The sequence below is a fragment of the Oryctolagus cuniculus genome, chromosome 11, assembly GCF_051225735.1.
Source record: "Oryctolagus cuniculus isolate XC-2025 breed Fujian yellow rabbit chromosome 11, ASM5122573v1, whole genome shotgun sequence".
Classification (NCBI taxonomy): domain Eukaryota; kingdom Metazoa; phylum Chordata; class Mammalia; order Lagomorpha; family Leporidae; genus Oryctolagus; species Oryctolagus cuniculus.
Window position 1 is genome coordinate 48392170 of NC_142877.1, and position 144179 is coordinate 48536348.

At 45.2% G+C, this 144179-nt stretch overlaps 1 protein-coding gene, 1 long non-coding RNA gene, 1 other non-coding gene and 1 pseudogene across 3 annotated transcripts; 3 read left to right on the plus strand and 1 right to left on the minus strand.

The window, feature by feature from the left end:
• Nucleotides 1-320: 320 nt before the first annotated feature.
• On the plus strand, nt 321-80149 carry LOC127487786 (uncharacterized). Its single transcript, XR_016216060.1, has 5 exons — nt 321-516; nt 53513-53673; nt 58862-59000; nt 71921-72123; nt 79819-80149. It is a non-coding gene; the product is annotated as an uncharacterized LOC127487786 (long non-coding RNA).
• Nucleotides 12028-14357, plus strand: LOC138844246 (folliculin-interacting protein 2 pseudogene; annotated as a pseudogene).
• Nucleotides 80150-97548: 17399 nt separating the features above from the next.
• Nucleotides 97549-97655, plus strand: LOC127487788 (U6 spliceosomal RNA). Its single transcript, XR_007914969.1, has one exon. It is a non-coding gene; the product is annotated as a U6 spliceosomal RNA (small nuclear RNA).
• Nucleotides 97656-129239: 31584 nt separating this feature from the next.
• LOC103352538 (uncharacterized) lies at nt 129240-131003 on the minus strand. Its single transcript, XM_089307385.1, has 3 exons — nt 130792-131003; nt 130217-130416; nt 129240-129884 (listed from the first exon to the last, which is right to left on the minus strand). Exons 2-3 carry the CDS (start codon nt 130305-130307, stop codon nt 129595-129597), a joined length of 381 nt encoding a protein of 126 aa, XP_089163511.1. The 5' UTR covers nt 130308-130416; nt 130792-131003; the 3' UTR covers nt 129240-129594.
• Between the last annotated feature and the right edge of the window lie 13176 nt (nt 131004-144179).

Sequence of the window (144179 nt, forward strand, 5' to 3'; positions counted from 1 at the left end):
GTGTGGTGTCTCTGAGTCTGTGGGGGGGTGTATGTGTGGTGTCTGTGTCTGTGCATGTGGTGTGCCTGTGCATGTGTGTGTGACGTGGCATGGTGTGTGTGCATGCATAGGTATATTCCTGTGTGTGCATGTGTGGTTAGTGTAGAGGGTGATGTTGCACTTGGCAGTTTGGCAGCATTTGCAAATGGCTGCTCCAGTCCTCCTGTGTGCTGTGCAGGGAGCATGACCCTTGGTGTGTGCGGCGGTGAGGCAGGAGCCTGGCAGGTGCTGTCAGGCCGCGGAGGCCATTGGCAGCTCCAGGGCCGAGCAGGGGAGGCAGGCTCTAGTGCGCAAGCGCGGGCTTGTCCTTGGGCCTTGGGGCCTAGCGGATGCGGAGCCCGGGTCGAGTGCCGAGTCCCAGCTGGCCAGCACCTCAGCTGGCCCGGGAAGAGGGACCGGAACAAGGCCTCTGCGAAGGGAAGTGAGCTGAGCGGCCAAGAAGGGAGCGGAGCCCCGCGGGACGACAGCGGCGGAGCGGTGAGTGGCCATGGGCCGGAACGGGGGGTGGGGGCTGGGCGCCGCTGGACGCTGGTGTGGGCAGGGAGAAAGCCTTCTGAGAAGCCCGCCGCCCTCGGGAGGATGAGCCGGCCATTGTCGGGAGGCCTGTGTGTGTCAGATGCTGAAGCTGCTCTCTGCTTTACACACGGCCTTTCCAAACCAGCGGCTGTGGCTGCATCCAGGGGTCCTGGATGGATGGACAGAGGCCAGGCCACCGAGGTGCCACAGGGGAGAGTTAGAAACACTGCAGGTCTTGTGCGTGATGCCCCTTGGTTCTTGAGCAAGCCTAGGTGACATGTAGAAGTCGTGAAATCGCTCTCTAAATCTCTTTTTGGTAAAACTCATGAAATGCGTCTCTGGGGTCTGGAACTGTTGGCCATGTCTGTGGGGCTTGTACAGCCTGTGCTTGTTCTGTGGTCTGGAGAAATTGGGAGGCGATGAATTGTCAAAGGTCATAGATTGCTGCGTTCCTATTGGGAATATTTTCAGCCATTTTTCCTTATGTTCTAATTTGAGTGAGCATTTTCTTTTTTTTTTAACTTTTATTTAATGAATATAAATTTCCAAAGTACAGAATATGGATTACAATGGCTTCCCCCCCATAACGTCCCTCCAACCCGCAACCCTCCCCTTATCCACTCCCTCTCCCCTTCCATTCACATCAAGATTCATTTTCAATTCTCTTTATATACAGAAGATCAGTTTAGCATATATTAAGTACGGATTTCAACACTTTGCATTTTCTTTTAATACGTACAGAGTTTCTGTAATGGACAAAGTGCGTGTATTTTGTGACACCTGTTTTCTAGATGATTGCACAAGGGGCTGTGAAAAGGGTCGCAGATGCTCCTCCGCATAAGATCAGTGTTTGGGCTGTTCTGCTATTTTCTAACAGATGGTCTGCTACTACTGTAGTGCTTGAAAGAAGTAAGCCTGAAACTGGTGTTGGGCTTTCTATTGCTCAGGGCAGTCATGGGTGTAATCCCAATTGTGCGGATTTTCCTGTGGCACCTAAGATAAGTCCAGTTAGTGGGAGAATCGTAACATTGTGGTCTGTAATAAATATTTGTTGGAATTCCCATGTACTGAGGTTAATGGCGAATCAGGCTATAAGCTATAATAAAACCGATATCTCTAAAGTGATTATATAAAATTTCTTGTAGGGCCCTGGTGTTGGCATCTGTCCATGTAATCGTCCAATTAAGAGGAATGATATAATTCCTACACCCTCCCATCCAATAAATAGTTGGAAAAGAGTATTTGCTGTAACTAGAATTAATATAGTAATAAGAAATATTAATAAGTTTTTGAAGAATTGTTTAATTTTTGGGTCTGACTATATGTATCATATGGAAAATTCTGTAATGGACCATGTCACAAAAAGTGCAATTGGGGTAAATAGTAAAGGGAAATAATCTAGTTTAAACTAAATGTCAGTTTAAAAGTATGAATGGTCATTCAGTGCCAGTTGGAAATTATTGGTTCTTGGTTTGTTCTAATAAAAATTAGGGTTGGAATGAGCCTAATAACAAATGCATATGATACTGAAGTTTTTACAAAATTAAGGTAGCTAATGTTATTAAAAATGTTAGTGAACAAGGCTAGAATAGGTAGAACTAGAATGATGATTAAGAGAGCTACTAAAGTGGAGAATAAGTTAGTTCCTTTTATTTGGAGTTGCGCCAATGTTTTGGCTCCTAAGGCTAACGGATTACTTCTATCCTTTAAAAGTTAGGAGAGCCATGAAGTTAAGCATGGGTGCATGAGTTAGCATTTCTTGCAGACACTCTCGGTAAATAAGGAGAGTTAATCTTCTATTATTAGATTCACAATCTAATCCTTTCTTAAAACTCTATTTACAGAATATTGGCCTAGAATAATTTTTGGGTTAATAGATAGGAGAAGGAGTGGAGTTAGGTGAAGCATTATTAGAGTATTTTCTCAGGTGAATGTTGGTGAAATATTATTAGTATGATATGTAAATTTTCCTCTTTGGGTGGTAGATAATAGGTCAAGGGAATAAAGTGCTGTAATTAGTACCTATTAGTGTTAGTGCCTATTAAAATAATAGTAAGATTAGATCATGAAAAGGATGCTATTATAACAAAACGTTCCCCTAGTAAGATAGTAGTAGGTGGTAAAGCAAAATTAGTGAGGCTAGCAAGTAGTCATCATGCAGCTGTTAATGGCAAGACAGTTTGAAGACCTGTGCTAATAGTATAGTTCGGCTATGAATACATTCATAATTAGAATTAGCTGAGCAGAATAATATAGAGGAGGTTAGGCCATGGGCAATTATTAGAACGGTGGCTCCTGTAGACTTCATGGAGTTTGGATTAAAATTGTGACAATTCCTAAGGCTATATGACTAACTGAAGGATAAGCAGTGAGTGAGTTTAGACTGTAACTAGTCATGCTAACCCAACAGCAGCTTTACAGGCTGTAATACTAAGAGGATAATTGGAAATATAAAGGAAAGTGTAAAGGGGGCATTTAGGGCTGTTAATGTAATTGTGATAAATAGTGATAGTATTATTCCGTCAAGGCATAAAAGAGAAGATATTGAGATTGATAGATTAGCATTCCTAAAAGTGCTAAGATAAATGCTAGGAAAATGTTAATACAGATTGATGGCATTTTGATAATGATGGAATTACCACAGTCGAATGAGTCAAAATCATTTATTTTAAGTAACTAATTATCATATTCAATTCATTCTAATCCTTTTGGGTTTCATTCGTAAGCTAAGCCTAAAGCTAGCATTGATATTAGTATGAGTACTATGATGAGAACTAGGTTGAGGTTGAATTGTGCTGCTCATGGGACAGGAAGAAGCAATTTCTAGGTTGAACAATACGAATGTATTGGCTGCTAGGAAAAATTTTACTGAGAATGGTAGGCGTGCTGATCCTATAGGGTCAAATCCACATTCGTAGGGGCTTGATTTTTCAGCGCAGGGTCCGGTGTCGTTCCTCTGCGAGTGCGGGAGCGACACAAATAAGTAAAAAAAAAAAAAAGGTGAAGTGTGACACTGGGGACTTAGTGCAGGTAATAATGATAACAGTCCTAATAAATTATTTTTAAAAGAGAAAATCGTTTCAATAATTTAGAACTACACTTAATATTGAGTGCAATTTAACCTAAATGACTCTTATTTTTATATTTGGATGCATAAAGTTGAGAATTTAGAATGTTCCAGTCTGAGCTCAGATGGCACTGGAATGGAGCATGTCTACTATCTGATGTCAAGAGAAAAACTGTCAAACTGGAATGTCCCAGGGGAATGAGCAGGCTGGGCAGGATGTAGAAACTGTGCCACATGACCTACACTGGGAAGAACTAGGAAAAAGAGACTAGAGAGAAATGAGATGCTTCTTTTCAAGGACATAAATGACTGTTGGGTAGGAAAACGTTTCGCCTTATAGTAACTGCCCTAAAATAAGCCCCCATGGAGCTGAGAAAACACATTTCAACTGAAAGTAATATACTCTGAAAACAGAATGAGGTTCTTCAATTGAGTTCCTTTTCAACAGGGCAGTGGCTAAACAATTAAATATATGGATTTTTAGAGGATATTTAAATAACATCAAATGGATTCTAAATGATCTTCTAATTCATGATTTTGTGATTTTTAGAACATATATGACAAGCACAGGCTCAAAATATTTTGTAGGCTGGTCTGATTGTGTTAGTATATATTACTGCTTTTTCTTATGAATCAGTGTCAAATTCCTTACAAGTAGGTTTCCCGAAGTAGAAGCTGCAGTTGGCAAGGAATCTTGGTACCTGACTTCCAGAACTCCATGAACAAAAATTGGGGCAGAAAGAGAGGAGGAGAGAGGGAGAGAGGAAGGGAGAGGGAAACCACTGCACTGCTACACTACTTCTTGGGGAGACACAAGGCATGTTAGTATGTTGCAGGTTCTGAAATGCCCTGTGTTAAAAGGAAAAAACATAGCATAACTCTTGAACTCTGCAATGAGACTATTCAGAGTCCTCCACTATACATATTTTCCTGACTTTCCAGCCTCAGTCTATAGAGCTTCCTATCAAATCTCCACTCCAACCACCCAGGAACTGTTGTCCACATTTTGGCCCTGGCAATCTCTCTCTGTAAGAGGTTTAAATTCCTGCGCCTTCCCAAAGGGGTCTCCCCTCCTGAAGCAAACCAGAGAGAGCCCCTCAGGTTCACACTCATCTGTCAGAGGCTCCGAGTGGTTCTATTTCATGAATTTCCTCATTAGCTCTTGGCCACACACAAGAATATAATACATTCTGATGTGCCTCACAACACCTACTGTGATGTTTCTCACCAAGTAGGTGTGTACAGTAAGCCTGTCTCAGATTATTCAAGGAGCTATAAGACAGTTAGAAGATGACATACCCATGCTGTGGTCAGTGTCGATATGGTTACTATTAAGGGCAGGACCTTCTTTAATCCTGGAAAGTAAATGGAGAAGGTACTGTCAAACCCTGAGCAGCGGTGTTTAGATGCAGCATTAGTGTAATTTGTATCAATTTTTTCTGAACAAATTGTTCTGTCTTTTGTCACTGTGGTCCAAACTAGATGACTGACCCCTAGATGGAAGCGTGAAGTTGAGGAGAGAAATGGCTTTATTCCCATGCATGAACCGTACTTTCATTGTTTCTTATTCTGTTTTCATTAAAATACATAACATATAAATGTCCAGTGTATAATCATCCCCACCTTAACTGTTTTGAATGTAACAATAGTAGGTTTTAATATTGGCCCAACATGATGAAGATGAACCTTGTTCATTTTATGTGGACATGTACTTTATTTTTTTCAAATCTTGGTAGACACTTTTGTTGCCTTCAACGCTTAACTGTTAAAAACAACATTGCTGTAAACATGTATGGGTTTCTGTAGTGTGTGTACAATTGAAGGGGAATTTATGAGTAATAGGGAACCATATATTAAACTAACCTCGATATGTTCAGATTGTCTTTTGGAGTGATTATAATGATGTCAGTAGAAGATGAGGTTCCTGCTTATATCCTAATTCTTGAGATTTTCAGTCTCCTTAATCATTGCTCAACTGTCAGACATTGAATAATATCTTTCTATGTATATATCTTTTGTGATTTAATTTATATTTTAAAGCACACATATTTGAGTGTTTAGTTTTATTAATTTTAACAATGTTTACAATAGTCTAATCCCCACCACAGAGAAGATGTAGAACTTCTTCTCCAGAAAAACTCTTCTAAAATCCACACATGATTTTCATAATTCCCATTCTATGAACTTTCAGAAAACTCCTATATGTGTGGATTTCAATACTTTTGGCATCAAAATCAATCTCTTTTAATTCCATTTTCCATAAACTTTGAAATGTCCCAAATTTATCTTAAGATCAGCACTGAATGTCATTATTTCACCTTTTTTTCCATTTCTTGGGTATTACCACTCTGCAATTTTTATTGTTAGAAATTCTGTTTTGTGAGATTCTGAATTTCTTTTTTTATTACAAGCGCTTTTTTTTCAGATTTCTTTTTTTTTATTTTTTTATTTTTTTTTTAACTTTTATTTAATGAATATAAATTTCCAAAGTATGACCTATGGATTAAATGGCTTCCCCCACATACCGTCCCTCCCACCCACAACCCTCCCCCCTCCCACTCCCTCTCCCCTTCCATTCACATCAAGATTCATTTTCGATTATCTTATCAATTTCAGTTCACAATTGATCATAATGAAAGGACTAAGAGTCAAAGGAAGCACATAAACAAGTCTAGCACCTGCTACTACTAACTGATAGAATAAAGGGGAGAGTGATCCAACATGGGAAGCGAGATACTCAGCAGACTCATAGAATGGTGGATGTCCTAAATAGCACTCTGGCCTCAGAATCAGCCCTAAAGGCATTCGGATCTGGTTGAAAAGCCCATAAGAGTATTTCAGGCATGGAAAGCCAAGACACTCTGGCAAACAGATCTCTGTGAGTGAGATCCCAGTGGAAAGAACAGGTCTTCAAAGAAGGAGGTACCTTTTTCTGAAGGGAGGAGAGAACCTCCACTTTGACTATGACCTTGTCTAAACAAGATAAGAGTCGGAGAACTCAGAGGGCTTCCATAGCCTTGGAAACTCATGACTGGAGCATAGGGAGATTACTGATGCCATAGACAGGAGTGTTAATTGGTAAAGTCAACAACAGGAGTCACTGTGCACTTACTCCTCATGTAGGATCTCTGTCCTTAATGTGCTGTACATTGAGATTTAATGCTATTACAAGTGCTTTTATTGGAGCAATTTGTTGATCAGTGTTCAAGAAGGATTACAGAGCAATTAGTAATAATAAAATCTGATGGGGATCATTTCCCAAAATGCTGTCTAGGAGTAAAACTGATACAGATTCTGTAACCCAAGGTAGGTTTTTCTGTACCTTTCCACTAGCAGTTTTTATATGTCATCTCTCGAGAAATTTCAGATGTTTCAAATCTAAACCTACATCAAAGGTGGGATTTATAAAAACAGCAAAGGGGTTCTGTGTATTTATTTCCATTCGCTAATCCTAGCCAGCAGCTGAAAGAATTGGAGTTTAAATGCTATTACTCTCTCTCAACCCCCGTCTCCTAAGCCACAATGTCAAGTTGATAGAAACACTGCTGGGATGAGCAAGGAAGCTGTCACACTGACCAGCCATTTCCAATGCTCAGGAAAAGGGCAAAGTTTTATCTTTCAGATTAAGAGAAGTTTGTTTCTCCAATAACTGTAAACCTTTACATGGATTACTCTTATAGGCTGCCCCAAAGACCAAGACAGAAGAACTGTGATTTCTTGGCTTTGGGCCCAGGCTATCATTTTATTTTATTTTATTTTTAACTTTTATTTAATAAATATAAATTTCCAAAGTACAGCTTATGGATTACAATGGCTTCCCCCTACCCCATAACTTCCCTCCCACCCACAACCCTCCCCTCTCCTGCTCCCTCTCCCATTCCATTCACATCAAGATTCATTTTCAACTATCTTTATGTACAGAAGATCGGTTTAGCATATATTAAGTGAAGATTTCAACAGTTTGCACCCACAGAGAAACTCAAAGTGTAAAATACTGTTTGAGTAATAGTTATAGCATGAATTCACAATGTACAATACATTAAGGACAGAGATCCTACATGAGGAGTAAGTACACAGTGACACCTGTTGTTGATTTAACAAATTGACACTCTTGTTTATGGCATCAGTAAACACCCTAGGCTCTTGTCATGAGTTGCCAAGGCTATGGAAGCCTTTTGAGTTTGCCAACTCTGATCTTATTTAGACAAGGTCATAGCCAAAATGGAAGTTCTCTCCTCCCTTGAGAAAAAGGTACCTTCTTTGATGGCCCCATTCTTTCCACTGGGATCTCACTCACAGAGATCTTCCATTTAGGTCTTCCTTTTTTTTTTCTCCAGGGTATCTTGGCTTTCCATGCCTAAAATACTCTCATGGGCTCTTCCACCAGATCTGAATGCCTTAAGGGTTGATTTGAAGCCAGAGTGCTGTTTAGGACATCTGCCATTCCATGAGTCTGCTGTGTATCCTACTTCCCATGTTAGATCATATTCTCCCTTTTTTATTCTATCAGTTAGTTTTACAGACACTAGTCTTATTTATGTGATCCCTTTGATTCTTAGACCTATCAGTATGATCAATCGTGAACTGAAATTGATCAGTTGGACTAGTGAGATGGCATTGGTACATGCCACCTTGATGGGATTGAATTGGAATCCCCTGGCACGTTTCTAACTCTACCATTTGGGACAAGTCAGATTGAGCATGTCCCAAATTGTACATCCCCTCCCTCTCTTATTCCCACTCTTATATTTAACAGAGATCACTTTTCAGTTAAATTTAAACACCTAAGAATAATTGTGTGTTAATTACAGAGTTCAACCAATAGAATTAAGTAGGACAAAAAAAATTAATAAAAGGGATAAAGTATTAAATTGTACATCAAGTTGGGACAAGGGCTCATCAAGTCACTGTTTCTCATAGTGTCCTTTTCACTTTAACAGGTTTATTTTTTGGTGCTTGGTTAGTTGTCAGGGAGAACATATGATATTTGTCCCTTTGGGACTGGCTTAATTCACTCAGCATGATGTTTTCCAGATTAGTCCATTTTGTTGCAAATGACCAGATTTCATTGTTTTTTTTACTGCTGTATAATATTCTATAGAGTATATGTCCCATAATTTCTTTATCCAGTCTACTGTTGACAGGTATTTGGGTTGATTCCAGGTCTTAGCTGTTGTGAATTGAGCTGCAATAAACATTAATGTGCAGACAGCTTTTGTGTTTGCCAGTTTAATTTCCTTTGGGTAAATTCCAAGGAGTGGGATGGCTGGGTTGTATGGTAGGGTTATATTCAGGTTTCTGAAGAATCTCCAGACGGACTTCCATAGTCGCTTAACCAGTTTGCATTCCCACCAACATTCAGTTAGTGTCCCTTTTACCCCACATCCTCGCCAGCATCTGTTGTTGGTAGATTTCTGAATGTGAGCCATTCTAACTGGGGTGAGGTGAAACCTCATTGTGATTTTGATTTGCATTTCCCTGATTGCTAGTGATCCTGAACATTTTTTCACATGTCTGTTAGCCATTTGGATTTCCTCTTTTGAAAAATGTCTATTGAGGTCCTTGGCCCATCCCTTAAATGGGTTGTGTGTTTTGTTGTTGTGGAGTTTCTTGATCTCTTTGTAGATTCTGGTTATTAACCCTTTTTCTGTTGCATAGTTTGCAATATTTTTCCCATTCTGTTGGTTGTCTCTTCACTTTCCTGACTGTTTCTTCTGCAGTACAGAAACTTCTCAATTTGATGCAATCCCAAATGTTAATTTTGGCTTTGACTGCCTGTGCTTCCGGGGCCTTTTCCAAGGAGTCTTTGCTGGTACCTATATCTTCCAGGGATTTTCCAATGTTCTCTAATAGTTTGGTGGTGTCAGGTCATAGGTTCCTATAGGTCTTTAATCCATGTTGAGTGGATTTTTGTGTCAGGTGAAAGGTAGGGGTCTTGCTTCATGATTCTCCCAGGGAGTGGGGGGCCCTGACTGTTCACAAGATCGCCAAGTCTACAACCCACAGCCCACACCACCTCCATGCACTGTGCTAAACCACGCAGTGGTCACTTCTGCTGGGAGGATGCACAGCCCTCCCTGAGCCACAGAGTGGCTGAGTCTGGAGCGGGAGGGGCCAGGTAAAGGAGGGGATGAGGGAGGGGTGGCTCCTGCCCCCAAATTCCTGGGCGCTGTGAACTTCTCTGAGTTTTGCCAGGGCCAGCGGCTCAGGAGCAGGAGCCCACGGGCCGGGCAGGGCCTAGTGCAGGCTGCACTCCCCCGCCTGCAGCTTCTCCTGCTGCAGGGTACACACCAGATCCTGCAGAAAGCGCATCTCTGAGGCCGCCTTCTTGGCCAGGGCCTCCTAGCAGTTCTGTAGGCGGCCGAGGCTGCGCTTGAACCTGCTGGACCCAGCAGGGCGCACTTGGCCTCCTCCTGTGCCTGGCACTGCAGCTCCAGGGTCGAGTGCAGCTCCTGGCGCCGCCGCCACAGATCCTGGCCCATGCTCTCATCCTCCTCCTCCTCCTACCAGGCCTCCTCCTTCTTTCAGATGGCCCTGAGCACCTCCACATGCTCTGGCACAGGCGCCAGCCATGCTCCGGCTCTCGCAGGCCCTTGGTGGCCACTGCCTCCTGCAGCACCTTGAAGAAGCGCTGGGAGCTGACAGCTGTTGTGGGCAGCCTGCTGGAGCGGACTGGATCTGTCCTCCTGGAGCCGCTCGGGCTCGTGGCCTCCGTCTCCCTGCGCACGTCCACCCAGGATGACCATGACCCAGGAATTCCCCAGGCTCTGGGCGAGGTTCTTCCCCTCTTGGGGTCCATGATAAGCACCCATGGATGAAGCCCTCAACCAGCTAGCTGGTGTTGCTGGAATCCTCCTCGCTGAAGTCCTGGTTCACAGCCAAGATGCTGGTCAGGGGCTCCTGCTTCGTCTCCCCCAGAGTGGGGACGGCTACTGAGGAGGGTGTTGGTGATGACACCAATGCTCCACCATCCGCCTCCAGGCCCAGGGGCGCATAGCTGACAATCTCGGGAGCCACAAGCTCTGGGTGTGGACGAGGTTTTTAAACTCGGTCCCTGCCTCCATCCTGTGTGCCATGCTGAAGCTGAGGAGCTTGACCCGGGACTGGGCGCACGCTTGTCCAGCATATGATGTCATCGGGCTTGAGGTCCGAGTGTGCAATGCCATGAGTACAGGTGGTGCATGCAGCCCAGGATCCACTTGCAGAACTGCATGGCCTCGTCCCCCTTCAGCGCTTCCATCTCAGCCAGGAAGTCGCAGAGCTCAGAATGTGCACCACGCCCATCCTGTGCTGGAATCCATCAGGCAGCTCAGTGATGCTGGGTGACGGATGCCCCGCAGGATGCCCACGTCCCACTCCATCTCCCCCAGCTGACCCAGCGATGGCTGGAGGAAGGTGCCCCTTCCTGATACCTTGGCCGAGGACTCCCTCCCTGGGCCCTCCTCCTGCACTTCCGCTGATGGCCAACTGGCCGCTGCCCAGCCCCTCCCCCATCTCATAGTTCCTCCATGGCTTCCTGCCTGAAGGTGGCCATGTGGCGTCCGGGTCATGGGGCCTGGGGGAGCTGGACTGGAGCCCCTCACGCTCCCACATCCATCGCCGTCTCTTCTGCCACCTGCTCTACCCGCTGCTGCTATCTGGTTCATTTAACTTAATAAGATTATCTTCAGTGTCACGTGTCTTGCTGCAAATGTGAGGATTTCATTCTTCTTTATGGCTGAGTGATATTCCATTGTGTCCATAGAATCAGTTGTCCCCCATTGAGAAATTTAGTCATTAATTACTTATGTGAGCAGAGATTTAAGGAAATGTTTTCCAGATCTGGACTATAATGTAATGTAATTGTTTTGTTGTTCACATTGTTCCAGCTGTAACCTGGAAGCTCCCTCAGTTGTCTGTTTTCCCTTTGACAATACTGTCACTCCAGGGAAGGCTTTTCTTCTCACCACTCCTTTACTTTTGGAACTACAGATGCTTCATGCTTACCTTGTATATTCCATGTGCCATTCTTAGAATCATTCATTTCCCAAAGGATCTTCATAACTGAATAACTAATGTTAGAAGGCAAGGTCAAGTGATTGGTGTGCTGCGTGCTGCGGGAGGTGTGTTACTTCTGGGCACTTTGAGCTGACAAAGCCAAGAAATACACATGTACGTACAAACCCAGGCCTGTGTTCACACCTGTGCATATCTCTATGTAGCATCGGGATTTATGTGAAACAAACTAAACATGAGTTCACACTGATGACTTGAGCTCTAAACATCAGACATGGAACTACAGCTTCCCCTTCCCCCAACTGATCTGTAAAATCCCGTTTCAGTGGTGAGAAATCTGTTTGTTACTTCTTCAGTCCATTTAATTAACTGTTTAATGCCAGTGTACATATAGTGCAATATGAGAATATATGACCTGGAAACTGTCAGCCTGCCAGGCGGCGGCGGGCTGGCTCCGTCATGTGACTGGCTCCTGGCAGCCTGGGCACTCTTGGTCATGCTCGGAGTCTGACCTGAATGAAACTCGCCCGCTGGTTTACCGGGACTGTGAAAGAAGGGGCAGACGTACCTTGTGCAGTTCTAAAGCTGCTCAAGGTTGAAGAGGCCGCAGCTCAGGGAACAGAGGCTGTCCTGTGAAGGAGTCAGCCAGGTGCTGTCAGGGAAGTGGCAGCCTCAGCAGCAGCTCTTGCCATGGCTCCTCCGGGGTCTTTAGCACACGCCAGGGAGCAGCCCAGAGGACCGTACACAAGACCAGCTTCGGGTGTCAGTGTGCTGGGGGAATGAAGTTTGGCGCTGTGGCAGTGAGTTCCAAAGGACCCTCCTGAAAGATGCGCTGTGCGCCTTCTCCTCCACAACTGATGCTCAGTGCCGTCTGCTCTGCTCGAATGGGCAGCTTCTATGGAAATGCAGATGATGCGCAAGACAGCCTGGACCACATCCACCAAGAGCCTGACTCGGGAAAACTGAACACACGTCAGAATTGTGTGGGTCCTGGGCACAATGCAGGTGACCTAGGACTGCCTCAGGGGGAGCTGATGGAGGACCCCTCCAGCTCACCAGGAGAGCATCTTTCTCTGTAGCTCCCTGCACACCTTTCTATACAGGGGGCCGAGGGCAGAATGGAGACAGGGATGGGGGTGTAGCTCCACCAGCCTCCCTGAGCAGCCTTTCGACTACGCCCTTCCCATGCCTGGGCTCCTTTATGTCGTCCTCCAGCAGCTACACTGCCTCTGGCTCCAAAGTCAGACGAAACGTCTGGTAGCAGCATCACTCCCAGGAGGTCAACTGCTGAGACATGCAGCTTGGCTGAAGAAACCTGCGGTTCTAGCCGGCCATGGTTAGGAGGAGGAAAGTTGCCATGAGCATCGCCATTTCCTTGTGTGAGAGAGACGAAGCACAAAGGAACTTCCAGGACTTCTTTTTCTCTCACTTCCCCTGTTTGACTCTCATGAGCAGGCTCAAGAGTACAGTTGGAAAGGCTATGATCTGCTGGAGGGAGATAGCTGAGTCCACTCTGCGGGTCCAAGCGCTGGGAGCATTCAGAAGGACTATCTCCAAGTTCGTTCTGTTCCAGGGGCAGCTGAAACTGTGTGGCTTACCACGATGTCCAGCACTTTGGGAAAAACCCAGCTCTGCCAGTGCTTTCTCAAGGAGTTTACACTGCTGATAGATCAAAGCACAGAAACCAGGTTTTTGCTGCCTTACTGACTGCAGGGTCAACCTCCCACCTGGCCTGGGTCCTGACTGTCATGCCCGTTGACCGTCCTGCTATGAAAGCCTTCTCAGAGAAACACACTTCTGAGTTGGTGAACTTGCTGGCCAAAAAACATCCCTACAGTCCTCTTGGGTGCAGCTGGGTGACGTTAGCAGAGCCACAGGCTCTCCAGTGAGGCTAACATGCACATTGAGAGGTGCGGGGGAGCAGAATGATTGGGTGCAGTGCATCTGGTACTTCCTGACCTACGTTCTCCGTTGCTCTGAGCTACAGGAGGATAAGCTGACCTAGAGTGTGGCTCACAGCGAGAGCAACCGGGTTGTAAACAGGAACCAGATCATCACTGCCCTGGAGAAGGCAGAAGTGGAGGAGTCGGAATCCATGGTGGTCGCTGTGAGAAATGAGCCTTCTCTTGTGCTCCCAGCCATGGCAGAGAAGGAACCCCGGCCTGCAGAGTTAGCGGAGACCCTAGAGGGCATGGATGGGAGAGTCCCTGTCCCAGACCTGACAGAGACATGCAAGAGGCCAGAGCAGAGTTCAAGTCCTGTGGCGTGGGGCCACCAGAGCCGGCAGTAGACAGTGCCTGGAAGCATCAGGGTGCATTTTGCAGAGCTGAAGAAAATAAGAAACGGGCTCCATGGGGTTACTCCTTACTCCTGTCCCACTGTGAGGCTCCAGGGATAGGCATGAGGGCGGATCAACAGGTGCCAATAAGGAGGCCCGAGGGGAGCTGCCTGAGAAAGGACCGGACCGGTCAGCAGCCAGGCCTTGCCCTGACTGACATTCCTGGCCGAAGCCTCCTGGGAGAAGGTCACTTTCCACATTGGACGCTCTGTGTCACCAGAGTCTGGCATGGAAAGCTGAACCAAAAAAATTGAGGAGTGGCTGAGGGCCTGTGCACAGCACCCAAAGGCAGCCAGGGGTCCCCTGGGGGCTGAGGACCAGCAGGTTTCCAGATGCTCCTCCAGACCTGGCCCTGGGGACAGTTCCCACGTGCTCAGACTGGCTGTTGTTGGGGAGCCGTAGGGCATGCAGGCCGGGGTTTTGTGGAGGATGGAGGCATCAGAACTGATGCCACAGCAGATACTGCTGCTGGGGTCCTGGCCACGCCGCCGACTCGCTCTCCCCTCCTGACAGTGCAGCAGCAACCAGAAGGAGAGCACGGGGACGGCCCTGGGCTTGTATTTGGAAGACAGGCAAGGACCGTGGTAGTGCCTGTTCCAAACCTGGCTGTGCAACAGGACTCCGGCCTCCCTGGGCCTGCAGATGTGTGCCCATGTCCCTGTGACGGACCTCTTTCTAGCATGTTGCAGTTTTATTTTTAATAAATTGATAAGTGATATGACTGTAAGGTAATTGTGTACATTTTAACCATGACAATGAGAAAAGTTTAAAATGTGGCTTCCATACGTGTGCATAATTCCAAAGTATGTTATTTTTTATCAGTGTTAAATAGCTTTTTGTATAGGCGTCAATCCATTTTTCTGAAGTGTGCTGTTTTTTAATGACAGCAACTGTAATCTCACTTCCCATGGAACTGCTGTTCACACACTGCAACTTTTTAAACTTAACCATATTTTTTTGAAAATTAACCTTTGGAGGGGGGAAAAATCCCTACTTGCTAAATGATATTAAACCACTGCTTGGGCTCTTAAAATTAGATCCTGAGATTTTATAACAATTCAGTGTGTAGCTTTTTAGGTTCTTAACTAGAGTTGGTTGTACATTTAAAAAAAATAAATAAAAAGTAAGCCCCAATTTTTTGTAAATGTCTGTTTTTCACTAAGGTGTACTTTGAAGAATAGTTTGTTCATGCATGCTTTCACCATCAAATTAATAAAGTCTTTAGCTTCTCTTGATTACTGTGAGCCATTTTTTAAACTGGGCTTTTGAGAGAGAATATTTTATTTTTTTCAAAAAAATCAAACAGCTACCCACCTCCAAATGTTAATTTTTAGATGTCAAAATTTGTTCAACCGTAAATCTTGGAAGCAATATAGACAAACAGCTAAATTTAAGTGGTGTTTGAAAATGGAGAAAATTTGGGGATTTGTTATTATTCAAGCCCAAAGGACACAAATGGAGGGGACTGTATACTTTTGATCAGTTCAGTAGATACCAATGTTGATGTATGGGAAACTGAAAACTTCATGTAATATTCTGATTTGTTTCTCTGTGGCATTAGTTGCAATAAGCCTTTTGAATTTAAAGAAAAAGAGAATATAGAACCCGCATCATCCTAGAAAACATTATTAACTAGAGCAACGTGTTTGGCAGTTTCCTTTGCCTTGACTGTCTCAGACTTCAGTCCTTTCCAGAGTTACTGGTGTTGACGTCTTTTCCCCATCCTTCTCCATGAATTCATTTCATACATTTGTAATATGGTTACAGTGTTTTTTCACTTGTTGCCTTTCATGCTGGCATTCCACAAACTGCCTAAATAATCACTTGATTTACATATATTAACGTTGACTTGCTTTGCTCTAACATTCAGTGAGTTTTGACAAATGCATAATGTTATATCTCCACAAATTTAGGATTAGGCACAAAAGTACACTGCCCTAAAACTTGCCCTGTGCTTCATCCATTCAGCCCTCCTCCTCCCTGAAACTTCTGGAAACTACTGATCTTTTTACTGTCGTTATAGTTCTGCCTTTTGCAGAATCTCTTATAATTAGATAAGATATAATATATAATTCGAAATTGGCTTTTGTTTCACTTAACAATATCCATTTAACTCTATGCCTTTATGTGGCGTAGTAGTTTGTTTCTTTTTATTTAAAAAAAATTTACTGTGTAAATACATCACATCATTTTGTTTTTCCATTCATATATTTAAGAACAACTTGGTTGTTTGCAATATTAGGCAAATACAGATGCTAAAAACATTCATAAACAGTTACATGTGTAGACATAATGCACAGGCATGTCACCGTTAGATTATATTTTATGTTTGTGAGATGAAAGAGGGAGGGGGAGAGAGAGAGGAGGGAGAGAGGGAGAGAGAGATGGAGAAACAGATCAGGAAAGACAGAAAGAGGGAGAGTGAGTGAGCTCTCTTTTGCTAGATCACTCCCCAGATTCCCCCTGCAGCTGGGGTGGGCTGAGTCCAAAGGTGTAAGGACAGAGTCCATGTGCTTCAGACATCAACACCGCTTCACAGGGGAGATATGTATTGGGAAGCCGGTTAGATGACAATGGTAGGTTTTGAATCCAGGCACCCAGATATGGGACACAGGTGCCCTAACCAGCATCTGCACCACTAGACCAAATGCTCACCCCTCTCTGCAAGATGTTATGTTGAGATTATTTTCAGCTCTATTAAAACTGCCAACCTATCTTCTAAAATAGCTGTGCTATTGTCATTCTTATCAGGAATGAGTGAGGGTTTGTTTTACTCCATCCCTCTCATTTTTGGAAAGGCTGTTGTTTGAAGGGAGGGGGTATAGAATTCCCGGTTGAGAGTCTTTCCCTTACAGTACCTGGCAATGTCATCCCACTGCTTCCTAGTCTCCATGGTTTCTGCTGAAAAGTCATCTGCTACCCTGGTTGAGGATCCTTTGATGTTGATGTTGATGTGTCATTGTTTTATCACTTTCAGGAATCCTTTAGTTTGACAAGTTAACTATGATTTAACTATCGTGATGTTGATCTCAGGGTTTATCCTACTTGGAGTTTGTTGAGCTTCTTCAATGTGTAGGTGAAAGTTTTTCAAAAAATTTAGGGGGATATTGGGCATTATTTTTTTCTTTCTTTTTTTCTGTTTTAAAATGTTATTTAAGTTATACAAGTTTCCTGTATTTCATGTAGAGATATATACAGATATAGTGATACCTCCCATTCTGCCCCCCTTCCTGCCCATGCTCCAACCCTTTATCCTCCTCTCTGTTCCTTTCCCACTCTTAAATTTTACAAAGATCTACTTTCATATATTTCATAAATGTTGATATGTTGTGTTGTCATCTTCCTTTGTTTCAAGGAACTTTTTAATTTATCTTTTGATTATGATTCACTGTTCATTCAGGAGCATGCTGATCGGTCTCTATGTGTTTCTGTATTTTCCTGACTTTCTTATTATGTTCATTTCCAACTTCATTCCATTGTGGTCAGAAAAGATTCATGGTATGATTTTCATTGTTTTGAATTTGTTCAGACTTGTTTGATGGCCTGGTATGTAGTCTATCCTAGAGAATGTTCCGTGTACTGATGAAAAGAATGTGTGTTCTGTGGTTTTGGGATGAAATGTTCTATAGGTATCAATTGGATCCATTTGGCCAATGGTATAGCTTTGCTCTGTTGTTTCTTTGTTGATTTTTGCCTGTTCATCTGTCTATTGATAGAAGTGTGGAGAAAACCTACTCACGCACTTTGGGTCTTTCTATTGAGAGAGAATTTATTCCAGCTATATTCAGGTAGTTATTGATGAGCAAGGACTCACTACTTACATTTTGTTGGTCATGTTCTTGTTTTATAGACAGTATTTCTTTCTTCAACCCTTGCTGTCTTCTTCCCTTGTGGTTTGATGGCCTTCTGTATTTGTGTGCTTTGAATCCTTTCTAAAAGGCTTTTTTTGTTTTTTTTTGACAGGCAGAGTGGACAGTGAGAGAAAAAGAGACAGAGAGAAAGGTCTTCCTTTGCCATTGGTTCACCCTCCAGTGGCCACCGCGGCCGGCACGCTGCAGCAGGTGCACCGCACTGATCCAAAGGCAGGAGCCAGGTGCTTCTCCTGGTCTCCCATTGGGTGCAGGGCCCAAGCACTTGGGCCATCCTCCACTGCACTCCCGGGCCACAGCAGAGAGCTGGCCTGAAAGAGGGGCAACCAGGACAGAATCCGGTGCCCTGACCAGGACTGGAACCGGTGTGCTGGCGCTGCAAGCCAGAGGATTAGCCTGGTGAGCTGCGGCGCCAGCCTCTAACAGTCTTTTATACTTTCACTAAAGATTTTTGCTTCATGTTTACCTTCAGGCTGACACAAAGCATCTTGTACATATAAAACCTGTTTAAAACTGATAATAAATTGATTACATCGAATAATTCTACACTTTTACTCCACCTCCCGTTTTTATGTATTTGATGTTAGAATTTATAACATTTTGTAATGTGTGTCCCTTACGATTTATTATAGCTATAGTTGTTATTCATAGTTTTGTCTTTTACTTTTGTTTAAGGGATAAAGTTGTCGTATGCATCATCATTTCAGTCTTAGAATTCTGTTTTACTTGTACCATCAAGTTCTGTGCTGCCATATATTTCATGTTATCAACTAACGGTCTTTTATTTCAGCTTAAAGAAGTCCCATCAGCAGTCCTTGAAAGACAGGTCTGGTGGCGATGGACTCCTTTCGATTTAGGTTGCCTGGGAAATTTTAAAAATTCCCCTTCGCTTTGGTTTGGATATGGTTTGAGTGTTACCCCAAGGGCCCATGTGTTGGAGGCATGAATCTCGATGTGGCAAAATTGGAGGAGGGGGTGTGACTCTGAAGAAGTGGGGCCTGATGCCAGATAATTAAGTTACTGAGAGTGCTGCCCTGAGAAGGGATTCAGAGTTTCCATGGGGTCCAGGTAGTTCATGAGAGAGGCTGCCCCTGCTCTGGCTCCCCTTCTCACCATGTGACTGCTCCCTCTTGCATATGCTGCTGCCGTGATGTGAGTGTCGAATGGGGACCTCTGTAGGGGTCAGATCAGTGGATCTTCCTGGTCTCCAAGCTTCTGAAGTGGTGAGTTACATAACCCTGTTTACTTTATGGGGTAGCCAGCCTCAGGTGTTTTGTGACAGTGATGGAAGCAGATTAATCTGTCCCTGGCTTATGAAAGAAAGCTTTTCCTTGGTTGTCAGGTTTTTCCTTCAGCACTTTGAACATATTCCACTGTCTCCTGGCCTTCATATTTTTATATAGTCATATCAATGCTCCTTTGTATGTAATGAGCTTCTTATCTCCTCTGCTCTTATATTTTTGGGTAGAATTTGGTTGATACCTCTGTACTTCAGAGAGTACTGGCTTCAGTTGTTACTTATTTAAATATGTTTTCTGGAACAATCATGATTAAGAAGTATTGATGTTTCTATATTTTCTACTTCTCATAAATATTATTTAAGAAATAAATTCAGATAAAATCAATATTTAAAAGCACTCAGATTATGAAGCATGCTTACCAAGCGAGACTGGAATATTCTGTCAAGATAGGTGATCACATAACCAACGTAAAACACATATGATTGTTGAACAGCAGACACATGATGTAAGCCTGGTTCTCCAAATAGATTCAGCTGTTCCTCATGGAAACAAACCATGTACTTATCAAAGTTAAAACTAGATCAGATAAAGAAATTATGATATAGACAATATGGAATCCCACCAATCAGTGATACAAAATGAAATCCTGTCTTTTGCAACTGGAAACCATTATACTTAGTGAAATGAGCCAGTCCCAAAACGACAAATACCAAATGATCTCCCTGATCTCTAGCAATTAATAGAGTACCTGAAAGGTAATTTATATGAGTGAAAGTGACACTTTGAGATGCAATATTTTATAGAAAAATTTATTTAATAAATATAAATTTCCAACGTACAACTTCTGGATTATAGCGGTTCTTCCCCCATACCCACCCTCTCATCCCTAAACATTTCACCTCCTACTCCCTCTCCCATCCCATTCTTCATTAAGATTCATTTTTAATTATCTTTATACACAGAATATCAACTCTATACTAAGTAAAGACTTTAACAGTTTGCACCCACACAGACAATAAAGTATAAAGTACTGTTTGAATACTAGTTTTACCATTAATTCTCATAGTACAACACATTAAGGACAGAGGTCCTACATGGGGAATAAGGGCACAGTGACTGCTGTTGTTGATTTAACAGTTGACACTCTTATTTATGATGTCACTGATCACCTGAGGCTCTTGCCATGAACTGCCAAGGCTATGGAAGCCTCTTAAGTCCACAAACTCCGACATTTTTTTTTTTGGACAGGCAGAGTGGACAGTGAGAGAAAAAGAGACAGAGAGAAAGGTTTTCCTTTGCCGTTGGTTCACCCTCCAATGGCCGCCGCGACCGGCGCACCGCGCTGATCCGAAGGCAGGAGCCAGGTGCTTCTCCTGGTCTCCCATGGAGTGCAGGGCCCAAGCACTTGGGCCATCCTCCACTGCACTCCCTGGCCACAGCAGAGAGCTGGCATGGAAGAGGGGCGACCGGGACAGAATCCGGTGCCTCGACCGGGACTAGAACCTGGTGTGCCGGCGCCGCAAGGCGGAGGATTAGCCTAGTGAGCCACGGCGCCGGCAACTCCGACATTATTTAGACAAGGCCACGATCAAAGTCAGAGTTCTCTCCTCCCTTTAGAGCAAGGTACCTCCTTCTTTGATGGCCCATTCTTTCCACTGGGTTCTCACTCACAGAGATCTTTCATGTAGCTCATTTTTTGCCAGAGTGTTTGGCTTTCAATGCCTGAGAAACTCTCATGGGCTTTTTACCAGATCCAGATGCCTTAAGGGCTGATTCTGAGGCTGGAGTGTTGTTTAGGACACTTGTCATTCGATGAGTCTGCTGTGTATCCTGCTTCCCATGTTGGATTGTTCTCTCCTTTTAAATTCTATCAATTATTCTTAGCAGACACTTGGTCTTATTTATGTGATCTCTCTGACACTTAATTGAATCTTTATGATCAGTTATGAACTTAAACTGATCACTTTAACTAAGAAGATGGCAATGGGACCTGTCAACTTAATGGGATTTGGAGTCCTATGGCACATTTTTAGCTTTACCATAAGGAGTAAGTCCTAGGGAACGTGTGCCAAATTGTACATCTCCTTCCTCTCTTATTTCCACTCTTATTTTTAACAGAGATCAATTTTCAGTTAAATTTAAACACCTAAGAATAATTCTGTGTTAAGTAAAGACTTCAACGAATAGTATTAAGTAGAAAAAGAAAATACTAAAAAGAATAAAATGGTAAGCTGTTCCTTGACAGTCAGGATAAAGGCTGATCAAGTCATTGCTTCTCACAGTGTCAGTTTCACTTCTACAGGTTTCCTTTTAGTTGCTCAGTTAGTTGTTACAGATCCCGGAGAACATATGATATTTGTCTCTTTGGGAATGGCTTATTTCACTCAAGCATGATGTTTTCCATTCCTCCATTTTGTTGCAAATGACCAGATTTCATTTTTAACCGCTGTGTAGTATTCCATAGAGTACATATCCCATAATTTCTTTATCCAGTCTTCTGTTGATGGGCATTTAGGTTGACTCCATGCCTTAGGTCTTGTGAATTGAACTGTAATAAACATTGAGGTGCAGACAGCTCTTTTATTTGCCAATTTAACTTCCCTTGGGCAAATTGTGAAGAGTGGAATGGCTGGGTCCTGTGGTAGGGCTACATTCAGATTTCTGAGGTACCTCCAAACTGTCTTCCATAGTGGCTTCACCAGTTTGCATTCTCACCAACAGTGGATTTGTGTGCCTTTTTTCCCCACATCCTCGCCAGCATCTGTTGTTAGTTGATTTCTGTATGTAAGGCATTCTAACCGCGGTGTGGTGAAACCTTCATTGTAGTTGTGATTTGCATGTCTCTGATGGCTAGTGATCCTGAACATTTTTTCATGTGTCTGTTGGCTGTCTGGATTTCCTCTTTTGAAAACTGTCTGTTTAGGTGCTTGGCCCATCTCTTAAATGGGTTGTTTGTTTTGTTGTGGTGGAGTTTCTTGAATTCTTTGTAGATCCTGGTGATTAATTCTTTATTAGCTGCATAATTTGCAAATATTTTCTCCCATTCTGTTGGTACAGAAACTTCTCAATTTGATGTCATCCCAGTTGCTAATTTTGCCTTTGGCTGCCTGTGCCTCTGGGATCTTTCCCAAGATGTGTTTGCCTGTGCCAATATCTTGCAGGGTTTCTCCAATGTTCTCTAATAATTTGATGGTGGCAGGTCTTAGATTTAGATGTTTAATCCATGTTGAATGTGTAAGGTGTAAGATAGGGGTCTTGCTTCATACTTCTGCTTGTGGTAAACCATTTTCCCCAGCACCATTTTGGAATAGGTTGTCCTTGCTCCAGGAATTGGATTTAGCTCCTTGATCAAAAATAAGTTAGTTGTAGATGTTTGGATTGATTTCTGGTGTTTCTATTCTGTTACATTGGTCTATGCATCTGTTTTGTACTAGCACCAGACTGTTTTGATTTTAACTGCCCTGTAGTATGTCTTGAAATCTGATATTGTGATGCCTACAGCTCTGTTTTTGTTATATACGGTTGCTTTAGCTATTTGAGGTCTCCCGTGCCTCCATATGAATTTCAGCATCATTTTTGCCACGTCTAAGAAGAACGTCTTTGGTATTTATTTGGTATCGCATTGAATCTGTAAGTTGCTTTTGGAAGAGTGGGCATTTTGACAATATTGACTCTTCCAATCCATGAACATGAAATTTTTTTCCATCTATTATGTCTTTTTCTATTTCTTTCTTTAGAGTTGTGTAATTCTCGTCATAGAGATCTTTGACCACCTTGGTTAAATTTATTCCAAGATATTTCATATTTTTGTAGCTGTTCTGAATGCTATTGATTTTAGAAGTTCTTTCTCAGCCATGGCATTTCTGTGTATACAAAGGCTGTTGATTTTTTGTGTGTTGATTTTATAATCTGCTATTTTACCAAACTCTCCTATGAGTTCCAGTAGTCTCTTAGTGGAGTTCTTGGAATCCTCTAAATAAAGAATCGTATTGTCTGCAAAGAGGGATAGTTTGACTTCTTCCTTCCAAATTTGTATCCCTTTGATTTCTGTTTCTTGCCTAATGGCTCTGGCTAAAATTTTCAGTACTATATTGAATAGCAATGATGAGAATAAGCATCGCTGTCTGGTACCAGATCTCAGTGGAAATGCTTCCAACTTTTCCACATTCAGTATGATGCTGGCCGTGGGTTTGTCATAAATTGCCTTGATTTTTTGAGGAATGTTCCTTCTAGACCGAATTTGTTTAGAGTTTTCATCTTGAAAGGGTGTTGCACTTTATCAAATGAGATGCAATGATTTTTAACAGATTTATTTATTTGAATATCAGAGTTACACACAGATAGAGGAGGGGCAGAGAGAGAGAGAGAGGTTTTCCACCTACTAGTTCACTCCCCAGTTGGCCGCAACTGCCAGCACTATTCCAATCAGAAGCCAGGAGCCTCCTCCAGGTCTTCCAACACGGGTTCAAGGGCCCAAGGACTTGGGCCGTCTTCCACTGCTTTCCCAGGCTATATTAGAGAGCTGGATCGGAAGTGGAGCAGTTGAGACTTGAACTGGTGCCCATATGGGTTGCCTGCACAGCACGCAGTGGCATTACCTGCTATACCACAGCACTGGCCCCAGGGTTAATCTTAAACTATAAAGTTAACTGAAAATAGATCTTTGTAAAAAAATAAAGAGTGGAAATAGGAGATGGAGGAGGAAGAAGGGTGGGTACATTGCAGGGAGGAAGGGCAGGTTAGGAAATATCATTATGCTTCTGATCTCTATATAGGAAATACATGAAATTTGTGTGCCCTAAATAAAATTTTTAAAAATGGAAAAAGAATATTTAAAAAAAGAAAAAATCAATTACGCACTGTTCTATGTACATACAAGAAATTTACTTAATTTAAATTTCAAAATTGAGTATTAAAGCCGTTTGAAGTGGAATTCTGTTTTATTTATATGCATGGTCAAAGACAGGTCTTTAAATATTTCTGTACTAATGAAAAGTTCAAGGAGTGGGTGTTTGCCACAGTGATTAACACTTTGCTTGGGATGCCTGCATCCCATATTCTGCTGCCTGGGTTTGAGTCTTAGGTTTGCTCCCAATCCCAGTTTTCTGCTACTGCATACCCTGGGGTGCAGCAGGTGGTGGTTCAAATGGTTGGGCCCCGGCTCCTCTTATAAGATACCCAGACTGAGTTCCTAGCTCCTAGCTAGCCTTGGCTGTTGCAGGCATTTGGGGAGTGAATTAGTGGATGGGAGATTTCTCTCTGTATGTCTCTCTTTGTCTCTGTCACTCTATGACCTATGAGAAATCGCTTGTTGGAGCCAGCATTGTATTGTAGCAGTGAAGCCACTGCTGGAGATGACTTGGGCTGGGCCCAGACTTGGCTGTTGGGGCCATTTGGGAAGTGAGTCAGCCAATAGATGATCTCTTTCTTTGTCTCACCCTACCTCTCTGTTGCTCTGCCTTTCAAATAAATATATAAACAAAAGAGTCTATAAAAAAGACTTAAGAAAGCAGCTAACCAGATCAGTCTACACAAAAGCTCTGTTATCTTTCATGAGTTTCCATCACTTCTGAATTCAGTAATAGTACATGCATTTTCTCATATTAAACAGAGATAGAGACGAAATGGGTCTTAGTGAATAAAGTCATTCCCTCTGAGTAGTTTTATCTATCCTAAAATTAAAGCTAGTTCTTTTTCTGCAATTCGATTTGTGTTTTCAGGTTGAGGTGGTGCATTGAAACTGCTTAGCTCGAAACAATTAGAATGAATAAAGTTTATGAAGTATTTCTTATATACCAGACACTGACCAAATTGTATTATATGAACTGATAGTCAATACTCTGAGGAAACAGTGGCAAAAGAGATTAAATTCCTTACAAAGTTTGCAGACTGGTGAATGATAGAATCAGCTGTAAATGGAAAGACTGAGTTGCACATTGATGCTCACTGTTAACAGAGATTATTGTTGGAGTTGGTCATGGCACAGCCATGGAAACTGGAGTCACATGAATTACAAACTATGACAGTCACATCAAGTTTGGAAAATGATGTTTTTAGAACTGAAATCTGTGATGTAGTATTTGAAAGTCCTTTAAATGTTGAGGGCAAGACTTTTTCCTTTTACACTTAAATCCAGTTCTAGAAAAATATGTGAGTGCCAGCACACTAAAGCTTGCTGATCTTCTAAAATGCTAGGAGCAAAGCCCAGTGATGTGCCATTCAGTTCCCATTCTGCTGCTGGGAAACTGAATGAATGCACACCCAGCAGGAGGACACGATGGCATTCCCTCAACTGCCATTCTTAGGTGCTGCCTACTCCAAGCAATGCCACCAGGAGGATCTGCAGTGCTTCCAATGATTCAGAGCCTCCTTGGAATATTGTGATAGAACTACATGTGCATATTTAATACAGGCACTTAAACTAATGAGACCCAAGCAAGGTAGAAACATTGAGAAGCTCTGCTTTTCATTAGAGAGGTGGCAATTGCTCCATTTAGTCTCATGGAGTACCTAATAAACAAAACAATTGCTTCTGTGGGTCGGTGCCTCAACAGGCCCAGTGAAGTCATTCCTGGGTTTTGGTGTTCAGAAAATTCCCCCAGGTCTGTAACCAGCAAGCTCAGCAAGCTGGAGACTGAGGTGGGCCAATGGTACAGCAGCCGAGTCTGGTGGAGAGCAAAGGAGGACAGCCAGAAGAGCGAATTTCCCTTCCTCTGCCTTTGGTTCCATCTGGGACTTCTGTGGATTGGGTGCCCCCAACCCCTGCGTAGGTGGGGACAGTCTTCTTTACTCTGTTCACTGATTCAAATATAAATCACCCAGAAACATTCTCAAGACACACCCAGAAAACCTTGAACCAAATGGCTGGGCATCTCATAGCAGAACCCCCAGCGTCCTTTTTCATGTCCTTCTGGCCAGAAATTTGGACATCCTGTTTGGGTTTTAGCTATTGACCCCATGACTGGGGGTTTGGAGGAAGAGGAGGGAAGCCAGGGGTTGAGAGGTGGAGGGAGCAGTGCGAGTGGGTGGGGGGGAAAGAGGAAACCCGTCTCCATGTGGGTCACTTATTCAGGCTACAACTTTCTTTCTCAATTTTTATTGATTTTTCTAAATCCTCAGCTAGTTGTTTTTTTTTTTTTTTTCAGTTTACCAAATGACCACATTGTAGGTAGATTTTTATATAGCCTACTCTTTTTTATTGGATTAAACAAGGATCCTCTTCATCTCCCAATATGTGTGTGTGTGTGTGTGTGTATTTCCTATATAAAGGAAAGCTTATAACCCAAGGACACAGAAATACATCATTAAATGAAGACAGTTTGTTGGCATAAAATTTAAAAATTGAAAGTTATTGATACTTGGAATTTTCCTAGAACACCAAGCATTTCTACCTTAAATTTATATTCTTTTCTAAGAAATGTCTAGGCATACTGCCATTTTTTCCAAGGATTCTAGCAATAATTTTCAGATGATGAAGTTTCCAAGAACAGAAGCCAGTCCCTTAACTAGTAGCACGCTGCCCATTTCTTGGCAGCTACTGAATAGACTTTTGGGGACAGCTGACCTATCACACCAAAATCCAGTCACAGTGTGGCGGCAGCTCTAGGATAATCAACTCAGAACTCTTTAGTACATTTCACTGTTAAATGGTTGACACATTCAGTGCATAATAGCTCTCATTTTTATATTTTCTCATTTACATTTTCCTTAGTAAGAATGAAAGTACTCTACTGGTTTGGTGGAAGATTTAGAGGGAGCCGAAACTCATGGAATATAATTTTCTGAAAGGACTGGAGTGGGCAACAGTGCCTCCTGGGGTGGGTGAGAGAGATCTCTTTAGCCTGGGGCAAATCTCTCCCCAGATCCTGGATTTCTTGGAAGCCGCACCAGCAGCTAAGCATGCCTCACTGCTCCAGGAGGGCGATTGTAGATCTGGTTAGCAGGAAAAACTGCACTGTGCAATCTGCCCTCCTCCTGCAAGCAGGTGAGGCTGCTACAGGTGGCGCCTTGTCTTGGAGGCTGACCTCCTCCTGCACAGAGAATTAATCTTCCATGACACGGATGAAGGATGCTTCAGAAACTGTTTCACAGATCAAATTGCCCTGCGTGTTCCCCCAAGATGATTCCAAGTCGTGTATCACAATGATGTTGACAAATAAAGCTGCGACTTCCCAGGAACAAGCTGTCAGTTTGGTACCTACCAGAATAAGTGTACCTAACCAAAGTAAAAGCTATAATATTATTGCCCAACGAAGAAGCTAGTGACTCTAAGCTAATTAAAGATGGGCCCTATTCAGAATGGTAGTTTATTAAGTTGATTCAGTACAATCAATGAACACATGTAGGCTTTCCAAGAGTGTGTATGTTGTGCTGTGTGTGTGTGCCTGTGTCTGTGCATCTCTGTGCGTGTGGGTAGGTGTGATTTCTGTGAGTCTGTGTGGGTTGTGTGCATGTGTGCCTGTGTGTGCAAGTGAGTCTGTGTGTGTGGGAGGGTATGTGTATGTGCATGTGTTCATGTTTGTGTCTGTGTGTCAGTGCAGTGTGTAAGTGCATGTGTGCACATGTGTATGTGTGGTGTCTCTGAGTCTGTGGGGGGGTTTATGTATGGTGTCTGTGTGTTGTCTGTGCATGGGTGTGAGTATGTGATGTGTGTGGGGTGCACGTGTTGTGTTTGCATGTGTAGTGTATTCCTGTGTGTGCTTGTGTGGTTAGAGTAAAGAGTGATGCTGCACTTGGCAGTTTGGCAGCATTTGCAAATGGCTGCTCCAGTCCTCCTGGGTGCTGTGCAGGGAGCATGGCCCTTGGTGTGCGCGTGTGGTGAGGCGAGGAGCCTGGCAGGCACTGGCAGGCCACAGAGGCCATTGGCAGCTCCAGGGTCTAGCAGGTGAGGCGGGCTCCAGTGCACAAGTGTGGCCTGGTCCTCCAGCCTTGGAGCCTCGCAGATGTGGGGCCTGGGCTAAGCACGGTGTTGCAGCTGGCAGACACCACAGCAGGCCCCAGAAGAGTGACTGGACCGAGGCCTCGGTGAAGGGAAGTGTGGGGAGCGGCCAGGAAGGAATCAGAGACCCGCGGGACGATGGCAGCGGAGCGGTGAGCGGCCATGGGCCAGGGTGGGCAGGCTGGGCGCCGCTGGACGCTGGTGTGTGCAGGGAGAAGGCCATCTGAGAGGCCAGCCACCCTCAGGAGGATGCGCCAGCCATTGTTGGGAGGCCTGCGTGTGTCAGATGCGGAAGCTGCTCTCTGCTTTACGCACGGCCTTTCCAAACCAAAGGCTGTGGTTGCATCCAGGGTTCCTGGATGGATGGACAGAGGCCGCCGAAGTACCATAGGGGAGAGTTAGAAACACCGCAGGTCTTGTGCGTGATGCCCCTTGGTTCTTGAACAATCCTAGGTTAAATGCAGAAGTAGTGACATACCTCTCTATCTTTTCGTTAAAACTCATGAAATGCATCTCTGGGGAATGGAATTGTTGGCCTTGTCTGGGAGCCTTGTGCAACCTGAGTGTTCTGTGGTTTGGAGAAGGTGGGAGGAGAGGAATTGTAAGAGGTAATATGATGATGTGTTGCTGCTTGGGCTACTTTCAGCCATTTTTCTGTGTTTGGGTCCTTTCGTTTTACTATTTATATAGTGTATATAGTGGACAAATGACTCCTAATTTTGTGACACCTAGTTTCTAGATGTTCAAGAGGTTGCCAGTGTATGACAAGGTAGTAAAATTCACATATTTTATATAATTGCTGTTGACATTCATGGGAAAGCAAGTCCTCTGTAAGTGACTTTTGGATGAAAGTTTGTTACGCCATCTGTAAACATTGCATGTGCTAATACTTGTCCACAGGATGGAGGGCAGGGAGGGAAGTGAGGAGGGAATGGTTCCAGACCAAAATGGTCACATGTAGAAGCTACCTCAGAGGTCATTTTTGTTGTCAGTTTGTTTCCCATGAGTATTGGTCATGTATTTCTGTTTGTCTTTCCCCCACTTGGCTGATGGTTTTCGTTGTGGGGGCTTTGGGGGAATTGGAAAGTAGAGCAGATGTTTCTAATTCTGTGTTGTCGCAACTTGGGATTCTGATTTTCCTCACTGAGGTCATGGTTGTTGCTTGGTCTTTCTATATTGTTGTTATTTGGGGTTGCTTCATTTTCTTCTGTTGGCGACACACCTGGACACACTGTGCTATGTCCCTCTGTGGCAGTGAGCCACTCACATCTCCTCTCTGTTCTGACTTGTTCCATAGCCCTGTCACCGTCCAGTCTCACAGCCTGGGCCTGCATACAGTTGCACCCTCCTCAGATCCTGCACAGTTAGCACCTAGGGCTCCCAGATGCCAGGTAGCTTGGGGAGGGGGGATGATCCATGGTTTTTCCCAGAGTGCCCACTGTGGGTAGGGACAGTGTGGTGTGGTCCTGGACACCTCCACAAACACAAGAACCTGCCCAATTCCCGCTGACTCAGCTGCCTCCCTCAAGCTCCATAGGCAACGTGCCCACCCCAGCCCAAACCCTGTGGAAAAGTTGAGAAAACCTTGAAGAAAATCACCATGGGTTTCAAAGTCTTTCAAAAAACTAATTCCCCTAACCACTGACCTCCCTGCAGCTTCTGGCTCTGAGCTGTGATTCTGCACATGGTTGACCTGGTGCTTAAAATGGTCTCGGTGCAGAAGCAGAGGGGATCCACCCCGAGTTTCCCGGACCCACGATGGGCAGGGACTCAATATTGTGTCAGCGACCATGGCCACTGGATTTCAGGCAAGGAGGGGCCCAATGCTCAGCCAGCTGTCAGGCACAGAGCAGCAGTCTATGCAGGGAGTCATCCCCAAAACCAGGGAGACTGCACAGACTCCCATTTGCAGCCACAGTGCGTCTCAGCCTAAACCATGGGCAGTCTTGTTAGTGGGCGTGGTTCCTGGCCTGGCCTGGTGTCTCTCCTGTGCTGTGGACACCACTGCCTGCACCATCCAGGCCAAACATACCTGGGCTCCTCCTGTCACAGCCCCATCCGTGGGCACTGGGATATGGGCTGTCACAGCTCAGATCACAGTGACAGATGGTGACGTGGTTCCCCAGACGACGAGGTTTAGCCCCGCTGGGAGAAAGACCGCCCTGTCCATGCGGAACCTGTGTGAGTCCTCACCCAGGAGCCAGGAGCTGAGGAGCTGGGAGCTCGTGGAGTGCTCAGGGAACCACATGCATCTCATTTCACCTGGATCCATGGGGCCCTGTGGGGAGGGCTGTGAGCCCACGTCACAGACGAGAACACTGAGGCTCCAGTGAGGACACCAGCCACTCTGCCTACCCTCAGAACCCGTGTTCCTAGCCATGAGGGAGCACTGACCCAGCCCATGGCCGCGCCCATGGTTCCCCTGGATTCCTCACTCTTCTGGGCAGTCAGTGAACCCTGGACACACAGGGGCTTCCTCCTCCCTGCCCCAGGACAGCGGCGGGTGCCCCCCAGGTCCCTGTGTGCTCGGCGTGGGGCTCCCTTGTGCAGCAGGGAGAAGGTGGCTACACAGCACGGGTGGCGACTCAATGCACTGGCATCCACACAGGAGCATGAAGAGAGCTATATTGGACTACATACAGAGGGGGACTTAAATAAACTGTCTGAGTGAGCAGGAGAGGGAGCTATAAATAAACTGATGGTGAGGGGAACAATGGCTCTGACTGGAGGTGGCCCTGGGAGGACCCAGGAGCTGAGCTGTGCAGAGCCGGGTTTGCTGCCACCACAGTTGTTTCACTCGTGGCTGGGGCCAGAGCGGGGCCCTGATGAGCGGATGGGGAAACAGCTTAGAAGGGTGCGCACCCAGCTGGGTGAACGACGGTGGGGACGGTCCTGATTGGAGATTGTGCGCTGCCCACGCCGGCGGCCCCAGGGCCAGCGCCGCTTTGTGAACCAGGGCTGGGGATGCTCTGGCTCTGGTTTGGCTTCTGGAGATGCAGGGGGCTCCAGGGAATCCACAGCTGGCACAGTTGCCAGGGACAGACAGGCTTCAGGTGGCTCTGGCTGGGGAGCAGACGCCGGGGTTGCCACCAAATCTGACCCCAGAAGTGCAGCAGCCGCTGCGGGAGGAACCTCCAGGTCTCCTCCTGGTGCTGGAGCTGCAGGAGGAGAACATGTCATTAACACCACTGCCCGTTCCTGCTGCCCTTGCCAAGAGGGAGATGTCCCTGGCTTCCAGAAGAGCCCCAGCCCTGTGCCCACAGCAGAGCCCTGGGCGGAACGTGCTGCAGCCCTGGGTCTCTGAGCCTGGTCTTCACTCCAGCCAACACCAGCCTTGGAGCCTCCCTCCAGTGTGGGGCAGCCCCGAGACCTTCTCAGGCTCCCACGCACCCACCCCAGTCGTCCTCACCCTCGGGCTCCGCTTCAGCCTCAGCCTCCTGGGGCTCTGGATCCTCCAGCTGCATCAGGAGCAGCTGGGCTCGGCGTGCCAGGTCTGAGCTGGGCATCTGGAGCTGGACGTAGGCCAGCAGCTGATTCAGGCTGGCCAGGTCCTGAGGCTCACAGAAGTGCTCCGGGTAGCGGTCCCGCCAGGTACCGAGGAAGGAGCAGAGGGCACTAGGGGTAGCAGGAGGTCAGCAGAGTCAGACACCTTCTGCCCACAGCCTCCCTCACCCCTGTGACTCTGGGTTCTGGGCTGAGGATACACGGCCTTGTTTGCAGGTGGGCATTGAGCGGCGGCGCATGTGTGAGCCGGCTGCTGCCTGCCTCCAGGCAGGCCCCTGAAATGGGAAGGGGTGGGCCAGCCTGGCTTGAGTTGTGCTGTGGATGAATTCTCACCGTTCCCCAGATGCCCAGGAACCCAGACAATTCTGTTCCCTGCTGTAGGCAACGTCACTGACCTCAGCCCTATAGCATTAATCACAGAAATGTAGGAGATGGGATCACGGTCAGCCCCCTAGTGGCACCCCCGTGTCCCTGCTGTGGAGAATGGAACCTCCCTCCTGACCCAAAGCCCACTCACTCCTTAGTGCGGTCGTCCTCTTCGCAGTGAGGCTGAAAGGATGCATACCTAGAGGAGGACAGGAGGTGTCACCTGTGGTGTCCTGGGTGCCACCTGCCAGGAGGTCTGGGGGAGGGGCTGAGCCCCTGACTACAAGGGAAGAAAAGCAGGGTAGAGACAGTGGTCTGTGCTGTGCACTGAATTTTATTAAGCTCCTGGACATGTGGCTGCACACAGTGGGCACTTCATAGTGTTTGCAGTGTGAGCTTGTGAAGTCAGCCTGCTTGTCCCCAGGGGTCTACGTGGGCCTGGGCCCCTTTATCACCCTCTGGTGTCTCAGTTTGGGTCACTACCAGGACAGAGAACCACACATGGAATCTGGAAGGTTCTTTGTGAATAGGAAGGCTGCTTTGCCTGAGGCCACGGGTGGTGAGGCCTGAGGCCGCAGAGCCTCATTGTAGGGTGAACATAATGCTAAATGAGACCCCTGTCCTTGGCAGCCCACTCCTCCGGGAAGCACTTTCTGGAGCTCATCCCATTGGTCCCGAAATCACCAAGGGGCTTTTCCTCTGAGCACCAAAACTCTGCGTGAATGATTTACGACCACAGGCAGGGTCTGGGACATCACCAAGACCCAGTCGAGAGGTACTGAGTCATCCCATTCTTGCAGGTTCCGGCCCTCACCTTTGGAACAGCAGGTGCATCACCCGTTGGGTGGTGGTGAACCTTTGATAGATGTTCAGGAATGTGGGGACGAAGAAGGGGTCCCCTCTCTGCTGGGCAGGCACCAGCTGATTCACCAGCTTCTCCACCATGCCTGTGTCCAGGGTCCCAACCCTGCTGGCAGCCGTCAAGGAGGGCACCGTTCCCACGTCTTGTTCCTGGTGGGGTGCTGCACTTGGTTCAGCTGCTGGCCCCTCAGGGGCCTCCAGCGCCTCTGCAGCTGAAAGGTGGACTGCCCGGGGCAGCGATGGTTCAGCCGACTCTGGTTGGGGTGCCGCTGCTGTAGTTGGCGCTAGATCTAAGCACAGAAATGCAGGAGCAAATGCAGAGGGAGAAAATATCAACACCACAGCCTTTCCTGCTCCTTGTGGTCAACCAGGAGTTTCCTTGCCTTCCAGGGAAGCCCCAGCCCTGCCACAACAGGACCCTGCCCAGATGTGGTGAGCCCTGAGGGCTCTGAGCCTGGTCTTTGCTCCCAGACAACACCAGGCTTGGAGCCCCGTCCCAGTGTGGCTCTGCCCCAGTGCCCTCCAATCTCCCACGTACCCAAGCCCTCCTCACCTTTGGGCTCAGCCTCAGCCTCCTTGGGCTCGGGGTCCTCCAGCTGGGTCAGGAGCCGTTGGGCTCGGAGTGCCAGGTCCGAGAAGGGCATATGGAGCTGGACGTAGGCCAGCAGCTGATGCAGACAGGTCAGGTCCTGAGGCTGACAGAAGTGCTCGGGATAACGGTCCAGCCAGGTTCCCAGGAGGGAGCACAGGGCACTGGGGACAGGCAGGCGGGCAGCAGAGTCAGACGTCTCCTGTCCACACCCACCCTCGCCCCTGTGACTCTGAGATCTGGGCAGAGGATGCTCAGCCCTTGTGCAGGTGGACAGAGAGGGGTCATGTGTAGGCCGATGCTCCCACCTCCTCTCGGGTTCTTGAGATGGGAAGGATTGGGCCAGCCCTTCTGAGAAGGGTTGTGGTAGGGACAGATTCCCACTGCTCTCAGGATGCCCAGGAACCTCGTGTGTCTCTCAGGTTCTTCAGGTAACATGCCTGACCTCAGACTTCAAGTGGAAAACACAGGAAGGGTGCAATCCTGGGTCAAGGTCAGCCCCCCAGTAGCACCCCATGTCCCTGCTGTGGATAGTAGAAACCTCCCTCCTGACCCAAAGCCCACTCACTCCTTAGTGCGGTCATCCTCTTCACAGTGAGGCTGAAAGGATGCATACCTAGAGGAGGACAGGAGGTGTCACCTGTGGTGTCCTGTGTGCCACCTGCCAGGAGGTCTGGGGGAGGGGCTGACTCCCTGACTACAGGGGAAGCAAAGCAGGGCAGATAGAGTGGTCTGTGCTGTGTGCTGTCTTTTGCTAAGTTCCTGGGTATGTGCCTGCACACAGTGGGCACTTTCTTATGTTTGCTCTGTGGGTGAATTGAGCTCCTTCTTAGGTGTTGAGAGGTCTGAATCCCCTCCAGCAGCCGCTAGGGGTCCTATTCAGACCATTATCAGGATAAGGACCCCCAGAGGGATCTGGAAGGTTCTTTGTGAACAGCAAAGCAGCTTTGCCTACGGCCATGAGAGATGAAGCCTTAGGTCCAAGGCTGTTTCATGAGCATGGGAGGAAATCTCTAAATCAGACCTGCTGGGCAGCCTATCCCTCAGGATCAGGCTTAGAAAGAACTTTATCACTCTGGGAGACACTCCCTTGATCACCAAGATGCTGCAAGAACACACTGAGGCCCTGAAGGGGAGCAGGGTGTCACCAAGTTCCAGCCAAGGGTGGTGCGCCCCCCCTGCGCCTGCAGGTGCAGGTCCTCACCTTTGGAACAGCAGATGCAGCACCTGCTGGGTGGTGGTGAACTTGTGATAGATGAGCAGGAATGCAGGGACGATGAAGCGGTCCCCTCTCTGCTGGGCAGGCACCAGCTGACTCACCAGCTTCTCCACCTTGCCTGCCTCCTGGGTCCCCATGCTGCTGGCAGGTGACGGGGATGGCACAGCTTCCACTGTTGCTGGTTCCTCAGGTTCCAGGATTGGTCCTGGCCCCATCTGAGCTGCTGCCATCTCAGCTGGGGCCGGCTCCACTGGAGCAGAATCAGCTGCTCTTGGCGAGGGCTCCCCCTCCAGCCTGCTTGCCACCATGGTCCCCACTCCGCTGGTGTCCTCCAGGGGTGTGGCAATGTCACTGTCATTCTGGGGTGAGACAAGGAGGGTGGTTGTAATCCTGGCCCTGATGTTCTGCCCCCACCCTCCTGCGGTTGTCATGGGACCACCAGGTCCCCATCCCACCCCCCGTCCCTTCCCATGGGCCACTGACCTCCCCAAACTACCCGCTCCACACCACCCAAGATGGATGCAAGGACACCCAGGAGGATCAGCGGGGGAGGTCTTCCCAGGGGTCCTGGCCTGGCTGGCTGAGATCACCTTGGTTTCCCTCTGAGAGAATTGCCAGAGCTGCTGTGGGCGAGGGCTGACCCAATGTCTGTAGCTCTGGAGAATATCCGCAGCCTGGGGCTGGCCCCGGCCTGGGCCTTGGGATGTTGGGAGACAACACGAGAACATATCTGCTCGATGGCCTCTGACCAACTGAACTGGCTGGGTCACCAGCACCACATTGTGGGTGCCTGGTAACCGGGGTTCCAGGTTCTGTTGTGGCCATCGTCAAGGAAGTGAGGTCACTTCCTGAGGTCCTCTCAGCAGACCTCCCCTAGGTTTCTATCACTGCTGACTGTCCCCCAGGACAGATGCCGTGTGCACACCTGCATCCCGTTATACCAGCACACACACACCCTCGCCCCCCGCCAGCTCCCTGAGGGAAGCCTGGGCCAGCCACACTTTCCAACTAGGAGGTCATAGACCAGGGTCAGACTGGCATCTCCTTCCTCCAGGCCTGTGTCTGGGTAAGTCCTGTGCCTCTCCGGGCCTCCCCTGTCCCCTCTCTGCAGCCAGGGGATTATTCTGGCATCTGCTTCCAAGGGATGCCCTCAGAGTGCGGAACACTAAGCACTTGTGTGAGCTGTGAAACCTGAGGCCTGGTATCACCTGTGTCTAATGCATGACCTAGAGATGGGAGGACCCCAAGAAAGGCTGGGACATACAGTGGACCATGCTGTCACCACCTTAGGGTGATTTATTGTAATATAGCATCATCTGCTCTCATAAACAGATGAGGATGTGACTCATAGCCATAGAGCATGTCTGAAATTGTTCTGATCTTGGCATGTTTCAAAGCCAGTTCTCCAGCATTTTGAACCCCACCCAATGAGGAATGTTGTAAAATACTGCACAAAGTCTTGCTTTCATTGTCTTTTCTGGTGAGTTGTCATGGTCAGTTGGTTGTGTCGTGCCCAGGTCGTTAGATCCCCGCAGAGACCCCCAGAGAGTCAATCACACCGAACTGCAAAAGCAAGGTTTATTTGGGAGTACAAGCCGCGACAGGGACCCTATCCAACCAACCGGCACAGCAGAGGAAGGAGTGAGGCCCCGGTCTTTGTTTGGGAGAGCTTTTGAAGGAAAAAAGGGCTACATCAGCAGGAAAAGAGTTACATACAGTACGGAAGCTTTGGGTACAGGGAGTTACAGCGGGGACTTACAGCACGGAATCTTTGGGCGCAGGGAGTTACTTTGTTTAGCAGTCTCTACTGTGCTGTCCTTGGTCTACTGAGCTAGCTGTCCCTGGTAAGCTTTGGTATATCTGGAATGCCTGAATGCCTGCTTTTACAAGGACCCAGGTCTGCTGTGGGAAACGGAGGCTGCTTTTTTTTTTTTTTATTGTTTTAAAATGGAGGCACTTTTGGCTTCTCAGTTGAAAAGTGTGTTTTAAAAAACTACAGAAATTTTTTGTGTGCCTTTAACAGTTGATGCATCGTAAGTGCACATCCTTACCGGATGCAATGTGGTGTTAGATGTGTATAGTGTGTCATGAATATATGCTAAGTCGGGATACTTAGCATATCCAGCACTTCGCACATAGGTTATTTTGTTGTGTGGAGGACATTCAAATTCTCTCTCTTTTTTTTTTTTTTTTTTTTTTTTGACAGGCAGAGTGGACAGTGAGAGAGAGAGACAGAGAGAAAGGTCTTCCTTTATGCCCTTGGTTCACCCTCCAATGACCGCCGCGGCCGGCGCGCTGTGGCCGGCGCACCGCGCTGATCCGATGGCAGGAGCCAGGTGCTTCTCCTGGTCTCCCATGGGGTGCAGGGCCCAAGCACCTGGGCCATCCTCCACTGCACTCCCTGGCCACAGCAGAGAGCTGGCCTGGAAGAGGGGCAACCGGGACAGAATCCGGCGCCCCGACCGGGACTAGAACCCGGTGTGCCGGTGCCACAAGGCTGTGGATTAGCCTAGTGAGCCGTGACGCCGGCCTCAAATTCTCTTTACCATGGAGCTGGCACTTCTGTGTAGGGGGTTAAGCTGCTGCTGCTTGCAACACTAGCATCCCATATGGGCACCAGTTCCAGTCCCAGCTGCTCTGCTTCTGGTCAAGCTTCCTTCTAATGTGCCTGAGAAAGCAGCAGAAGATGGATCAAGTGCTTGAGCCCCTGCTACCCAATTGGGAGACTTCCATGGAATTCCAGGCTCCTGACTTCAATCTGACCAAGCCCGACCGTTGCCATTTGGGGAGTGAACTAGCAGATGGAAGATCTCTCTATTTCTGTGTCGCCCTCTCTCTCTCCCTCTCTCTAATTCCACCTTTCAAATAAATAAATGACATCTGAAAAATAATTCTCTTTACCTACCATGTCGAAATGTGCAGTGAGGCTTTTAAATCCCTGGTGGGTCCCAGGCGATGGTCACATTCGTGAGCCACGATTCTGGATGCAGGTTCTCCCTCTTGCTGGTGCCATCTAGAACTTTGTAGATGGCGGGTCCCCTTTGGCAGGAGTCTGTTGTTGAGAAAAGAATCAGCACATGATAGAAACCAGAACATTGCATCCCGAAGACTTGTCCAGGGATGAGATGGTATTGTAGAGCAGCCGTGTGGATGACAACAACCTGGGTGGAATAAAAATGTCCAAAAAAAAAAACACTTTGGCAGAGGAGCAGGATGCGGTTTGCCAACCTGGGGACCTCCTGTCCTTCTGGCCCAGGACCTGCGGGTGGGCTGGGGGTCCTGGGACGAACTATGTCCTCTGCACTGTGGACACCGGAGCCCTCGCTGTGCCTGCTGCACTGCCCTGGCCCAGGCACTGAAGCAGGGTGAATTACACCTGCCCCAAGCTCAGTGATTTAATGCATGCAGTGCACCTCCCAGAGCCCCCACCCTTACCCTGCCCATGGCCAGGGCTTCTGGACCAACCCCAAGGAGCCTACGCAAGGGACACTGTACAGCCGGGCCGGAGGCCATTGGCAGCTCCAGGGCCCAGCAGGTGAGGCGGGCTCTACTGTCCAAGCGCGGCCTGGTCCTCCGGCCTTGGGGCCTCGCGGATGTGGGTCCTGGGGTGAGCGCGGTGTCCCAGCTGGCTGACACCTCAGCAGGCCCCAGAAGATGTACCGGACTGAGGCCTTGGTGAAGGGAGGTGAGCAGAGTGGCCAGGAAGGGAGCGGAGCCCTGGGGGACGACAGCAGTGGAGCGGTGAGTGGCCATGGGCTGGGGCGGGTGGGCTGGGCACCGCTGGACGCTAGTGTGGCCAGGGAGAAGGGTGTTGGAGAAGTTGCAGACCAAAATAATCATATTTAGAAGATACCTGAGATCATAGCCATTGTTTACTTTTGTGCAATTTTGTTTTAACGGTGTTGTGTTCTTAGTGGGCAGGTCCTTACCTGTGGCTACTTCAGAAAGTTCATGGAAAATGAAGTCAAAAGATGTTTATTTTGGTGCTAAAGTATCAAAGCCTGTAAAGCTTTTTGTGTAACAAGTATTTTCCATGAGCTTTTTGAAGATCTGCGTATGAACTATCTAGTGATAGAGATGTTTAGAAGTGCTTGGTGTATTTAAAGTAGGAACAGTAGGTTAGCACTTTCCTAAATAGCTTTTTAAAAAAAAAGTGGTAGGGAATGTGTGGAAGTGGAATTGATGAGCAAGTTTTGTGAACAGTACGCTCTGTTGTACTTTTGGTTGGGTTGAGGGAGGTGGGTGGGAAGAGATTACAAATCGTGTTTTTGCTACTGTGTGCTTAAAAATTAGAGCTTGGTACTTCCCTATATGTTACATGCATTTGACTTAACTTTGATGTTTTTTATATTTTGTGTATGTATGGGACAAAGAGTCCTAATTTTACAAGATCTGGTCTGTAGATATTAAAGAGGTTGCCAATGTATGACAAAAGTAGAGTTAATAGACTAACACATTTGGTATTTTTGTGTTAAAATTTATACAAAAACTGTCTTCTGAAAAGGACTTTTGGAAGTGAAATTGTCACTTCACATTGCAGTGACACATTTGCCCACGTCTGCCTGTGGGTGTGAGGGGGAAGGAGTTGGAAGAAGGGAAGACTTCTCTCGACCTCCGTGAATGCTCCTATTTAGAAGACACCTTCTGATATGAGCAGTTCCCTGTGTGTAGTTTATTCAATACTGCTGTGTATGTGGTGGACACATTTAAGTCCTTGTTTGAAACATCTAATCCTTCTAGATGAAAAAATTATGTTAAAATTAGAGGTGGTAAATAATACATTTTGTAGATATCCTTTTGTTAAATTCATATGGAATACTGTCTCTTGGAAGTGGAATGATGAACTCCTGGTCTGAGCAGTACACACTGTGGTGTTTTGTGCTGCTTCCGGGAGGAAGCAGCGGGTGAAAGTCTACAGGGCTTTTCCCCAGAGTGTGTGCAGTGGGACAAGGTGAACCATTGTCCAGGCTGTTTGTCATGCTGTGTACATAAGGTATACGTAAAGGGCAAACAAGTCCCACTTTACAACACCTAGTCTTCCTGGATGTTAAAGAGGTTGCTGGTGTATGACAAAAGTAGAATTAGTAATCGAATACATTGAGTGTGCTTTGTGTTAAAACTCATAGGAAAGACTGTTCTTAGATCCACTTATGGAAATGATATTGTTAACATTCCCTGTAAGCATTACAGGTGCTTCTACCTGTCCACTGGGTTGGTATAGTTGGAAAGGGAAAGGTTTCCTAGCCCAGAATGTCCTTGTTGAGAAGACACTCCCTTTAGAGCCTTTGTAACGTGTGTGGGATTTTAGGGGCTCTTGTGTGTTTAGTGGGAAACTGAACTCCTTACTGGAAGCATCTGGTCTCTAGGTGTTTAAAAGTAATACTTGTTTGTTATTTCATAGGAGTGGTTGCATTTTGGGAATGGCATTGAACTTGAGAATGCTGAAGTCACTGGGTGGTGGGCGTTGGGGGTGGGGTCATGAGGGAGTATGCATAGAAGGGGTACCTTCCTGTTAGATTGTTCTGATTTTCTACCCATTGTTATATACATGCATTTTAGTTGATACTGCTGTGCATTAAAGATACAAATGTCCTAATGTCCAAAGTATATTCAAAGTAGAGGTAATAAGATAATGCCTGTATAAACACCGCTCTGGAGAATGCATAAAGTATAGACAAATAGGACAATCTTCAGGAAGGAAGGGTGAGGAAGAAGAGCTGCAAGCCAAGGAAGCAGGAGCCCCTGCACTTTGAAACATTACATCTGAGTGTGTAGACTCACAGGATTCTGTGTGTTTACACAGGGATCCCCTGGAGTAAGCTTTGGAGGTCTGGAGCAATTCCATTAGAGGAAGGGCAATGCCCAGCCACATTGCTCCAATGGGAAAGGAAGTCAGTAACCCAGGACTCAAAGTCAGACTTATGCATATGGCTGAAATTTTATTCATGGGCTTAGATTCTTGTTGGGGAGAGATGATCACACAGAATTTCTACCCCCATAGCAAGATGACCAGGTCAGTATATATAAATATATGTGGCACTTGAGGAAGTTCTGGAAAGCAGCATTAAAAGATAAGTTCATGGAACCAGCGCTGTGGCATAACAGGTACAGCTGCAGCTTGTTTGCTGGCTTCCCATGTGGGTATCAGTTCGAGACCTGGCTGCTCCACTTCCCATCCAGCTCCCTGCTAATGCCCATGTGGAAGACCCAGAAGAAGCTCCTGGCTTCAGAATGGCCCAGGTCTGGACACTGTGGCCATCTTGGGAGTGAACCAACAGATGAAAGATCTCTCTCTCTCTCTCTCTCTCTCTCTCTGTCTTTCTCTCTCTCACTCACACACTCACTCTGCCTTTCAAATAGATAAATGAATCTTTAAAAAAAAGGATAATTTCATTTTGGTGACAAAAAATATCCATGCATACACATGGTCTTCAAAATGCTCTTGAATGTGAATATTATGATAAAAAAAACTCTGCATACATTTCAGTATTTCTGTGCCAAAATAAGCTTATGTTGGCAGTGCGCTCCAATTGCTTCTGCCTGCCCTATGATCAGCGCCACAGCAGCCCGTGCTCCGGCCATTCAGCTGGGACCTGCGCCTCTGCAGGTTTTTGTAGCAATTGCAAATGTCATCTTGTTGTCAATTTCTGTTTCCATCCATTCACTGCTAATATACACAAATAGGTTGAATTTTGTGTATTGATTGTGTGTCCTTTAATCTTGCTGAAGACTCTTATTAGTTATAGATGAGTTCTTGTAGGATATTTCTAATATTCTATGGAGATTATAATGTCATTTGAAATCAAGGACAGCCTCATTTCTTCATTTTCTATCTGTTTTCATTTATTATTTTGTATTGCCTTAATTATATTATGTAGAACTTACAGTACTAGTAAGAGTACATGTTTTAATAAAGTGTGAGAGGCCTGCGCCACGGCTCACTAGGCTAATTCTCTGCCTGTGGCGCCAGCATCCCGGGTTCTAATCCTGGTCAGGGCGCCGGATTCTGTCCCGGTTGCTCCTCTTCCAGTCCAGCTCTCTGCTGTGGCCCGGGAAGGCAGTGGAGCATGGCCCAAGTGCTTGGGCCCTGCACCCACATGGGAGACCAGAAGGAAGCACCTGGCTCCTGGCTTCAGATTGGTGCAGCGTGCCGGCCGTAGCAGCCATTTGGGGGGTGAACCAACGGAAAAAGGAAGACCTTTCTCTCTGTCTCTCTCTCACTGTCTAACTCTGCCTGTCAAAAAAAAAAAAAGAGTGTGAGAGCTTCTATCTTTCTTTATTATTGATCCAAGGTGGACAGCACTCAGTCTTCTACTGTTATATGTGATATTAAATAGAGGGTTTTTTTTTATAATTTTTTTCTCAAGTGAACATAATTGCTCCCAATTTATATCGTGCTCCAAAGCTTATCATGAATGAGAATTAGGTTCTGTGAAATATTTTCCTGTGTCAGGTAATATAATCTTACTCACTTTTCCCTTGTTAGCCTGTTCACATGTTGGACTACATCAGCTTCGAGTAAATGCTGCAACAGCAGTGCACTTAGAACAAATCTCATTTAGTTGCACTGTATACATCCTTTTAAACATTGTACAGTTCAGTGTGCTAATATGTTGAGGATTTTTGCATGCACTTTTATTCAGGAACGATATTGTACCACAGATTTTTGTTTTACTTTCTTTCCATTATTGTTTTTGTCTGGCTTTCTTATTAAGCCATAAAATGTCTTAGAAAGTATTTTCTCTTTTTTAAATTGTCTGAGATTGCCTGAGGTTAAATTGTCTAAGGTTGGTGTTAATTCTTTAAATGGCAGGCTTCCACAGTTCAGCCACCCGGGCATGAAAATTTTATCAGGAGATTTAAAATGACAGATTCAATACATTTATAATACTATTAATATGGTCTATTTTGTTTTGGTTAAGTTTTCTGTGCTTTCTGATTTTTGGGAAATTAATCATTTCCTCTAAGTTGTCAAATTAATGAGTAAGTTCCTTTAGTATTCCTTTATTGTTCTCTTAATGTCTACAGTAACCCTACAGAATCTGTAGATGATATTTCTTATTTCCTCTTTGTTTTGCTTTGTTCTGTTTTTAAAGATTTCTTTATTAATTCAAAAATCAGAGTTAAACAGAGAGAGGAGGGCCAGAGAGAGAGGTCTTCTACCAGTGGATCACTCCAAAACTGGCTGCAATGGGTGGACCTACGCTGATCCAAAGCGAGGAGCCAGGAGCCTCCTCCAGGTCTCCCACATGGGTGCAGGGGCCCTAGGGCTTGGGCCGTCCTCCACTGCTGTCCCAGGCCACAGACAAGAGCTGGATTGGAAGTGGAGCAGCTGGGACTTGAACCAGCGCCCATATGGGATGCTGACACTGCAGGCAGTGGCTTAACCTGCTACACCACAGAGCCAGCCCCTCTTATTTCATCCTTGAAACCTGCAGGTTCTGTCTTTTCTTGTTATATTTTTGCAGTCTTGCTAGAGTTTTACCAACTTGACTGATTTTTTTTTTGACAGGCAGAGTGGACAGTGAGAGAGAGAGACAGAGAGAAAGGTCTTCCTTTGCCATTGGTTCACCCTCCAATGGCCGCCGCGGCCGGCGCGCTGCGGCCGGCGCACCGCGCTGATCCGATGGCAGGAGCCAGGAGCCAGGTGCTTTTCCTGGTCTCCCATGGGGTGCAGGGCCCAAGCACCTGGGCCATCCTCCACTGCACTCCCTGGCCACAGCAGAGAGCTGGCCTGGAAGAGGGGCAACCGGGACAGAATCCGGTGCCCCGACCGGGACTAGAACCCGGTGTGCCAGCGCCGCAAGGCGGAGGATTAGCCTAGTGAGCCGCGGCGCCGGCCCTTGACTGATTTTTAATAGCAATTTTTGTTTCATTTTCTAGTTTGGTTCTTTTCAAATTTATTAATTTCTGATTTCATTACTAACTTATTTATGTTTGGTTTAGGTATATTTACATCTTCTTCCTCTAGCTTCTAAGTATAAAATGTTAAATTAATGATATGAGTACTTTTATCTTTATTAATATAAGTATTTAGTAATATAAATTTGCCTCACAGCACTGCATTAACACCAATCTACATTTTATATATTTTATTCTCATATGAACTCAGTTAGATGCATTTTAAATTCCATTTGACACTACTTCTCTGACTTATGGATTATTATATATATTTAATGCTATTCATTTGTAGATTTTCTGGTTGCTTTTCTATTTTATCTAGTTGCTCCAAAACAATGTCTGCATTACTTCAGTTTCTTTTACGTTTGTTGAGGTATAAATTGTGGTCCAGAATGTGGACTATCGTACAGAATATTCTGGCCTATTTTTAAATGTATATTTTGATGTTGTGTAGGACATTTTTATATATCAGTTGCATCCTCTGCGTTGATTATATTGTTCGTATCTGCAACATTCTTCTTAATATCTTGCCTCACTGTCCTACCGCTTGCTGAAGGTGAGACTGTTGAAGTCCCAAGCTGTAATTGACACATTAAAGCTTACACTTGTCATTTTATTATTTATATTCTGTTTGTTTCTTTGGTTTTATTTCTCTACTTCTTTATTTTTGCTTTTATGTGTGTTATGTAAGCATTGTTCATGATTACATTTTGTTTTATTTAAAATTATTTCCTAGTTTAAAATCTTTTTGTATAGCAATAGCTTTCTGGGTGATTGCTCTGGGCAGTACCATACAAATAGGATAAGACTTATCATATCCTGCTTGTATCAACATTTTTCCACTTCAAGTGAAGTATGGAAATCTTCCTTGAATTTATTTCCCATTAACTCACCTTGTTTTGTGTATTGCTACCTACAGTATAAAATATGAAGACATATTTTAATCCAGTCATTAAATATGATTTGTATTCATTTTATTGTTGGAAAACTTCCATTAAAGATAAGATTACTAGTGAAAAGTTTTATTTTACCTTTCCTTCACCTTAGAATGTTTTTCTTTTTCCTAAGTGGTGAACTCTGCATTGACCTCAAGGTTAATCCATAGTAATTCTACATAAAAGAAAGACAGCAGATAAATCCAAATAATGAACATGATTGTAAACCAGATCAGAACTATACAGACATGCCCCTGTACAAAGGCAGAGTTCTGATGTGCTGATCCCCATCTCCTTTCCCCGAGGATAATTCATGAATACTGACACCAGAAACCTCTGATTGCGTGTGTGTGAGACCTTGGTCTCCAAATCCCTTACACAAATGTCACGCCCCTGGACACGAGTTGGCTGGCTTCCAGGTACCAAGGTCTACTAAATTTCAAGGAGGAATGGAGATCCCACCCTGTAAGATGCATTGGAACTCCCATGACCACTTCCTCATCCAGGCTCAGGGGTTTAGAGGAAAATCAGCAAACATCAAGACAGGTGCAGCTCTACCCTCTGATGCCTATGGCTGGGGTGGGGCAGCAGTGCTCTAGAGAACTCTTTGTGTAACGTTGATGAGTCTGGGAGTACTCTCTAAAAGCAACTTTCCCACCTCAAGGCAGAGGTAGGTTCTGTGGGGAGCAACTCGGACTAGACTAAGTTACTGGAATTAAGACTTATTCTATGCATCTGCTCTCCCACAATATGGCGCTGAGAAGGGAGAAACAGCTTCTACACAGCTGCCTCCAGTTCAACCAATAAACAGCAGGACCTGCTCCTGATTGGAGGAGAGCAGCGTACTCGGCGTGTGGGTAGCAGAGTTGGGATTGGTGAAGAGGACTATAAAGGAGGAGAGAGACAACATGCACCAGGAACATCTAAGGGGAACATCTATTTGAAGGAACACCTGTGCAGCCCCCGAGAGAGCCGACCGGCGGTGTGCCGCTCCCCTGCGGAAGTGGGGAAAGTGGCCAGGGGGAACCGCCCTTCCACGGAGGTGGAAGGGACAGTAGCCAACCCGGGAAGAACCAGCAGCAAACCCGGGGAGGGCCGAGCAGACAAAAGAACAACGCAGGGTCCTGTGTCGTTCCTCCACGAAGACGGGGAGCGACAGGTTCATACACTGAGGAGTAGCCCTATTCAGTCGTCCGTATTCTGAACACTTGAATGAAGTTCAGGGACAGGTTAACTCAAGTGTCAAACATCCATTAAGATGTCAAACAAATTAGTTTTCTGTGTAAGTAGTGAAGCTTTCCCATCCCTACCTCTGCTTATCTCACATGGTGATTGCCTTCTGTTTCCATGGTCCAAATTATGTACACTGCTTCAATCTTTAGAAATATAACCCTAACAAGAAGTTAGAACCAAACAAGAACACTATGGCAATGACAGTGGGATGAATCATAGGGAGAGGCGGTGAATAGAAGTTGATATGAAAATAGTTTCAGTAATTCAGAACTACAACTTCATATTGAGGGCAATTTAACCCAAATGACGCTAATTTGTATATTTGGATGCATAAAGTTGAGAATTTAGAATGTTCCAGTCTGAGCTCAGATGGCACTGGAATGGAGCATGTCTACTATGTGATGTCAAGAGAAAAACTGTCAAACTGGAATGTCCCAGGGGAATGAGCAGGCTGGGAAGGATGTAGAAACTGTGCCACATGACCTACACTGGGAAGAACTAGGAAAAAGAGACTAGAGAGAAATGAGATGCTTCTTTTCAAGGACATTAATGACTGTTGGGTAGGAAAACGTTTCACCTTATAGTAACTGCCCTAAAATAAGCCCCCATGAGCTGAGAAAACACATTTCAACTGAAAGTAATATAGTCTGAAAACAGAATGAGGTTCTTCAATTGAGTTCCTTTTCAACAGGGCAGTGGCTAAACAATTAAATATATGGATTTTTAGAGGATATTTAAATAACATCAAATGGATTCTAAATGATCTTCTAATTCATGATTTTGTGATTTTTAGAACATATATGACAAGCACAGGCTCAAAATATTTTGTAGGCTGGTCTGATTGTGTTAGTATGTATTACTGCTTTTTCTTATGAATCAGTGTCAAATTCCTTACAAGTAGGTTTCCCAAAGTAGAACTATCAGTTGGGCAAGGAATCTTTGTACCTGACTTCCAGAACTCCATGAACAAAAATTGGGGCAGAAAGAGAGGAAGAGAGAGGGAGAGAGGAAGGGAGAGGGAAACCACTGCACTGCTACACTACTTCTTGGGGAGACACAAGGCATGTTAGTATGTTGCAGGTTCTGAAATGCCCTGTGTTAAAAGGAAAAAACATAGCATAACTCTTGAACTCTGCAATGAGACTATTCAGAGTCCTCCACTATACATATTTTCCTGACTTTCCAGCCTCAGTCTATAGAGCTTCCTATCAAATCTCCACTCCAACCACCCAGGAACTGTTGTCCACATTTTGGCCCTGGCAATCTCTCTCTGTAAGAGGTTTAAATTCCTGTGCCTTCCCAAAGGGGTCTCCCCTCCTGAAGCAAACCAGAGAGAGCCCCTCTCAGGTTCACACTCATCTGTCAGAGGCTCCGAGTGGTTCTATTTCATGAATTTCCTCATTAGCTCTTGGCCACACACAAGAATATAATACATTCTGATGTGCCTCACAACACCTACTGTGATGCTTCTCACCAAGTAGGTGTGTACAGTAAGCCTGTCTCAGATTATTCAAGGAACTAGAAGACAGTTAGAAGATGACATACCCATGCTGTGGTCAGTGTCGATATGGTTACTATTAAGGGCAGGACCTTCTTTAATCCTGGAAAGTAAATGGAGAAGGTACTGTCAAACCCTGACCAGCAGTGTTTAGATGCAGCATTAGTGTAATTTGTATCAATTTTTTTCTGAACAAATTGTTCTGTCTTTTGTCACTGTGGTCCAAACTAAATGACTGACCCCTAGATAGAAGCATGAAGTTGAGGAGAGAAATGGCTTTATTCCCATGCATGAACTGTGCTTTCATTGTTTGTTATTCTGTTTTCACTGGAGACATTTGGCTATACATTTGCCTGCACCTAGGCACCCAGATTTTCATCACACACTGGTCTAACTTTGGGAATTTTCTCTGTAAATAAATTGAATAATCTATCTCATTCTTCCTGTCAACTTGAGCTACAGTGCAAATAGCTTTCAACTCAGGCTTGGAGGAAAGTGCTGACGTCTCTCTAAACCGCGTCAGTGACTGACAGTGACCACCCCTTTAAGAGTTAGCAAGTACCTGACCTTTTTTTAAAAAAATACTATTTTTATTATCCCCTAAATATTATCCTTCCAGAAAAATACAATGAAACCCTCTCCCAAAACTAGAAAGTTTCAAGAAAATCATCTGTGGAATTTCCTTAGACAAACTGAGATGTCCAATCAGAGGTTCAAAATGACATCATAAAAAAGGGATGAATTATCCTTAAACAAGGGGAATGCAATGAAAAGTAATTTTACTGAATAATAATTATTTTTCCTACAGAATTTTATGTCATTACTTCTCTTTTATTTGTCCATATTACATAATTAATAGCTGAATGCAGGAAATTAAAGAAACTCATTTCCTGAAAACAATGGGTATTATTAACAAGTTATTCTAAAGTTTTATTGAGGAAATGATGCTATGTTGCTGGAGAGATTATTCCAGCCACCTCAAGAGTTCTTTTATTTTTTTCTGGTCGAAATAAAGTTAGAAATTAATTGATGTTTAGAAAGGTTACTGAAGTGGTTTGTGCTTGTAAAATTCATATATTGTTTTCTTTCCTCAAAAAGAATTCATAGAAGAGTTATTTAGTTAAGTTTTCATTTTTCCTTGTATTTGTCTCATCTACAGCAGTAATACCAGCACTTAGGAGTATAACATAATTTAGCCCACCCCTCCTAGTGGTTAATATCAAATCCCTGAAGACCTTTGATTCAGTATCAAAGGACTTTGCCACATATTCTTTCCTTGACAAACGTTTTACCAGATTACCCTACATTCATAACTTCATCTAGCTCCAGATAAGGAGTGGGAGTAGGCTGTGACCTACTGAACTGTTAATTGTCTTAGCAGAAGAATGCTCACACATTTGGAAAAGGGTGCAACTCTCATCAAGACGTTTGAATCTCTCAATATGCAATATCTAAGGCAGTGGCTACCAGAGGCTGTGCCTTTTTCTTCAGTTTGGTGGTTGGTTATTCTCTGCTATCATTCTTGGGTCCTAACCAGTCCACCAGTCTTCCCAGTGGTTCTGTGACTACTTTGTTACAGTCTTTTATCCATGTCCCCTTTAGAGACTTACCAAGCATACTTCATGTCTGTCCAATAATCTGTTTTTCCTTCTTTTCAACTGTTCTTTCTTCTCCTGATATCTTTTCCTCCGAAATATTCTCTTCTCCAGATAAAAAGCTTTGTGGGTGATTTTACTCACATTTTAGGAGAGTAAGGACTCATGTTTCTGCATGTTGTTAAGGCTCTGGTGTCTAGTACAATGCCTAGAACATTGGAGACATTTGTAGGCTACACAGGCTGTTGTAACAAAATACCAGTCACTGAGTTGCTTAAACAATAGAAACTTATTCCTAACTGTTCTGGATACTGAAAAGTCCAAGCCCAAGATGCTAGAAATGTAAGTCCCATCCGAGGCACCTTCCCCTTGGACTGTGGGCAGCCACCAACCCACTGTGGACTCTCGTGACCTCTTCTTGTTCAGACAAGGAGAGAAACAGAGAAATCTCTCTGGTATCTCTTCCTTAAGTGCATTAATAGCATCAGGCCAAACCCATTCAGTCTTCTTCACCTGATCTAACCTAATTACCTAATTCCCTACCTTCCAAAAGTCAAGTTTCCAAATACCAATGCATTAGGGGTTGGGGCTCCAACATATTAATTTGGGGAGGGGGTGGGATAAAATCATGCAAACAGAGTTTGGACAAATACTTTCGACTAAACCATTGGATGTTTAATTTTACATTCAATTCAATTAAAATTTAGTCAGTGTCTCAGCTGAACTGATCCCATTTCTTGTATGGAATAGCCCCAGTGACCGCAGCTTTGGACAAAACAAATATAGAACGTTTCCATCATCATAGCAAAGTCTATTGAGAAGATAGATACTAAGAAACTGTGTGTGTCTGCCTGAGAACCTCTGCTGGATGTCATCTTTACCCATCTTGGTCCCCAATATTCCCTTGTGGACAGCGTTGGAAGTTCTTTTTGCCTCTCTGCTATATCCTGCAATAACTATGGTTTTGGCATTTTTAATAAGTTAAAGAACTTTTTGTGTATTGCCGTTGACTCGTTCCTTTTTCTGCTATAAATCATGAGCAAATCTTCCCAACATATCCCTAAAATTCTGCCACTTTTCTGTTTCATTTTTGATTTCTTTTCTTCTTATTCTTCGAATAAGGCACCACCATCTTCTCCTGGACTATGTTTCAATCATTTCCTATCAGTTTGCCCAAATTCCCTTTTGCCTTTTCCAATAAAATTTTCCCTACAGAACTCAAAGTAGTCTTTAAAAAGGCAAATCAGATTATAACTTTCCATTTTTGAAGTATTTTCAACCATGCTTAACAAAAAATCCAAACTCTCAACAGGAACCCCGCCTACATCTCCCACCTCATCTCAAGCCATTCCTTTTCTTTTCTTTCTTTCTTTTTTTTTTCTTTTTTTTTTTTGACAGGCAGAGTGGACAGTGAGAGAGAGAGACAGAGAGAAAGGTGTTCCTTTGCTGTTGGTTCACCCTCCAATGGCCGCCACAGCTGGCACGCTGTGGCCGGTGCACTGCGCTGATCCGATGGCAGGAGCCAGGTACTTCTCCTGGTCTCCCATGGGGTGCAGGGCCCAAGCACCTGGGCCATCCTCCACTGTACTCCCTGGCCACAGCAGAGAGCTGGCGCCCCGACTGGGACTAGAACCTGGGGTGCTGGTGCCGCTAGGTGGAGGATTAGCCTATTGAGCCACGGCGCCAGCCGCCATTCCTTCTCTTGAGCATTACCTCTACTCACACTCCCACTTCCTGTCTATCACCGATGCTACTTCTGCCCAGAAGCTCTCTTCACTCAGTCTTAGCTGGATCCTCCTTATCCACTTGGCTTCACGTAACTGTTACCTCATCAAGATAACTTCTTTGGACTTGGTCGCTGAAGGATTTTGTCCTCTTTTTACTATGACAGAGAGTTCCCGTTATTGTTATCTTTAATAATTTTTGAAATTACTTTTTAAATGTCTTTATTTGAGAGCGAAAGAGAGAGTTCCTACACTCTGCTTCATTGTCCGAGTGCTCACAACAGTCGGGGCAGGACTGGGCTGCAGCAGGCTGAACCCAGGAGTTAGGAACTCAATCCAGGTCTCACACCAGCATCTTCCCAACAGGGTAAGTATTGCAGGAAGCAGGAAGCTGGAGCAGAGCTGGGACTTGAACCCAGGCTCTCTGCTATGGTATGAGGGCAGCCTAACTGGAAGCTCATGCACTAGCAAAATGTGCATCCCTGACATTTGGAGTCTTATATTAATATTTATATCCTTGATTAGTATCTCACTTCCTCTCCATGAAGTCAAAGAACTTGTCTTTCTTACTTTTTTCATTATTTCCTGATGCAATATCTGAAAGACAGTAAGTTCTTAGCATAAGTTTATAAATAAACCATGGAATATAGGAAAGGTCCTTAGAAAGTTCTAGGAATATGCATTTTCTTAAAAAGCGTGCATGGATTTAAAAAAATTCACACTAAAATCAACTTTTTTTGGACAGGCAGAGTTAGACAGTGAGAGAAAGAGATAAAGGTCTTCATTCCATTGGTTCACCCCCCAAATGGCCACTACAAGGACTTGGGCCATCCTTGGCTGCCTTCCCGGGCCACAGCAGAGAGCTGGACTGCAAGAGGAGCAATCTGGACAGAATCCGGCACCCCAACTGGAACTAGAACCCGGGGTACCAGCACCGCATTCAGAGGATTAGCCTAGTGAGCCACGGTGCCGGCCTAAAATCAACTTCCAGTTCCATTTCCTATGAACTTTTTGAAGTACCCTCTTTTGTGTGTTTTAACCAATGAGCATGTGAGTGAGTGATGAATGAGAGAATGTATCAATGCCTTGATGTATTCCTCAGTGGTCTTCAGGGATGAGTGTGCCACTGTGAAACACAGGGCATCAGAGAGGCTCAAAATGCCCTAGAGATGAAATAGTAGACTCTCACTTTGGGTATTGGATATACGTGATAGCTTCTCTCCAAGGAGCTGCACAATATTTTCTCTTTTTTTGCCCACACTAATTCAGTGTGACTTTTAGTGACTGAAATATATTCAATTTACAATCCAAGGATGTAGGAAATTTGAACACTGTAACCAAACAGTAGTGAATTAAATGCAAATACTGTAATCTAGTTTAAAAGTACTTGGCTTTTTGTCGTTTATATTTGCAGCCTTATCACCAGTACTTCTTCTCACAAAGCTTACCTCCAGTGATCTCAGAATGCATTTATATTTGTACTACTCACTGTGGGGAGCAACTCGGACTAGACTGTTACTGGAATTAAGACTTATTCTATGCATCTGCTCTCCCACAATATGGCGCTGAGAAGGGAGAAACAGCTTCTACACAGCTGCCTCCAGTTCAACCAATAAACAGCAGGACCTGCTCCTGATTGGAGGAGAGCAGCGTACTCGGCGTGTGGGTAGCAGAGTTGGGATTGGTGGAAGAGGACTATAAAGGAGGAGAGAGACAACATGCACCAGGAACACCTGAGGAACATCTGAGCAGCCCCCGAGAGAGCCGGCGGGCGGTGTGCCGCTCCCCCGCGGAAGTGGGGAAAGTGGCCAGGGGGAACCGCCCTTCCACGGAGGTGGAAGGGTCAGTAGCCAACCCGGGAAGAACCAGCAGCAAACCCGGGGAGGGCCGAGCAGACAAAAGAACAGCGCAGGGTCCTGTGTCGTTCCTCCACAAAGACGGGGAGCGACACTCACCTGAGAGGAAGTATACCTTAACTATATGGGTCTTAATTATAATCAATGCAGGTCTCCCTCATGGGTGGCAGTATAATTAAGACCCCATACAGTTAAGAGTAGGTTTCCTTACATCAACTCTGCTTATCATGAACTGTTCAACATGATTGTTGTTGAAATTATAGGTCACCTGTTTATGGATTTATGCCTAAGATCTGTCACTTCTTAACAATGGAATAATTATCTAATTTCTTTAAATGTCAGTTTTTATCGCTGTAAAAATGGAAGAAAAATGGAGTTAATAATAATAGCGTCTTTTTCATAGCCTGCCACGTGGGAGACCCAGAAGAAGCTCCTGGCTCCTGACCTTAGCCTGGCTAAGCACTGGCCAATGTGACCATCTGGGGAGTGAACCAGAAGATGGAAGCACGCTCTCTCCCTCTCTCTCTCTCTTTCCCTCTTTCTCTGTAACTCTTACTTTCAAAATAAATAAATAAATCTTTAAAAAGGGGGGGAAAAAAGGACACACATTGTGGCATAGCAGGTAAATCTGCTGCCTGTGACACCAGCATGCCATATGGGCACTGGTTCAAGTCCCAGCTGCTCCACTTCCAATCCAGCTCCCTGCTAATGGCCTGGGAAAAGCAGCAGAAGATGACTCGTGTTTGGACCCCTGCCACCCACGTGGAATACCCAGATGAAGTCCCTAACTCAGTCCTGATCATTGGGACCCTCTGGGGAGTGAACCAGCATAACAAAGATCTCTCTCTCTCTCTCTCTCTCTCTGCCTATGCCTCTGGCTCTGCCTCATTGTAACTCTGTCTTTCAAATAAATACATCTAAAAAAATAAGTAAAACCATTGCAATTATTTGAACTTTTATGTATTTAGCGTGAAGACTGCAAAAGTCCAAATGCAGATTTATACAACTATTTTGTACTGAATAAATATTTGAGGAATTCTTTGGACTTCGGGGAAATCATCTTTATTATTTAACCTTTTTAGACAGTGATCCTTTAAAAATTTCTTTGAAGATCCTCTTTCTTTATGGAGCTCTGTGAAGGGTCTGTTTTTCAGTTAGTTTTATTTGATGAAGAATTTTACTTAAATCTAATAATTGCCTCTTTTTCTCTTCCCTTTTCTTTCTTCAGAACGAGGTCACTCAGACCCCTTGGTGTTCTACCTGTGCATTGTCTTTTGTGTCATCAGTTCCTCCTCTACCTCATCTGGGATCTGAAGATAGACTGGGGTCTCTTTGAAAAGAATGCTGGAGAAAACACTTCTCCGGGAGGAAATTGTGTATCCCCAAAAAGTAGGTGCAAGGAATGTTTGTGTGTTTTTTTTAAAAGAAAAGTTACTTGTATCACTGACTAAATCTTACTGCAATGTAGATTCAACCTCTAGTTATTTTAACCCAATATAAATAGAACAATAATTATCAAAAATACGGATTTGTTCAGTCAGCAAAAATGTATTAGGTATTTACTATGTTACGTATTTACTATGTTAGGCATTACAGGAAATAAAAACAAAGTCCTCAGGGAGACCTTAAACTATCATCTAAATAAATAATTTAAATAAATTACAACACAATGTTATAAATAACTCAACAGAAAAATAACAGTATAATTTGTGATTTATTTTTGAACATGGCATTCCCTCCTTTTTGTAAACTCCTGTTCCTCCAGTTTGTGGTACTCTTCCTAAGAAGCCTTTATTTTTTCCTGTCATACTTGGCCATTAGTCCCTATCCTTTTTTACCTTATATAAACTTCTGCAGTCATTACGTTATCTTCTAATTATCTGTTCAGATGTCCATATCTCTCACTGTCCATCATAGTTCCTGATATGTAGTACACTTAATGAAATGAATGACTAAATATTTTGGCTGAATGAGCAGTATTATGAATTCACAAAAGTAAGGAAGTGCCTGACTCAAGTTGGGTGCATCAGAAAGCCTTCCACTTTGATTTATTTCAACAAGTGTTTGTTATAATCAAATGCCAATTCAATGAGAAAATATAGATACTTCTCCAAAAATTATTTTAAGGATTTTGTATACATGAATAAAAAAATGAGAGGCCAAGTTAAAAAGTCAAAAGACTGAAAGTATCTTTACACAAATGTTTTAGTTAAGAATGAATGCCCTGATTAGACCTTAAAGGAAATTGAACAACAAATTGAGAATCCTGATATGTGCATTCTGATTCTAGCTCCCTTTCTAACTAGCCATTTAATTTTAGGCACTCAAACTATAGTGAATTCTCTTCTGTAAGGTAAGGGTATTAGACGATATTATCTTCTATTTTTTTCCTAGTTCTAAAATTCTGTGATAAGGAAGATATATATTGGATAAATCATATTTTACAGTTTCTCAAAATATCATGAATACTTTAAAATATATTTTCAAAAATGTGGGAATGTGTCATATTCAGTTGTTGAGTAGGAGACACTATTTGCAAGGGTGAGGATTGAAGACAGAGGAGAGTGCTGAATGATATGTAGAGTAACTTCAGATAAGCAAATGAAGAGAGAGATGGGAGCACTCATTGTTAATGACCTTTTACTTACATTATGTAATAAGCCCAGTGTGAAAATTTAGAATATATGACCAAGACAGTGCACATTTTTATGAATCTCATTTCAAAAGAAAATCAGTCATTGAAGATAGTGTTCACAAGCTGAGATAAAGCAGGCCCTTCCGTGCTTACCAGATTGTGTACCGTATAGCTGCTTGTGTTGTTCTTGCCTCAGTGAGAAATGTGACACACGTTCCTGCTGTGAGGATTGCACAGAGGAACTGTGTGTAGCTTTACGGAAATGCTAATTCACCCCCCTTTTTAAACAGTTCTAACTTACAGGTTTCTATGTAATAAAATTAGTGAATAGAAGATTTAACTAGTTTCTTGTATATTACATGCTTTTATGACCCTACAATATAAAGTGTATGTTTTCCTACATTATAATTTGCAAATTTATGAGAAGAATTTTCTGGATCACCACACCTCTTTTCATTGTTTTATTTTTTGAAAGGCAGCGTGACAGAGAGGAGAGCAAGAGATGGCTGCAATAGCTAGAATTGGGCCAGGCTGAAGCTAGGAGCCAGTAACCCCATCTGTTTCTCCCATGTGGGTGTCAGGGACCCAAGTACTTGGGCCATCTTCAGCTGTGTTCCCAGGAGCATTACATTAGTAGGAAGCTGGATCTGAAGTAGAGCAGCCAGGACTCAGACTGGTACTCTGATACAGGGTGCTGACATCATAAACAGTGTCTTGATACCTGTTGCACCACAATCTTGGCCCTCTTTTTACTTTATTTTATTATTTTTTAAAGATTTATCTCTTTATTTGAAAGGCAAAGTTACAGAGAGAAAGAGAAATCTTCCATCTACTGGTTTGCTCCCCAAATGGCTACAGAGGAGGAGCTGGGCCAGTCTGAAGCCATGAGCCTAGAACTCCATCCAGGTATCTGGTGTGAGTGGCAAGGGCCCAGGCACTTGGGCCGTCTTCTACTGCTTTGCTCAGGTGCTTTAGCAGGGAGCTGGATCCGACGTGGAGCAGCCAAGGCTAGAACTGGCACCCATATGGGATGCTGGCATCACAGGCAGAGAGGCTTTACCTACTGTGCCACAGTGCTGGCTCCCTTTTTATTTTAAAAAGGCAAATATTGGAATAAGATTCATTTAAGCTTGAAAGTAAAGAGGCCATTCCTGAGATCCAATGGACCTTCATTAAAAATTAAGAACACATTGGGTGGGCATTTGGTGCAGTGGTAGGATACTTACATCCTCCATTGGAGTTCCCAGGCTCAAGTCCTAGCTGTGCTCCGGTTTCCAACTTCCTGCTAATGTGCACCCAAGGAGGCAGCAGGTGATAGCCCAAGTAGTTTGGTCTCTGCCACCCAGCGGGGAGACCCAGATGGAGTTCTAGACTCCTGGCTTTAGCCTGGCCTAGCCTCAGTTGGTGATGGTATTTGAGGGCTGGACCAGCAGAAGCTGTCTCTTCTCTTTGTCTCAACACCTTTTGAATAAATAAAAATCAAGAGCACAGCTATATAAACCTTAAAATCAGTTACTGAGGGCCGATGTTGTGGCACAACGAGTTAAGCCACTACCTACAACACTGGAATTCCGTATGTAAATCACAGCTGCTCCATTTCTGATCCAGCTTCCTGCTAATGTGCCTAGGAGAGCAGTGAAAGATGGCCCAAGTGGTTGGACTCCTGCCACTCATGTGGGAGACCCAGATGCAATTCCAGGCTCCTGGCTTTAGCCTTGCCCATTCCCACTTGTGTTGTAGCCATTAATAAAATCTTCTTTAAAAAAAAAAAAAACAGTTCTTGATGACTAAATATGCATAATTTTGAGTAGGACATTCCATGTGCAGGAACCATTTTTATTATCTCCATATTCAAACTTCACTTTTCTGTATCAATTCCCACATCCGTCAACCTTACACTACTTTTTTATGATTTGTTTTTGTATTTGAAAGACTTAGAGATCCGCTGGTTCACTCCCCAAATATTTGGTCACAATGCCCTAGGACTGGGCCAGGCCGAAGCCAGGAGCCAGGAGCTTCATCCAGATCTCTCCTGTCAGTACAAGCACCTGGGCTATCCTCCACTGCTTTCCCAGCCATTAGCAGGGAGTTGGTCCGGCAGAAGTGGAGCAGCCAGAATTCAAATTGACACCCATCTGGGATACCGACATCAGAGGCAGAGGCTTTACTCACTATTCCACAGCACCAGCCCCTAGACTGACTGTTAAAAGCATGTTTAAGCCTAACAATAAGTACGCTGAATGTGGATTTATCAAAGAATTGCATTATCACCATATTAGGAGGATGCAGACTGGAACAGGAAGATTTATCAATGTGTTAAAACCCTCTTAGTAACCCTAATAAAATATATCATAATCGTAATTCAATAGATAATGTTTAAAATTGACTATAAGATAGAGTAGCATGCATATCTTATTTAAATATAAAGAGGATAAAAAGTAGAAGAAATAAAGTGAAAATTTTTGTCTCTTGGGAATAGAAAGAGAAAGTAGTAAAGGGGCTCCTGTTTTTTTTTTTTTTTTAATAAATAGCCCTCTAACAGAGACTAGGACTGCTGCTTTGTTAAATTAGTTTAAATAAAACCAAGCTTATGGCTTAATACACAAATATTCTGGTTCCAAAAAAAATCACTAACTTTAAATACATGTATTTAAAAAACTAATTTCCTAGAGGTTAGACAAACAAAACCATGCCTTGCAGTTCTGCTCTGCTGGCAGTTTATGTACTTCAGGCTTGTAATAGCTAAAACTCAACTCCTAAAGTGTGTATACTCTTACCTGGAGGTATGAGTTGAGCACTGTTTTCTACTAGTGAAAATAGAACATTCCTAAGTTCCACTCTGTGTGCTTTAGCCACGCTTTATTTCATTCGCTGATGTCAGGAAGCAAGGCAAGAAGCAGGTGTTCTGGCATAGCAGAGTAAGGCCCTTCCTGGGGCACCTGCATCCTGTATCAGTGCCTGGGATTGAGTCCTGCCTCTGCTTCCAGTCCAGCTCTGTGCAAATGCTCTTGGGAGGCAGCCGCTGATGACCCAAGGTCTTGGGTTCTTGCCATGCACATGGGAGACCTGGATAGATTCCCAGACTCCTAGCTTAGCCTGGTCCAGCCCTGGTCGTTGTGGGCATTCTGGGAATGAACCAGCAGATGGAAGATCCCTCTTTCTGTCTTTCTACCTTTCAGATGAAATAAATTAAATAAGTGCAAATAGTACAGTTAATAAATCTGCTTATCTTTTCTAATGCTAGCTCTTTAGTCATTAGCTATCATATCCCTGTTAGAATATGTTTCAGTCAGTAATCCCATCTGGCTCATAATTTCTGAGGCCCAGAGTAGAGTCTCATATTAAAATAAGGGAATGAAGTGTATTTGTGAAATGATCACTCAAATTAAGTAACACTTCATTTTGAATATTGTACCATTTAAGAAAAAATGAAATTGGTGCAATATTCTTTTCTTAAAAAAAGATTTATTTATTTATTTATTTGAAAGCGTTTTACAGAAAGAGAAGCAGAGAGAGAGAGAGGTCTTCCATCTGCTGCTTCACTCACCAATTGGCCGCAATGGCTGGAGCTGCGCCAATCCGAAGCCAGGAGCCAGGAGCTTCTTCCGGGTCTCCCACGTGGGTGCAGGGACACAAGAACTTGAGCCATCTTCTACTGCTTTCCCAGGCCATAGCAGAGAGCTGGATTGGAAGTGGATGCAGGACCGGTGCCCACATGGGATGCTGGCACTGCAGGCAGCGGCTTTACCTGCTAAGCCACAGCACCAGCCCTGGAAATATTCTTAAAATATAGTATGTACTTCTCCCCCAAATGAAATATAAATCTTTTTCCTTTTGAATCTGTGCTTATTGGTGAGAAATTTGTGAATCTTGTTGGTGATAGAAGTGCTTATTTTTGAGAAATGTGGTGGGAGGCCTACTCAATTGTTTATTATTCCTCAGGCTTACTACTGCTGTGCATCAAAGAGGATGTGATACTACGCTTTGCCTGGACCATGCAAATCTCCATTACCTCCACGACTGTGTTGCCTCATTCTGGAGACATCATTGCCACTGTCTTTGCAGCCTTTGAGGTTTTCTGGTGAGCAAATTGCTGAAAAGTTTATCAAAGATTCTTCTTACCTGAATGATGCCATAGTACTTACAGATTAGAGTTTATCATAACATACAAGGGTGATTACAAATGTGGAAAAGTGGAATTAAAAAATAAGTGTATATTATATAAAATTTTTGAAATCTACATAGTTTTTTTCATAATACACGTTGAACATTTTGAAGACCCTCCATATGCACAGATTTATTTTTCTTTTTTTTTTAATTTGAAAGAGAGGCAGAGACACAGAGAGATTGATTTTCCATATGCTGGTTCACTCCCCAAATGGTTCACTGGCAAAGGCTGGGCCAGACTGAAGCCAGGAGCAAGGAGCTTCCTCTAAGTCTCCCACGTGGGTGCAGAGGTCCAAGCACTTGAGCCATCTTCTACTGCTTTCCCAGGAGCATTAGCATGAAGCTGGATTGGAAGTAGAGCAGCAGGGACTTGAATTGGTGTCCATATGGGATACTGACATTGCAGGCATTGGCTTTTACAAACTACACCACAATGCCGGCCCCAGAACTTTTAACCAGAATTCTTGGAAGGTAAAAAGGAATATTGTGCTCAATTACTTGGAGTGTTAGATTGGGCTGCAGCAAGAACCATGGCAGGGGGGTGGGGGGAGGCGGGGGGAGATACAAGGAGACATCTGTGGAGCACATATGCATCGATTTCAAAATTATTTTGCACCAAAATACCCTGATCTTTAATGCTATTTTCCACGAGCCTTTTAAAATACCTTCATACTTGCAAAGCTTAGATTTTCCAGCTTTTCCCAAATTTCTGTCAGTCCCAGAGATGGAACATCCTACTTGAGGGATTGAGAGGTTATTTCTTACAAAGTAAAACAGGGACTGGCATACAGTGGAAGCCTGGGTTGAGTCCTGGCTGCTCTGCTTCTGAAACCTCTCCCTGCTGATAAACCAGGGAAGACAGTGAAAGATAAGCTAAGCACTTGGGTCCCTGCCACCCAAATGGGAGACCCAGATGGAGTTCCTGGCTCCTGGTTTCAGTCTGGTCCATCTCTAGCCATTGTGGCCTTTTGAGGAATAAACCAGCAGAGGGTAGAGCTTTCGCTCTCTTCTCTTTCTCTCTCTTTCTTTCTCTCTCCCTCTCTCTCTCCTTCTCTATAATTCTGCCTTTCAAATAAATAAATCTTTTTTAAAAAACCAACGAAGTTAAAATAGCTATTGATGGTGACTTATGTGTTTTTTTTAGAATTGGGCTCAGTTGGAAAGGTGGTAAGTAAACATTGGGAAGCAAAAAAGCTTAATTTAAAACAGAAATTGAAATCTCTTGAAAATCAATTTTTACAGTTTGGCAGTCTGAATTATTCAGCCCAATGATGCCAACAAAAACGCTGGATAAAGTAGTTTCATGATTCTCAGAGCATCAACCATCTGACAAGGTACCTGGTAACCTAAATGAAAGCAGGAACCCCTTCGCCTTCATGACTTGAAAACAGTCAAGATCAGTCATCCTGGCTTTCCTTTCTCTGGCTTCAGTCTTCTTGGCCCATCTTGTGGCTGCACATTTTATATTGACGCCTGCCTTCTCTCAGGCTCTTTGGATGTATTTCTGGGAGGGCACTGTGTGGAACTTGAGAATAAAGTCAGTCAGCAGCATGCATTTGAAAGGCGTGACCTATCTTCTCCGAGTGCAGGGACCATCAATCAAAACCCTGTTCTTATCAATGACGTCTACAATTATGCCAGCCTGCCAGCATGAGGCCCACTTGGCCAAGTTTCTCAAAGCTCCTGAACATTATGTCTCTGAAATAGGCCAGAAGCTGAATTTGCAATTTTAATGGAAGATTTTGCTGATGTTGTGGAACAGCAGGTAAAGCCACCACTTGACACCAGCATCCCTATTGGAGTGCTGGTTCAAGTCCTGGCTGCTATTTTCTTTTTTTTAAAACTTTGATTTAATGAATATAAATTTCCAAAGTACGACTTATGGATTACAATGGCTTCCCCCCCATACCGTCCCTCCCACCCGCAACCCTCCCCTTTCCCACTCCCTCTCCCCTTCCATTCACATCAAGATTCATTTTCGATTATCTTAATATACAGAAGATCAGCTTAGTATACATTAAGTAAAGATTTCAACAGTTTGCTCCCACACAGCAACATAAAGTGAAAAATAATAGATGATTTTTTAAATGATGATGAAATCAGATCAGACCTATTGTCATGTTTAATCCCAGTGAGAGTCAAGTTGGGAATTGATAATTTCTTTTTTTTTTTTTACAGAAGATCAGTTTAGTATACATTAAGTAAAGATTTCAACAGTTTGCACCCCCATAGAAACACAAAGTGAAATATATTATTTGAGTACTCGTTATAGCATTAAATCTCAATGTACAGCACATTAAGGACAGAGATCCTACATGAGGAGTAAGTGCACAGTGACTCCTGTTGTTGACTTTACCAATTGACACTCCTGTCTATGGCATCAGTAATCTCCCTATGCACCAGTCATGAGTTTCCAAGGCTATGGAAGCCCTCTGAGTTCTCCGACTGTTATCTTGTTTAGACAAGGTCATAGTCAAAGTGGAGGTTCTCTCCTCCCTTCAGAGAAAGGCACCTCCCTCTTTGAAGACCTGTTCTTTCCACTGGGATCTCACTCACAGAGATCTTTCATTTAGGTTTTTTTTTTTTTTTACCAGAGTGTCTTGGCTTTCCATGCCTGAAATACTCTCATGGGCTTTTCAGCCAGATCCGAATGCCTTTAGGGCTGATTCTGAGGCCAGAGTGCTGTTTAGGACATCTGCCATTCTATGAGTCTGCTGAGTATCTCACTTCCCATGTTGGATCACTCTCCCCTTTATTTATTCTATCGGTTAGTATTAGCAGGTACTAGACTTGTTTATGTGCTCCCTTTGACTCTTAGTCCTTTCATTATGATCAATTGTGAACTGAAATTGATCACTTGGAATAGTGAGATGGCATTGGTACATGCCACCTTAATGGGATTAAATTGGAGTCCCCTGGCACATTTCTAACTCTACCATTTGGGGCAAGTCAGCCCGAGCATGCCCCAAATTATACATCTCTTCCCTCTCTTATTCCCACTCTTATGTTTAACAGGGATCACATTTCAGTTAATTTTCAACACTTAAGAATAACTGTGTATTAATTACAGAATTAAACCAGTCATATTAAGTAGAACAGACAAAAAAATACTAAGAGGGATAATGTATTAAGTTGTTCATTAACAGTCAGGGCTATGCTGATCAAGTCACCGTTTCTCATAGTGTCCATTTCACTTCAGAAGGTTTCCTTTTTGGTGTTCAGTCAGTTGTCACCGATCAGGGAGAACATATGGTATTTGTCCCTTTGGGACTGGCTAATTTCACTCAGCATGATGTGTTCCAGATTCCTCCATTTTGTTGCAAATGACTGGATTTCGTTGTTTCTTACTGCGGTGTAGTATTCTAAAGAGTACATATCCCATAATTTCTTTATCCAGTCTACCATTGATGGGCATTTAGGTTGATTACAGGTCTTGGCTATTGTGAATTGTGCTGCAATAAACATTAGGGTGCAGACCGCTTTTTTGTTTGCCAATTTAAATTCCTTTGGGTAAATTCCAAGGAGTGGGATGGCTGGGTCGAATGGTAGGGTTATCTTCAGGTTTCTGAGGAATCTCCAGACTGACTTCCATAGTGGCTTGACCAGTTTGCATTCCCACCAACAGTGGGTTAGTGTCCCTTTTTCCCCACATCCTCACCAGCATCTGTTGTTGGTAGATTTGTGTATGTGAGCCATTCTAACCGGGGTGAGGTGAAACCTCACTGTGGTTTTCATTTGCATTTCCCTGATTGCTAGTGATCTTGAACATTTTTTCATGTGCCTGTTGGCCATTTGGATTTCCTCTTTTGAAGAATGTCTATTGAGGTCCTTGGCCCATCTCTTAAGTGGGTTGTTTGTTTTGTTTTTGTGGAGTTTCTTGATCTCTTTGTAGATTCTGGTTATTAACCCTTTATCTGTTGCATAGTTTGCAAATATTTTTTCCCATTCTGTCGGTTGTCTCTTCACTCTCCTGACTGTTTCTTTTGCAGTACAGAAACTTCTCAATTTGATGCAATCCCAATAGTTGATTTTGGCTTTGACTGCCTGTGCCTCCTGGGTCTTTTCCAGAAATTCTTTGCCTGTGCCAATATCTTGAAGGGTTTCTCCAATGTTCTCTAATAACTTGATGGTGTCAGGTCGTAGATTTAGGTCTTTAATCCATGTTGAGTGTATTTTTGTGTAAGGCGTAAGGTAGGGGTCTTGCTTCATGCTTCTGCACGTGGAAATCCAGTTTTCCCAGCACCATTTATTGAATAGACTGTCCTTGCTCCAGGAATTGGTTTTAGATCCTTGATCAAATATAAGTTGGCTGTAGATGTTTGGGTTGATTTCTGGTGTTTCAATTCTGTTCCATTGGTCTATCCATCTGTTTCTGTACCAGTACCATGCTGTTTTGATTACAACTGCCCTGTAGTATGTCCTGCAATCTGGTATTGAGATGCCTCCGGTTTTGTTTTTTGTTGTACAAGATTGCTTTAGCTATTCGAGGTCTCTTGTGCCTCCATATGAATTTCAGCATCATTTTTTCTAGATCTGAGAAGAATGTCTTTGGTATCTTGATTGGGATTGCATTGAATCTATAAATTGCTTTTGGGAGAATGGACATTTTGATGATGTTGATTCTTCCAATCCATGAGCATGGAAGATTTTTCCATTTCTTGGTATCCTCTTCTATTTCTTTCTTTAAGATTTTGTAATTCTCATCGTAGAGATCTTTAACGTCCTTGGTTAAGTTTATTCCAAGGTATTTGATTGTTTTTGTAGCTATTGTGAATGGGATTGATCTTAGCAGTTCTTTCTCAGTCATGGCATTGCTTGTGTATACAAAGGCTGTTGATTTTTGTGCACTGATTTTATATCCTGCCACTTTGCCAAACTCCTCTATGAGTTCCAATAGTCTCTTAGTAGAGTTCTTTGGATCTAAGTAAAGAATCATAGCGTCTGCAAAGAGGGATAGTTTGACTTCTTCCTTCTCGATTTGTATTCCTTTAATTTCTTTTTGTTGTCTGATGGCTCTGGCTAAAACTTCCATAACTATGTTAAATAGCAGTGGTGAGAGTGGGCATCCCTGCCTGGTGCCAGATCTCAGTGGAAATGCTTCCAACTTTTCCCCATTCAATAGGATGCTGGCCGTGGGTTTTTCATAAATTGCTTTGATTATATTGAGGAATGTTCCTTCTATACCCAATTTGCTTAGAGTTTTCATCATGAAAGGGTGTTGAATTTTATCGAATGCTTTCTCTGCATCAATTGAGATAATCATATGGTTTTTCTTTTGCAGTCTGTTAATGTGGTGAATCACATTGATTGATTTGCGAATGTTGAACCATCCCTGCATACTAGGGATGAATCCCACTTGGTCTGGGTGGATGAGTTTTCTGATGTGTTGTTGTATTCTATTGGCGAGAATTTTATTGAGGATTTTTGCATCTATGTTCATGAGAGATATTGGTCTATAATTTTCTTTCAGTGCTGCATCTTTCTCTGGCTTAGGGATTAAGGTGATGCTGGCTTCATAGAAAGAATTTGGGAGGATTCCCTCTTTTTCGATTGTTCTGAATAGTTTGAGAAGAAATGGGATTAGTTCTTCTTTAAATGTCTGGTAGAATTCAGCAGTGAATCCATCTGGTCCTGGGCTTTTCTTTGTTGGAAGGGCCTTTATTATTGTTTCAATTTCTGTTTCAGTTATGGGTCTATTTAGGTTTTCTATGTCTTCATGGTTCAATTTTGGTAGATTGCATGTGTCCAGGAATCTATCCATTTCTGATAGATTTTCCTGTTTGCTGGCATACAGGTCCTTGTAGTAATTTCTGATGATTCTTTTTATTTCTGTGGTGTCTGTTGTTACGTTTCCTTTTTCATCTCTGATTTTATTGATTTGGGTCTTTTCTCTTCTTTTTTTAGTTAGTTGGGCCAATGGGGTGTCAATTTTGTTTATTTTTTCAAAAAACCAGCTTCTCGCTTGGCTGATTTTTTGTAGTGTTTTTTTGGATTCAATCCTGTTAATTTCTTCTCTGGTTTTAATTATTTCTCTTCTCGTACTAGATTTGGGTTTGGTTTGCTGCAGTTTTTCTAGGTCCTTGAGATGCACTGAAAGCTCATTTATTTGGTACCTTTCCAATTTCTTGATATAGGCACCTATTGCTATAAATTTACCTCTCACTACTGCTTTTGCTGTATCCCATAAGTTTTGATGTGTTGTTATCTTCATTTACTTCCAGAAAGTTTTTGATTTCTCTTTTGATTTCTTGAATGACCCAGTGTTCATTCAGGAGCATGTTGTTCAGTCTCCATGTGTTTGCATACTTTCTGGGGTTTCCTGAGTTGCTAATTTCCAGCTTCATTCCACTGTGGTCTGAGAAGCTGCATGGTAGGATTCTAATTCTTTTAAATTTGCTGAGACTTGCTTTATGGCCTAGTATGTGATCAATCCTAGAGAAGGTTCCATCTGGCTGCTATTTTCTATCCAGGTCCCCGCTACTCTCCCTGGGAAAGCAATGGAAGATTGCCCAAGTGCTTGGGTTCTGCCACCATGTGGGAGACCCTGATGGAGTTCCTGGCTTCTGCCTGGTCCAGCCCTGGCTGTTGTGGCCATTTGGGGATTGATGCAGCAGTTGGAAGATCTTTCTGTCTGTGTCTCTGCCTGTCTCTCTGTCACTCTGTCTTTCAAATAACAAATACATTTTTTTTAAGTGTATAGCTCAGTACGTTAGAAAAAAATCTAAAAACTGTAAATCAAACCTGAAAGAAAGTGGAAGGAAGGAAATACAAAAACAGAAAATAAGGAAATAGAAAACAAAGTTAGAAAATATTAACAAAGCCAAAGTTAGCTTTTTAAAGACTAATTTAATATTACTGATAAAATGCTTGGTTGTGGGGGGTGGTGCTGTGGTACAATAGGTTAAATGTCCACTTCCAGCGCCAGCATGCCATCTGGGCACTGGTTCATGTCCCGGCTGCCCCTCTTCCAATCTAGCTGTCTATTTATGGCCTGTGAATGCAGTGAACGTGCCCCAAGTGCTTGGGCCCCTGCACTCGCGTGGGAGACCCGGAAGAAGCTCCTGGCTCCTGGCTTCAGATTGGCCCAGCTCCTGCCCTTGGGTCATTTGAGGAATGGACCAGAGGATGGAAGACTTCACTCTCTGTCTCTCCTTCGATCTGTAAGTCTGCCTGTCAGATAAATAAATAAATAAATCTTAAATATATAAAAATTTTTAAGTGCTTGTTAGGTCACGTGATGTGGGACGGCCGTTAACAAAGATGTCGGCCCCCCAGGGCTTCCGGAGCGGCTACCAACGGGCAATAAACTGCTGAAGCAGTCATGATTGGCGACTCGAGAAAACCTATTGGCTGTAACAATAGCACAGAGACTAATTGGGAAGGTACCTGCAGGCACCTTCCGTAATTAAAGCCACTCTTTCCCGAATCAAAATGGTTGCCAAACGGCTTCGCCTTTTTCCATTGCTATAGCGGTAGGCTGATTTTTAAAATGCTACCGCCTCCACCTTTAGCCCTCGTAGACTGTGCAGCTGGTTGGCCTACTTGGGGCATTAATTGGGGAATTCGGCTCCTATACTTCCCGCCGGGAGCCTGCCATTAAACGGGGTGATGTGATAGTCTAGATACTGTTGGCCTGTCCGGGTCCTTGGCTGGGAACGCCTCCTTGGGGGCGTATCCCGCACGCTGACTGGCTGTCACGCCAGCGCGGCTGGCGGTGATTGGGCGACCTAAAGGAGTCGGCTCCAGACCCGATCCTCAGCCCACCTGAGACCCGAGTATGGCGGACCCGTGGTGGCCCGGGACGTGCAGGCGGAACTGGATTCGCTGATCCTGCAGCTGCTCGCGGACCTGGAGGAGCTGGAGGCGAAACGGGAGGCGCTGCACGGCCCTGTGGAGGAGGGCTGGATGTCGCTCGTCCAGGCGCGCTAGGCCATGGGTGAGAAGTAGGTAGGCCCCCTGCAGTACGCCTAACACACGGAGCCCCAGGTGTGTATGTGAGCCAGCGGGGCCCCGGAGGGACCCAGAACTTGCTAGTGGTGAGAGCCGGCGCCCAGATCCCGGAGAAGGTGGGGCCCCTTGAGGCAGCTCTGCGCCAGCGCCAGGGCCCCACCAAGACGCCGGAGCCCGAGCCCCAGCGCCCCAGGACCCCCTGAACTGGTTCGGAATCCTGGTTTTTCAGTCTGCTGCGGGCGCAAGCCAGCTTCAGGGATGGCCTGCAGCTAGCTGGGGACATTGCCCCCCTCCAGATCCGCTTAGCTGGGGTCAGAGGCAGCTCCGGAAGCTCCAGGAGAAACTCAGGCAGCTTGAACCGGGCCGGGGCCCGGAGCACAGACGTCCTGGGATGTGGCTGCCTCGCCTGCCGTCTGCCTCCTTCGTGAAGAGCCCCTGCCCCTGGCCGCAGCCACTGGCTCCTCAAAGGGCCCAGAGTGGCTGCAGTCAGTGAAAAGCCAACACCGCGAAGTCAGAATTTCCCGACCACGGTGGTCCAGGGGCCTGTGAGAAGAGGCCTTCGGGGCTTTTCAAAGCCTGCCTTTACCTTACCCGGAGCAAGGCCGGGCCTCTGGTCACATGTTGAGGGGCCAGCTGTGTTTCCCTGTGCGGGAACTCCGTCCTCGCTTCATTTTTCTACTGAGTTGTTGGTCTTTTCGGCCATCTCTAGGAGCTCTTTCTTTTGGGGGGAATTCGTTCTTTGTCCATAATACCAGCTGTGAAATGTTTCTTCCCAGTTTGTCTTTTAACTTGGCTTGTGGGGTTGCTCTTTAAAACTGTATTCTGAGGTCGGCGCCGCGGCTCACTAGGCTAATCCTCCGCCTTGCGGCGCCAGCACACTGGGTTCTAGTCCCGGTCGGGGCACCGGATTCTGTCCCAGTTGCCCCTCTTCCAGGCCAGCTCTCTGCTGTGGCCCAGGAGTGCAGTGGAGGATGGCCCAAGTGCTTGGACCCTGCACCCCATGGGAGACCAGGAAAAGTACCTGGCTCCTGCCTTCGGTGCGCCAGCCACAGTGTGCCAGCCGCAGCGGCCATTGGGAGGTGAAGCAACGGAGAAGGAAGACCTTTCTCCCTCTCTCTTTCACTCTCACTGTCCACTCTGCCTGTCAAAAAAAAAAAAAACAACCCTATCATGAAATAAAACATCGATCAAATTGCACAAACAAACAAACAAAAAAAAATAAAGTGCTTGGCTAGACTGATCAAACTAAAAAGGAAAGAAGGCACAAATTACAAATATCAGAAATCTAGTGATTTTTTAACAAGATAAAATGAGTATTATGTTCAACGTTATGCCAGTAAATTTAAAAATCTCAATAAAACGAAAAAACTCTATAAAAAAGCAGTTTACCAGAACCTGTAAAGAAGAAATAGAAAATCTGATAAACTTCAGTTAAAACAATTAAATCCATATTAAAATACTTCTCACAAAGAACATTCTAGGCCCAGGGGATTCTTCCAATTTTTCAAGGAAAAAAATATTATCAATTTTACATAAAACTCTTCTAAAGAGAAAGGACAATAAAGAGAGTGCTTCCTAGGTTGTTTTATGCAACCAGCATGACTGTGATTTCTGAATCTACAAAGATGTCAAAAACCATCAATCTATGTCATGTATAGAGTTGCAAAAATCCTGAACAAAATATTAGCTGATAATAGTCCAACAGTATATAAAAAGGGTAATATATCACAAATCAGGTTCACTTTATAAACAATAAGATTTAACATCCAAAAATCAGTATGTATAATTTAACCACATTTTAAATAAAAGGGAAACAGTATATAGAAAAGATAATTGCTAACAGTATCTGCTCCTGAGAAAAATAGGTATTTTCTGCAAAAAACAAAACCCATTATCTTTATCTTATTAAGCAGTTAAATACTGTAAGCTTTCCCTTAAGGTCATACATGAGACAAGTATGAGTGCTGTTACCACGGTTGTTTTACATCTTACTGCAAATGCAGTTAGTGAAATAAGGAAAATTCATAGAATTCATAGAAGATGCATTTTGTGTAAAAACTTTGTGTGGATTTTCAGCCAGTTCTTTCTTTTCCCTATGTACTGCTTCATAAATTATATATATATATATATATATAATATATGTTTATATATGTTTCTTTATATAAGTTTATGTACATATATATGTATTTGGTTTATATATATATACTTGATTTATGACAAAGATAGCTATGTAACAATGGAGAAATAGAGGTGTTTTATGTGTTTATTTTAAAGATTTTATTTATTTATTTGAGAAGTAGAGTTACAGACAGAGGGAGAGACAGAAACTCTTCCATCCACTGGTTTGCTCCCCAGATGCCCACAATGGCTGGAGCTGAGCCAATCTGAAGCCAAGAGCCGGAGCTTCCTCCAGGTACAGGGACCCAAGCACTTGGGCTATCTTCCACTGCTTTCCCAGGCCACAGCAGAGAGCTGGATCAGAAGAGGAGCAGCCTGGACACAAATCGGTGCCCATATGGAATGCCAACGCCACAGGCAGTGTCCTAGGCTGCCATGCCACAGTGCCAACCCTAGAGGCATTTTAATAGATGAGTCAACTGTGTATCCATATAGAGAAGAAAAGTGAATCCTAACTTTAATGTATGTGAAATTGTTTCTAGATAGATGGCACAGCTAAATATGAAAGGCCAATTAATAAACTCCCCAGAAGTGAACATTAGAGAGGGTCCTAAAGGTGACTACAGTACCTGATGATGTGCTTTGTATCTCTGGATGATAATTACACAGTGTGATCGGTTTCTGACAACTAAACTGTACACTTAGGATTCGCATGCTTTTCTATATTTAATGCCATCCTTCAATTAAAATGTTTATTTAAAACACAAAGGATTGCTTTTAGAAAAGTGGCAGACTGACAGCTGACTTCTGAACACCAACAATTAAAGTGAGAATTCATTCGAATCAAGTCTTCAGTGAAACTGCCTACCTGGAACTCTACCCAGAGAAACTCTCTCTCACAGATGAGATGACACAGGATATTTTCAGATAGGTACATGACATTCCTCTGAGTGAGGATGAACAAACATTTCCCAATCCAATAACATAGACGCTGGAAACAGCAAGATAGACCTGAAAGATAAAGAGTGATCAGAAATGTCTCCACACTATTTGGTCAGCTCACTTACCCTTCCTGACTCTGGCACCATCGCTGCCACCACCCTCCCCCCACCACCAGGCAGTTCTTTCTCTTTCCTGTGTACTGCTTCATAAACTTAGAAAAGAAAAAAATTCTAGTTAAAAATTCCATTCTTTTTTTACTCATATTGTTTCTCAAAAAAAAGCCATTTGCTTAATAATAGAATCAAACGTTTTCTCACCCATTTGAACCTACTGTACCCTTGCAATGACTGCGCTTCTTTCTGCTGTCCTTTATAGCAAATTCAAGAAGTGTCTGCACTTGATATCTCCATTCTCACTTCTCTCCCATTCTTTTCCTTTCTAAAGATTTATTTCTTTATTTGAAAGGCAGAGTTACAGAGAGGCAGAGGCAGAGAGAGGTCTGACTACTGGTTCGCTCCCCAAGTGGTTACAGCACCTGGAGCTGGGCCAATCCAAAGCCAGGAGCCAGGAGCTTCTTCCTGGTCTCCCACATGGGTGCAAGGGCCTAAGCACTTGGGCCATCTTCTGTTGCTTTCCCAGGCTATAGCAGAGAGCTGGATCAGAAGTGTACTGCTGGGTCTCAAATTGGAACCCATATGGGATGTTGGCATTGCAGGTGGCTGCTGAACCCGCTAAGCCACAGCACTGCCCCACCCCCCATTCTCTTTAATTCAACTGAAAGTTTTGTTAATTATCTGTAATAATAATAGCAGTAGCAGAAAACACTATGTCATACCTGCTCTGTATCTGGACTGTCCTAAGCTCCTTACACTAATTTATGAATCCTCATTGTAATTTGAGATAGGTACTGTTGTGATTGCTTTGACTGAGGACTCTGAAGTGCAGGCTAAGTAACTTGTCCAAGGCCGTTGCAGCTAATTAGAGATGGAGCCGTGATCTTAGAGTATATTGCCTTAGATTATGTGCTCATAGATGCTATTGCCTCTCTGCTATGCTAAATCTCACGGTCAGTTCTCTGTACTTCTCCCAAGGCTTTTGCTTTACATTGTTTTTCTCATGTGCTGTTCTTTCTCAACTCCTTTACTGGTCCTTATTATCAGACTGATTTTCGGGGTTTTCCAGGATTTATACCTTAGTCTCTGATCTCTCCTCCAGTTTCAGTATCCCTAAACGGTTATTTGAAATACTGTCTTTAGCCATTTCCAACCCTGCACCCTTGAATTGCAGACTCATGTCCCCCTTTTACTATGAATGTCTGACAAGTAGCTCTAGTCCAACAGAAACCACACTATCCTCTGATCTTGGTTAATAGCATCATCATTCCGCAAGACCAAAACTCTTGAGACTGCTCAGTCCCTCGTTCTGCTTGATGTTCTTCATAGTGTCTGTCATTGCCCACTTCATTGCCTACTTACTTTTATCTGTCTCTGCCACTAGAAATTACACTCTGTGAAGACAGAGGCTTTATCTGCTTTCTCCATTGCATTTTCCTGCCTTACAACAGACATTCAGTAAACATTTGTTGAACAGAGTGGGAGGATGAGCACTCAAACACTGCATTCAGGAGTCCCTTTTATATAGTCCACTCTTGTTTGCTTCCCCACCAACCCCACACCATTTTCCCTGATTTATTTTAATAACCTAGCCTTAATTCCTCATTTTTGTTTCCATGAGTGGCATCTTGGTATTTGGGTAGGTTTATAGGTAGTAATATTATGTCCATATTTTACAAGTAATCTGTTTGCTGTGCACCATTTTGCTCAGGCGTTTTGTGTGGAACTTCTTTCGCCTGGAGAACAAACATCTGAATAACTGTGGTGAATTCCGTGCTGTGTGGGACATCTCTGTGGCCCCTCTGAATGCAGATGATCAGACTCTCCTAGAGCAGATGATGGACCAGGAAGAATCAGTCATGGAAGTACAACCAGAGCATATCCCTGTGCCGGCCTCGCCTCGCTTCTCAGTTTGTATGGCTTCTACTTCTTTTTTTTTTTTAAAGAATTTTTTTTTAATTTATTTGACAGAGTTAGACAGTGAGAGAGAGACAGACAGAGAGAAAGGTCTTCTTTCCGATGGTTCACCCCCCAAATGGCTGCTACGGCTGGCGCTGCGCCAATCCGATGCCAGGAGCCAGGTGCTTCTTCCTGGTCTCCTATGCAAGTGCAGGGCCCAAGCACTTGGGCCATCCTCCACTGCCTTCCCGGGCCACAGCAGAGAGCTGTACTGGAAGAGGAGCAACCGGGACTAGAACCAGGGATGGGATGCCGGTGCCACAGGCAGAGGATTAACCTAGTGAGCCCCGGTGCCAGCCCCGGCTTCTACTTTTTTAGGGCCGTATGTTCTTTGGGCTTTAGCCTCGTATAACATTTATCCTAGGAAGCTTATCAAGTTAGACCAAATGAAATTGTTGATATTCAACTATTTTTCAGCTATAGAAAATAATAATAAACTAATTTCATATGGATCCAACCTAGAGAAAATCTTTATTTTTTTAAATCTTAATATTTAGTGAGTAAGGATAATGGAAGGGGCAAATAATGACTCCAGTTACATGAGGAACCTAAAATAGTGAAACTCCTAGAATCAGGGAGCAGATTGGTGGGGAGGGGAAAGTGAGGATGAGATGACAAGCAAGCATTAAGTTCCAACTAGGAGTGACAGGTTGTGGAGATGTGCTTCCCAGCATTGTGTCTACACTGGACAGTATCATACTGTTCACTTAAAATTTTGTTCTGAGAGTAGACAGCAATTTAAATGTTCCTGCTTGGTGCAGGCACTGTGGCACAGTGAGTCAAGCCGCCATCTGCAATGCTGGCATCCCACATTTGCCCTGGCTCGATTCCCAGCTGCTCTGCTTCTGCTCCAGCTCCCCATTAATGCACCTAGGAAAGCAGTCAAAAGACGGCCCAATATCTTGGGACCCTGCACCCATGGGGAAGACCCAGACAAAGCTCCCGACTCCTGGCTTCATTCAGCCTGGCCCAGTTCTGGATGTTGCAGACTTTTGGAACCAGTGGATGGTTCAAAAAACAAATAAATGTTCTTGCTTCAATAAAAATTTTTAGAGCATCCTTATGGTAATATGGGGTAGAGCTGGGTAGAGCTAAAGGAATTTGTGCTTTTCAGTGCTCCAGACCAATCATTTAACCAGCGTTAACCACGCTCTACTTACCAAATGTGAAAAAGTAAAAGCATCCCATTAGATTTGGAGCAGTTTAAGTTAAGCAATACAAGAAGCTTGGGAGCAGAAAGGAGGCTGTTGATTGGTATGGCTCATAATATTTCTTGTGTGAATTGTCCAAACTCTGATACTAAGTTGCCCTCAGAAGCTACCTTCCAGAATATATTTGCTTAATTATAGTGGGAGAAGAAGTAAGAGACAAAATCAGAGTTTCCCCTGAAGTGAGGAGAATCATAATACTAATTTTCCACTGAAGTGTGTTTCCTTGTCATAAACCTTTGGTTTACTTTATTATTGAATCAAAGCCACGTTCAGTTTCTGTCTGGTGCAATCAACCTAAGGAGAACAATGAAAGATAATGTGTGTTTGCCTTGGATTCTGTGTGTCTGCTAATGACACGGTCCCCCTGATATACCTTCAAACCTGTTACTTGATGAGACGTCCACTGTGTTACTGTGGTTCTTCCTCTGTACCGCCACGAGTCTGTGGGAAGGATGTGGACTTCAGGGAGGAGCAGTGCTTCCTAATCGTTGTCTCTGAGGACCCTGCCTTCACATCCTGGAGCCACACCAGCATGGTGGGAGCAGGGAGAATGATTGTGGGAAATCCCGAAGCCATTGTTTATGATAATTGTTATTCTTTTGAACTGTAAAGTAAAACTGTGAGAAACTCACGTTTTGGTTGAAAAAGAACAGAACTCTTAAACTTTATCACATTCTGAAGATTAATTTTTTGCCATTTTCAGGATTAGCACAGACCCTTGTATCAATGAAGAATACTGAGGAGGGGAATGGGGTGAGAAATGGTTTTCTTTTCAGACTCCCTCCCTACCCCTCACCCTGCTCCCCCAAACCGTGTTGGTCAAACGATGCTGTTTTATGAAACCCTGAGCTGTGGCTCTCAGGAGTAACTGGATTGTGACTAGTCCTCTGTGGATGCTTCTTTCTTTCCCTTTCTCCTTCCTTGCTTTCTTACTCTCCACTCTGGTAAATGGAAAAGGTGACGTCAGAGAATTGATGCTTGCTTGGATTCCTGTTGTATCTGTGACTATGCTATTAGCTGTCTCCCTTTCCCTCCTTGTATGGGTAGAATTCTTGTGACATATGGACTTCCCTTCTTGATAAGTAGTTAAATGCACAAGGTGGTACGGTTTTATAGTTTCTAGATGGTTGTACAAAGCAAAAAGTTAATGTGGTTATGTGTTTTTAAAAGCAAATAAGTGATTGGTTACAAAACTGTCCTTTTTTCATTATTACAAGCTCTCTGTTTTCCAACAGTCTTCTGCCTCCTTTGTCACTGGTGAATGGTCTGTGCGACTCTGCTTCCCTTTCTGGGTTTCTTGGCTCTCTGAACATGGCTCCCCTTGGTACTAACTTGTATGTGGGTTTAGAACAACAGACTACAGTGGTGAATTTTAAAAAAAAAAAACTATTTTACTAAGTTAAAAATAACTGCAAGAACTGAAAGTGACCTTGTTCTTTAGGTAATACATGGGGTATGACATGAAAGCAATGGGACTGATACAGTAAGCCTTTTTATTTTTTAATCCACACAGAGAATCTCAAATAGAGGAAATTGTAGTTACAGTACCATGTAAGAGAGCTGGGCACTTGTTATCACTATGGAACTCTGTGGTACTTTCTGCAGAATTCCTGCAGCAAGTATTATTAAGTATTAGTAAGTATTAAGTTTTCTGTATATTAAGGAAAAATATGAGAGTGATGCTAAGATTGAATATGCCCAGAATACAAAGAAAAAAAAATAATTTGTTGTCTAACGCATTAGGGCCCTTTCATCTTCAGTACCACATCTCTGGTATTCACTCTCTTTCTTTGTAACCTCAGTCTGAACATGCTAATTAAGATGTACCCAAGTTGGGCTGTGAATACATGTATGAGTCACCAGATAACTCAACACCCCTGTCTACAGTTTGACAACTTAATGTGCATGCCTACAGTACTCATGTCTTGTATTTTCCAAATAGATAGCATCTCAGTTATACAGGGATTCATGAATCAGTTCAATTTGTTTATCAAGAGACAAGGACCCTGAGCAGTTGGGATTCTAGGAGACCACTCTCTCCTTTCTTTTCCATCTTAGGCATATCCAGCATTCTAGGGCTTTTACTGACCTGTATCTTTATATGGGTAATTTTTATTAAATCTTTTTTAAAAGATTTTATTTATTTATTTGAGAGGTAAGTCATAGAGAGTGAGAGGGAGAGACAGAGAGAAAGGTCTTCCTTCCATTGGTTCACTCCCAAGATGGCCACAATGGCCAGAGTTCTGCCGATCTGAAGCCAGGAGCGAGGTGCCTCCTCCCCATCTCCCATGCAGGTGCAGGGGCCCAAGCATTCAGGCCATCCTCCACTACTTTACCAGACCATAACAGAGAGCTGGATTGGAAGAAGGGCATCCAGGACTAGAACTGGCACCCACATGGGATGCCAGTGTCACAGGAGGAGGATTAACCTACTGTGCCATGAAGTTGGCCTCCTCTATTAAATCTTTTTTAAGGTTATGAGATTAATGACCAATTTTATACTTCCTAATTCACTTCTTTTTCTTATTTTCCACATTTTCCTTTAGGGGGATTGTGGAGTTCTTATATTTTCCCCCCTTTAGTAAAAATTCTTTTAAATCTTTTTTTTTGACAGGCAGAGTTAGACTCATCATAATTATACTACATAATCTGTTCCCAAGCAGAACAGCAACAACAAAAAGTTATTCACTTCATTTCATAAAACCGGCATAAGTCTAGTGCCAAACTTGACAAAACTAATACACAGTAAATAAAACTGCGACCCTGTCTCATGTATGAAAGTAGACACACATCCAAAAGAAACTCCAGCAATTCAGTCTCTTAGTGCAGCTGACGGGTGTGTAAGATGCAGGGCAAAGTCTGCTTTTCTGAGGCCACACTGCTGAGTGTGCCCGAGCTCACCTGATCTCCAAAGCTAAGCAGGTCGGGCCCAGGAGTTCTCATGTGTGGAAAAGGTTAATTTAGTGTGTGTTTACTGAGCTCCTATCAGGCTTGGCATTACCTTAATAGTTTTAATTTCAGTATCAGTTTTACGACAAGAAAGGAAATGTGACAATTTTTTTTCTTATCTGCTTATCAGAAGCCACTGCCCTGTGTCAGATTATTCTATTGGGTCCAGCATTTTGGCATAGCAGGTAAGCCACCAGCCGCAACACTAGCATCCCATATAGTTGCCAGTTCAAGTCCTGGCTGCTCCAGCTCCCTGCTAATGCACCTGGGAAACCATGAAGTTGACTTAAGTTCTTGGGCCCCTACACCCATGTAGGAGGACTGGAAGAATCCCCTGGCTTTGGCTTGGCACAGTCATGGCTGTTTCCATTATTGGAGAGTAAACCAGTGAATGGAACATCCAATCATTCATTCGTTCCCTCTCTCTCTCTCTCTCTCTCTGTAATTCTGACTTTAAAAGAAAGAAGTCTTTTTAAAAAAAGACTCATGAATATATTAGTCTGTTTAAAATTTTTTCTGATACCAAAACCTGTCCCTATAATCTGTCTTATAGTTTCTTAATGAAGTAAACTTGAAGTTTCATTTGATTGGTTATATTTTCTTTTAAAAAAAAATACATGTTTTGAAAGAGCATCACAGAAAATCTGCCATCTGCTGATTCACTCCCCAAATGGCTGCAGCTCCATCCAGGTCTCCCACATGGGTAGCAGGAGCCCAAGCACTTGAGCATCTTCCACTGTTTCCCAGATTTATTAGCAGGGAGTTGGGACAGAGGTGGAGCAATTGAGCTCTGTCCACAGAGGCTTAACCTGCTGGGCCAAAATGCTGGTCCTATCTTTCTGATCCTTCTGTGGAAACAGTTCTAATGACAGCTACAGTAACAGGTGCATTTTCTTCTCGTGGGTGTTCTGTGTTATCCCAAGAGAAGGGACAGACTTCCCCAAGGGGAGAGTGACCACAGCACTGAGGGACATCCGGCCCATTGCTAGAGGAGAAAAGTGAGGGTCAGGTGAGTAGCCCTGGATGCGACAACAATGACTAAGCTGGGATTAGGACCCAGATCTGACTAATTCTGCAGCCTGTGTTCTCTCTTCTGCCAAAACTAGGTTTGTAAATTACTGTGTCTTTCTCAAGTTATAGCTGATCAGGTTGGAATACAACTACCCTCTAGGCCCACTCCTGCAATGACCTAAAAAACCACCCACCAGAGCCATCTCAGATGCCATGATTATATCAGATCTCAACCCTCAGTCCTTCAACCATCACTATGAAGGCCTCTGAATTTGGACACCTGCATGGATTTGGGGGAGACAGATCCTCCTCAACCCATAACACAAGCTCTGAATGATTATTCTCCAGTTGTCTCTTACACAACTTGGAATAGGTCTCTGTACCTGATGCTAAGAAATGATAGCAAAGAAGCATGGGCAGTGACTTCGTTACAGAACTCGCAGTTTGGTGAAGATTTAAGTTCACGTATGCAGAGCACATGGTATCTTTGGAGAAGTGTGCTCTGATGCATGTTTCTCAGAGCTGTCTGGCCTCAACTGCCACTTTCAATTGAGTGAGGTGTGGACTCCTGGGAAGCGTGTGGAAGGGCCTTGGAGAAGCTCTTTACAGAGCCCATAGGTGGCAGAGCCTTCACTTTACCAAGGAAGCATGGGATGCAGCACATCTTGCGAGAAGCATGCTGATTCATGCTCCTTCTGAGTCCCTGTAAGCAGTGATGAGAAATGATTGCAAAGCGCTATGGAAACATATTCCCCTGCAGAATCTACAGTTTCATGAGTTCTGTTAACTAGGAAGACAGAGTAGAAGGCATCTTTAAAGAAGCATTCTTGGGGCTGCTGCTGCGGTGCAGTGGATAAAGCTACTGCCTGCAGTGCCAGCATCCCATATAGGTGCTGGTTCAAGTCCCAGCTGCTTCATTTCCAATCTAGCTCTCTGCTATGGCCTGGGAAAGCAGTAAGAAGATGGCCCAAGTCTTTGGGCCCCTGTACCCATGTGGGAGACCTGGAAGAAGTTCCTGGCTCCTGGCTTCGGATCTGCACAGTTCCCACTGTTGTGGCCATTTGGGGAGTTAACCAACAGATGGAAGACCTTTCTCTCTCTGCCTTTCCTTCTCTCTCTGTGTAACTGTGAATTTCAAATAAATAAATCTTTAAAACAAACAAACAAAAAGCATTATCTTCTGATTCATGTTTCAAAGGATCCATGTATACTGCCTAGAATGAACCTGTACAATCCTAACTGATCCTCCCCCAAACCTGTAAGCTTTACCCTTACCCCTACCTCTAACCCCAACTCTATCCCTAACTCTAACCACCTAACCACAATTTTTCACTCTTAGCTCCTAATCTACAACCCAAACCCCCAGCTCCTACTCTGTAAACCCTAATTCCTAAGCCCTACATTTATTACTCTAACTTCTAACCCTTATGTTCCCAACATCCTAAAATTAGCCCCATCCCAAACTGACCCCCAATCCACTACCAAGTCAAGGACATAGTATCACAATGAAAAAATGACAGGCCAGCACCGCAGCTCAATAGGCTAATCCTCCGCCTGCGGCGCTGGCACCCCGGGTTCTAGTCCCGGTTGGGGTGCTGGATTCTGTCCCAGGTGCTCCTCTTCCAGTCCAGCTCTCTGCTGTGGCCCAGGAGTGCAGTGGAGGATGGCCCAAATCCTTGGGCCCCTGCACCCGCATGGGAGACCAGGAAGAAGCACCTGGCTCTTGGCTTCAGATCAGCGTGGTGTGCTGGCCGCAGTGCGCCAGCCACATCGGCCATTGGTGGGGGGGTGTGAAGCAATGGAAAAGGGAAGACCTTTCTCTCTCTCTCTCACTGTCCACTCTGCCTGTCAAAAAAAATGACAGATACATACTTCTTGTAGAGATGTAATAATCCACACCATAATAGTAACATGAAACCAGTAGCCCCTGGATTATTATGTCGGAATCATGTAGATGTCCTGGTTGGGGATTAAGTGATGCTTACCTGGGAGACCGTCCTGGTTTGGAGTAAAATACAATGGAGTGTTCCCTGTAGAGGTGTGAATACGGTAAAGCAGTAACTGTTGGGCAATCTGAGGGAAGGGTTGGGGTACTTTGTGTTACCACTGTAAGATTCCTGTAAACTTGAAATTATTTGGAAGTAAATTACATTTTAAAACAACCATGTCAATACCATTTCAGAAGAGCAGACATTACACTTACTTCAAACCCCAGTGCAGCCAAGATCACGAGAACACTTGGCCTTAGGAGGGTCTGAAGGCCATTGGCGGCCACTGTGTGGATACACTTTTTATTTTTGTGAAATATTTACTTGAGAGGCAGAAGGACAGGGAGAAAGAGCTCCCACATCTACTGGTTAACCCCCCAAATGATGGCAGTGGCAGGGGAGGGGGGAGAAGATGGGAGCCAGGAACTCCACCCAGGCCTGCCACAAGGGAGCAGTGACCCAACTCTGAGCCATTGCCTGCTGCTTTGCAGGGTGCACACAGGAAGGTGGACTCAACTGGGGCCAGGCATCAAACCCAGGCACTGCAATACATGATGCAGCTAAACCAACAGGAGCCTAGAAAATCTGAAATGCAGAATTATAAACATTCTAGAAGAATAAAAAATGTGACCTTGGACTTGATGATAACCTGTAACGCACAACAGAAGACAATTCACTGAAGAAAAAATATGCATGTGGACTTTATAAAATTACATATTCTGCTCTGTGAAAAATCCTCTTCAGAGAACAGAAAAAGCCATAGACTGTGCAAAAAAAAAATTACAAAACATACCGGGTGGTCAAGAATTTTGGTTCAAAATACACAAAGACTTATCAAGGATCTACAATAAGAAAACTAGCAATTCAGTTAAAAATGGGTAAATACCGGAATGGCTACCTGACCACGGAAAGTACACAGAGAGCAAATTTTCATACAAATACCTGCTCACCACCAGGTGTCATTTGGGAATTGTAAATGAAGGCAATACGAGATAGCACTGCAGGGTCATTAGAACTGCTCAACCCTAAATAATGACAAGGCCGACTGCTGAGGATCAGGGGAAGCAGGAAGCATTGTGGCTGGTGGCGTGCATGGCGCGAGAGCCACTTGGCAGAAGAGTTTGGCGGCTGGTTCCGAAGCTAAACAAGTTCCACCTCGTGCTCTCACAATCACACCCCTAAACTGTACTTAGACAACTGATTTGAAAAACGACATCCAAACAAGCATGCAGTTATGTGCAGCAGTTCTATTCATAATGGCCAAAACTTTCCCAGGATGTCCTTCAATGGCCGAATGCATAACCAAGTGAAAGTACATCCATGCAATGGAATATATATTTAAGCAATGGAATATACATCCTAGCAATGGAATATATATTCTGCAACAGAAATGAGCACACTTTCAAAAGTGTAAAGACCTGGCTGAATCACCCATTGATTCAGATGCCTGTCTGAAGAGATTCCACACTGTCTGGACCCTCTAATGACATTCCAGAAAAGGCAATTCTACAGAGCTGATCAGTGGTTCCACGTGTGTGTGTGTGTGTGTGTGTGAAGTGTTTTGTACTTTAACGGTGGATATGCGACGTTGTGTGTTTGATCTTAAAGTTCAAAGAGTAAATCACAATCTCTTCAAATTAAATTATTTAGAGTGTGGGCAAAAGTCACTTTGGAATGAGTGTAATCTATGGACAAAATAGCAAAATGGGGCTGGTGCTGTGGTATTAAAATAGGCTAAACCTCCACCTGCGGCACCAGCATCCCATATGGGCACTGGTTCACATCCCAGCTGTTTCACTTCTGATCCAGCTCTCTGCTTATGGCCTGGAAAAGAAGTAGAAGATGGGCCAAGTGCTTGGGCCCCTGCACCTGTGTGGGAGACCTGGAAGAAACATCAGGCTCCTGGCTTCAGATCGGCCCAACTCTGGCCATTGCAGCCATTTGGAGAATGAACCAGCCGATGGAAGACCTCTCTCTCTCTCTCTCTCTCTAACTCTGTCTTTCAAATAAATAAATAAATCTTAAAAAAAAATAGCAAAATGTACCGCTGGTACATAAACAATTGACACTATTTTATGAATCCTCCCCTGTATTTCAATTATGTAATGCCAAGTGGACTGGGTGGGGCCACACTGTGGTCCTTGAACCCATCAAAGTGTCCGTGAGGCTGGGACAACAGATTAGCTAGACACGTGGATACTCTGTCCACTCTGAGGCAGGAATGGAAGCCCAGGGTCAAGCTTCTTGAACTGTGTGGACCGGACAGGCGATACACAGTTCCGAAAAGGAAGCTGTGGTTCTGGATTCAGGCACGAGGGCGCGGATGCCGGGACAAAGGAACCAGGAGATTCCACGTCACTGACAGCCCACTCCACAGCTGCAGAATCTGAGGTCCAAGGAAGGGACAGGCTCACTTAGGGCCAGCAGTGGCTTCAGCGACAGTCGGAGGACAGAGTCTGTCCCTGGGCTGGTGGTTGGGAAGTGGGCCATCGGGGACGCTTACCTGCCTGGGATCAGACTGCAGCAGACGCACTCCCAGAAATCACCCTGCCTGCTCCGTTCACCCCCGTGCTTTGCCACTGATGTCGCCTTCCCTGTTTCAGCTGGACTCCGCCTGCCCGCCCAAGACCAGAGCCATGGCCCTGCTCATGCCTGGCCTGACTCTAGCACACCCGTGTGCAAGCAGCGCTCCATTCCCGGCCGAGGCGCGCTCCCGCCCTTGGACTCACTCTTGCACAACTCAGCCCCTGTCCCCATCGCTCGGGCCCTGGCTGATGGCGTTTGGCCCTCAGCGCCACTCACCTACCTGGAATGTCCTCCTTTAGGGCCCTGCCTAGGGGACCCCTGGCCTCCTGAATTTGAACCAAGAGGGCGACTTCCTGTTGGCACTCTCCACAGTGCCGGCTTCCGGAGCTAGGTTGGGTCTAAATTAATTTTCCAGACTCCTGCCTTTTACTTAGAGAATTCTAAATACAGGCCCAAACACGGCATGCAGGGTGATCAGCTTTATTTATAAAGAGAAAAATACACAGGCCCATTAGGACTTTATTTCAGGAAAGTGTGCCAGGGAAAGGGAATTATCATGCAAGGAAAAGAAGGCAGTTTCTGCTCTTCCTAGTTTTTTATGGCTTTAGAAAAACGGAAGCGTTTACATGGCTCCACCCCCACCTCCCGGTAAGAGGCGGTACTTCCTGTGATGCGGTCCCCTGATTGACAGGTAGTTGAACATGACAGCGCAGAGACAAGGAGATAATGGCTTCCAGCTCGTGGGCTTAAAGTTATTTAAGCTTTCCTGCATCACTGGGACCAGAGGCAGGCGTCCTGCACCGAAGGCGTGGAGGTGTTACTCTCGTGAGTGATTTTGAATTCTTTTATCATAAGTTACTGCCACATTGGGCGCCAGGGTTGTTCTTGGTGAAGAACCCCAAGACCTGAGAGAGAGCTCCCCATAACCCTGCAGTGATCACCCTGAAACGGCGAAACGGGGCCGGGTTAACAGCAGGGTGTAATTAAGGGGTGCACTAAGGATGCTGTAAACCTTACTAGTCGTAGACACCAGGGGAAGTGGACCTCATTATGGTTCACGAAATACTAGAATCTCTCAGCGCCATGTTTGCCCCATTCAGATACCAGCAGAATATTGTTTTTATTTTTAATTAATGTATTTATTTGAAAGAGAGCTACAGGCAGAGAGGGAGATACAGAGAGAAAGGTCTTCCATCTGCTGGGTCACTCCCAAAATAGTCGAAATGGCCAGACCTCCACTGAATGGAAGCCAGGAGCTTCTTTCAGGTCTCCCAGCGGGTGCAGGGGCCCAAGGACTTGGGCCATCTTCCACTGCTTTCCCAGGCCATAGCAGAGAGCTGGATCAGAAGTGGAGCAGCCAGGACTGGACTGGCGCCCTTATGGGATGCTGGCATTGCAGATTGCAGCTTTACCTCCTATACCAAAACACCAGCCCCCTATATTTCCTTTTAAGTGTGGTTATTTTACCTTTGTTGTTGTTGTTACTATAATTCTTTCTTGATTACATGTCCTTTTGAATACAGGACTAGTGCCTTTGTTATGTTATTTCTAAAAACTTACATTGTGTCAGCCTGGTGTCAGGCAAGTTTTTGGGAGGCCACAAAAAAGTGATAAAGGGGAAAAAAGTGATATGGGATTGTCTCTGCTTCCAGGGAGACAGCCCAGAACTTTCCCTGGATACCTTTGACCCTGTGATGCTACCATCCGACCACTAGCATACACCATACATCAATATAATTTTTATGTGACTATCTTTGTGAATTTTAGACTTATTGACTTTCAAATTAAATTTTATGTTCTCTGAAGTCAGTAATAGCATGCATGACCTCTTAACATCTTTACATTTCTCCATACAATTGCAGCTTATAAATATTTCTTTATTGAATTATTTTTTCTAATGATACTCAAGCCAAATAAACTTGAGCTATTTCTGTCCAGTAGACAGATATCTATAATATCAGGTACCAGAAAAATAATTTTTTAAAAATTTTTTTATTTATTTGAATAGCCAGGGGGAGGAGAGAGAGAGAGAAATTTTCCATCTGCTGGTTCATGCCCCAGATGGCCACACAATGGCCAGGGCTGTGCCACGCTGAAGTTAGGAGGCAGGAGCTTCATCCAGGTCTTCCACATGGGTTCAGGGGTCTAAGCACTTGAACCATTTTCTGCTACATTTCTCAGGTCATCAGCAAAGAGCTGGATCAGAAGTAGAGCAACTGGGCCTCGCACTGGTGCCCATTTGGGGTGTGAGCATTGCAGGCAGTGGCTTTACTGGCTGTGCCATAATGACAGCCCCTTCATGCCCCACTTTTTAAGTCAGTGTGGATTTTATTTTCTTCTTGTATGCTAAAGCGAGTATTTCCTCCCTCTAGAGGGTAGTTGTGTGATCTTTTAAAATTGACCTGGAGTATAAAGACATGGTAAAAACGTGATTTAAGTTAATAAGAATTCATTGATTTTATTGTTAGTAGCCTACTAACAAATGATTCCGAACAATGTACTGTGATTTGGAAGGCTTTGGGATTAGTTTTTGTTTTAATTGATCAATGCATGACAAGTTGAAGGAGTAAAAATATAAATCGTGGAGTTTAAAACCTTCAGACATACAAGTGGCTGTGTTTAGGATCATGGCTTTTCTTCCTTCAAAACCTAAGCAGCACATGTCTTAAATTACTTTCCCAGATTGAGAACTGCATATAAAAGGCAACTGTGAATTGATCTTGTTTGTCTAGGATTTATTGGGTTCTCTTGGGGTTTAACAGTCTAAATTTATAATCAAAACATTCAAAGTTTCCCAGAAGAATTATAAACCAAGCTTATAAATTTATAGCAGACAATGGTTATACAAGATCCCCAGGGCAGCAATGGAGGGGCTTCAAACATGCAATGGCCTAGAACCAAATCATAGTGTGTGTATTGGAGACACTTGCTCCCCTGTCCAACACAGCCATTTGTGTGTATAACTTCTCCTTAGTGAGTCCTGACACAGTGTGGTCAGCTGAGTTCTAGTGCCTGCTTTGGATGCAAAAATGACTTCATTTATTTTAATTGCATTTTGAAAAGCATCATAGAATTACAAACTCACAGTCAACAGAAGATGACAAGTTTATAACCAGAGTCTGTAGGCAAACAGGAATGGGTGCTTTAGCAAATGGGATACAACATTCCAGCTTGACTACATTTGGAGCAAAAATAATCACACTTGGTAAATCCAATTTCAGAATCACTAAATATTTATCATTTTTCTAAGGGTGAAGCTTTTCTTTTTTTTTTTCTTGCCACTGACAGATTTATTTTTATTTTCTTTTTTTTTAACTTTTATTTAATGAATATAAATTTCCAAAGTAAAATTTATGGGTTACAATGGCTTCCCCCCCCATACCGTCCCTCCCACCCACAGCCCTCCCCTTTCCCACTCCCTCTCCCCTTCCATTCACATCAAGATTCATTTTCGATTATCTTAATATACAGAAGATCAGCTTAGTATACATTAAGTAAAGATTTCAACAGTTTGCTCCCACACAGAAACATAAAGTGAGGAATAATAGATGATTTTTTTTAAATGATGATGAAATCAGATCAGACCTATTGTCATGTTTAATCCCAGTGAGAGTCAAGTTGGGAGTTGATAATTTTTTTTTTACAGAGGATCAGTTTAGTATGCATTAAGTAAGGATTTCAACAGTTTGCACCCCCATAGAAACACAAAGTGAAATATATTGTTTGAGTACTCGTTATAGCATTAAATCTCAATGCACAGCACATTAAGGACAGAGATCCTACATGAGGAGTAAGTGCACAGTGACTCCTGTTGTTGACTTTACCAATTGACACTCCTGTCTATGGCATCAGTAATCTCCCTATGCACCAGTCATGAGTTCCCAAGGCTATGGAAGCCCTCTGAGTTCTCCGATTCTTATCTTGTTTAGACAAGGTCATAGTCAAAGTGGAGGTTCTCTCCTCCCTTCAGAGAAAGGTACCTCCTTCTTTGAAGACCTGTTCTTTCCACTGAGATCTCACTCGCAGAGATCTTTTGCCAGAGTGTCTTGGCTTTCCATGCCTGAAATACTCTCATGGGCTTTTCAGCCAGATCTGAATGCCTTTAGGGCTGATTCTGAGGCCAGAGTGCTATTTAGGACATCTGCCAGTCTATGAGTCTGCTGGGTATCTCACTTCCCATGTTGGATCACTCTCCCCTTTATTTATTCTATCGGTTAGTGTTAGCAGGTACTAGACTTGTTTATGTGCTCCCTTTGACTCTTAGTCCTTTCATTATGATCAATTGTGAACTGAAATTGATCAGTTGGAATTGTGAGATGGCATTGGTACATGCCACCTTGATGGGATTAAATTGGAGTCCCCTGGTATGTTTCTAACTCTACCATTTGGGGCAAGTCAGCTTGAGCATGTCCCAAATTATATATCTCTTCCCTCTCTTATTCCTACTCTTATGTTTAACAGGGATCACATTTCAGTTAAATTTCAACACTTAAGAATAAATAATATTTGCAACCAGAGTTATATGAGGACTTTATTTTAGATGGAGGCTTTAAGTCTACTGCTGGTAATAACAGAGTCAGTTTAATAGGCCAGCTTGCTTTGTCAAATCAAGGACTGTTAATGATGTCTTCTGGATTTACTCTAATTGTCTTCTTTTTTTTTTTTTTTTTTTTTTTTTTTGACAGGCAGAGTGGACAGTGAGAGAGAGAGACAGAGAGAAAGGTCTTCCTTTTTGCCGGTGGTTCACCCTCCAATGGCCGCCGCGGCCGGCGCGCTGCGGCCGGTGCACCGCGCTGATCCGATGGCAGGAGCCAGGAGCCAGGTGCTTTTCCTGGTCTCCCATGGGGTGCAGGGCCCAAGCACCTGGGCCATCCTCCACTGCACTCCCTGGCCACAGCAGAGGGCTGGCCTGGAAGAGGGGCAACCGGGACAGAATCCGGCACCCCGACCGGGACTAGAACCCGGTGTGCCGGCGCCGCTAGGCGGAGGATTAGCCTAGTGAGCCGCGGCGCTGGCCTCTAATTGTCTTCTACACAGATATTTTGACTTATTCATTTGCAAATTTATAGCACCGGTGCTATGTATTCAAAAGGAATGTTTTAGTAGAGTTCAGAATTCATCTGTCACTGTGTTGCTCTCCACTCGTAAATTTAGTTCATGTAGATTGAGTTAATGTGCTTACATGGTGTGACTGTCATTCACACCATTTACTGTCTTGGAATGAGACTGATGGAGGCCAGCACTGCAGGCGATAACCAAGAGGAAATGAGCAAAGTTAGATGTATCAAATACACAGCCAGGGAGCAGCAGGACAGCTGGAAGCTGACTGCTTCGGCAACCTGGATTCTAATCTGGGGGACAGGTCTCTGCCATGCGTTGCCTTGGGCAAGTGGCTTCTCATCACTAGTTCCATGCTTATTGCTGGGGACTTTCACTAGGGGCCTCCTTGTTGCCTGGAGCCTGTGGCCTCTACTCCCCTCTCCCACTGAGAGATCAACAATGACAAACCTTGGTCATTTAGGTTGGGTCTCATCTTCTCAAACATCTTTGGGCAGAGATGTTGCATTTGCTTTGCCTAACATGGGGGTGGGGGTGTCCTGGGGTCCTGGCTGTAGGAATCCATCAGCTGGTGGAGCCTTGGGGAAGAGGAGGTTATCTGCTCCGTATAAACTGCTGTGTCATCCAGGGGACTGCTGGTGGCTTTGTCTGGAGGAATTTGATTTTTAAGGGGTTGAAATATTTGTGGCATTACTGGTTGAACGTGGATTTGCTGTATGCTGGAGAATGTAGAGTGAACTAGCTTTTTCAAAAGAGGAGGCCCGAGAGTTAGGGCAAGAAGGAGAGAGATTAGAGGACTCACTAGGGGTAGGGGAGAAAATGGAAGCTACATTCTCTACCCAGGGAGCTCAGAACCCAGGCCTAGGGCTTTTCATTCTCTTCTATCCTCAGTCAGCCTCATCCCACACAACATTTAACTCCCACAAACCTTATACAGCATTCTTATATTACCCAAGTTATTCATCCTACCCTTTTTTCTCCAGTCTAGAGTAATCCAGTCATCTTATTGTAGGACTAAAATTTCATATACAGTGCCTTTCATTATCCAAAAGTTATCTTTCCTTAACCTTCCATGCCCAGAATACATTGTCATGCTTATTGTTTCCTTCCTTTTCACTTTCCTGTCTACTGGCAACTTTAATTTACATTTTGAAATAATCATTTAAAAATACCTCAATTAAGTGAAAGCACTTTTAGTAAAATTACATACACTTTTAGTAAAATTACATACACTTTTAGTAAAATTACATACACAATGAATATTGTGTCTTTTTCTGACTTATTTGTCTTCCTGGCCAGCAAACCCAGACACAAATGTATGTTTAGAATTCTGAAAATATCTTTATTCCACCCCCCCCTTCTTTCCTTCTCTCTCTCTTTTTTAAGATTTATTTATCTATTTGAAAGTCAAAGTTACACACAGAGAGAAGGAGAGGCAGAGAGAAAGAGAGAGAGGTCTTCCATCTGCTGGTTCACTCCCTAATTGGTGGCATTGGCTGGAGCTGCACCGAACCAAAGGCAGCAGCCAGGAGCTTCCTCCGGGTCTCCCACATGGATGCAGGAGCCCAAGGACTTGGACCATCTTCCACTGCTTTCCCAGGCCATAGCAGAGAGCTGAATCAGAGTGGAGCAGCAGAGACTCAAACCAGCACCCATATGGGATGCCGGCACTGCAGGCAGTGGCTTTACCCACTACACCACAAAACTGTGCCCCCCTCGGCCCTTTTTAAAACAAATATAACTGTGTGATAATTACAGAATTACAGAATTAAACCAGTCATATTAAGTAGAACAGACCAAAAAAAAAAATACTATGAGGGATTCTTAAGTGTTGAAAATTAACTGAAATGTGATCCCTGTTAAACATAAGAGTGGGAATAAGAGAGGGAAGAGATGTATAATTTGGGACATGCTCGGGCTGACTTGCCCCAATTGGTAGAGTTGGAAACATACCAGGGGATTCCAATTCAATCCCATCAAGGTGGCATGTGCCAATGCCATCTCACTACTCCAAGTGATCAATTTCAGTTCACAATTGATCATAATGAAAGGACTAAGAGTCAAAGGGAGCACATAAACAAGTCTAGTATCTGCTAACACCAACCGATAGAATAAATAAAGGGGAGAGTGATCCAACATGGGAAGTGAGATACTCAGCAGACTCATAGAATGGCGGATGTCCTAAATAGCACTCTGGCCTCAGAATCAGCCCTAAAGGCACTCGGATCTGGCTGAAAAGCCCATGAGAGTATTTCAGGCATGGAAAGCCAAGACACTCTGGCAAAAAGATCTCTGTGAGTGAGATCCCAGTGGAAAGAACAGGTCTTCAAAGAGGGAGGTGCCTTTCTCTGAAGGGAGGAGAGAACCTCCACTTTGACTATGACTGTGTCTAAACAAGATAAGAGTCGGAGAACTCAAGGGGCTTCCATAGCCTTGGAAACTCATAACTGGTGCATAGGGAGATTACTGATGCCATAAACAGGAGTGTCAATTGGTAAAGTCAACAACAGGAGTCACTGTGCACTTACTCCTCATGTAGGATCTCTGTCCTTAACGTGCTGTACACTGAGGCTTAATGCTATAACGAGTACTCAAACAGTATATTTCACTTTGTGTTTCTATGGGGGTGCAAACGACTGAAATCTTTACTTAATGTATACTAAACTGATCTTCTGTAAAAAAAAAAAAAAAAAGAAAGAAATTATCAATTCCCAACTTGACTCTCACTGGGATTAAACATGACAATAGGTCTGATCTGATTTCATCATCATTTAAAAAAAAATCATCTATTATTTTTCACTTTATGTTGCTGTGTGGGAGCAAACTGTTGAAATACTTAAGGTATACTAAGCTGATCTTCTGTATATTAAGATAATCGAAAATGAATCTTGATGTGAATGGAAGGGGAGAGGGAGTGGGAAAGGGGAGGGTTGTGGGTGGGAGGGACGGTATGGGGGGGGAAGCCATTGTAACCCATAAATTGTACTTTGGAAATTTATATTCATTAAATAAAAGATAAAAAAAAAATAAAACAAATATAAAGCAGATTATCCACCAAAGACTTAGTGAAGTTATGTGGCCCAACAGACATTTGGCTTAATATAATTTCCATAGGTCGTTATTTTAGGTATATCCCATTTACTCTGTGTTGCTCGCTTTGATATAACAGCATAAAGCTCACACATATGCAGCTGAAGGCAACTCCAGATGGAAAACAGTGACATAGCCCAGAGATCCATCAGGTGGCTGTTGTCCCTTGAGTCTCAGGGAGTTCTGAGGCCACTGATGCTCAGTGATGTCATGCTCTTCAGGGAATTTCTTAATGGCCAGGTGAGCTTTGGTTTAGATTTATTTATATATTTGAAAGGCAGAGTTACAGAGAGGCAGAGGCAGAGAGAGATCTTCTATCCACTGTTTCACTCCCCAGATGGTTACAACAGCTGGAGCTGGGCCAATCCAAAGCCAGGAGCTTCTTCAGGTCTCACTCATGGGTGCAGGAGCCCAAGCACTTGGGCCATCTTCTGTTGCTTTCCCATGTTATAGCAGGGAGCTGGATCAGAAGTGTACCTGCTGGGTCTCAAATTGGAACCCATATGGGATGTTGGCATTGCAGGTGGCTGCTGAACCCGCTAAGCCACAGCACTGCCCCACCCCCCATTCTCTTTAATTCAACTGAAGGTTTTGTTAATTATCTGTAATAATAATAGCAGTAGCAGAAAACACTATGTCATGCCTGCTCTGTATCTGGACTGTCCTAAGCTCCTTACGCTTAATTTAAGATTCCTCGTTGTAATTTGAGATAGGTACTGTTGTGATTCCTTTGACTGAGGACTCTGAAGTGCAGGCTAAGTAACTTGTCCAAGGCCGTTGCAGCTAGTTAGAGGTGGAGCCGTGATCTTAGAGTATATTGCCTTAGATTATGTGCTCATAGATGCTATTGCCTCTCTGCTATGCTAAATCTCACGGTCAGTTCTCTGTACTTCTCCCAAGGCTTTTGCTTTACATTGTTTTTCTCATGTGCTGTTCTTTCTCAACTCCTTTACTGGTCCTTATTATCAGACTGAATTTCGGGGTTTTCCAGGATTTACACCTTAGTCTCTGATCTCTCCTCCAGTTACAGTATCCCTAAATGGTTATTTGAAATACTGTCTTTAGCCATTTCCAACCCTGCACCCTTGAACTGCAGACTTATGTCCTCCTGTTTACTGAAATCTCCACTAAATGTCTGACAAGTAGCTCTAGTCCAACAGAAACCATGCTATCCTCTGATGTTGGTTAATATCATCATCATTCTTCAAGACCAAAAATTTGACTGTTCCTCCACAGTCAGGACAAGGGCTGTTCAAAGACATTGCTTCTCACAGTGTCGATTTCAGTTCTATAGATTAACGTTTTGGGGCTCTAATAGTTATCACAGATCAGGGGGAACATAGGGTATATCCTCTTCCCCTATCCCAACAAACAACCCAACCAAAACAAAAGCTATAAAATTACTGCCCAACCAAGAGGCTCATGACCCTAAGCTATTTAAAGACAGACTCTATTCAGAACAGTAGTTTATTGATTAAGTTGATTCAATACAATCAATGTACACATGTAGGCTTTCCAAGCATGTGTATGTTGTGGTATGTGTGTGTGTGCATGTGTATGTGAATCTGTGTGTGCATGTGGGTACATGTGCTGTCTGTAAGTCTGTGTGGGTTGTGTGCATATGTGACTGTGTGTGCGGGAGGGTGTGTGTGTGTGCATGTGTTCATGTTTGTGTGCCTGTGTATCAATGCATGAGTGAGTGTGTGTGTGTGCATGTGTGTATGTGTGGTGTCTCTGAGTCTGTGGGGGGGTGTATATGTGGTGTCTGAGTCTGTGCATGTGTTGTGTCTGTGCGTGTGTGTGTGTGTGTGATGTGTGTGAGGTGGCAGTGTTGTGTGTGCATGCGTAGGTGTATTCCTGTGTGTGCATGTGTGTTTAGTCTAGAGAGTGATGCTGCACTTGGCAGTTTGGCACCATTTTCAAATGGCTGCTCCAGTCCTCCTGGGTGCTGTGCAGGGAGCATGGGCCTTGGTGTGCATATGCGGTCAGGTGAGCAGCCTGGCAGGCGCTGGCAGGCCACGGAGGCCATTGACAGCTCCAGGGCTGAGCAGGCAAGGTGGACTCTGCTGTGAAAGCACGGCCTGGTCCTCCGGCCTTGGGGCCTCGCAGATGCAGGGCCTAGGCTGAGTGCAGTGTCCCAGCTGGCCGACTGTCGCTCCCCCTCTTCATGGAGAATGACACAGGACCCTGCGCTGTTCTTTTGTCTGCTCGGCCCTCCCCGGGTTTGCTGCTGGTTCTTCCCGGGTTGGCTGCTGTCCTTCCACCTCCGTGGAAGGGCAGTTCCCCCTGCCACTTTCCCCACTTCCGCAGGGGAGTGGCACACTGCTGGCCAGCTCTCTCAGGGGCTGCTCAGATGTTATCCAGATGTTCCCCTTAGATGTTCCTGGTGCATGTTGTCTCTCTCCTCCTTTATAGTCCTCTTCCACCAGTCCCAACTCTGCTACCCACACGCCGAGTACGCTGCTCTCCTCCAATCAGGAGCAGGATCAGCTCCTGCAGGTCATCACTCAAGTTGGCGAGAGGCAGCTGCGTAGAAGTTGTTACTCCCTTCTCAGCGCCATATTGTGAATAAGTCTTAATTCCAGTAACTTAGTCTAGTCCGAGTTGCTCCCCACAGCCGACACCTCACTGGGCCTGGGAAGATGGACCAGACTGAAGCCTCGGCAAAGGGAAGTGAGCAGACCGGCCAGGAAGTAAGCAGAGACCCATGGGACAACGGCGGCGGAGCGGTGAGTGGCCTTGGGCCGAGGTGGGCAGGCTTGGCGCCGCACCTCACTGGGCCTGGGAAGATGGACCAGACTGAAGCCTCGGCAAAGGGAAGTGAGCAGACCGGCCAGGAAGTAAGCAGAGACCCACGGGACAATGGTGGCGGAGTGGTGAGTGGCCATGGGCCGGGGTGGGCAGGCTTGGCACCGCTGGACGCTGGTGTGTGCAGGGAGAAGGCTGTCCAAGAAGCCGCGGCCCTCGGGAGGATGGGCTGGCTGTTGTCTGGAGGTCTGCGTGTGTCAATGCAGAAGCCGCTCTCTTCTTTCCTCCTCGGCCTTTCCAAACCAACCGCTGTGGTTGCATCCAGGGGTCCTGGATGGACACAGGCCGCTGAGGTACCATAGGGGAGAGTGAGAAACATCACAGGTCTGTGTGTACCCCTTGGTTCTTGAACAATCCTAGGTGAAATGTAGAAGTAGTGAAATCGGTCCCTTAATCTTTTTGCTTGTTTCTAGATGTTCAAGAGGTTGTCAGTGTATGACAAGGTCATAAAATTCTCGTATTTTATATAATTTGTGTTGAAATTCATAGGAAATGACTGTAAATGACTTTTAGATGAATGTTTGTTATACCATCTGTAAAGACTACACATGTGGGCTTTCCAAGTGTGTGTATGTTGTGGGATGTATATGTGCATCTGTGTGTGCATGTGGATAAATATGATGTCTGTGAGTCTGTGTGGGTTGTGTACATGTGTGACTGTGGCAGCATGTGTGTCTGTGTGGTGTCTGTGTGTGGGAGGGTGTGCGTATGTGCATGTGTTCATGTTTGTGTGTCTGTGTGTCAGTACATGAGTGAGTGTGTGTGTTTAAGTGTTTATGTGTGGTGTCTCAGTCTGTGTGGGGTGTAAGTGTGGTGTCTCTGTCCGTGTGTTCTCTCTCTGCATGTGTGTATGTGTGTGTGTGTGATGTGTGTGGGGTGCATGTGTTGTGTGTGCACGTGTCCGTGTATTCCTGTGTGTGCATAGGTGGTTAGTCTTGGAAAGTGATAGCCCTTGGTGTGCACGTGCGGTCAGGCCGCTTAGGCCATTGGCAGCTCCAGGGCCAGACAAGCTGGTGAGGCAGGCTCTACTGCGCAAGTGGGGCCTGGTCTCCCGGCCTTGGGGCCTCGCAGATGAGGGGCCCAGGGTGAGCACGGTGTCCCAGCTGGCCTACACCTCACCGGGCCCGGGAAGATGGACCAGACCAAGGCCTTGGCAAAAGGAAGCGAGAAGAGCGGCCAGGAAGTGAGCAAAGCCCCGCGGGATGAAGGCAGCAGAGCGGTGAGTGGCCATGGCCCAGGGCAGGCGGGCTGGGCGTCGCTGGACGCTGGTGTGTGCAGGGAGAAGGCCTTCGGAGGGGTTGCTGACCAAAATGAACACATTTAGATGATACCTGAGATCATAGCCCTTAACATTTGTGCAATTTTGTGTAAAGTTGTTGTCTTCTTAGTGGGCATGTCCTTATCCATTAGTAGTTCAGAAAGTTTATGGAAAATGATGTCAAAAGATGTTTGTTTTGGTGCAAAATATAAAACCCCATATAGCCTTTTCTTGGCAAGTATTTTTCAGGAACTTTTTGAAGATCTCCATATGAACTATCTAATGATTGAGATGTTTAGAAGTGCTTGGTGTTTTTAAAAGTAGCATCAGTGAATTAGTACTTTCTTAAATAGGTTTTAAAAAGTGGTAAGGAACCTTGGAAGTGGAATTGGTGAGCCAGTTTTATGAATACTATACCCTGTTGTACTTTGTTGGTTGGGTTTAGGGAGCTGTGTGGGAAGAGATTACAGATCGTGTGTGCTAGAAAATTAGAGCTTGCCTACTGCCCTATATGTTACATGCATTTGATTAAGCTGGCTGTTTTTATATTTTGTGTATGCATGGGACAAAGAGTCCTAATTTTACAATATTTAGTCTGTAGATATTAAAGAATATCCAGAATGTCTTTGTTGAGAAGACGCTCCCATTAGAGCCTTTGTGACGTGTGTGGGATTTTAGGGGCTCTTGTGTGTTTAGTGGGAAACTGAAGTCCTTTCTGGAAGCATCTGGTCTGTAGGTGTTTAAAAGTAACACCTGTTTAAGTAGTTTGTTATTTCATAGGAGTGGTTGCATTTTGGGAATGGCATTGAACTTGATGCCTTGGAGAGAATGCGGAAGTCATTGGGTGGTAGTGGTGGGGGTGGTAGTGAGGGAGTATGCATAGAAGGGGTACCTTCCTGTGAGATTGTTCCAATTGTCTATCCATTGTTATAAACATGCATTTTAGTTAATATGGCTGTGTATTAAAGATACTTATGTTCTAATGCCCAATGTATATTCAAAGTAGAGGTAATAAGATAATGCCTGTGTAAACACTGCTCTTGGTAGTTTTTAGGAGGGATGTCTTATGGGAGTGACCTTGCTAGCCCTCCTCTGGGAGGGAGAGGTCACAGTCCTGGGCATAGTCACTGCAATGGTGTATGGGGACGGTGAAGGGAAGGGATCATTACCAGTACCTCCATATGTAGAAGATATTTTTAGATTAGACCAGTAGGTGTCTATGTGCATTTTTTGGTAAACACCCATGGTTATTGTGGGCATGGTTCATTCTTTACAACAGCTACACCTTATAGATGTGTTGAGGTGGCAATGTATACTAAAAAGTAGAGCTGGTGAATTAGGCAGTTTGTATCTTTTTGTTATAAGTGTTAGCATAGATGCATCCTGGATGTGGAATCATTAAACCACCTCTGAGGAGTCAGTGTGTATCAGAACTTCCTCACTGGGCTGGCACCAGAGAGGCAGAAAGAAGTTCAAAGTGAGAGATGTCCTATTTGCATTTTGATGATAGGCATTGGTGAATGTGCATTTAATTTTTTTCTTCTGTAGGCATACATTAAGTAAGTGAATAGAACATGCCTTCTTTTTTATATATTTTTTTTTGACAGGCCGAGTGGACAGTGAGAGAGAGAGACAGAGAGAAAGGTCTTCCTTGTTCTGTTGGTTCACCCCACAATGGCCGCTGCGGCCGGCGCACTGCACTGATTCGAAGCCAGGAGCCAGGTGCTTCTCCTGGTCTCCCATGTGGGTACAGGGCCCAAGGACCTGGGCCATCCTCCACTGCCTTCCCAGGCCACATCAGAGAGCTGTACTGGAAGAGGAGCAACCGGGACAGAATCCGGTGCCCCGACCGGGACTAGAACCTGGTGTGCCGGCACCACAGGCGGAGGATTAGCCTATTGAGCCATGGTGCCGGCCAACTTCCTTCTTGATAATATTTTTATAATACCAATGTGGTCATGAATTCCCTTAGAAAAAGAACAATTATCTTAGAAACAGAACACACAGAACACGTTGCTATGTGCATCAGTGTAGGGCAGTAAGGGAATGCAATGTCTTAACTGTAACTTGGCCAAAACTTGTATTTAGAGGCCTGTTACTGTTTTTGTCTTTTACAAAATTTTTGTTTCCAAGGAAATCAATTATAGTTTTTCCTAAAAGACTGAGTTTATGTAGTGTATTTTTGGTTATCAAAATACTCTTTCCAGCTTTGTGATTTGGAATTGGTAAATATTCTTGAAGTGTGAAAAATCATGATGCATACATACTATATCTCAGTCACATAAATGTGGATTTTTTGTGTGTGCATGCACAGGACCCAAAAGGACATGTTAAACTCAACTGCTTGTGATTGCAGATAACTTTGTTCTTTGCTTCTTGTGTTTGTAAGTTTCCTGTAATGCACTTATTAGCTTTGAGAAAATAAAGGATATTTTAAACAAGCAAACAAACAAGAGCTTGTTGCAAGAAGGCCCTTTCATGGTTAAGAGCATGCCCAGAACCACATATGGAAAACTGCTGATGGGGAGGGGCTCCAGGGAAGCCTCTGGAGAATGCATAAAGTATAGACAAATAGGGTGAACTTCAGAAAGGAAGGGTGAGGAAGAGCAGTGCAAGCCAAGGAAGCAGGAGCCCCTGCACTTTGAAACAACACATCTGTGTGTACACAGGGATACCCAGGAGTAAACTTTGGAGGTCTGGAGAAGTTCCATTAGAGGAAGGGCAATGCCCAGCCTCATCTCCAAAAGGAAAAGAAGTCAGCAACACAGGACTCAAAGCCAGACTTTTGCATGTGGCTGAAATTGTGTTAACAGGCTTTGCTTCTTGTGTGGGAGAGATGATCACACAGGATTTCTATCCCCATAGTAAGATGACCAGGTCAGTATATATAAATATATATATTTATAAATATATGTATATATATATTTATATGTATTTTGGGAAACTTGAGAATGTTATGGAAAGCAGCATTAAAAGACAAGTTTATGGGACCAGTGCTGTGATATAGCAGGTACAGCTGCAGCTTGTGATGCTGGCTTGCCATATTGTTGTTGGTTCAAGACATGGCTGCTCCACTTCCCATTCAGTTCCCTGCTAATGCCCATGTGGGAGACCCAGAAGAAGCTCCTGGTTTCAGATTGGCCCAGGTCCAGCCATTGTGGCCATCTGGGGAGTGAATCAACAGATGAAAGATCTCTCTCCCTCTCTTTCTCTCTTTCAGTCACTCACTCTGCCTTTCAATAGATAAATGAATCTTTTAAAAAAAAAGGGTAAAAGGGTAAAAGTTCATTTTGGTGCCAAGAACTATCCATGCATACACATGTGGTCTTCAAAATGCTCTTGAACGTGAATATTATGACAAAAAACTCTGCATACATTTCATATTTTTCTTCCAAAATAAGCTTATATTTTACTTCTATTACTTTCTGCAAACTTCTTGAAGTACCCTGGTATGTAAAGTGCATTTAAAAAGTTAGAGAGAGTGCTCGCTTCAGCAGCTCATCTACTAAAACTGGAACAATACAGAGAAGATTAGCATGGCCCGTGCCCAAGGATGACATGCAAATTTGTGAAGCGTTCCATAGTTTTGAAACTGACATTATGAGAGGCAATTATTTGAACAGCCCTTATCTTGACTGTTGTGGAACAGTTTATTACTTCATTTTATTTACTTTATTTTTTTGTTCTTTTGTTTCTCTACTTAATACCATTGGTTGAAGTCCTTACTTAACATAGAATTAATCATAGATATATTAAGTCAATGGAAAATAGATCCCAGTTAAAAACAAGAGTGGGAAGGGGGGGGAGCTGTATAGATCCTCACACATTCCCACAGATTTACACCTAAGGGTGAAGCTAAAAGCTTGCCAAGGGGCTGGTCCAAATCCCTTTTAGCTGCGTGGCACTAATCCCATCTTATGTGATAAAGTGATCATATTAAGTATGGAATTGATCATATAAATACACCATAAGTCAAAGGGATCACATAAATAAGACCAAATGCCTGGTAATAAATATAGAATTATAAAGGAGAGAATGTTCCAACATGGGAAGCAGTCCACACTGCAGACTCATAGAATGACAAATGCCCTAAATAGCACTCTGACCTCAGAATCAGCCCCTAAGGCATTCAGGTCTGACTGAAAATACCATGAGAGCATTTCAGGCATGGAAAGCCAAGACATGGTGGCAAAAATGGTTCTCCTTGAAAGATCTCTGTGAGTGAGACCCCAGTGGAAAGAAAGGGCCATCAAAGAAGGATGTACTTTCCTCTGAAGGGAGGAGAGAACTTCCACTCTGCACAGGACCCTGTTTAAAAACAGATGGAGTTTGTGGACTCAGAAGACTTCCATAGCCTTGGCAGCTCATGTCACGAGCCTTGGGTGATCACTGACGTCATAAATAAGAGTGTCATTTGTTAAATCAACAACACTTGCTCCCCGTGTTGGACTTCTGTTCTTAATGAGGTGTACTATGAGAATCAATGGTAAAACTTGTCTTCAAACTGTACTTGATACTTTGTGTGTCCATGTGGGTGCAAATAGTTGAATAGAGTTGGTCTTCAGTATATAAAGTCAATTAAAAATGAATCTTAATGGAAAATGGAATGGGAGAGGGAGTGGGAGGTAGGATGTGAGTGGAAGTGGGAGGGCAGGAATGGGGGGAAGAAACACTATATCCCTAAAATCTGTACATATGAAATTTGTATTCATTAAATAAAAACCTTCAACATAGTCTGACAAAGAAGACATAAATGTACATATCAAAAAGTAAGACAGGAGCAGCTCTGTGGCATATTAGACTAAGCCTCAGCCTGTAGTGCTGGCATTTCGTATGGGCACTGGTTCTAGTCCCAGTTGCTCCTCTTCCAATACAGCTCTCTGCTATTGCCTGGGAAAGCCGTGGGTGACACTACAAGTGCTTGACCCCTGCACCCATGTGAGAAGACCTGGAGGAAGCTCCAGGGTCCTGGATTTGGATCAGCCCAGCTCTGGCTGTTGCAGCCATTTGGGGAGTGAACCAGTGGATGGAAAATCTCTCTCTCTTTCTTTCTCTCTCTCTCACTCCTGTCTGTAACGCTGCCTCTCAAATAAATAAATAATATTTTTAAAAATAAGAAAGAAGACAGCATTTTCAAAGAAATGAAATTTAAGGTAGAAAACATTTAATAGCAGAACTGAAAATATCAAAGTGGTATTACAACATCTGAACACGTATATATTATTTAAAACTGCAATTGACTAGAGAAAACAAAAACTATCACAATCAAATTAGAAAGGGATTCATGGGATTCAGGATTGGAGCTGTCTGCATCAGTTAGAGGCCCAGCAAAGTTATAACCAATGAAGACATAGAGAATGGGAGTAGGAGTAAAGGTAATTTAATAAGCTCTTGTGACAGGAAACACTTGTATTTTTCACTTTGTGTTTCTATGTGGGTGCAAACTGTTGAAATCTTTACTTAATATATGCTAAACTGATCTTCTGTATGTAAAGAGAATTGAAAATGAATCTTGATGTGAATGGAAGGGGGGAGGGAGAGGGAAAGGGGAGGGTTGAAGGTGGGGGGGGAAGTTATGGGGTGGGGGGAGCCATTGTAATCCATAAGCTGTACTTTGGTATTCATTAAATAAAAGTTAAAAAAAATCACTTACCAAAATCAAATAGAATCTCCACAATATGTATATATTAGAAGCACTTCTCACACTCCATATCAATCTCTAATGATACAAAAAAATGAATGTGAAAAAAACTTGCAAAAATATTACCAGATTTTAAAAAATACTTGTATGAAACTAATGAATCAAATGAGAAATAAAATTTTAATTACAGGTCATTAGAATACTCTCTCTCTCTCTCTCTCTCTCTCTCTCTCTCTGTTGAAATTGCGTTAATCATCGATTGAGTACAAATTTACAGACAAAATAATCAACAAGTTTGCATACTTTATAGCTCAACAGCTTAAGAATAAAACTTTATGCAATTTTTTGGAAACCAGGAGAAAGGAAATAACAATGGATGAGATTCTCTGTAGTCACTCTACTGTGCAACAGAAACCAGTACTTACACCTCCCCAGCTACAATTGAGTACCCAGGAATCAACCCGTCTCCATCACTTCCTGCCTCTTTCCTGCTCAGCCTCTGTACATCATCCTTTTTTTTTAGCCTCAGTATGGTCATGCATTTTTTAGATGTCACATATGAGTGAAATCGTGCAAAGCTCGTCTTCCTCTGCCTGGTTTACTTCACGGGAAATAATGACCAAATCCATGCACGTTGATGCCTATGACAAGATTTCCCCCTGTTGTAATGGTTGAGTAGCATTTCATGGGTACCCCATTTGCTTTGTCTGTTATAAAACACACAGATATATTGGAACATCACATGGTATACCATAAGTATGAAGACTTTATGTGTGCATTCAAAGATCTTCCAGTAAAGGGATGTATAATTTTTTTAACCATCTAGTTATGTGGTGATCCTAGAGGTGAATCTCATCAAGAAGAAAGAAAAGCCATGTATAAAAAAGCAGTAACTGTGGCTGGCCCTGTGGTTTAAGCCTCTGCATGTGGAAGAAAAGTGCTCCTTCAGGGTTAAGTGCAGTGAGAAGTGATACTGACTGCCCAGGTGGATCTCAGAGCAAATGCCAGTGTGGGAAAAAGAGTGTGGAATGCCTGTGAAGTTACTCATATTCTAGAAGCTGCAGCTTGCAGGGGATGTGTTGCTGTCCATGGCCTTGGCTATGTCGGGGGACAGGTGTCAGGTGACAGGTAGCAGCTGAAGGCCCTTGACTCAGGACCATTGATGAGCTCCAGTGCATCTCAGTGCTCTGGGCAGCAGCAGACAACTGTGAGTGTGGCCCATGAGTGACCCCCGTGTAACCCATCCCAGCTGTGACATTGTATTGTTGCTCTACCATGGGCCACTCTGTCCCAACATCCTGGCCAGCCTGAGTGGTTCCCAGTGGCCCCTGAGGGAAGGGTGCTCAACCCCAGTGCAGGATCTCTGTGGCCTCCAGGCGAGGCTGCAGGTCGAGAGCATCCCAGGATCAGACAGGCTCAGTGGTGCTCAGGAGGACAGGAGAGGGCATCTGCCTGGGGATGCTGCCTGTACAGTTCATGCAGGCTGGAAGTTCAAGGTGCTGAGGGAGGGCAAGGGATCTGAGCTCTGGTGTGCAAGTGCATGGCCTCCAGGATGCTGAGATGGGTGTGTGTGTGTGTGACTGTTTCTACACTTGTAACAAAGTTTACAATGTCAAAAAAAAGAAAATTTTTAAATAGAAAAAATGAAATAACAAAAATTTTGTACAGTTGTGTTTGTTGTAAGCCAAGAGTTAATAGAAGAATCAAATGTCTTTAAAAATTAGAAAATTCAGAAAGTCAAACAGTTGCAATAAGCTGTTAATTTCTTTTTATTATTATGATTATTATTATTAGTCATCATTTGTCAGAACCAATCAGCAGCCCACTGGAAGAACTGAGTGCTTTTGTCTCTATTTTAAAAACATTGTTATTTTAAAATGATTTTAACAGACATACACAATTTGTACAAATCTACGGCGTACTATATGTTCATTTCTTATTGAAGAACAAGGTGGGGCTCATTCAGTGTGGCCTGAGTGTGCAGTGTGAAGAAGAGTAGAGTGGTGTACTTTGGTGCTGAGAACTTCAAGCTCACTCCTCACTCACTGGCTCACAGAAAGCAACTTCAAACACTGCAAGCTCCATTCATGGTAGGTGCCCTATGCAGGTGCCATACTTGTATCCTGTCTGTATGGAGCCTGTCTATGTTTAGATGTGCAAATACCTACCATGTGTGACAACTGAATGCAGTACTGGGTACAGTAATGTGCAGTACAAGTAACCTGTGCAGTGGGCTGCATCACCTAGGTTTGTGTTCACAGACTCTTAGATGTGGGAAGGGCAGTCAAGTCACCTAACGATGCATTTCTCAGAATATGCCGTACTCTTTATGTGTGAAACTCTGTACTCGTGTATTTCTTACTGAGTCATAGCGTCACACTGTCCATTCATCCCTTCCCATCCATCCTTGGGTGACTTATGTGACCGTGTGACCTCACAGAGGTGTTCAGCTGTGTAAAGGGCAGAAGGCATCCGTTAGCTGGGTGCCAGGCTCCCATGCACTTGAGTGGAGTTAGAGTTAGATCTGTCAGATGGAAGCTTCCTGTTGTAAGGAAGTCTGGAGTCCATTTGCAACACAGGGTGGTGGTCTGTGGGTTAGGCACAGATGTAGCAAAACTCACTAGGCAAACAGGATGCTGTGGAGTCACCAAATCACTGTAAAAGAACAGAGATGGAGGTGGAAGGTAGCTTTGTAACTGAAGCCATGTGCACGAAGATTGTAAACTCCATGGTACTCAGCCAGTGAGTACTCCCTGAGACTGCTGCAGCTCACAAAGCAAATTTGTTGGATGAGAAAGGCAGAGACCTCCAGACCCAGGACAGGCAGGGCCTGCACTACACCCCTCATAAGCAGGAAGCAGCTATAGTAGATGTGATGATTCTACGCCCTTCAACATCCCTTATGATTAAGGGAATGGAGTCTCTGGTGGGGGATGTTGTAGGCAGGCATATAGGATAAAATTGATCAGATTTGCGAGCTGGGAGTGCACGCCTTTACCACACCCCCTGTGTGATCTCATCCCCAGACATGGCCACACCTGTGCACCTGTCTGCCAATCAGACTAAATAACCAGTCCCGTTTGGAAATGGCTGAAAGCCCTGAAACCCGGTGGGGCTGGCCCTTTTTTGCCCTTTTTCACCATTATGCACCTTTGTTGTCCCACACCTTGGGGGAGCCTGGTCTTCGGGCTGCCTGAGCTTTCTGCCTTCCCTTTGCTACTCGTGATAAGCTGTTAATAGCTGCTCAAAACCAAATGAGTGCTGCACATGGCTTTTCCCTGTTTTCTGCTTTGCATGGAATCCAACTTAATTTTGAGACTTTCCCTTCTCCTTTAGATTAAATTAATGCCCTCACTTTTCTGTGCATTTCTCTCACAAAAAAAAAAAAAAAAAAAAAAAAAACAACAACAACAACTTAAAACTGATCATGTTGCCTGGTTTATTTGTGCCAGAATTCAGAATTCTTCTCTGAATATGTGCCAAGAGACCTGATGGCTTGTTAACATTTTGGATTATTAGTAAGCAAATCAGTAATATATTGGCACCCCAGATGGGACCTGTAACAACAGAGGGACCTTTAATAATGGAGGGACTTTTAATAACAGAAGGAATCCCCCAAAATTTATTAAAAGGGGGGAAAATCTGGCAGCATGATAAAAACTGGCTTCCCAAGTTTCCAACTGGGTCTCTCTTTCTGCACTCCTCCCCTTCTCCATCTGGGTTAGTGCTCTCCTTCCATGCCCAGCCACAGGTGGGGGAAGGTGAATGTGGGGCTCCAGTGCACTCATCCCACAGAGTGCAGGTGCTAGTCTGCCTGGAACCTGCACTGGCTTTCCTTCCACTGGTGAACTCCATGGGAGAGGGGCATTTGTCCTGAGGCCAGGGTGGATGAACCAGGCCGGGCCAAGTGGAGCTGTGGAGTTCAGCATGCAGCTGGCAGGCAGCCCGCCAACCAGCCTGGTAGGTTCTAGGGGCAGTGGTGGTGGCAGCGCATGCTCAGTGGCTTGTGCCTGGGCTATCATAGTGCCACAGCAGCTGATCATAGGAATTCTAACTAATGCACTGTATCCATGTCAAATGCTTAAGGATAATTAAGCTCATTAGAGCTGTGACTGTTTTTATTTCTCAGGTCTTACAAAGAAACTGTAAAGCTGTGTAGCTCAGCATACATTCCTATGGACTTACTTCTAAGGGTACAGTTTAAAAATTTGCCATGGCGGTACCTTTCTCTGAAGGGAGGAGAGAACCTCCACTTTGACTATGACCTTGTCTAAACAAGATAAGAGTCGGAGAACTCAAGGGGCTTCCATAGCCTTGGAAACTCATGACTGGAGCATAGGGAGATTACTGATGCCATAGACAGGAGTGTCAATTGGTAAAGTCAACAACAGGAGTCACTGTGCACTTACTCCTCATGTAGGATCTCTGTCATTAATGTGCTGTGCATTGAGATTTAATGCTATAACGAGTACTCAAATAATATATTTCACTTTGTGTTTCTATGGGGGTGCAAACTGTTGAAATCTTTACTTAATGCATACTAAACTGATCCTCTGTAAAAAAAAAAAAAAAAAAAAAAGAATAGAAACTATCAACTCCCAACTTGACTCTCACTGGGATTAAACATGACAATAGGTCTAATCTGATTTCATCATCATTAAAAAAAATCATCTATTATTTTTCACTTTATGTTTCTGTGTGGGAGCAAACTGTTGAAATCCTTACTTAATGTATACTAAGCGGATCTTCTGTATATTAGATAATCGAAAATGAATCTTGATGTGAATGGAAGGGGAGAGGGAGTGGGAAAGGGGAGGGTTGTGGGTGGGAGGGACGGTATGGGGGGGAAGCCATAGTAATCCATTATTCGTACTTTGGAAACGTATATTCATTAAATAAAAGTTAAAAAAAAAAAAAAAAACTCATAAGAAAGTTTGGCCTAAGTTGCAGGATATAAAATCAATACACAATTCTAGCTTTTCCCCATTCAGCATGATCTTGGCTATGACTTTTTCATATATTGTCTTGATTTTTGTTGAGGTATGCTCCTTCTATACCCATTTTGCTTAGGTTTTTTTTCCATCATTAAAGAATGAAGTATTTATAAAAAAAAAAAAAAAAAAAAAAAAAAAAAAAAAAATTTGCCATGGCACGATATAAATAACATCAAGTACTGGGTAAAAATAATAGAATTAAAAGTAAGGAAAGAGCAATATGGGAAACAGACCACAGGGTAGACTCCTAGAATGACTTTCTCAGTAAATAACACTCTGATCTCAGAATCAACCCATAAGGCTTCCTGGTAAGGGTGCAAGGCCTGCGAGAGCATTTCAGGCATGGAAAGACAAGACTCTGTGACAAAAAATAATCCTCCACAGAGGATCTCTGTGAGACCTCAGAGGAAAGAAAGGGTCATCAAAGAAGGAGACACTCTTCTCTGAAGGGAGAAGAGAACAGACACTTTGCTTATGGCTGTGTCCGAATACTGACAGAGTCTATGGTCACAAAAGAGCCCATGAGAAGAGCCTGGGGTGATCACTGATGTCATAAAAAGAATGTTAATTGTTAAAGGAACAACAGTAGTCACTGTGCACTTGCTGCCCAAGTAGGACCTCTGTCCCTATTGAACTATAATATGAGAATCGACTGCAAATTCTCTCCCCAAACTGAACTCTACATGTTGTGTGAGGGAGTGGGAGCAAATTGTTGAAATCTATGATTAGTATAGAGTTGGTCCTCTGTATATAAAGTCATACTAAAAATGATCCATAATGAAGAAGGAGATGGGAGAGGAAATGGGAGGTGGGATGGGGGCGGGGTGGGTGGGATGGGGGAAAGAACCACTATATTCCTAAAGTTGTATCTATGTAAAAATGCATTCATTAAATAAAAAAAATATTGCCATGGGATCCTAAATCTCCTTGGGTACATGGTAAAAGAAGTAATGTTTTAAGTGTTAAAGTGGTCATATGGAAAGGATTAAGTTTTCAAGTGATCATATGAATGGGATTGATTATGAAAGTGATCATATCAATAGGATTAAGTGTTTACTGCTAATAATGAGGAGGATTAGAGGAGCAAATGCTCCAACATGGGAAGCAGTCCATACAGCAGATTAATAGAATGGCAGTTGCCTCAAGTAATGCTCAGTGACCTCAGAGTCAGCCCCAAAGGCATTCTGGTCTGGCTGAAAATCCCACAAGAGCATTTCAGGCATGGAAAGCCAGGATACCCATGGGAAAATTGTCCCTACCTGGAGGACCTCCCTGGGTGAGACCCCAGTGGAAAGAAGAGGTCATCAAAGAAGGATGTACTTTCCTCTGAAGGGAGGAGAGAACTTCCACTTTGCTTATGGCCTTGTCTGAATACTGATGGAGTTTGTGGACTCAAAAGGCTTCCATAGCCTAGGCATCTCATGTCAAGGGCCTCGGGTTATCACTGACATCTTACATAAGAGTGTTAATTGTTAAATTAACAACCGGAGTCACTGTGTACTAACTTCCCATGCAGGATATATGTTTACAAAGAGCTACGGTATTAGCATCCATAGTAAAACTTGATCCCAAAGATTTACCTTGTTCTAACATGTTATATTCTTACTTGCCATAAGTTCTAGTGATGCATAAGTGTCAGACTCCAGGGCCTGTATTCTTAGGTGTTTCTTTAAGGTTTACTAAGTGCCTCAAATGTGAACTCTTGGACCCATGTTACTCTGATATTCCCATCTGGTATGTTTTAACGTAAGGTCAAATACAGAGTACAGATGGTTAAAGGCCTCAGGACTACTAATGAGACAGTTGTTTCGATGCATCTTATTGTGGGCTAAACCTTTGCCTAAGGGAAAATTTCTTCTGCATCCCACTAAACCCAGAATCTGGGATAGTGTGGATAAAGAACATCCAAGAGCTCAGGTTTCTAAATGAGAGTTAGATTACCTGGGATATATACTAACTCCAGAAAGTTGTGCTCTCTCAGTCAGAAGAAGGGAAGCTATTTTATATAAATGGTTTTCACAGACTAAAAAGGCGGCTAAGGATGTTTCTGGCAACAGCACGATTCTGTTGGATTTGGATTCCAAGTCTTTGTGTATGCTTTAAAAAGCCCTGATGTAGACACTGTGACGGACAGGGTAGCTACAAAAGTTGTTCCAAAGAATATAGGAGCTTTTAACAGATGCTTCATCATTGGGAATTACTGATGACAGGATTCTATGGAGTATGGATTCCAGGATTTGGATTCTAAGCCTTTGTATGTACTCTGAAAGGCCCTGATACAGACACACTGTACTGGACAGGGGAGCTACAAAATGTGTTCCAAGGAACTAAAGAGCTTTTGACAAAACTCCAACATGAGAAATTCCTGAGTAAGCCATTCTTAGAAAGATCTGAGTTACAGCTTAAATGGCAGGGATTTTCCAGGTGCTACTGAGGGTGACTACCTCAGTGAAATTAGGATTAAACTTCTCTCTCTTACGTCTTCACAGGTGAACTCAAAAGACACCCTTACTATTCCTGTAAGCCAACTAGAGACCTTAAGTATCTCTTCCAAACAAAAAGGATTAGTAAATCCTTTACTTTCCTGGAATCAAGCCTGCTGCACCTTAAGGCAAATATATTGTACCTGCCTCTTTTGATTCTTTCTTGGAACTGTTATTGACAATAAAACTCCTAATGAGTTCTTCTATTATATTTCTCTATGCTCAAGCTAAATGGGCCCATATCTAATTGAGGGTAACCAATCACCACCCTCTACCTGGGAGTCTGTAAGATGCGTCCTTTTCATCTTAAGACACAGTCCACTTACATTTGGTTTTATTCTGATTTTTCTTATGCTAATTAACAAACTTAAACTTTCAGAACTCGACTTCTGGGAATAACTGACCATGCAGGGAACACAGACATTGGTGGTGACCAAGACTGCTCCAGCTCACAAAACAGATTAGATGAGCAAGACAGAGACGTCCAGACCCAGGACAGGCAGGGCCTGCACTACACCCCTCATAAGCAGGAAGCAGCTATAGAAGATGTGATGATTCTACGCCCTTCAACATCCCTTAGGATTAAGGGAATGGAGTCTCTGAGGGGGGATGTTACAGGCAGGCATGTAGGATAAAACTGAACAGATTTGTGAGCTGGAAGACCTGTCATCAAAAAGGTAGCTGCACTTTTTAATATTTATTTATATAATTTTTTTGCTGGAAACCAAACAAGACAAATGTATTATAAACAGTGACTGTGGCAAGAGACCAGTGCCTGGCTGAGGCTGACTTTTGCGGTTTGATTTGAGGTCCTTGTAAAATTCGGTAAATTTTAACCTACCTTTCTTGAAAGCAAGTTACAAAGAGAATGGTATTCACACATTTGCCACCTACAAACCTTTTGGGGTCTTCTTAGATACGTTTTCTTTTGACTGAAGCAAGCGTGTCAGAAAGGAAGAGAGAAAAGCAGATAACGAATTATTGATTGAGGCTCACAACTGTCAGCACCTTAAGGTGAGGGGGTCTGATACCTGGTGACAAAATTTGTATAACAGGAAGACCTCAGGAAATTCCCATGTCTCTCAGAGATGGAGAGCCACTCTTCATGGCTCAGTCTGTCACTCTGATGTTTGGGTTTTATAATGGGAATTATTTACTTTATATCTATGAAAACAGAATTTCTCAGAAGAATAGCACACAGATAGAAATCCTTGAGTCACCTGAAGTTAGGGTAAGTGACTCACCAAGTGTGAATGTGTATGTGTGTGTCAGTGTGTGTCTGAAAAGGTGTCTAAGAATAGAACACTGTGAGTTGCTCATCAGTCTAAGTGTGAGGGCTTTGTGGCAGCATTGATGTTTATTATTTGCTGCTCTTCCCTGGATAAAAAACTTCATGCCCCATCTTTCCTGAGTGCCCCAGAAGAGTTCCCTCACCTTGTGCTGGGAAAATGAATGTGTTAAGCCTTACTGATGAGGCTTCCAATATCTTCCCTATAAATCTTTGTGAAAAGCTAAGAGGTCTTTTCTGGGCCATTAGCCACACAGAATTTTCTTAATTCTATGTTTAGCTCTGACATATGTCTGATATATGTCATATTCTGCTGCTTTTCCCAGGACATTGGCAGGGAGCTGGATCAGAAGCAGAGCAGCTGGGATACCAACAAGTGCCCATATAGGATGCCAGCATTGCAGACAGTGGCTTTACCCACTACATCGTACCCCGGGGCCTCTCTATGATTCTTTTGTAAGAGGGGTAACAGGTGCTGGCGCCGCAACTCAATAGGCTAATCCTCTGCCTTGCGGCGCCGGCACACGGGGTTCTAGTCCCAGTCGGGGTGCCAGATTCTGTCCCGGTTGCCCCTCTTCCAGGCCGGCTCTCTGCTATGGCCTGGAAGTGCAGTGGAGGATGGCCCAAGTGTTTGGGCCCTGCACCCCATGGGAGACCAGGATAAGTACCTGACTCTTGCCATCGGATCAGCGCGCGATGCGCCGGTCGTAGCGTGCTGGCCGCGGCGGCCATTGGAGAGTGAACCAACGGCAAAGGAAGACCTTTCTCTCTGTCTCTCTCTCTCTCTCTCTCTCTCTCACTGTCCACTCTGCCTGTCAAAAAAAAAAAGGGTAACAGGTAATCCCACTGAGTTATTCTCCTAAAGTTGAGAATGGGACTACTGTGCAGTTGGTCAAGGGAAAAATGAATTCATAAACACGAGAGGAAGGAACTGATGTATTCTTGTCCCAGTCTGAATGTGGATTTCTGCCAAACTTTTTCAGATATTCTTCATGAGGTTAAGTCTTTGCTCAAAATCATATCTGCTGGAGATTGACAACAGGTGTTATCTCCCACTGCCCTTATCAGTAAGGCAATGTAACCAAATAATGCTTATCAAACATGGGTCTAAAGGAAAGCATGGGCAGAGGAAATAGAAAGAAGATGGGAATATTTCTTAAAGACAACCAGTGGATGTGACAGAGTTTGAACTTAAACTCTCCTGTCTTACTAATGCAAAGTGTAGTGTGTTTCAAATTTTAATTTGCACTTTGATTCTACAGAATTTTTGGCCTTCCACAAGACAAATCCTCACTTACTTGCTTACTCTCATGTCTCCCAGAACATCCATGTTTTATAGCCAGTAAAATGTCTGGTTAACCAAAGCTACTAATCCAAGAGGAAGAGTTCCAGCAGGAAACATCTCTAGAATGAGTGAGAAACAGATAAAAGGAGCAGGAAATAAGACTGGCTGAGGAATTTTTTTGGCTACTATTCCTAGAAGCAACACTCAGAACCAATTTTCAACTTTGCAAAGTTTGGGTTTAGAGTAATTCTGTCTCCTCTTCCATTATTAAGGCTGTGAGCTTGGTGAGCAAACAATCCTTCCATGTGTGCATGCATGAGTTCCCGAGGCAAGAGTGTATGCTAGAGAATTTCTAAAAATACAACATAAAGTTGTACATCAACAGTCAGGACAAGGGCTGATCAAGTCACTGTTTCTCATAGTGTCTATTTCACTTCAACAGGTTTCCTTTTTGGTGCTCGGTTAGTTGTCACCGATCAGGGAGAACATATGATATTTGTCCCTTTGGGATTGGCTTATTTCACTCAGCATGATGTTTTCCAGATTTTGTTGCAAATGACCGGATTTCATTGTTTTTTACTGCTGTATAGTATTCTATAGAGTACATGTCCCATAATTTCTTTATCCAGTCTACTGTTGATGGGCATTTAGGTTGATTCCAGGTCTTAGCCATTGTGAATTGGGCTGCAATAGGCATTAAGATGTACAACTTAATACTTTATCCCTTTTAGTGTTTTTTTTTTGTTCTACTTAATAATATTGGTTGAACTCTGTAATTAACACACAATTATTCCTAGGTATTTAAATTAAACTGAAAAGTTATCTCTGTTAAATATAAGAGTGGGAATAAGAGAGGAGGAAATGTATAATTTGGGACATGCTCAATCGGACTTGCCCCAAATGGTAGAGTTAGAAACGTGCCAGGGGATTCCAATTCAATCCCATCAAGGTGGCATGTACCAATGCCATCTCACTAGTCCAAGTGATCAATTTCATCTCACAATTGATCACACTGTTAGGTCTAAGAGTCAAAGGGATCACATAAACAAGACTGGTATCTGCTAATACTAACTGATAGAATTAAAAAGGAGAGAATGATCCAACATGGGAAGTGGGATACACAGCAGACTCATAGAATGGCAGATGTCCTAAACAGCACTCTGGCCTCAAATCAGCCCTTAAGGCATTCGGATCTGGCTGAAGAGCCCATGAGAGTATTTTAGGCATGGAAAACCAAGACACTCTGAAAAAAAAACCCATAAATGAAAGATTTCTGCGAGTGAGATCCCAGTGGAAAGATCGGGCCATCAAAGAAGGAGGTACCTTTCTCTGAAGGGAGGAATGAGAGAACTTCCACTTTGACTATGACCTTTTCTAAATAAGATCAGAGTCAGCGAACTCAAAGGGCTTCCATAGCCTTGGCAACTCATGACAAGAGCCTAGGGAAATTACTGATGCCATAAACAAGAGTGTCAATTTGTTAAGTCAACAACAGGAGTCACTGTGCACTTACTCCTCATGTAGGATCTCTGTCCTTAATGTGCTGTACATTGTGAATTCATGCTTTCACTAGTACTGAAACAGTATTTCACACTTCATGTTTCTGTGTGGGTGCAAACTGTTGAAATCTTTACTTAATATGTACTAAATTGATCTGTGATAATTGAAACTGAATCTTGACGTGAATGGAATGGGAGAGGGAGCGGGAGATGGGAGGGTTGCGGTTGGGAGGGAAGTTATGGCGGGGGGGAGAGCCATTGTAATCCATAAGTTGTACTTTGGAAATTTATATTTATTAAATAAAAGTTAGAAAAGACTCAAAAAATATACAACATAAAGATGCAATTGCCCACACTCTGAATTGCTTCTTCATTGTTTCCAGTAGCTACTACCTGCATGTTCAGTCATGGGCCTTCTAAGAAGTGTACAGGGGTGGGACAGTTGTCATAGGTAATTTCTTGAGTTAATAGCATTACAGCAGTTTTGAAAGTGAGTAAATTAAGGTAACCCAGAATAAATTGAAAAGAAGCAATTCCAAAACATACTTTTTCAATTTCATTAGTTTTGTTGCAGATGTGATACATTGTATTATATATTATATAATGTTAACCATTTCATACACATATATATACTCATATAAATAAAAAATATTCATTTGCAGGGAAGAGAGAGAGACAGAGACCATCCATCTACTGGTTCACTCCCTCAAAATTACCTGCAACAGCGAGAGCCGGGTCAGACCCAAGTCATTCCCAATCAGATATCCCATTTGGGTGGCAGGGGGCCAAGTACGTTACCAGTCTTCTGCCACTTCCAAGGATGCATTAGTAGGGAGCTGGATTGGAAGCAATGTGTCTGGGACCACAGTCAGCACTTCAGTATGTTAGGTGGGCATCCTGGGCAGCGTAACACACTGTGCCACAGTGGCAGCTCCCCCCATGTTAACCATCTTTCAGTGAGCAAGGCAGTGGCATTAAATACATTCACATTGCTGTGTCACCATCACCACCATCCTCTCAGGAGCTCTCTTCACGTCCTGTAAATGAAACTCCATGACCGTTAAACAACTCTCTCTTCTTGACTAACCCTAGCCTTTGAACGTGTCATTCTACTTTCTAGCTCTGTGAATTTGACTCTACTGGGCACCTCATAAAAGCAGTCATACAGTGCTTGTTCTTTTGTGTTTGGCTTATTTCCTTAGCATACTATCTTCAAGGTTCATGCTAGTTGTAGTGTATATCAGAATGCACTTCTGTTTAGGGCTGAGTGATTTTCCATTCTATGTGTGTGCTGCATTTTGTTTATCCATTGTTCTGTCTGTGGACATTTGTGTAGTGCTTCTGTCATTTGATTATTGTGAATAATGCTATATTTACTTAATTTTGAAAAGAAAAGATTTCTTGAATAAAGAGTTCCTGTTTCATGATGAATTTGGAGATAACAAATTCTACTGAAAAACTGAGAGCCAGATATGTTGTATTAAAACCATTGATATTATTTATGTAGTTTTGTCTATAAAATATTACTGGAAGCTTTCAAATCATGCAGAATATCCAGTTGTCTAGGTGTTTATTACCTTTTTTATTGTTATTATTTTAAAAATCAGACATTTCCATGCAAGTTTTATCTCTGATTTTAGACAGTACAATTCTATTATTAGTCATTCTATAGTATGTGATGGACACACCAGTGATTTTCCATGATAATTTCCATAAGGCAGAGCCAAGACTTAAAGGGGCATGGTACAGTCATACTCAGTGTTTCTGGATCTGCAACTCCGTCTGTTTACAAGAAAAAGTGCATGGTCATCCCACATAGAGTGATAGGTGCTCTGTTTGCCTGTATTTCTGGGGGCATCCTGTTCCAGGGAATTCAAGTTTTATTAGATCTTCCTCAATGGGGTGCCTTTTAATTGCTTGAGTTATATTAGCCCTTGAGGTAAGATGCTTTCCTCAGGTGTCCATCTCCTAATCAGCCCTCCTCAAAGCCACAGTTCAATTGGCATGCTTAAATGGGGCAGGAATGCATATGTCACTGATCTGAGAAAGGTGGTGTCATCCACAGTACACTCCAGTAATGTTCACGTTTCAGATAAAGAGCTTACAACACTAGTGCTTTTTTTTTTTTAATCCCAAATGGCTGTTGAATTTGCTTGATCAATAATGGTCCTGGTAAAAATGAGTTAACCAATGCTGAGAACTTTGTAATGAAATGCTAAATTTAAAAATCCATGATACTGTGATAGAAATTAGAATTTACAGAAACAAAAAGGAAGCCATCAGTATTTCCGGCAAATATAAAATGGATGTAATCTGACAGGACAGCTAGAAGGCACTGATACACTGATACTTGACACCTGACCATATTTTCAGTCACAATAGTATCTTTTCTCTAGATTTAAAAAAGATAGTATGCTGATTCTGTAACAAAGCTTTTATGCTTGTACAAAAATCAAATAATGGCCAACAGGTCACAACAGTGCAATAGGTAGAGGATGAAAAACTGCGTGGAACAGGTGCTGAGAATAAACACTAACTGGGGGAGGAGGAGGAGCAGGAGGAGGAGTGCCCTCGGGTGGGGTTTGTCTTCACCACCTTAGCGTGTGTGGGGCTTCTCTTGAGAGGCCTGAGACCCGGCCTGTCTCACAGTGCCAGTCAGCTGGGAGAGCCCGGCCCCTGGAAGCCCACTGGTTCCAGGAAGGGCCCTTTCCTAGTGCTGTCCTGGTCAGTGTGTCACTGCCCTTTGACCCCCGTTTCCTTGTTCCTGTACTCTAGGAGAAAGTGATGCTTAAACTCGAATCTTCACTTTCATTAGCTCCCAGAGTAAACTAGGATTTCAATCTGATCTTATCTCTAGTATAAACATCCTGTTAGCATGCATGTCTTGGTGATACCTTGGAGAATGCTATAAATATGTTCCATCAAGGAAACAAATGGAAGTTCATCAGAAATAATTATTTCTCTCTCTCAATTGTTCTTGATTTTTCTAACTTACCTTTTTCTTCTTTCTAGTCCTTCCACTTTGCTCCCTTTCTTCTCTGCCCATCGTTCTCTTCTTTTTCAAATTCATGAATACATGTGTTGCAAACTTCAGGCAAAGCATGTTCTCAGTATCGAGTATTATGGAGCATAGTCTGTTCTTGTCATGACATGTCTAATTTCATTGTGTTGCCTCTAGAAAACATGGCCCCCGAACTTCTAATATTTGCTACAAGGTAAAATTTTCTCTGTACCAATTAATGATTAATCTTTTCAAATATCTAAAAAATATTTAAAATATGATTGTATTCTCCATAAGTCTTCCCAGCCTGCATTCTCAGTCATTTCAGTTTGGAGCTAAATTGCCTCTTGAAGTTCCTTGATATTTCATATTCTTCGTTGGCTTCAGGGGCCTTTGCTCATGCAGGTTCTGTTCCTGGGGTAGTCTCTTTCTCCGCCTTCCCGTGGCCAGTGTCTACTGTGCTTCCTAGGCACTTTATTAAACACAGCCTGCACAAATTCTGACTTCAATGCCATTGTCTCTGACAGGGTTCTCTAATCTCCACTAGATCTGCTATCTACCCATGGGGCTGGCCATTTGTGCTTTACTTCTCATCTTCTGAATCTCTCTTGACTTTTTGCCATTGGGCTACAGACAACTTTGAGGCAGGGGTTGTTGTTCCATATTGCATGTTCCAGTATGCTAGCCTACCATCTGGAAGTTGTAAGTAATTATATTGTGAATAATAGAAACAAAATCAATCATGAGCACTATGAAGGAAATACGATAGTTCTGCCATAATGAAGTTATCGATCTCTGTCTCTATGCCAATATAATTTCCAATCCTCAAAATCCCTGAAAGAGAATGGCTTCATAATATAAATGAGAGAATGGAGATTCCATGAAGCAAACTGTTATTGTCAAAAAGTACACAAGTATTGCTTAGAAGGATAAATTAACAATGAACAATTTGAGCATCACCTGGAGTAATGAATGTTTGCTCTTGGGATGTCAGTAAGAAAATTAGCAGAAAGTATGAGGACATCAGGCAGAAGAGGCAAAGCCAGCGTTACGAGGCTTCTGGAAAGTAGTCGCAGGTTCGCAGCAACCAGGCAAACACTGAACGATGGAAAAGGCGACTCAAAAACATGTGGGAAGTTTTCCAGTTTTTCTTTCCTACTTGTCCTCGCTCCATAGCTCTTTTTTTCTGTGACTTGGTTAACTGTTGTGTTTATGTTTTTGCTTTTATTTTCCCCGAAAGAAGCCTTTTATTAAAGAAATACAAACCTCATGCACTCCGTAAGTACAACTTTAGGAATATAGTGACTTCCCACCATACCCACCCTCCCACACTCCCACCCATCTTCCTCCTCCCTCTACCATTCCCAGTCCCATTCTCTAATGTCATTTTTTATTAACTTTATACACAGAAGATCACAGTTGTAGCTATCTGTTATGCACATGGTCTAGCATACAGTAACAGCTTAATATAGATGTATTAAATCAATATATTGATATATTTTGAGAACAAAACATATTCCTGAACCCTGTAGCCCAAATTTCTCCCCATGTGAGACCAAGAAGTCTGAAATTTCCAAACCCTACTAGGATATAAGCATATACTTTATGCAATGCACTAAGATTTTCTAGAAAAGAAGTTTCAAAATAAGACAGATTTTGCATTTAGAAATGAGTTTGATACCTGGGTCAGAAAGGATTTTCTCTGGATGCAGGAGACTTGGTGTGATCACAGGAGACCAGCCTTGGAGTTACGTGTTTGTGAATGGAGGTGGTTGGAGGAATGAAGGCAGGATCTAAAAAAATCTGTTGGAGGGAAAAACACCCCTGCATTTCCAATGGCAGCCGATTAAAAAAGGGTGTTAGACCAACCTCGGGCTCCACAAATTCTGTAAGTTTGTCAGTGTTTGTCACTACTGTTGTGTTTAATGAAGTTCAAAGTGAAAACCACTGTTTTGCACCTCTAATACCCTTGCCTTTCTTTACCTCTTTTGCTTATTGATGTTTATGGAATTTTATCCAGTGCTTAATTCCATGGCAGGTGACAAAATCCAGACTTAAAATATAGGCACAGATTAATCTGGAAGAGTTCTGGATTAACTATCTTGCCAAGAAGCTTAATTGAAATGTCAATGTTCTAGTAGCATTTGGACCTGGGAGTCACAAGGAAAATAGACTGAATTATGGACTATGTTTTTTTTTTTTTTTTTGACAGGCAGAGTTAGTGAGAGAGAGAGAGACAGAGAGAAAGGTCTTCCTTCTCCATTGGTTCACCCCCCAAATGGCCGCTATGGCATGTGTGCTGTGCCGATCTGAAGCCAGAAGCCAGGTGCTTCCTCCTGGTCTCCCATGCAAGAGCAGGCCCCAAGCACTTGGGCCAATCTCCACTGCCTTCCCGGGCCTCAGCAGAGAGCTGGACTGGAAGAGGAGCAACCAGACAGAATCCGGCACCCCAACCAGGACTAGAACCCAGGGTGCTGGTGCCGCAGGTGGAGGATTAGCCAAGTGAGCCGCAGTGCCAGCCTGCACTATGTTAAATAAGAAAATGTGTATTTTCTCTGAATGGAAACTAGAGTAGGAAGGAAGGTCCTGTAAAGTAGCTTTAAAAAGCACACATTTGTGTAATTAGTTTTTATGCTGTAAATTGTAAAATTATTATGAAAATCAGATTGTGTGTACACCCATCTAAATGTTCATTCGAGGAGACATGTTTGCCTACCCACAGTGGCATTAGGGGTGCATAGGAGGATGTTTATTACATAAAAATGCAGGAGGGGGAGTCCAACTGGAAGGTGGAGAGTGTGTGCATGTGTTTGTGAATAGTATATATGTATATACACATGCATATTAAAACTCATGTTACTGTATAACATACCATATAGGTCACTTAATATATAATCTATGTCATGCAATATGCAATATGAGTATAATTCATTGGAAATGCTAATAGTCTTCTTAAGAAACATGCTACTATGGGTAACTTTGTTAGACATGTCCTTGAAAATGATGTTGTATTTAACCACAAGAAAAGTAGCTGAGAAATCTAAACTGAGAGATATTCTACAAAACAACTATATTCTACTCTTCAGTAATAACAATTTTAGGAAAGATAGTGATTAATGCAGATTGAAGGAGAGTAAAGAGATACATGAACTACATGAAATAACTGATCCTGGGCTCTATCCTACATCACTGGAGAGAAAAATTATATTAATAATAATTGGCAAAATTGAACTTTACTTTATATTAAGTAATAGTATTGTAATAGTGCCAGATTTCTTAAATTTGATTATTATGTCATGATTATAGCCAGTGTACTCTTCACTTGCCAGATACTGGCAATAGCAGCCTGGAACTCAATTTGGGTCTCCAAGGTGGGTGGCAAGACCCAAGAACTTGAGCCACCACCTGCTTCCCCCGGGATATGAATGAACAGGAAGTCAGAACCCCAACTCTAGCACTCCAATGTAGGATTCCCAAGTGGAATCTTAATCCCTGCACCAAAAATCTGCTCTGCACTAACATATTTAAAATAAAGAGTCATGCAGGAGTGCAACTCACTATTAAGTGGTTACACGCAAAGAAAGCATAGGAACAGGTGTGTGATATCTATGTCCACATTGATACTGTCACATTTATATCCATCTCTTTATCTATCTGTAGAGAGAGAAAGACAGAATGGTGAGCGATAAAAAGAAAGAGAGAGGTAAAAGATAGTGACAAGTTGTAAAGTGGGTGACAATTCATTGTAATTTTTGCAACTTTTTCCATAAATTTGATTTTTTAAAATAAAAAGTGTTTTGTGAAAGAATGAGATTGGGAGACAGTTTCATTTATGTGCTAGAAATGTAGCTACAGAGTAAATCTGCGGGTGAAACAGGACTGTTGCAGTGCGATTTATGACATGAGGGTGGCTTTAACTAAGTAGGGTATCTGGAATGGACTATTAAGTAGAGTAGTGATATTTTCGAGACCCTTAGAAATGGCTCATTACCAATTTTTCTGAAAGCTTCTTCAAAGATAATTAATTATAACCTGTAAAATGATCATTAATAAAAGTTTAAACATGAAAAATGTTTTCTGTTAGATGAAATAACATTTATGTTGAATTTTCTAATTTCTGAAATGCAGTTGGGACTCAAGTATCTTATACAAGCAATGTAAATTTTAGAGTTAGGTTGAATTTAACTTGGAGTTAACCTAGTCGTATTCACTTACCTCATGTCGACTCAATCAGATATTCTTGATTCACGCTGGTTCAACATCACGGTATTACTATTTGTGGTTAGATTTGAAGAAAAAATTCTGAAATAATTTGCTTTTCATCGTAGTAATATCTTCCCCCTCTGTCCTCTTTCCTCTCATGTTAATGCTCTTGGGAACACACACTGTTTGTGTTTATATACCAGTGAAAGCAGATTGGAAGTGTGACTGTCATCACCTGTGCCCCTTAGCTCTGTCCCTGAAATGTAGCCTTGCAGTTAAGGGTAAATGGCAGTGGATTATACTTTGTTCTGTACAGTGTTGTTTTTTTTTGTTTGTTTGTTTTTTGACAGGTAGAGTGGACAGTGAGAGAGAGAGAGAGAGACGGAGAGAAAGGTCTTCCTTTTTCTGTTGGTTCACCCCCCCCCCAATGGCTGCTCAGGCGGTGCTGCAGCGGGCACACCATGCCGATCTGAAGCCAGGAGCCAGGTGCTTCTCCTGGTTTCCCATGCAGGTGCAGGGCCCAAGCACTTGGGCCATCCTCCACTGCACTCCCAGGCCACAGCAGAGAGCTAGACTGGAAGAGGAGCAACCGGGACAGAATCCGGTGCCCCGACCCGGACTAGAACCCGGAGTGCCGGCACCACAGGCAGAGGATTAGCCAAGTGAGCCACGGCGCTGGCCTCTATACAGTGTTAAAAATGGGCTGCTTTGTTTGGCCAACATTCATGAACTTTTGTTTACTTCAATGGCAAATGAAATATTTGCATAAGAAAAAGATATTATCTTCAATGGGAAATGCATTCCATGTGTGGTATACTTTACATTAGGATGGATTTTTCTTTTTTTTTATTTTTTTATTTATTTATTTTTTTTGACAGGCAGAGTGGACAGTGAGAGAGAGAGAGAGAGAGAGAGAGAAAGGTCTTCCTTTGCTGTTGGTTCACCCTCCAATGGCCGCCGCGGCCGGCGCGCTGCGGCCGGCGCACCGCGCTGATCCGGTGGCAGGAGCCAGGAGCCAGGTGCTTTTCCTGGTCTCCCATGCGGGTGCAGGGCCCAAGTACCTGGGCCATCCTCCACTGCACTCCCTGGCCACAGCAGAGAGCTGGCCTGGAAGAGGGGCAACCGGGACAGAATCCGGCGCCCCGACCGGGACTAGAACCCAGTGTGCCGGCGCCGCTAGGCGGAGGATTAGCCTAGTGAGCCACGGCGCCGGCCCAGGATGGATTTTTCTTAATTCTTCATTACATGATTTTTGGGGGAGATCAGTATTTTAAAGCAACTGTTATTTAAATTTGAGGGGAAGAGATAATAAATATTAAATAATTTTGTAGTTAAATATACATTTAATTCAACTAACCAATAAACTGTTTCTACCTTTTTAACTGGATTAATATATACATAGACACACAACATATATATTACCTATAAATGTGTATATATACATTACATACAGGGCATATATTTATATATACATTATATACAATAGACATATTGTTTCCTGAGGTACAGGAATTGGAGCTTAAGGGAGAAAGACCCAGGAGCAGGTCCAAATCCATACTCTGTCATTCTTAAGAATCCTTCTGATCCATGTTAATGTTGTGCTTCCATTTCATCCAGCCTTACCCTGCAAGTGACATTGTAGGGTCCAGAGGGACATGGCTGTTGATGTCTCAGAGTATTTGATGTGCCTAGTATTTGGAGAATTTCTGAGCCATGGGGCAGAATACTGGAGACTGACACTGGCACTGAGAATAAAATCTTGAAGTTGTGTGTGTCCCAGGGGAGGGATGGGAACAGTAGGGTGGTGTGATATACAGTTGGTTGTCATGAGAGACAACCACAGAACTTACAAAAAAAGAAGATAAGTGAGACAGCTTCAGCCCCATTCTGACACCCTAATGACATTTACAGCTTCTGCTTTTAGAAGCCTGTGTATTTGGAAGAATTATCAGAATCTTGAGAAATTTCTATGGACCCCACATTTAAAACCTCAGCAGGGGACAATGCACTCTATAGGTTTACTGGCCTTTCCACCTTCCCTCCTTTCTTGTTCAAGAAGCATTCAAGTCATCCCAATCATTTTCAGAAGTCAACTCTAACCATTTGGGTCTTCATTAAATGCAGTAATTCCATTGCCAGTAATCTATTTTTTGCAGAGCGAAGAGACTTGAGCAGCCACAGAACATTTCCATTACAGAGCTCTGGACCTCCTCTTGTCTGGGGCTTTAGGTATTGATGAAATCCCTTAAGTTTAGCTATTTAAGAAAGAATGTTTTTGCGTTCCCAGGCCCAGTTTGTTACAAGGGAGGACATTGTCCAGAGCTATGATCAAGCTGCATCTAAAGAACTTTGAATTTAATATCTTCCAGCTTTTTTCAATACCTCCATCCCCACTAAAAAGTCCTGAACCTGTTTTCTTAATTATTTGCATATAAATGTAGAAAGACGAGCATTATACAGAGGAAGTCCAGCTTTCGCTTCTATTCAACCCTTAGTTGAGGTAAGTCTCAGTGTTATAGATTTCACAGAATACCATGCATTTATTTTTCTGTCTTTAAGGACCCTCCATAGCTGGAGGACTTGCCACCTCAAGGGTAGTCCAGTACCACCAGCAGCAGAGGAATCCCAGGAAGTTTGTTAGAAGCATAGAGTGCACCAGACTTGCTGAATCAGATGCTGTACTTTCACAGACTTCACAAGTGATTCCAATGTATATCAAGTTTTGGAAACTGGTTAGAGCTGATTTAGTTGATGCTTCTGCCTATACAGTGGGGCTCTAACTAACATATTTTTCCACCTTACAACTAGATTGCTCAGCATAAAATTACTGATTTTGTTTGTTTTAAATTAAGCGTTTTGGAAACTGTCTCATAATTTTTAATGTCAAATTGCTAAAATATGCCCAATGTATTTTATCTAATATCCATAAATCTTTATGAAATGATCATCTTTTACTCCAGATGTATAAGAAGCGTACTCAGTCCAAGGAACCTGCTTTGCACATGGTGCCTTCATGAGTCTTGCTTGTTTTCTGCCTGAAAACATGGGGCCCAATGAGGCTGTTCTGCTCATCCCACCAGCACATTCAGTGGGCCCACACTCAGGCCTCTTCCATGGCAAATCTCCTCTTCTTTCCACTATTCTAGATAGGAGATAATATGGGAAAATGAGAAGATTTTATTCCAAGCCCTTTCCTACCCACTCCTCCTGACTTTTGAGACTAAGCCATTCTTTGTTGGGTGGGACTGTTCAATAGGAGGTTTAGCAGCATCATTGGCCTCTACCTTCTGCTGGCCTATCCCTATTGCTAGGCCATGGACAGCAACATACAGCCACGTGATAATCACCAGTCTACCCCGGCTCTCCTTCCCCCACCAGTGGTGACAACCAAAATATATTGGTGTTGTGAAATATCCCACAGGGGACTTAAGCAGTCCTAGCTGAGAACTACTGACCTTGAAGTATGTCAGTATGCGCAATTTTACTCTTAGTTTTGAGTTTCTCTTTCATCTAGCTCTTCCTTGTGAGACTGCCCCCTTCTGGTCAGTGTGAAGCTCCAGGTAACCAAGGGTTTACACCCCCACAACTGATGTCAGTTTACTTTGATCTTAGAGTTCCATGCAAATAAAAGGATATTCAATTTCTGCTTAATTGTCTTTGCAGGTGCATTTACAAGTTTAAGAGTTTTATTATTCTTCAGGGCTCACTTTATAAGCATTGCTTGCGAAAGCTGAGCAGATGCACATATCATCGAAACAGTTTTGGTTTAGAAAACATGCAGGTCCTTCAGCCCATGTCTATCTCCATAAGTAGCAGTGTGATCTTGGGTAAGCAACCTTCACTGTGAAACAAAATTCTACCTGATAGACTTACTGTGAGAGTTAAATAACATGTTCAATCAGTAGTAAGAATCATGTCTAACACAGAGAAAATCAGCAATTTATTCTGCTTCTTCTAAAGCTACTTCTTGTTATTATTCTAGTATTTCATCTTTATATATTAGTTATATTTTTGTAATAAGACAAATATTCAAGCAATATCTTATATTCAGATAACTTTCAACAGCTTATCTGAATATTTTTGTATTGATTTTCATATTCAATAGGCACAGATATTAGAAGTGGGAACGTTCAAACTCATTTTACAGACTAGAGAGACACTAAGGTCAATAAACTTGATGTACCAACATTTCAGTTAGTTAAAAGCAGAGCCAAGATTCCAACCTACAACAGACCCCCCTTCAGTGCTCATTCGTGTCCTTTACTCTCTGGCCTAAAGAAAGTAAGCAGTTTTCAAGGGGAATTAAATATCAAGATTATTTATATTTTCCAATGGGGTTCTAAAAGGAAAATTGTTGCAATCCATGACCAAAATTTCATGTGTATGTGTGTGTGCATGTACGTACGTGTACATGTGTATATGTGTACATGTGTATGTATGTATATGAGTGTAAGCATGTGATCTTAGTGGGGAAGACTTCCGGCTTCCATGAGTAAGGATCCTGTCCACTACAGGTTCTTGTAGATGCTCTTAATAAGAGGCGGGAGCTCCCTTCTGTCACAACTTTCTCAAGCAGTGTGTTTTTTAACCAAGAATGGGTGGTCGATTTGCCAGGTACTTTTTGAGATTGTCGCATGCGGTATTTTCCTGTCCTTAAATGATATGATGGTTGCATTGACTGATTTACAGAAAGCAAGCTGTTTTTGTCTCTGTTTCCACTGCCATGTGCACGCCCAGCAGGGACACGCGGCCACGGCCCCTCAGAAGGCTCGAGGTCCTGAAGTGGAGGAGCATGAGGAGGGAGAGTAGGAGGAAGGTTCTGGGCCAGACTGGTCAGGGTGAGCATTTGTGGAGTTGTGAAGCCATTGTTTTGTGTGTGTGTTTCCTTGGTGCTAGGTAGTTGCCGGTGCTAAGCACTTTGTGGAAATATCTAGTCTTTCTAGATGTTCTGGATGCCTGGTATAGGGTCATAGTTGAAGCAGTCAAACACATTTTATAAGTAATCTTTTTGTAACAATGCATAGAAAAGTTTGTTTTTCTTTGGTGGGGGGTGTGGTAGCTAGACTCCCCCTGAGTGGCCTGCATAGTGTTTGGGTGCTGGTGTAGGGGAGGAGAGGGAAGGAGTGGGAAGAGCTCCGTGCCGTCCAGCTTCTAGTGCGGCGCCACGGACCACAGTCCCCTGTGCGTGTGCATTTTGGTCACTCTGCTCTCTATATGCTGTATAGAAAGGATCGATGCGTCCTGACTTGGAGCTGCAAACTTGGAAACCACAGAACCTTCTTCCACAGCTGTAGCTGTCTGGGGAATTTACTGAGAGAAACAGGAAATGGCTCCCATTACGGTCACCCCTGCTGTCCCGGAGTGCCCAGGAGGCGGCAGCAAGAGATCACAGGGAGGACAGGAGGCCCTGCAGGGATGCAGATGCCCGCAGTTGCCGACACAGCCCACTCATGATGGCCACCATGGACAGAGGGCCCCCGAGGGACTCAGGCGCTCTCTGCTAGACATGACATCACCCCCTCTGCCCCATGTGGACAGAAATCCCCTGGGGACAAAGGCATCCTTAGCAGTCACGCAAAGCCCAGCACCCGTTCCTCCAGGAACCCTACTGGGGGGTTCACAAGCCTATGCCACCCTGGATCCCAACATGTGACCCCAAGTTCTGGAAGAGTAATTGACCCCTGGCTCTGCTGGTGCATCTGCAGACATGAACCATCCTGACTGCTGACACCTCCACCCCGGGGCTCCCTGATATGCACTCTGTCGTCTACACCAAGGGACTGATGTCGGGGTGCCCGTGAGGGAGGACTCTCTAGCTCGACAGGCATACATAGCTGCCCTGTGTGTCCCATCTAGGTGCACCCTCCTCAGGTCCTGCACAGTTAGCACCTAGGTCTCCCAGATGCCAGGTACCATGTCGTGGGAGGGGGGATGATCCATGGTTTTTCCCAGAGTGCCTTGTGTGGGTACTGGCACTGTGGGGTGGTCCTAGCCACTCCCACAAACACATGCATCAGCCCAATTCCCACTGACTCAGCTGCCTCCCTTAGCCCCACAGGCAGCCTGCCCAATCCAGCCCAAGGCCTGTGGAAAAGTTGAGAAAACCTTGAAGAAATTCACCACGGGTTTCAACATCTTCAGAAAAACGAACTCCCCTGACCATTGACTTCCCTGCAGCTTCTGGCTCTGAGCTGTGATTCTGCACATGGTGGGCCTGGTGCTTGCCATGGTCTCGGTGCAGCAGCAGAGGGGATCCACCCCTGAGTTCCCAGTCCCATGATGGGCAGGGACTCGGTATTGTGTCAGTGACCATGGCCACTTGCTCTCAGGTGAGGAGGGGCCCAGTACCCAGCCAGGTGCCTGACACAGAGCTGGAGCCCTTGCAGGGAGTTGTTCCCACACCAGGAACACTGCACAGTCTCCCATTTGCAGCCACAGTGCATCTCGGCCTGGATGCTAGGTGCTCTGTCAGTGGGGGTGGTTCCTGGCCTGGCCTGGTTTCTCTCCTGTGCTGTGGACACCACTGCCTGCACCATCCAGGCCAAACACTCCTGGGCTCCTCCTGTCACAGCCCCATCCGTGGGCACTGGGATATGGGCTGGCACAGCTGTGATCACAGTGACCGATGGTGATGCGGTTCCCCAGGCACGGAGGTTGTACCCCTGCTGGGAGAAAGGCTGCCCTGTCCATGTGGAACTCATGTGAGTCCTCACCCAGGAGCCAGGAGCTGAGGAGCTGGGAGCTCGTGGAGTGCTCAGGGAACCACATGCATCTCATTTCACCTGGCTCCATGGGGCCCTGTGGGGAGGGCTGTGAGCCCACGTCACAGATGAGAACACTGAGGCTCCAATGAGGACACCAGCCACTCTGCCTACCCTCAGAACCTGTGTTCCTAACCATGAGGGAGCACTGACCAGCCCATGGCCATGCCCATGGTTCCCCTGGATTCCTCACTCTTCTGGGCAGTCAGTGAACCCTGGACACACAGGGGCTTCCTCCTCCCTGCTCCAGGACAGCAGCGGGTGCCCTGCAGGTCGCCATGGGGCTCCCATGTACAGCAGGGAGAAGGTGGCTGCACAGCACGGGTGGGGACTCAATGCACTGGCATCCACACAGGAGCATGAAGAGAGCTATATTGGACTACATACAGAGGGAGACTGAAATAAACTGTCTCAGAGAGCAGAAAAGGGAGCTACAAAACACTATGTTGCCCAGGGCAGGATGGCTCTGGCTGGAGGTGGCCCTGGGAGGACCCAGGAGCTGAGCTGTGCAGAGCCGGGTTTGCTGCCACCACAGATGTTTCATTCATGGCTGGGGCCAGAGTGGAGCCCCTATGAGTGGATGGGGAAACAGCTTAGAAGGATGCGCACCCAGCTGGGTGAACGACGGTGGGGACGGTCCTGATTGGAGATTGTGCGCTGCCCACGCCGGTGGACCCAGGGCCAGCACAGCTTCGTGAACCAGGGCTGGGGACGATCTGGCTCTGGTTTGGCTTCTGGACATGCAGGAGGCTCCAGGCTGTCCACATCTGGCACAATTGCCAGGGACAAACAGGCTTCATCTGGTTCTGGCTGGGGAGCAATTGTTGGCACCAAATCTGACCCCAGAAGTGCAGCAGCCACTGCAGGAGGCACCTCCAGGTCTCCTCCTGGTGCTGGAGCTGCAGGAGGAGAACATGTCATGAACACCACTGCCCCTTCCTGCTGTCCTTGCCAAGAGGGAGATGTCCCTGGCTTCCAGAAGAGGCCCAGCCCTGTGCCCACAGCAGAGCCCTGGGCGGAATGTGCTGCAGCCCCGGGACTCTGAGCCTAGTCTTCACTCCAACCAACACCAGCCTTGGAGTCTCCTAGTGCTGCCCAGCTCCAAGGCCATCCTAGGTTCCCAAACACTCACCCACGCCCTCCTCACCCTCAGGCTCAGCCTCAGCCTCCTTGGGCTCTGGATCCTCCAGCTGCATCAGGAGCAGCTGGGCTTGGCTTGCCAGGTCCAAGAAGGGCATATGGAGCTGGACGTAGGTCACCAGCAGTTTCAGGCTGGCCCGGTCCTGGAAGTCCTCCGGGAAAGAGTCCAGCCAGGTTCCCAGGATGGTGCAGAGGGCGCTGAGGACAGGCAGGCAGGCAGGAGTATCAGAGGCCTGGAGTCTCCTGCCCCACAACTCTCTCACACACCTCAGTGTATGCAGCCTGGGCAGAGAATGCTCAGCACCAAGTGCAGGTGGGCAGTGGGAGGCCCTTGTGTGAGCTGTCTGTGCCCAACCTCAAGTCCTGAAATAGGAAGGGGTTGGCCAGGCCTGCTGGATGGGTTGTGTCGGGATAAATCTCACTGCTTCTCAGATGCCCTGCAACCAGACAATTCTGTTCCCTGCTGTAGGCAAGGGCCCTGACCTCAGCCCTCAAGCAGGAATTACAGCAGGGTCATGTTGGGGTCATGGTCAGCAACCTAGTAGCACCGCCATGTCCCTGTTAGGGAGAATGGAACCTCCCTCCTCAGCCAAGCCCACTCACTGCTTAGCACAGTCGTCCTCTTCACAGTCGGACCGAAAGTATGCATACCTAGAAAAGGGCAGGAGGTGTCACCTGTGGTGTCCTGTGTCCCACCTGCCAGGAGGTCTGGGGGAGGGGCTGATTCCCTGACTAGACAGGAAGCAAAGCAGCAGAGATACGGTGGTCTGTACTGTGCACTGTATACTACTGAAGGCCTGGACAGGAACCTGCACATCGTGGATACTTCATTGTATATGCAGTGTGAGTGATTGAACTCAGCCAGCCGCTTGCAGGTGTCAGAGTGGCACTGGCGTACTCTACTGCCCACGGGTTCTCAGTTTGAGCCACAAACAACACAGAGACCTCCACGTAGAAACCGGAAGTTTCTTTGTAAATAGAAAAATTGATTTACCCAAGAACATGAGTGGTAAGGACTGAAGCCCAGAGACTCAATCTGGGTGAGGAAAATCCTAAATGAGACCCCTGTCCTGGGCACCCACTCCTCAGGGCCAGGCACAGGGAAACCCTTTCTGGGGCTCATCCCCTTGGTTCTAAAATCACCCAGGGGCTGTGCCGCTTCGCACCCCCATTCTGCGTGGTTAATCTGAGGCTGTGCAGGGCCTGGGGCATCCCTGAGACCCAGCCTGGAGGTGCTGAGTCATGGCAGGTCCAGCAGGTGCAGGCCCTCACCTGTGGAACAGCGTGTGCAGCACCTGTTGGGTGGTGATGAACCCTCGATAGGTGTGCAAGAAGGTGGGGACGATGAAGGGGTCCCCTCGCTGCTGAGCAGGCACCAGCTCATCCACCAGCTTATTGACCATGGCTGTGTCCAGGGTCTCCACGTTGCTGGCAGCCGACAAGGAGAGCTCAGAAGTGACATCTGGTTCCTGGAGGGGTCCTGACCCCGGTCCAGCGGCTGGGCACTCAGGGGCCTCAAAAATCAATGCAGCAGGAAGAGGGACTGCCCAGGGCAATGATGTTTCTGCAACAGAGAAAATAGCAACAGCACGGACTTGCAGCTCATTGTACCCAAAGAAATTTTCCAAGCCTTCCAGGGAAGTCCCAGGATGCAGGAGCCCATACAGGCAGAGAAAATATCAGCACCATAACCCTTCCAGCTCCCTGTGAGAACACGGGGGTGCCCCTGCCCTGCAGAGCTTCCCCAGCCCAGCGCCAACACCAGGACCATGCCCAGACTGTGCTGCAGCCCAGAAGGCTCTAAGCCTTTTCTTCACTCCCAGCCAACACCAGCCTTGGAGCTTCCTCTCAGTGTGGCCCAGCCTGAGAGACTCCCAAGCTCCTAGGCACTGACCCCAGCCCTCCTCACCCTCTGGCTCAGCCACCAGCTCCGTGGGCTCTGTGTCTTCCAGCTGCATCAGGAGCAACTGGGCTCGGCAGGCCAGGTCCGAGAAGGGCATATGGAGCTGGACATAGGCCACCAGCTGATGGAGGCAGGCCAGGTCGGAGAAGTCCTCCGGGTGCTTTTCTAGCCAGGATCCCAGGAGGAAGCAGAGGGCACTGGGTACAAAGGAAGCAGAGAGAATCAGAGGCCTGGAGTCTCCTGACCTCAGCCCTCTAGCAGGGATCACAGAAATGTGGCAGCTGGGGTCATGGTCAGCAACCAGTAGCACCCCAGTGTCCCCGTGGGGAGAATGGAACTTCCCTCCTGACCCAAAGCCCACTCACTCCTTAGCACAGTTGTCCTCTTCACAGTCGGATCGAAAGTATGCATACCTACAGGAAGACAGGACGTGCCACCTGTAGTGTCCTGCCTTCCACCTGACAGGAGACCTGGGGGAGGGCCTGACTCCCTGACTAGAAGGGAAGCAAACAGGGGATACAGTAATCTGTGCTAAACACTGTGTTTTGCTGAAGGCCTGGACTGGTTCCTGCACACAGCAGATGCTTCATTGTATATGCAGTTTGAATGCAGGGACTCAGCCTTCTCTTCCCAGGGGACTTAGTGGAAATGTGTCGGGGACCACGCAGCATGTGACCTCTTAGTTGAGAGACAGGGCTGGACAGGCCAGACCTGATAGTACTGATAACGCAATCTTGTGTGACCTTGTGCCTTAAGGCCTTGTAACCTTTCCCCTACTTGCATTAGCATTGCAGCTACAAGATAAGCCCCCCCTCCTTCCCCCTCCCGATACCCTGCCTCGATGATATATAAGTGTGTGGTTGAAAAATAAAGTCGCAGCTTGATCGGCACCTGTCTTGCTGCCATCCTTGTGTCTCCTGTCCCTTTCATTTCTCCTTCTAGGTGCTCGGCCCCAGTTGCTGTCCCGCGGGACGGGACAGAAATGGAAACTTTACGAGCAAAACCAGGACAGAGAAATCAGAAGTTTAAATGTGAATAAGAAAACCACATTGCCAGAGAGCATGAGTGGTGAGGACTGAAGCCCAGAGCCTCATTGTGGGAGAAGAAAAATCCTAAATGAGACCCCTGTCCTGGGCAGCTCACTCCTCAGGGCCAGGAACACGGAGATCCTTTCTGGGGCTCCTCCCATTAGTTCTAAAATCACCCAGGGGCTGCGCCGCTTCGCACCCAGATTCTGCGTGGTTAATCTGAGGCTGTGCAGGGCCTGGGGCATCCCTGAGACCCAGCCTGGAGGTGCTGAGTCATGGCAGGTCCAGCAGGTGCAGGCCCTCACCTGTGGAACAGCATGTGCAGCACCTGTTGGGTGGTGATGAACCCTCGATAGGTGTGCAAGAAGGTGGGGACGATGAAGGGGTCCCCTCGCTGCAGGGCAGGCACCAGCTCATCCACCAGATTTTCGACCAAGGCTGTGTCCAGGGTCTCCACGTTGCTGGCAGCCGACAAGGAGAGCACAGGAGTAAAATCTGGTTCCTGGGGGGGTCCTGACCCCCCTGCTGGATACTCAGGGGACTCCAGTGTCTCTGGAGCTAGAAGAAAGACTGCCCAGGGCAGTGATGTTTCTGCAAGGGGAGAAAATGTCAACGCATCAGCCCTTCCTGCTCCCTGTACCCAACAAAAGTGCCCATGACTTGCAGGGGAGCCCTAGATTGCTGGAGCTAATGCAGGAGAGACAATGTCAGCACCACAGCCTTCCCAGCTCCCTGTGGCAAACCTGGATTCCCATGAACTGCAGAGCTGTTTCGGCCATGTGCCCAAAACAGGACCCTGTCCAAACTGTGCTACAGCCCTGATGTCATAGCTCCCAGCCAGTGCCAACCTGGAGCCTCCTCTCAGTGTGGCCCAGCCCTGACACACTCCCAAGTACCCATGCACCAGCCCCAGCCCTCCTCACCCTCGGGCTCAGCCACCAGCTCCTTGGACTCTGCGTCCTCCAACTCTATAAGGAGCAGCTGAGCCCGGCGTGCCAGGTCCGAGAAGGGCATATGGAGCCTGACGTAGGCCACCGGCTGATGCAGACAGGTCAGGTCCTGGAACCCATGGAAGTCCTCTGGATAGTTTTCCAGCCAGATTTCCAGGATGGAGCAGAGGACGCTGGGGACAGGAAGGCAGGTGGAAGAATCAGAGGCCTGGAGTCTCCTGCCCCACACTCTCCCTCGCACCTCAGCAATGGCCCCTGGGCAGAGGATGCTCAGCCCCATGTGCAGGAGGGCAGTGCAGAGGCCCACGTGTGAGCCGTCTGTGCCCAGCTTCAAGGCCCAAAAAGGGAAGGGGTTGGCCAGCCCTACTGGGATGGCTTGGGTGGTGAAGAATTCCCACTGCTTCTCAGATGCCCTGCAAACCAGACAATTCTGTCTCCCTTGTCGCTCCCCGTCTTCGTGGAGGAACGACACAGGACCCTGCGCTGTTCTTTTGTCTGCTCGGCCCTCCCCGGGTTTGCTGCTGGTTCTTCCCGGGTTGGCTACCGACCCTTCCACCTCCGTGGAAGGGCAGTTCCCCCTAGCCACTTTCCCCACTTCCGCGGGGGAGCAGCACACCGCCGGCCGGCTCTCTCGGGGGCTGCACAGGTGTTCCTTCAGGTAGATGTTCCCCTTAGATGTTCCTGGTGCATGTTGTCTCTCTCCTCCTTTATAGTCCTCTTCCACCAATCCCAACTCTGCTACCCACACGCCGAGTACGCTGCTCTCCTCCAATCAGGAGCAAGATCAGCTCCTGCAGCTCAGTCAATCAAATTGGCGAGAGGCAGCTGCATAGAAGTTGTTACTCCCTTCTCAGCGCCATATTGTGGGAGAGCAGATGCATAGAATAAGTCTTAATTCCAGTAACTTAGTCTAGTCCGAGTTGCTCCCAGTTGCTCCCCACACTCCCTGCTATAGGCAAGGCCCCTGACCTCAGCCTACTAGCAGGGATCACAGAAATGTAACAGTTGGGTCCATGGTCAGCAATCCAATGACACCCCAGTGTTCCTGCTGTGGAGAATGGAACCTCCCTCCTGACCCAAAGCCCACTCACTGCTTGGCACGGTCATCCTCTTCTCTGCCAGGCTGAAAGTAGGCATACCTAGAGGAGGACAGGAGGTGTCACCTGTGGTGTCCTGTGCCCCACCTGCCAGGAGGCCTGGGGGGGAGGGGCTGACTCCCTGACTAGACAGGAAGCAAAGCAGCAGAGATACGGTGATCTGTGCTGTGGACTGTATTCTGCTGAAGGCCTAGACAGGAAACTGTACACCATGGGTACTTCATTGCATATGCAGTGTGAGTGAGGGAACTCAGCCAGCTTCTCTCAGGGGTCAGAGTAGCACTGGCACAGTCTACCTCCCATGGGTTCTCAGTTTGAGCCACAAACAGCACAGAGACACCACGTGGAAACCGGAAATTTGTATGGGAATAGGTAAACCACTTTACCAGAGAGCACGGGTGGTGAGGACTGAGGCCCAGTGCCTCATTGTGGGGTGAAGCAAATCTTAAATGAGACCTCTGTCCTGGGCAGCCCATTCCTCAGGGCCAGGCACAGGGAAACCCTTTCTGGGGCTCCTCCCATTGGTTCTAAAATCACCCAGGGGGTGATCACCTGATTCTACATGAATAATCGGAAGCTGAGCAAGGCTAGGGGTGCCACCGAGACCCTGTCTCGAGGTGCTGAGTCATGGCAGGTCCAGCAGATGTAGCCCCTCACCTGTGAAACAGCAGGTGCAGCACCTGTTGGGTGGTGGCAAAACTTCGGTAGACACGCAAGAAGTTGGGGATGATGAAGGGGTCCCCTCTCTCCTGCGCAGGCACCAGCAAATTCACCAGCCTCTGGACCATGGCGGTGTCCAGGGTCCCCATATTGTGAGCAGCCGACCAGGAGGGCACAGGAGTGACATCTGGTTCCTCAGCAGGGCCTGACTCCAGTTCATATTCTGGACACCTAGGGGCCTCCAGATCCACTGCAGGAAGACCAAAGGCTGCCCAAGGCAGTGATGGCTCAGCAAGGGCAGAAGATTAAACAGCACAGCCCTTCCTACTCCCTGAACCCAACAAATTGCTCATGCCATCCGGGGAAGGCCCAGGTTGCAGGAGCTAATGCAGGAAGAGAGAATGTCAGCACCACAGCCCTTACAGCGGCCCCTGGTGGCACACAGGTGCTCCTCCTCTCCAGAACTGCCCACACCTGTGCCCACAACAGGCCCCTGCCCACACTGTACTGCCGCCCTGATATCCCTGAGCCCGTCGTTGCTCCCAGCCAGCGCCAGCCTTGCAGCCTCCTCTCAGTGTGGCCCAGCCCTGAGACTCTCCCAGGCTCCCACGCACTGACCCCAGCCCTCCTACCCTTGGGCTTGGCCACCAGCTCCTTGGGCTCCGCGTCCTCCAACTCTGTGAGGAGCAGCTGGGCCCGGCGTGCCAGGTCCGAGAAGGGCATATGGAGCCTGACGTAGGCCACCAGTTGTTTCAGCCTGGCCAGGTCCTGGAACTCATAGAAGTCGTCTGGATAGTTTTCCAGCCAGGTTCCCAGGATGGAGCAGAGGGCGCTGGGGACAGGAAGGAGGTGGGGAGAATGAGAGGCCTGGCATCTCCTGCCCCACACTCTCCCTCACACCTCAGGGTACGGCCCCTGGGCAGAGGATGCTCAGCCCCGTGTGCAGGTGGGCAGTGCAGAGGCCCACGTGTGAGCCGTCTGTGCCCAGCCTCAAGGCACAGAATGGGAAGGGGTTGGCCAGCCCTGCTGGGATGGGTTGCATGGGGATGAATTCTCACTGCTCTCAGATGCCCTGCAAACCAGACAATTCTGTCTCCCTCTCCAGGCAAGGCCCCTGACCTCAAGCCCTCTAGTAGGAACCTCAGATGTGGCAGTTGGGGTCATGGTCAGCACCCAGTTGCACCCCAGTGTCCCTGCTGGGCAGAATGGAGCCTCCCTCCTGACCCAGAGCCCACTCACTCCTTAGTGCGGTCGTCCTCTTCACAGTGAGGCTGGAAGTAGGCATACCTAGAGGAGGACAGGAGGTGTCACCTGTGGTGTCCTGGGTCCCACCTGCCAGGAGGCCTGGAGGGGAGGGGCTGACTCCCTGACTAGCAGGGAACAAAGCAGGGTAGACCCGGTGGTCTCTGCTGTGCACTGAATGTTGCTGGGGCCTGGACTGAAGCCTGCACACAGTGGATGCTTCATTACGTTTGCTGTGTGTGATCTCAGCCTGCTCCTTAAAAGGTGTGTGGGGGCCTGGGTGCCCTCTGCCAACCCCTATTGCTTGGTTCTGGCCACTGCTAGGACAGAGACCTCCACATCGATCCGGAAGCTCTTTGGGAACAGGAAAACCACTCTGCTGAAAGCCATGGTACGGGATTCCATAGACCCACAGCCTCATCTCGGGGCCAGGGGAGGACAATCCTGAGTCAGTCCCCATGTCCTGGGCAGGCCACCGCTCAGGACCAAGCACTAGGAGGTATTTTATTATCCTGGTGGTTGCTCCCCTGAGCAGCAAGATGCTGCAAGAGCAAACTGAAGCCCTGAGTGGGGGGTCAGGATGTCTCCAGGACCCCGCCTAAGTGATGATCCCCATGTGCCTGCAGGTGCAGGCCCTCACCTGTGAAACAGCAGGTTCAGCACCTGCTGGGTGGTGGTGAACCTTCGATAATTGCACAAGAAGCTGGGGACGATGAAGGGGTCCCCAGTCTGCTGGGCAGGCAGCAGCTGCGTCACCAGCTTCTCGACCACGGCTGTGTCCAGGGTCCCCACACTGCTGGCAGCCAACAGGGACAGCACAGGGGCCTGTGCTGCTGGCTCCTCTGATTCCAGCATAGATCCTGGCCCCATCTCCGCTGCCGCGGCCTCTGCAGGGTCCGGCTCCAGGGAAGCTGAATCAGCTGCTTTTGGTGAGGGCTCCCCCTCCAGCCTGCCTGCCACCATGGCCCCCACTCCGCTGGTGTCATCCTGGGATGTGGCAAAGTCACTGTCATTCTGGGGTGAACAAGGAGGGTGGTTGTAATCCTGGCCCTGATGTTCTTCCCCCACCCTCCTGCAGTTGTCATGGGACCCAGGTCCCCATCCCACCCCCTGTCCCTTCCCATGGGCCACTGACCTCCCCAAACTACCCCCTCCACACCACCCAAGATGGATGCAGGGCCACCCAGGAGGATCAGAGGGGAGGTCTGCCCAGGGGTCCTGGCCTGGCTGGCTGAGATCACCTTGGCTTCCCTCTGAGAGAATTGCCAGAGCTGCTGTGGGCGAGGGCTGACCCAATGTCTGTAGCTCTGGAGAATATCCGCAGCCTGGGGCTGGCCCCGGCCTGGGCCTTGGGATGTTGGGAGACAACACGAGAACATATCTGCTCGATGGCCTCTGACCAACTGAACTGGCTGGGTCACCAGCACCACATTGTGGGCGCCTGGTAACCGGGGTTCCAGGTTCTGTTGTGGCCATCGTCAAGGAAGTGAGGTCACTTCCTGAGGTCCTCTCAGCGGACCTCCCCTAGGGTTCTATCACAGCTGACTGCCCCCTGGGACAGATGCTGTGTGCACACCTGCACCCAGTTACACCATCACCCCCCGCCCAGATCCCTGAGGGAGGCCTGGGCCAGCCATACTCTCCAACTAGGAGGTCATAGACCAGGGTCAGACTGGCATCTCCTTCCTCCAGGCCTGTGTCCCTGGACAAGTCCCTGTTCCTCTCAGGGACTCCCCTGTCCCCCCTCTGCTCCCAGGGGTTTATTCTAGCATTTGCTTCCAAGGGATGCCCTCAGGGGTATGGAATACTAAGCACTTGTGTGAGCTATGAAACCTGAGGCCTGGTATCAAAGCCAGGAGCTTCTTTTGGGTTTCCCATGTAGGTGCAGGGGCTCAAGGACTTAGGCCATATTATACTTCTTTCCCAGGCCATAGCAAGGAGCTGGACTGGAAGTGGAGCAGCAGGGACTCAAACTGGCACCCATATGCGATGCTGGCCCTGCAGGCAGAAGCTTTACCTGCTATGCCACAGCACCAGCCCCTTGAAGGTCAGTTTCAAAGTCACTGATTTAAGTTTTGTACAAACAATCTGAGGTCATTCTCTCTGATGATATTAACAAACTGAATGCCTGGTATGACAACATTGGACAGAAAAATGCATGTAATTTTTATGACAATAAAAGTTATAACAATTTAGGAAAGGATATTTATATGTCCATTTTCCATAGCAGGAAAACACACAACCATGTCTTTGCATAGGGATATCAATTATGCAAGAAACACACAATATTATCTTGCTACATGTGTTTGTGTGTGTGTGCACTGTATACAATTACACACCCAGAGGAAGAGACAAAGGACTTATGTTTATTCACTAAAATTATTTTTAATCTTGTAAACTTGGAGACAACTTCCACAGGCTGTGTTTGGCTGAAGATTTTTCTGGAATCATTGTACCTCGGTGTCCACACAGCAGAGACCTCAGTCACACGTGGTCCTTTTCCTATGATGGCCAGGGAGGTGGACACAACCCGCTCCCCGATTCGTCTCAGGATGAGACAGCAGTGACCGTAACTGAATCCCTGTGTCTGAAATGCACCTCCTCCCAGTGTGCAATAGTTACTTTGGGAAACAATGCCTTGTATGTGAGGGGGAACGGTGTAAGGCTTGGGAAGAACAGCAGAGGAAGACGCAGGCTTGCAGATTTGAGACGTGTAGATTATTTACTGATACCTACAATTTATTTAGGCAGGTAAGTCCAAGTAAGAGAACACGTCCGAGGAGTAAGTCCAGGCGGATGCTACCTGGGGGAGCCGCCTGTCAGAGGACATTTAACGTAATTGTGCCAGAGAAATATATGGCGACCATTCCTGGTGACATGGACTCCTGTTTTGCATAATGAACTTTGTGAACAAAGAAATAAACGGCACCATGAGAGGCTTGTTTGAGTCTCAAGGGGAGGTGGGCACAGAGTCAGCCCCTCCTCAGCTGAGTACAGACGCTCTGCCATTTACAGTGGGTGACACCCCGGGAAGTTGCAAATCCTGCAAGCTGGGATGCATTCAGCACAGCAACTTACTAAACATCCTAGCTGAGCTGAGCCTGCCTCGAATATGCGCAGCACACCCACATCAGCCGACAGAGGGCGCAGTCACCCAGCCCAAAGCCTGGTTTACACCAAGGTGCTGAACACCTCCTGTAGCAGGCTGAGCACCTGCGTGCAAAGGGCACCAGGAGCCCGGCACCCACAAACCACCGGCTGACTGCGAGCTGCCCCGTGTCAGGAGAGAGCATGGACCATGGAGTGCTGGCCCAGGGGAAAGACTAAATTCAAAACCCAGGCCCAGTTTCTACAGAAAGCCCTTGGCTTCCCCACGATCCTGAAGTCGGGAAATCCTTAGGTGGAACCCTTGTACATCAGGGGCCTAGTGTGTACAGAAATATGCGAGGACCCTTTCAACTTAGGATGTTGATACATTTATTCATTGATGATTCTTTCAGGCTTCTGTCCACACAGCCATGCCCAGGGCACTGTCTCAGTGCTCCCAAACTTCTGGAATCTTTGCAGGATAAGCACGCTTGGGTTCATCACAGGCAGCCCCTCTGTCACCATCCAGGGCAAACTGCAGCAATGCTGACCCCTCCCTGATCACCTAACCCCACCCAAGCCCAGCCAGTTCCCCTGCACCCTCTCTATGCAAGGCCCCAAGGTTCTCTAGGGCCTGTGCACCCCAGAGAATTGCAGCAGGTAACAAACCCCAGGCTGATGGTAGGTGTGGTCCTTTGGCCTCTGCCTGGGGCCCTGGACGGTGATGAGTGTGCTGCTGCCCTGGGGGCTCTGGGCAGATCTCTCAGGAGCGAGGGGCTGGGACGTGGTGGTGGGAGGCAGGAGGGGAATCAGGCAGCCTGAGCCAGTGTGGACGCGCCATGGTTGGTTGGTAGAGTGTGCCATGGGCAGGGGAGGTCACGCCCAGAACCCTTCCCTCTGCACCCAGCCCCCAAGTGCACCCCTCTCAGTGAGAGCTCAGAAGCCATTTGCCAGGTGAATGAGCCCCGGGTGAACAAGCTGGTGCTGTGCCTGGGGTAGTGTTTGCTGAGGATGCCAGAGCCAGGTGTGGCACCAGCCCAGCCCCTCCTTCCTCCACAGGGTCCCCTTTGCTTGGTCGGCAGTCAGGGGCTCCTGCGATTTTCACAAATCCAAATCCCCTCTTGTAGCAGCCAGCACGGCAGCACAGCTGCTGATTTCCCCAGGGCTGTCGACAGCGAAGCCAAATGACACCTGCAGGAACTTTCTCCTTTTCTTCTTCCTGAGCGGCGAGTGCAGCCAGAAGCAGCATCTTGTGCACAGCACTGTGAGCCGGCCCGAGAAGCATTAAGGCAGCGCCCCCGCCTCTTAGTGGGGGGACTCACACTGGCACAGGAACCCACAGGGCTCGAGTTGAGTCCTACACTTTCCTAACGCCATCTCTACAAATGGATTTGCTGCCCAGGCTGTGATGAAACCTGGGAGGACTTGGGGGAGGGAAACCCTTGTCGTCAGCAGGTGGAAATACAAACAAATGAAACACATCTTTAAAAAAAAAAAAAAAAACTCCATGATTCTGACACTGGGGATCCACGGTGTAGAAATGGCAGGATGGTGTTAGAGCCAGGTCTTACAAGGAATTATAGCAGGCTTTGTGCTCTGTGGCTAAAACTGGAAATGAAGTCCTCTCAATTTCGGGGCAATGGTGGAGTAAATCATGGCTCATTCACACCACAACATTATAGAGCCATCAAAATTACACCAGAAACACAGCCATTCCATCCCTGTTCAGGAGTCTCCAAGAAAAACAGTTGACAGAGGTGACATGGGTGCAAGTCAGCCCATCCGGGGCAGAAGGAGGAGCACTGGGTCCTGTGCCAGCCATGGTGCATCCTGGGTGTGATTTTATCTGTGTGCCTGTGTGTGACGACCACACGAGCCTGGAGAGACTGACAAGAGCCATGTGAGGCTGGGGACTGGTTACAAGCAAAGCAGGGGTGATGGGGGGTGGAGGAGCAGACACAAAAGGAAAGTGAAAATGAGCCGAGACAGCAGATAAAAAACCCAGCTGTCGGGGCAGGCATTTGGCTCAGCAGTTAAGATAGTGCCCGGGATACCCAGAGTGCCTGGGTTCAATCCCCAGCCCTGCTCTTGGCTCCCGCCTCCTAATGTGCACCCTGGGAGGCAGCAACTGTGGTCTCAAGTAAGCCATGAGGATCCAGATTGAGTCCTTGGCTCCTGGCTTCAGCCTGGCCCAGCCCTGGGAGTCGCAGCATACGTAAGGTGGGTCGGCACATGGGGGCTCTGTGCCTGCCTGTCTCTAGCTCTTTCTGCCTCTCTGCCATTCATGCAAACAAACAGAAAAGCATTTTTGGCATGCTCCATTTTGGTAAAGTTACCTGGGTGCAGAAAGTGACCTTGTTAACGGGAATGACCGGGACTCACTGTTAAACAAGAGGAAGCAGCTGAGTGACAGTGTAGAAACAGGATTTATGTAGTTACAACCCACTGGGTTGTTGAACAGCCCGGAAATCTTGAACAAGAAGACGCTGAGAAATTTCATCCTCACCGATTCCACCACTTCTACAAAACTGTCGGAATCAGAGCAGGGAGGAGCTGACCAGGAGACAGACGCATTGGAATGAAGGGGAGGCCCCGGCATGAGCCCTCCCTCCCCCAGTGCTGTGATTGCCAGTGGGGGCCCCAGCGACACCCAGTGGGGAAAGTACAGCCTTCTCTGCTAAGCTGCTGAGACACCAGGTGAACCCCAAACAAAAGGACGAGTTCTCGCTTTCTATCCCATACAGAAAGTAACTCTCACAAGGGACCAGATACCCACATGTCAGAGCTAAGCTGTACGAGTCATGGGAGTGAACACAGGGGAAGAGCTTCCAGACAGGGGCAGGTGCCGTGGTGCCGCTGTTAAGCTGCCATTTGGGACGCCCACATTCTGTATCAGGGCGCCTGGGTGTGAGTGCCTGCTACTCAGCCCTTCCGATCCAGCTTCCTGCCAATGCGCCTGAGCGATGGTGGACAATGGCCCAGGTGTCTGGGCCCCCGCTCCCCACTCAGAGGACTTGGACTCTGACACTTGTTACAGCATGGGGAACTTGGGGCCTTTGTGCTGGGCAAAATAAGCCACAGACAGAAGGGTGATCCCTGTGGGATTCCACTCCCACAAGGGACCCAGAGCAGCCAGGGTCACAGAGACAGGGAGCGGCATGGGGGTGACCAGGGGCTGGAGCAGGGGCGTGAGCAATTGCTCTGCAATGTGCTCTGAGTGTCAGTGGGGGACGATGGAAGGGTCCTGGAGAGGGATGATGGTGAGGGCTGAGCAGTGCTGTGCATGTTCTCAATGTCACGGACACACAGTGGCTGGAGGGGCGTTTAGCCTGTGGTTAGGACCCCAGGTAGGTACCTGTGACTCACAACAGAGCACCTGAGTTCAAGTCCTGTCTCCAGTTCCTGACCCCAGTTTCCTGCCACTGCAGCCCCCTGGGAGGCAGTGGTGATGGCTTAGGTGGCTGGGTCCCTGCCACTCATGTGGGAGACCAGACTCTCAGCTTTGAGTGGACCTGGGCCTGACTCTCGTGAGCACTGGACGAGTGAGCCAGTGAACGGGAGGTCTCTGAAATAAATAAGCTTTGAAAAATGTTTCAATTGATAAATTTTATGCCGGGTGTATTTTATGACTGATGCCTCGGAGATGTGTTGTCCAGGCTCGGGTATGCATGGAGGCTGAGAGCAAAGTGGGCTGAGCTGGGTCCGGGATAGAATGCCTGAAGGGAGACAGCTTCCTTTGTTTTAATACAACGTTGGCTCTGTTTTATTTGCTATAGCAAATACAAAGCAATTTGGCAGATTAAAGCATCAAATAAGGGATTGTTTTCTTTTCGTAGCAGGACCAAGGAGGCAGATTGTGCATCCAGCCAAGGGTTGATTTTGTTCCTCTCTTGTGGATGCCCGATGTTGTGTCTGCGTAAGTTTTCCTATCCCAGTGTCTCACCTTGGCCAGTAACCGACAGCACATGAGGGATTTGTTGGATTTGCCCAGCAGACCCACCTCCTTCAGGCTCCTTGAGAACAAAGGAGAATCCACCCCTGATTCCTGTCACCCAGTCTCATCCGGGAGATAGGGCAGGGTCCCTGTGCCCACCTGATGTGCAAGACCAGGGGGACAAAACACCTGCTTCAGGTCCTCCCTCCCAGATCAAGTCCTCCTGGGAGGTCAGGCCTGACCACTACCTCCTGCCGTCTGTCACCCAGTCATGTCATCTCTTTAAAAAACATGGGTTCATCAAGGACCTTAATTGCATAGCTTCAAAAATCACTGAGATTGGGTGAAGAATAATAATGACTAATTCTTAAACACTTTGTATTGGTTGCTGTGAATCTGGAGTTTTGTGGTTTTGATTAAATGTATTATTCTTGTGTTTTCACTTTCTACAGTAAAAAAAAAAAAAGGCCAAGAAACACATACGTAGCCTATGTATTTGTCTTTATGTGCCTGCATACGCCTATGCTTGCCTTTATTCTTCCTCCCTTCCATCCACCACTCTGTTCTTTCATCCCCCTCCCTCCTTGCTAACCTCTCTCCTCCCTCCACATTTTTCCCTCTTTCCTTCCCTCCCTTCACCCATGCATGTAAGTACACTCATCCATCCAACCCTCTAGACCCAACCATCCTGTTCTCTCCATTCTCCCCTCCAGTCCTCCATCCACACATCTATTCACCCATACACCCACCCATTCCTTTTACTCCTCTTCCTTTCTCCCTTTCTCCATCCATCCATCCATATGTTTGTATCTATAGAGCCTTACCATTAGCTGTCTACATCTGTATGCATATATGCACATAAGTATATGGGACATTTTCACGTCAGCATGGAAAGGCAGCACACAATAGTAAAGAGCAAGGCACTGGTGCTAAACTCATGAGAGTCAGACTCTGGCATTGTTACCAGCTTTGTGAACTTGGAAAAGTCACTCAACCATTTGTGCTAGAGTTTCCAAAATTTTCCTGATGGAAAAGATCAATCCTGACTCTGCAAATATTATAGCTCTAAAACATGTAGCATGGTGCCGGGCACATCATAAGTGTGCTGATGTCTGCTAAAGTAATACTTTTTAAAAACCAGATCTTGAGCTGTGGATAGACATGACACGGTGACATCATGCCTGCTTCTGTTCTCTCCTCTCTTTAACGGCTCACAATTTGTTTCACAGGTCAGATCCATGGATTCATGGAGAGCTTTTGTTCTTTGCTGGAGAGAGCAGCGCAGACTCCTTTGGGATCTGCAGACAGATCTCTGGGGACTCTTGTGGATTCATAGATCCAGGGTCACCAGCATGGATCTCATGCATGAGTCTTCTTAGAAGGTCTGATAACTCAGCAACCGCCTTGTATGTGCTGGATTTGCTAGCTCTGTGAACTGTCCATCGGGAACCCAGATGCAACAAAGAAGAAGCTCTCTGTGTGTACATCGCCATTCACATCTTCCTGACCTCACAAGGCACCACCGTGATGTTTCTTATTGAAGGATGTGGCTGTTAATAACCCATATTTAGTTTTCATATATATTTATATGTACATGTTCTTTGGGGAAATGTCTATCAGATCCTTTTCTTATTTTTAAACTGGGATATTTGTCTTTTTATGATTGTGTTGTGTTTTTTGATTAGTCTGGATACAAGCCCCTTAAGATATTTAGCTTGTGATTTTCTACCATTCTGTGAGCAATATTTTCACTTTCTTGATGGTATAATTTGAAGTACACAGACTTTTTCAAAGTCCAATTTATCTGTTTGTTCTTTTGTTGTTTGTGCTTTGAGTGTCATATCTCAGAAAACCTTGCCTAATCCAAGTTCGTGGTGATTTACTTCTGTTTCCTCTTGTATCTTTTTATAGTTTTAATGCTTATTTTTAACTTTTGTGTCTATCTTGAGTTATTTTTCTATGCAGTGAGATAGCATATACTGAATGCAGATAGCAAGTTGTCTCAGAATCATCTGTGAAAAGACATTGCTCTCTTCCCTGTAGAACAGTTTTGGTGCCCTTGTAGAAAATTAACTGATCATAAATGTCAGGATTTGTTTCTGGACTGTCAATTTCATTTTATTGATCTGTGTGAGGGATATTTAAGACCTTCATGGAAGGTGTATATTATGGAAAAAAAACTGCATGGTTTGAAAATTTTTTCACCAAAACAAATTCATGATAGCATGTCTGAACAGGATCTAATTTGAGGCACAAAGGAAGACAGAGTGTGGGTTTGAAAAGAGCCCCTATTGGGGCTGGTGTTGTGGTGCAGTGGTTTAAAGCCCCAGCCTACAGTGCTGCCATCCCTTATGGGCACCGGTTCAAGTCCCGGCTGCTCCATTTGCAATCCAGCTCCCTGTTAATACAACTGAGAAAGCAGCAGAAGATGGCCCAACTCTTTGGGCCCCTGCACCCAGGCGTGAGATGGCCCAAGTGCTTGGGCCCCTGCACTAATGAGGGAGGCCTCAATGAAGCTCCTGGCTCCTTGCTCAATCCTGGCCAATGCAGCCATATGGGAAGTGAACCAGTGGATAGAATCTCTCTCTCTCTCTCTCTCTCTCTCTCTCTCTCTCTCTCTCTAACATTTTCAAATCAAATAAATAAATCTAAAAAAAAGAAAAGCTCCTATTACAGTAACATGAATGCTACTAAAACTAAAGCAAGAACAGATATCCAATTTATGGTAAAGTCTGGGTCAAAGTTGGATGAAACCGAAGATGATTCTTTACAAAATCTATGGGGACAATGCACCCAAAGAAGTAAGCAGCTTACATATAGATCCCTTGTTTAAGAAGGGATGAGATGATGTTGAAGTTGATGTGCCATCCACTTCAATTTTCAAGGAAAGCATTAATCTTGTTCATTGCCTCATTGAAGAAGACTGATGACTGATAGAAACCACAGCTCATACCCTAGGCGTCTCAGTTGGCTCAGCTTCCACAGTGAAGACAGAACAATGAAAAGAGCAAGTTCAATGACTGCTACGGTATCCCACAGGAGGGAGTTCCCAGAAGTTCATGGATCCGCTGCAGACAAGAGCAGATCTCACAGGGAATTTCAAGCAAGAGGGATCAAGACCTTGGGCCGGCGCTGCAGCTCACTAGGCTAATCCTCCGCCTGTGGCACCGGCACACCTGGTTCTAGTCCCGTTTGGGGCGCCGGTTCTGTCCCGGTTGCTGCTCTTCCAGTCCAGCTCTCTGCTGTGGCCCGGGAGTGCAGTGGAGGATGGCCCAGGTCCTTGGGCCCTGCACCCACATGGGAGACCAGGAGAAGCACCTGGCTCCTGGCTTCAGATCAGCGCAGAGCACCCGCCGCAATACGCCAGCCGTAGTAGCCACTTGGGGGGTGAACCATTGGAAAAAGGAGGACCTTTCTCTCTGTCTCACTCTCTCTTTGCACTCTTGAAGCACTTTGAATAATCGTAATGAGAGGAGACATGCAGCCTTACCAGTCTGCTCACGATGACAAAGCACAATCAGAGTAATAGCTACCAAGAGGTGGAGGTGGTCCAGTCGATACAAACCCAAGGCTTTGGGATGCTTGAGACATTCGGCTTGCTGGCTTCCCAGAGAGCCACAAAAACGATGGTGCCGGCTTATTAGGAATGTATTTGAGGGAATTCAGGTTGGGCGGAGCCAAGATGGCGGAATAGTGAGGGCGCGCACCGATAGTCCGGGAAAATTTAGTTTAATAAAAGGGGAGTTACGGTAGCCGCAGAAAATAGAACCAAAAAATTGCAGGGGAAACCCTTCTGGATGGAGCAGGCATGAATTGGAGGACCTACTGGGAGAACAAGGTCGCCCACCACACGGAAGCCAAGTTGCAGGACCCAGCCGCAGAAGCCCCAGGGTCTACGCGACAGTGCTCCAAGGGG

Coding starts and splice junctions, on each gene's coding strand:
- LOC103352538 (XM_089307385.1), bottom strand. CDS start 130,307: ATGCCCTTCTCGGACCTGGCACGCCGGGCTCAGCTGCTCCTTATAGAG. Junction 129,885..130,216: donor GCTGGTGGCTGAGCCCGAGG/GTGAGGAGGGCT, acceptor CTCCCCTTGCAG/AAACATCACTGCCCTGGGCA.